Here is a 143,709-nt window from a genome sequence, read left to right as displayed (position 1 = left end):
ACCTTGTTAGAGAACAATTCACACATTATTGGTCACCCCGTGCCCTTATAAATCCCCACGTTCATCCTACAAAGTCCCATCACAAGGGAGAAACACAAATAGACGAACAAAATGTTTGTCGCCCGTATTGAAACGGCCGTACGCCCCCGTATGGACCTGAAAACTCGACAAGAATACGGGGTATACAGCTCTGCGTCTGCGTCAGCTGTACCGAGCAAGCAATCGCCTGGGAAGCTCACGTGGTGTGTCACGGGACCCACACCACCACGTGCTGGCATTCTGGACCCAGCTTTTTTTGTTATTTTTCTCTGCTCTCTCGCAAAGTGGAACCCTCGCTGAATGTTTACGAGTTCGGATGGAGTCTCCTGCGAGGGTCAGAGCTCCTGAGTTCGACTCCAGGCGTCAGCCCGGGGTACCAGTGACCACTACAAAGACAAAGATCCCCCGTGTAGCCTTAACGGACTGTTGGGGCAAGTGATGCTAGCGAGCAACACCGACGAAGGCCGGCAATGCACACGAGGGGGTGGGTGGCCAAAAATCACCCCCGGTCGCCTTTGCCTCCCCAGTGGCGATGTTTACACATCGCACCAAGTACTCATTTGAGGCTGAGTCGACCTAGGGGGAGGCCCAGAACCGGTTTAGATAGTCGTCACCGGTGTTAGCCGTGAGCGGGAATCGATCCCGGGTCGCCGGGTTCGTACACTACCGCCCCCCACTATCTACACACACACACAAACGCGACTCCGTTGCGCAGACAATCGGTGGAGGGATGGGGGGTGGATTCGAACGGCGTTTAGTGTTCAGTTTGGTGTCCTACCTCCCCGGCACCTCCGATTAGCACGGTTGGCTACGTACGGTGCGAAAGAAGTTCAACACACTGTAGATTAAATCTTCACCTAAAGCTTTCGCGACTGCAGGAATTCATCATCCTGGTCCTGTTTTATTCTAAACGTGGGATGTAGAATTCGTGTTTTTTTTCTTTTTAGTTAGTCCTTTGCATGTCGCTAATGCTCACGGTTCTTCGAGTGTGTAACCGTCGGTGCACACATTTGTCATTTTTAAGTTCAGTTTTAGACGTTCAAATCCTCCGCGTGTAGTCGACCTGTTTGGGTGTTTATACGTCAGGGGCATCGCACACGGTCGGAAGGTGACGACTCAAAGTTCGGCTCGACTCTCAACTGGTCCCATCATCGTTCCAAAGGTTCATAAACCGGTTACCGCTTTGGAGTTCTCATCCACGTTCACGTGCCGTGAGCGTGGAGACTGCAATCTGGCTCGGCTTGCGTTGGACACGGGACGGGCGTTAATACTCGACACCCTATAATAATAATAATAGGGGTTTTCCCCTTTTTTTCTGGCAACAAAACTGAAACCTTTTTACGAGGAATCATGCGTGCATTAACCACAATACTTGTGGTCAGAATGAAAACAAAAAACACACTGGTAATATATGCATTGTCCTTGAAACTGATTGGTCCACACCAGAGACAGCTTTCTTTTGAGCCTCGTCTCAATTGGTGCTAGGCCAGAGGACGCCAAAATGCGTACGGAAAAAAATGGGAAAACCGCTATTATTATATTTTGATACTGGCAAAGGATGTCTATTGACTCGACATCCTTTTGACCTTGACTCTTTTGACCTTGACTCAACCGCGATCACGACGACGCCGACGACGCCGCCGGCACTAAACGCCGAGCCGTTTTGACAAACCCCCCGGTGCGGATTATCGCTGCTCGTTCCTGCCCGCCCGAGGTGACGTCGTGACAGCGACCCTGGGCTCGACTCCATTTGGGCCCCGTGGGTCACTGAACAGCGGCCACGGTGCCGCCGCTGCCGCCTCCGAATGGGCCCCGCGGTTTTGTTTTTTTTGGCTCCCAAAAAAAACGTGGGGGTCTTTAACGTCCACGCGCACACCCGCAGTCACTGACCCCAGGGCAGCCTGACGGAGCCCCGACCCCGCGAACCTCCCGCGGCAATTTATGTTTTTATTTATTATGAGTTATGACCGACCTCTCGTTTAGTCAGCAAAGCCTCTGCGAGTCTCAAGACCCATGTTTCACGAGGGTCCTGCCAAGTGTGTCGCGGTAGGGGACGCTGCTGCTGCTTCTGCTGCCGTTGTGAGATCACGTGTGAGTCATTTGCAGGGAATTTTACAGCTTCGGAATGTTTTTTTTGTTGGGCACTACCAGTTACATATTTATTTATTTTATAGCTATCATGGAAAACCAGAGAACCCGGATGAATCCCACGCAGAACTGGGAGAGAGAATAAAAAAAAAACATTCCACGCAGAAAGACGCCCCATCTGCAATTCGAACCCAGGACCTTCTCGATGTGAGGCCACGGGTGTCAGCCACTGTGCCGCCCGTCTCCCAACGCAGATGTCCTTCCGATGTATGCGGCAGAGCCCTCTGCGTTGTCGCCGCTGTGCTGTGAGTGGGTGACTCTCTTCGCCGCGGGTGATCACCTTCACAGGGACCTGCGAACACCGACCCAGCTGACGATGTGGCCGCGTTGTTGCTCCTAACGTTCAGCCCCTTTGTCAATCCGCTGCCGGCAAATAAAAAAATGAATAAAAGCACAAATTTGTGACGGGCTAAAGTTTGTTGTGTGTGTGTTCAGACTCCTCTCTCTGTCTCGAGAACGACTCAGAGGCGTTGGAAAGCGCACGCGGGAGGGCAGCCAGGAGCGGCGTCAACAATTGCCCAAGGTCTGCGGTCCAATATTGGGATGTTTGGCCAGCTCCATGAATGAGTGTTTACTCATTCAGTGGGGTGGGGTGGGTGGGCAGGGACGATCCAGATGGAGAGGAACCCGCTTGCTGTGCTGCCATCGCGACTTGTATGTGTGTATGCTGAACTTCTCTCGCAGCGTACGTAGCCAACCGCGCTAAGGGAGACAAAGGCGGCCGGGCGTGGTGCTGGCCACCCACCGCCTCGTGTGCCGTGCCGGCCTTCATCGGTGCTGCTACTCGCTAACGGCACTTGCCCCAACAGTCTGTGCCGGCTACATGGGGGATCTTTGTCTGTGTCCTTGGCTCGTAGTTGCCACGTGGTGTTGCGAAATGCCTAGAATGGCCGCCAGGCGTCACTGCAGCATCGCCACGCGGCGCGGGCTTTGAGATTTCGGCCACTGCCGATTGCAGCCCGCATCGCATGGAACTGGGGGCACTCTGTTAACATGGAGACTCCACACACTCGCAAGTCACAACACAACGTGTGTGGCCCTTCATGGTGCAGCGACTAACTCGGAGACAGTCAGACTTGGAGGCACTTCTCTTATTTAACACGATTACTGTTGCCAGCCTGTACACAACACTAGCCGTCTAACAAGATACACAAACATAAAACAGACGACGTTTCGGGCAATGGTCCTTAGCCCTTCCCTACAACGCCATTTACGTGCACATTTACGTCCTGTGGAAAAAGGACATTACCCGAAACGTCGCCGATTTATACATCTTTTTTTTCCTTTTAAAGGTCCCGAACACTGTTAAATAAGAATATGTTTTACCCTCTCTGGCAATACAACAGGTGTGTTCACACACCAAATATAAACCTTTTGCAAAGAATCAAGTCTGCACTAACCACACACAGTACTTGGTGGTGAACATGCAAACACAAAAAATGCGCTGACAATAATAATATATTGCATTGTCTTTGAAACTGATTGGAATACAACAGAGACAACCTTCTTCATGGCCTAGTCTCACCGACGTCAGACCAGAGAACATCGCTAATAGGCGAACAGCACAAAGACAATGCCACACAGAGCATGGATAGCTCAGAGTAAAGCAGCGATATCATGGGATACATTCTTTGCCAGTATCAAAGTATGAAAAAAAAATAGGTTTTACCCTTTCTGTGAAGATGCTCAAACACCAAATGGAAAACTTTTGCGAGGAATCAAGTCTGAAATGACCACACACGATGCTTGTGATGAACATGCAAACACAAAACACGCTCTGATAATGATACACGCGTTGGCTTTGAAAGTGACTACAAAATCATCATCGCGAAATACATTTGTAGAAAGTGGAGAACACTGCATAGAGATTACAACAAGATCGACAGACTCTGCTTCCAACTTCCGTCTCGCGAATAAAAACAAAAATAAAACGTCAACGTATTTATGTTACACATCCCATCATCTCCCACGGCCTTCTGGAGGATGCCTCACCTCATCAGCATTGCCCCAGTACAGACACAACTGTGTGTGTGTGGCCGGTTTCGACCGCACAGGGTCTCATCAGCGAGGCAGCGTTGGCTTGAACCGATGTGCAGGTGACCGGCCAATGCCTACAGGCCGAGTTCGACTTTAAATTGTATCATACGTAGCACAACATCGCCATTGGTGACCATCAATAGTGCTGTATAATATGTCACCATACATACTGCGATTACCAATCATCCGGTGCATGCAGTGTGCAGAGAAATCACCTGCATGGGTAACCACAAAGAGGTGGTGTTGTGGGTCTCACTGTGTCATTTGAGAATGGTGGAGTGCGTGCAATCGGAACGCAACGGAGTGCAATTCGAGTGCAATTCTTCAGGGAAAATAATAAACACACACCAAAGACAAAGACCCCCCGTATAGCCTTAACAGACTTTTGGGACAAGTGCGCGAGGACCTATGAAGGGCGACACAGTGTAGCGAGGACCTATGAAGGGCGACACGGTTCACGAGGGGGTGGGTGGCCAGCACCACGCCCGACCACCTTTGTCTCCCCAGTGGCGATGTTCACGCACCGCGCCAGGTACTCATTTGAGGTTGAGTCGACCTAGCGGAGGCCCCGGACCGGTTCAGATAATCGCCATCGGTGTTAGATTTGTAGCGCAGTGCACCACACCACTGCGCCACCGCTCCCCGTGACGCACACGCGCGCACGTGCGTCTCGCTGATTGCATTGTGACGTTTCACTGCCGATTGTATCCAATTGGAAAGAACCACGAGAACCCGACAAGGCCGGGGTGAGATGGCGGTCAATCCAAAGATAAATATCCCCCGTGTAGCCTTAACAGACTGTTGGGGCAAGTGCTGGTTGCGAGCACCTATGAAGGCCGGCACGGCACACGAGGTGGTGGGTGTCCAGCACCACGCCCGGCCGACTTTGTCTCCCCAGCGGCGATGTTTTTTTTACTTTACACACCGCACCAGGTACTCATTTGAGGCTAAGTCGACCTAAGGGAGGCCCAGGACCAGTTCAGATAATCGTGAGCGAGAATGGAACTCGGGTCGCCAGGTTCGTAGCGCAGCGCGCTAACCGCCATCCCATTGTGCGTAAATGTTGTATAATTTGTGGCGGTCTTGGGGGTCCGACCCCCATCCACCCCCCGCGGCATGATGGATAAAAGACACCCAGGGTTAGAAATGGGACCGAGCGAGGTGGGAGTGAAAACGGAGCGAGTGTTTTTTCGGAAGGAACCACAGCCGAGTCTAGGGGCGGCTTGCCGGAGCGTTGTTTTCGTGTTCATCCCGGATTCGCCAGTATCCGTCCGACACGCTCTGCATCTCTCCAAAACGGTACGCGGACGGATACATATGCTCGATAGAATTGTGTCAGAGGCCTGCGGATATACGTATAACAGCTGTATCTCTACAACGGCGCCGTGTTATTATTCTTGTAAATGAACGCGCTGCTGAAACAGACGAATCCATGTTAATGCGTTGGTCAAAGTTTGCGCCAACCCCCACTCCCCACTCCGGCTGAGTTGGTAGAATCCAGATCGAGATTAGACCCCTACCCAAAAGCGCTGGCATCTAGTGGTTGCATCTCCGCCGTTCAATGTATGGGCCAGGGCAGAAATTGTCAGCGCCTGATCTATAAACACTTTCGTAGTAGCAATGTACTATATTTGCTTCCTGAAATAATAGTGAAATTATAGAACAATCCACATATTTCAAGCGATTAGCGCAGACTTCAACATTCTCCTCTTGCGTGTGGCAATATGTCACAGGAGCTAAATGCCAAATGCCGAGCTCCCCTCGCCACGCCGAGAAGACTTCGGGAGAGGATTCACTTTAATTGACCTCGTTAAGACAGCGAGAGGCTGATTATCATCTCGGGTGGTCTGGGGCTTCAAGGGCTAACTCATTAGGCCGACTCTTCGGGCAACAGAGACCGGGCGGACAGCATTCCTCCCTCCCACCCACCCATCCACCCACCCATCCATCCACCCATCCATCCACCCACCCACCCACCCATCCACCCATCCACCCATCCACCCACCCACCCATCCACCCACCCACCCACCCACTCAGAGGAAGAGCCACCAACGTCCATTGCGTTGTAATTGGTTAATTTTCTCGGCTGTGTGAGTGGAAATGGGCGGGACGCGTCGTTCGTCCGACGGTACAGAATTACACCTTCCTCTAAGGGGGAGATGGAGTCATGAAATCAGTTCGTTACGGATTGTTACATTGCAGGATCGTGAGAGGTAGCAGCGGCTTGGGTAGTCTATCATCCAGCAGTAGATTGACCATGGCTCGTGATGAGTATGGTGGTGAGATGTTAAACTACCTCGCCTGGTATACAGGAGGTCGTGGGTTCGATCCCGACCCTGACGCCTGCTGTACATTTGGAGTTTGGGTGTGTCTCTCTCTCTCTCATCATCGTCACGGTGGCTAGGAGATGTTAACTACCTCGCCTGGTATAAGGGGGTCGTGGGTTCAATCCCGACCCTGATGCCTGCTGTACATTTGGAGTTTATGTGTCTCTCTCTCATCATCACGGTGGCTAGGAGATGTTAACTACCTCGCCTGGTATACAGGAGGTCGTGGGTTCAATCCCGACCATGACGCCTGCTGCTGTATATTTGGAGTTTGCTTGTTATCCCCGTAGTTGCATGGATTTTTCTCCGGATCCTCCGGGTTTTCCCCTCCACATTTAGATTGAAAACACGCGTCTCGAGTATTTGTTGGCTGCTCGACATCTCCACGCGATGAGCCACTTTGTCGAGATATTCTTTTGTGGCCAGGTTCGCTTCTGAAAAATAGCTTCACAGCTGAGTGGGCCTCACCTGGTAAAATAAAACTATATCGTTCGGTTTAAATGACTGCCCACGACAGCTACATTGTCTCGTGCACACGTCACATTTGCATGCGTGAGAGGGAGCTGTGATTTTGTAACTTCTCCCCGCCACCGTGCGTTCTGGGTCACGGCGAGCGTTTCCTGCCCCCTTGCTTGGTGAATGGCACGGACGGATGATCACCGAAGGCCATCAGCATCGTCGTCGTCGTCATCATCATCAATCAATCATTGTCTGCTTGTCTTGTGTGGCTGTCCCCGCCGTCACTAAACGAACATTCCAAGCGCGGTTCTTTGCGCATAAGCGAGTTTCAAGTTAACCGTGGGTTCGAGACAGCGCCGTCTCGGCACCGTCGTCGATAAAACGAGGAACAGTTTCGTGTGGGATGTTTCCCCCTCGGCGGATGGACGTGCCTCCGCCGAGGGAATGTGGAATGAGCGGTCCTGAAATCGGGGAACTCGGGGCTTGAGACAGGGGATAAAAGCGCCGGCTTTGGTCTTAATTTGAGGAGGAACTCTCGTTGACTTCTCTCTCGCACGTGTGTTTTTAGTCAGCTGGAATTTATTTTTGGCAAAATGTTAAAACCACAGAGGCGGCTGGGTGACTCAGAGGTCAGAGTAGCCAGCACCTCTGCGATCTTGGCTTCCAATCGAGGTGACTGCACAAACGATTCCAATTGCGCTTATATTTGGTTCTAAACTTGCGTTGTCTGAATTCCACCTTTTTGAGAACTCACACGATCAATTTGCGGCAAATACGTCTCCGCATCAGGGTGGGCGCGTGGCACGGAGGTTCACTTTGGGGAGCTCACAAGAAGCTCTATGATTCATAATAAAGATTTTTGGGTTAGATCGCGTAAGTATAAATGCGTCGTAACCCTCCAATACCCGACAAGCCAATCAATAAGGGATTTGTCTCGTAAACAAAACGTGACAATTAGTTTGCTACTTCAGCCCACCGGTGTGTTGGAGAATAAATCAACAACATTTATAATTTGAGCCGAACGACGTTTCGCTGGTAATTACATCAGCCAGCATCATCGGGCGATTTGCCAGAATTGAATATTGGTCGAGAAAGCCTACGTGTTAAATAACTCTGTGATATCTGCTTCCGCGGACAATGCTCGAACAGAGGGGTCATGCACTGTCTTGAATGGATCCGTCGTCTCACGATGAAATTGGGAGACGATAAAAAAAAACTCTTTAATAAAAAACTCGCTTTATCTTTACAGCGCACTGACTGACGTCACACGCAACAACCGCATCATTATCCCCGCCCCTGGCCCTACTTGGCCCCGAGCCAGATGGTTGGTTCCAGCTCGGCTCGGCAAGCAGCCAGTGGAAAACTACCCGTACCGCGAGAGCCCCGCGCTGGCGCGGGGCTCTCTTGTGCCAGTGGGAAAGGGAGACTTGTGGTAACAAGAGCCGCATGATCAGCTGACCTACGCCTCCCTGGACTTGGTGACCAACAGCGAAGAGGCGATGGCTCGGCTTACACTTGGCCCTCGCGAGGTGATGCAGGGGGTCATTGGGTCACGAGTGGCAATTGGGAGGGGGGGGGTATCTCTTACACGAGATGTCTGCCTTATGCGTCAGCGTAGGCCTTGCCCAACCCAGGTTTCAAAACAAACGACGTCTAATAATATCCCGCGCCCTGCCCCGCCCCGCCCCGCCCCCCACCTTCGCTGTTGATCGCGTGGCCACATGAAGGAGCCCGCGCGCGCGCGCCCCACGATGCGTGAGTCACCGCCGCGCGCGCGCGCATCGCCCGCGGGGGGGTGGAGGTTGGGGGGGGGTGGAGGTTGGGGGGGGGGTGGAGGTTGGGGGGGTGGAGGTTGGGGGGGGTGGAGGTTGGGGGGTGGGGGGGGGTGAATCCGGCAGAGGCTCTCGGCACCGCCGTCACCCTCGTGCGACCGCACTGGCGGCGACTTCGCACGGCAAAAACCCACCCCCCCAGAGCAGCTGCCAATAAATCTCCCTTTCACCCAGAAAGGTTATCGCCGTTCGCAGGGATAACGTGTCGACTGGCTCGAGCCGTCACCTTTAGCGAAGCACGCCGAGGACGCGCGTGACGTTCACGTTTCGCGCATCGGGTTTTATTTTTGTTTTTATTCCCTCCCCCCCCGCCGCCGCCGGTCACACGCGACTCAGCCGCCAGCCGATCGTTCGCTCGTCGCAGTCGACGCAGAAGCGTCGGGGGCGGAAGCCGCCGCCGCCACCGCCGATTGTCGGTTCATCCGATGAAGTGTTTCGTGAATTAAGAAGCCGGGGGGGTCAGTGCGTCCGCGTGACGCGCGCCTTGGGATGAGCCTCAACGGCGCTCACCCCCTCTCCCCCACCCCCCCGGGAACCCTCTTGAGCCCTCGGCATTTTGCGTTCAATCGCGACAGAATCATCGGGGTCCTCTCACGCGTGCGACCTCGTGTCGGCATCCCGGGAGTCGAGGGGGCTCGTTGAATGGGAGCCTGGCTCGTTGGCGAGTGTGTGGCAGGAGATGGTAGCTCAGCTAGGGGGGAGGGGGGGGGCTGGTTAATCGATCTGTGCGGAGTTTAGAGTGCTGGCATCTCGTACGCGTGATTGCGTTTCTCTCTCTCTCGGGGTTCTCCAGTTTCCTCGCACAAGAAGCCGCACTTTGACAAAGATGGAATTGGTCAAAAAATTCCCACGTACCAGGGACACCTCCTGAAACGGTCTTGAGATTCAGTGAAGCTTTCCCGAGTAGCAGTATATCTGGCTGCTATAAATTCACGCACGACGATAAGCCACATCGTTGAGCTGTCATTTGTAGTCGCCAGGTCACTTCTGAAAAAGATCTGTACAGCTCAGTGGGCCTTACTTGATAACATAAAAAAACATGTTTTAGCATTTAATTATCTCAATGTCGCATGCTTAGAGATTGGTGGTGCACGCTTTAATGTCAAGATTTGATTCCTGCAATGCCCTGATTAGTGGCACAACACGGAATGTTATAAATCGATGGCAGCTTGTCCAAAACTCTGCTGCCCGGGTTTTGTGTGGAGTGGAGAAAATACGAGCACGCAACACCGATTCTTCGTTCCCGATCGAATGTTTTTAAAGTAATTTTATTGGCGCTCAAGGCTCACGGAGGGGGTTAACTCCATCACATCTCGACGATCTGCTGAAACCGCATGCCCCTGTCGGGCAACTTGGATCCATCAAAGCCGGGCACCCTGAGCGTGCCATGGAAAACAAAAGTCCGCGTTCAGTGGGTGCTGATCGAGCGCTCAGTAGTCAGGCGCCTCGCTTGTGGAACGCCTTGCACCCCAGTCCGTTAGGGACGCTCCGTCAGTCGAGGTTTGTTTTCGGGGCACGTCCGAAAACCACGTTTATTTTCTCTTGCGTATCCCGTCTGTGCGGGGCTGTTTTCCTCTTAGTTTTAATATTAAGGTGGTTTAAAAAAAACATATATACGTACTGGGACTCTGTTGTAAGGCGCTTGTTGAGTCCGTGTGTTAATGGCGCCATATAAAACTGGCTTCTGCTTCCTATGGTGGTAAACAAACACCGAGAGTGGCGACGCTCCCCGTTCGATGCTGCTGCCAAGTCACGGGGGGACTGCCGCACTAACGCGGGGTGCCCGAGGCGAGGTCAAGCGGCAGTGACCTGGAGAGAGGAGGGCGGGCAGAACGACTCGTGCGGGAAAGGGAAGGGAGCGGTCGAGGCGATTTATCCGAAGGGAAACGCAGCCTCCCTCCCTCTCCCACATCTCCCCCCGTATGTTCAAGAGTACGGGGACATGCGGACGCAGAGGCTGATGGATCAGCCGGCGGTGTCACATTTGACAGTGTCGCTCCTGTAGGGATGCCCGTGAACGCTGAGCGTTCGCAACGAACCCTCAACTATTGTTGTTGTTGTTTCAGTCATGATCACTTCAGGATACATCACTCGTGGACCGGCAGTCAGTCGCCCCATCATCACTCTGTTATCGCTACTGCTATTGTTGCTGGTAGTAGCAGAACCGGATGATCCTAGTAGCACAAGGAGCTACGTAATGCTACGGGCCCCACACTTTCAAGGGCCCCGCGCTGAATGCTTTCAAGCGATCAATTCCGGTTCAGTGATTCTGCACTTGCTCTATTACTAAAGGACTATACCGCCTTCAACTTTTTTGAACGACTGGGTGTTTAAGGTTAGCAATTTGTCGTATTATCTGGATGTATAGCAAATGCGCCTTTTGGCGTCATCTGGTCCAACACCATGTGAGACTAGGCTCTAAGAAAAGCTGTCTCGGGTGTGGACCAATCAATTTCAAGGACAGTGCATACATGATCAGAGTTGTGTTTTTTGTTTGCATTCCGACCGCAGGTATTGTGGTCAATGCAAACATGACTCCTTGTAAAAAAAGGTGTCAGTTTTGTTGCCAGATAAAATGGTAAAAAAAACAATAATCAACTTTACAATGCAAGTAAAAAAATGTATGTTTTAATATTCATGTTTTAGGGCCATATGCTACAGGCCCCGCACTAACTTAATCCGGCACTGGTAGTAAGTCATTGGTGACCGGCCCGGGAAAATCAACTCGCGACACTTGAGAACCCAGTTTAATCACAACTCAAGTCAGGTGAGGCTATGGATATCTAAGGGACTCTATGTGTCTCTATGTGGAAGTCTATGGTGGTCTGGCTGACACCATCAACTCACTGTACTTGAGAACCACCCGGATTCGAACCCAGGTCCTCTGGGGTGCCGACTCTGACCTCTGAGCCACCAGGCCACCGTTGTTAGTCAAGTTCAAGTTCATGTATTAGGTGTTGCCCTGTGAGCCATTCGGCTCTTGAATCGGGTGCAACCGCAACAAACAAAAAACAAAAGCATGAACAAAAAACATCTTAAAGTGAATATGTGACTATGTGCAAACAGAAAATCCAAGAAAAGACAGCAAAATATTGCAGAAAAAAACAACGTACACCAACGCTGTGTGCAAAAATCCCAGTGGGATGCAAGTCAAACAACAACAACAACCATAAGACAACTTAGATTAAGGCCATCAGTCTAACTCTGTACTACAACAAACAAACATGGCTAAACCAATACACTTTTCGAAATCACCAAAATAAAGCCATGAAAGCAATGAAAAGGCAATCATAGGAACTGTGACGGAATTTTCACAATAAATGGCATAAACAACATGTACTACCAAAACGTTGCAGCCACAGCTGCACTTGCAGCACTTCATGCGACACGCGTGCCGACTGCACGTTGTGTAAATGCGTCTCTGTGGGACTTCCCATCGCCATTTCCTCTTGTAGAGTCACTGATTTTCGTGTCTAGTTTGTTGTCCTTCCCCCCTATACCTCCGATTAGCATGGCTGGCTACAAACGGTGCGAAATAAGTGCAACACGCGTGCATACATTCGTCACAACCTTAACATTTCTGAGAAAGAAAACACTATTTTTACATTTTCCGAACGCCCACCACTCTGCCATCAAGATTACGGTATACTCTGAGTTATAAAACGCAGATAATCTCCGGATTGTGAGACACGTTTTCAAGAAAAAGTTAGCGGTGCACCTTTTCATCTGGAGAATACAGTAACAATCCCTCCATTGTATTTGGACAAATTCCCCAGAATGTGCCCGCTCTCGTCAGATAATTTCCTTGGAAATGTTGAGCCACACTGATTCCAGGGCCTTTTGTTCAGGAGGTTACTGCTTGCATTGGTTTTTTTTGTGACTTGCTTCAGACAATGACGAGTCGTGTTTATTATTCACGTGGGCAGCAGGAAACCGAAGCAGCTGGAGAAAACCCACGCCTTCTGAGAGGGAGCAACGCTCTATACCCGTACAGATGGAACAAAAAGATGTTCTCCCCGTGGTCGCGTGGATTTTTATCCAGAGTCCTCCAGTTTCTTTCCTCCACATTTGTTTAAATTTGCGTGCAGATGATTTGGCTGCAATAAATTTCCATGCGGTAAGCCACTTCGTTAAGCCATCATTTGTGAGCTGGTCGCTTCTGAAAAAAAGAGCTGTATGCAATAGTGGGCCTTACCTGTAAAGATAAAAGTTAAATAGTAGTTAGTTAGTTGTACTGTACTTTCTATGCTTCCCGCTTTCACCAACCCGCACTGACCCCGCGTGGTGAAGTATGGTCAAATATCCCGCACGTTATGGGGATGTGTAAAACAATGACCGAGAGTCCGATTGGCTGAGTTGGGCCCTGATTGACAGGAAACAATGAGTACTGCTTGGTTGGCGAGACTTAAAACGGTGGATTTTGTACACACAGCCTGGCCCCCGCCATAAGAATGTGGAATTCAGAGAACACTTGTTTGTGTACTTGAGGAGCGTTTGGGAGCCACTTGGCAGCAAAATTCGCGTCATTTGTAAAAAAAAATGTGGCTGTGAAATGTCGGTCGTTCACTGCTGCAGAACTCTGGGGAAAATAAATAAAATCTGTATTTTTGTAATTCACGATCCTGTAAATTTAGACGACACAAACAGACGGGGGGGGGGGGGGGGGGATTGGGTTATTGAGTTTCGGCTTAACTTGTGAAGCTCGGCATACCGATGTTCCGAGAGGAGAAACGCGATTATTCAGTTGGCCGAGATGTAAGCAGAGGGCCTTGAATGCATCTCCGAGTGTAATCACTGCTTCTCGCCACGACGTCTCCTCCCAGGACAACGTGGGGCAATGAAGCCAAATAGTCATTGTTATTGTGACGACAATTATCATTATTATTGCGGGGCAGTTATATAGCCAGACAAGTGAGAGAGTGGGCAACAACTCTATCCCCAAAACATTGAGAGATGATTTAAAGCTTTCGTGACTGCAGGGATTCATCTTCTTGGTTCTTTCGGTAAAGTCACGTAGAAGGGAAATAATGTATTTTATAATGTTTAATTTTTATTATTTTACTATTTCCCTTCTACGTGATTTTCCAAAAGAACCAAGAAGATTGAGAGATGAGTCGACATTTAGCTGTTAGCGCCTTCTCCTGGCGAGCCAAAGTACGACTCTTCCTCGACGCCTGCCACTGGGAGAGCATTTTCACGACGTTAACGCGACATTCCATCGACCCCCCCCCACCCCGCTGCTGCTCCTGCCTCCAGAGCGCTGGATCACAGGCAGCCACTTGCGGCGCAACAGCCACCGCCGTCTGCCTGTGGGTGCTCCGCAGCTAAAATAATTCTGCCCACCGGCCATAGTCCCCTTCTGGCCACGACACCTCCTGCCCAAGCCCCACTCACGTGGTCTCTTAACAGTTTGGATGATGATAATTGTTTTTGTACCCTTCTATCTGGCAACAAAACTGACACCTTTTTACAAGGAGTCATGTTTGCATAGACCACAATACCTGCAGTCATAATGCAAACAAAAAACACAACTCCGATAATGTATGCACTGTCCTTGAAGTTGATTGGCCCACACCCGAGACAGCTTTCCTTAGAGCCTAGTCTCACATGGGTTGGACCAGATGACGCCAAAAGGCGCACAACTCAAAGACAATGCACCATCAGAGTATGAGAGCTCGGGTTAAGCATCTACACCATTGGAACCTCATTTGCCAGTTGGATGATGATGACGATGGCATTCACCTGCGTGCGTTCCTGTCTCCGTCTTCTCTGTGCAATTCCAAGCATGCGTCTGCCCCCCCCCCGTCCTCCTCCCACCTCCACCACGGTTCTCTGCGCACTTTTCAGTTGTCCGTATCGTCCGTGCGTCGAGCCCGTGATCGCCGTGTCCACGTGGCCCCCCGGAGATTCGGCGTTCAACGAAGCTGCGAATCTTGACTTAAAGCTTTCGTGGCTAGAGGAATCCATATTCTTTGGGTCTTTCGGTCAAGCCACGTAGGTAGAAAAATGATAAAAGTATCACGACGTTTATATCGCAACACAAGCAATCGTCATCAGGTGAAAAAAACCATAGCGAGAGAGCTGCCGAGGCAGGAGGAAATACAAATAAATGTTTTCACGATCAAAACTTCGTGATAATTTTATTATTGCTCTTCTATCTCCGTGGTTTTACCGAAAGACCCAAAGAATTTCGATTTAAAGCTTTCGTGACTGCAGGAATTCATATTCTTGGTTATTTCGGTAAAGTCACATAGAAGAGAAATAATAAAATAATAAAAATAAAACATAATAAAATACAATTCTCACGACGTTTCGGCCACAACGCAAGCAGCCGTCCTCAGGTGCTGCTTCACCTGTTTCTTCAACGGCTGCTTGCGTTGTGGCCGAAACGTCGTGAGAATTTTATTTTATTATGTTTATTTTTATTATTTCCCTTCTACGTGACTTTACCAAAAGACCCAAAGAATATGAAGCTGCGAATGTTATTGTGGCGCCGCGCAATCTCGGTTCGCTCTGCCGCATACCAGAGCCTGATCCGTTATCTACCTCTGCACAAGTGCATGTTCATTATATGTTTGAACCTTTAGTGCCGCGCTAATGTCCCGTGTCAGAGACCCACGGCGCCGTTGTGCGCTTGTCGAACAACAACAATTATTATATTTTAAGCAAATCAAATGATACGTAACTCCCGGACAGAGTGGGCTTTGTAAGAATACACTTCGTTTTTTTTTCGTGTTTTCTTTGCGCACTGATTCATTTTCCTGACTCGTTCCGTGTTACACCATCGCAAGGTCGGTGCCAAGGGACCGTTCGGTGACGTGCGTTGTCCTGCGCTTGTTCCATGTCCGTGTGAATCAATAGACAACGGGGCCGTGCCCTGTGCTAAACCCTGCACGTGTACCTGCTGATGTCAGCAGGGTAGCTCTCACATTAAGATCATCGTCAAACACCCGCATGTGCCAACGTAGCCATGCAAATGCAGATAAGCACGCGGGAACACACATGAACAAAGGAACGTTTATAATAGAGTTTTTTTGGGGGGTTAGATCGCGTAACCCAAAAAGCCTCTATTGTGGATGGATGATAAAAAAAAATTAAACACGCTTTTATGAAATTTACTAAAAAGTTTAAAATAAATATTTTCTGTACAAGTACTTTTCATTATATATGTTTCATATACTCTTGTTGAAACTGACTCTAAATAAAAGCGTGGGGTTATAGCATACTATTGTTGAGCAAGTGTCTGTGTTCACAATGGGAAGTAAGTGTTCACACCGTAGGCAAAACAGAGCATATATCAAAAAATGATTTTAAACGTTTTCGTACATGACCTAAAAGCGTGTTTAGCCATTCAGCAGTAGATGTATCGTCACATCGTCAAGATGAATATACTGTCGTTATGAAAACAGGGCAGGACTCGAGGTAGTGTCCCCGAAGCTTGCCACAGCGTAAGGGACTATGGTGATTTACAGCCAAAGTGAGTTGAGCGTGGACAATTAGACCCAAGCCGAAACATAACAGTGTAAAAATAATATTTTAAAATATTTTTATTTTTATTTTTTATGGTTGAATATAGTATTGTCATCAGTATGACATAAGTATACCAAGTTTGCAGTCGATAGCACATTGGGAAGTGGGTTAAAATTGAGTTACAAGATTTGATCATACGACAACAGACAGAGTTAATAAAAAGCGTGTAAAAAATAATGTTTTAAAACATATGTTTTTTATGATAGAACATAGTATTGTCATCAGTATGACATAAGTAGAGCAAGTTTGCAGTCGATACCACATTGGAAATTGGGTAATAATTGAATTACAAGATTTGAGGATATGACGACAACGACAGACACAGTGAGTTAAATAAAAGCGTGCAATAATAAAATGACAAAGTTACCATCACCCACTCACTTCGGTCAATGGCGAGACCCTGCTGAGCAAAAGTAGCTGGAGACTTGGCGAGGCTTTTCCTTTCCTTGGTAAACCCTGGTAAGAGCAGGGGGGTCGTTGCCCGAAACGTTTGCCCACTTAGCGTGGATGTCGTGGTGTTTATGCTGCGCGCCACTGGCCAACTCATTTGCATACATGTAAATGATATGCAAATTTTATGCTAATGATGATTGTGTTTTTTGGGGGGGGTTGCCAAAGGCAGAGAGCAGAGCTTTACAAACGGGACGGGGCAGGCGAGGAACACGAGGCCTGAGAGAATAATCGATTAGACACTATGTAACACTATTTTTGTTCCTGGGTACTAAGTGTTATTTTTTAACTGCTCATGCCTCAAAAGTACAGAAAATGGCTATTATTTCCCACAAACTTTGCTTTTGTGAGCAGGACTTTATTGAACGAAATACACAAATGCACACGTTTTCTCATTGAAAATAGACACATTACAAAATATAATTGTCCTGGTCACAAAAGCAATGTTGGTGGGAAATAATATCAATTTTCTGTACTTTTGAGGCATAAGCAATGAGGAAATAACACTTACTACCCAGGAACATTTTTTAGTTCGTGTTATTATATCGATCACGTGATAAATTATGTAATCCCTGAGAGTGTGGGGCGATTGTTAACCTCATTACAGTCGATAGCACATTGGGAAGTGGGTAAAAATTGAGTTACAAGATTTGAGGATACGACAACAACAACACTATATTCTTGGTTCTTTCGGTAAAGTCACGTAGAAGGGAAATAATAAAATAAGACAAATATAAAATAATAAAAATTATCACGACGTTTTGACTGCAACACAAGCAATCATCATCATCAGGTGTGAAATCCACAGCAAGAAAATTTGAAAAAAGTGGCGGTTTGTCTTGCTGTGGTTAGAACATTATAGACTGTCAGTACGCTCACCGAGCTGAATAACCATTGCTACAGTCTACATTATAGACTGTCAGTACGCTCACCGAGCTGAATAACCATTGCTACAGTCTACATTATAGACTGTCAGTACGCTCACCGAGCGGAATAACCATTGCTACAGTCTACATTATAGATTGCCAGTACACTCACCAAACTTAATAACCAGGCTATAGTCTACATTATTGAGAAATGTGACGTCACATCAACATGCGCAACTTTAAATAAATATAGACAACACGTTATACTTAATGAAATAGACTTTTTAATAAATGTTTTCTCCTAGAACATCAGAGTGCAGCGCCACAATAAATACGCACTACAATGACAATAGTTTAAAGCGATTTGAAGCATGTTTTTTTGGGGGAGGGGGGGTGGCAGAGCTTTGTGACGTCATATTCGAGGGGGGGTCTGACTTTTTATGACGTCGTGTGACGAAGGGGGGGGGGGGGCGGTAAAAATCGTCCAAAATCGCGTGACGTCATTTATGGACGTCCCCTAAGCCCAGCCAAAGCCGAGAAGAGAAAATAAAAGTTACACAATACGTTTTTTTTTTAGGTAAAGTCCCGTAAATATATAAATGCGTTGTGGGTGTGAGAGGGGAATGATGATTTCGATTTAAAGCTTTCGTGACTGCAGGGATTCATCTTCTTGGTTCTTTCGGTAAAGTCACGTAGAAGGAAAGTAATAAAATAATAAAAATAAAACATAATAAAATAATTATCACGACGTTCCGGCCACAACGCAAGCAGCCGTCCTCAGGTGAAGAACAGGTCTGTCGGGGAGACAGCGTCTGAATGAACACCGTGTTCTTCACCTGAGGACGGCTGCTTGCGTTGTGACCGAAACGTCGTGAGAATTATTTTATTATGTTTTATTTTTATTATGTTATTATTTTCATTCTACGTGACTTTACCGAAGGGAACCAAGAAGATCTGTGCTGTCCCTTTAATGGCGCGGAAGTAAATGTTGTCGTCTTTGTGTGGCGCGCGAGTGCCTCTCTTGCTGCCCGCGAAGAGGAGTTGCCTCTCACAGCAGCCCGTGTAGGACACGCGGGGACTCTTTGTCTCTTCCCAACCCCCTCCCTCCGTCTCCCTCTCTCGCTCGATCTCTTTTGACCTGCAATGAAAACGCACGGATGGATTTGCGCCCGGGAGAATGCGTGCAAGGAATCGCGACCTTTTGTCTAAGCCGGGCGAACTTGCAGTGGATTCTGACCAGCATTGTGTGTTAGAGGGGGTCAGGGTTCATTGCCCTATCCCGTGACCCGTGGGTTCGTGGCGCATTGGTCAAGATCCAAACCGCTTTTTCAAACATACCCACGCAAGCGATTCGTGGCGAAGACACAGACACGGTCTGTCGGGTAGTTTAATCATATCTGAAATGAGATTTATATGACGCCAAGGTTTTCATGATGAATGCGAAAATTGACGCGCGCGCGCGCGAAGATGAGAACACGTGGGGGGGGGGGGAGGCTGCGTTGTTGAAGACGGGGGGCGTGGGGTGGTGCGTGGGGGGAAGACGGCAAAACAAGTTTAAATGTCACGCTAGAATCTGTGAGCTCTTAAGTGGAAAATTTGTCGACACGGATGGCTCGGCTCGTGTGGGGTTAGATGCGCAATTCCATAGCGTGACCTTTTTAAAAGGGGTGGGGGGGGGCACAGACACTCAGGGCGGGGAGCGGGTAGGAGCGACGGGGGGGGCGGGGCACGGCTCAGTGAATGTTTTTTTAAACAAACTTTAAAAGTCAAATTCGCAGCGATTTTCCGCCGCTCGGATGAGTGTCGAGGCATCGGTGCTCATCTTCCGCGTACAGCCCCACCCCCTCCCTCTCCCTCCCTCCCCTGCCTCTCCTCCGCAGATAATCACTGCGTTTTATCATTCAAATAATACGGTAACGTTGATGGCAGAGTGGTGGACTTTCGGAAAAACAAAAAAAGAGTGTATTTTTCCTCTCGGAAATGTTGAGTGTTTTCTTTCTCGGAAATGTTAGGATTGTGACGAGTGTATGTCTGCACGTTGAACTTCTTTCGCACCGTACGTAGCCAACCGTGCTAATGGGAGGAGTATGAGGGAAACAACAACAAACGTCCCCTGCGTGTGCGAGCACGTTTCCAGCAAGCGCAGGGGAGCCTGACTGATGACGACAGCAACGATGCACGTGGTTGTCCAACACCACGTCCGCTTGAGGAATTCTCGCACGTGACTTACGCGGAAGGCGTGGGATGATTTGTAGGCGAGATTCGAGGCTCTCACACTGCAGCATTCTCCACAGCCCTTTCGTCAATGATGTCTCTTCCACCTCCTCCTTTCGCACGGACCCATGGAGATCCACGAGGAAGAGATTCGCTCGTACGCCGTTTAGTCACTCAATTTACTTCGTCTGAGAGGCAAATTGCAGGTCCACTCAATCACTTGCCTACCCACTCACTCATCCAAACAAAGATCACGAGCCCCCGCATAGCCTTGAACAGACTGTTGGGGCGAGTGCTGTTCGCGAGCACCTATGAAGTCCGGAATGGCACACGAGGGGGTGTGTGGCCAGCACTACGCCTGGCCACACCAAGAGTCGATTCACTCATTCACTCACCCATTCACCCACTCACTTGCCTCCACACTCATCCGCTCATCCACACGCAAATCCACTCACCCATACACCCATCCGCCCACTCACTTCAGCCACTCACCTACTCATACACCCACTCACCCACTCACTCGCCCACTCACTTCATCCATCCACTAACGCACCCATACACCCACTCACTCGTCCATTAACTTCACCCACTCACCCACCCACTCACTTCATCCACCCACTAACTCACCCACTCACCCGTCCATTCACTTTATCCACTTACCCACTCATCCACCCACTTACCCACTCACCCATACACCCACTCATTCGCCCACTCACTTCATCCACCCACTCACCCACTGACTCACCCACTCACCCATACACCCACCCACTCGACCACTCACTCCATCCACCCACCTACTCACCAACCCACGCACTCAACAAGGCTGGTTCAGATTTCACCCACTACCGGTGTAAGTCGTGACCGGGAATCGAACACGTGGTTTCACAGCGCCGTGCGTGCGCTAGCCGCTGCTCCACAGTTACAGCCGAAAGGGTTTACGCTTTGTTAAGAGTAACAGATCCAGTGACAGGAAATGCAGTGGGCCTACGTCATACGATTGCATTGTGTGGCACGGGATGGGGTTTGTAAAGGCTGGAAATGGAAGCCATTGTGGTGTTTTCCGCGACTCGAGAGCCGAATGAGTGATCGGCTCAAGCACGCAAGCAGCGGCCTGTGCTGTTTATTTCTGTCGGGTTTTGTGTCGACCTAGGGCCCACATCTAAGAGAGATGGGCCCTTGCCTGTACGACTCTGCCAGATCCCCATGTACGTACGTGAACTTCTTTCGCACCGTACGTAGCCAAATGTGCTAAACTCGCGTTGGTTTAAACGAGGCTGACTCTGCTGACGAGACACTGCTTGCAGTATTCGCCTCTCATATTTCCTTTGTGTCAGAGCGTGAATGAGGGGGGACCCACGTGATTATTTTAGGCGCTCAGGGTGGTAATTCTCACCATCATTCGCACCTAGTTTACACAACAAAGGCTCATTCCTAACAGCGTACTTCAGCCGCACCGAACCTCACAAAAATAATATTCAGGGCCTACCTTGGCTCCTCTCACCCTCAACCAGTATATATACAAATACTGTGTTCTTGGAATTTCTCTTACTTGATGCAGCTATCGTGCTGTGACGTTTCCACCTGAAGACGGAAGCTTGTGTTGCCTCCGAAACGTCGTGATTTTTATTTTATTTTTATTAAACTTTTATTAATTTGAATTTTTTTACCTACGTGACTTTACCGAAAAAACCTAAGAATATGAATCCTTGCAGTCACGAAAGCTTCAAATCTAGAATTCTCACCAATATATTAAATGCTTTGAGAATGCTGTGTGCTGGTGTCGGCCCGATTGTTTGATTTCTCTTCATACCGTTGGCATCTCCCAGAAAGAAAAAAAACCTCAAGAAAGTAAACTTATTTTGAAAACGTAAAACACACAAAACCCTCATCCTGCCTTGCGAAGTAAAATATACACCGCGTGTCCCCACCCATCGCGGAGGACGGAAAGAGAAATAATCTAATACGGAAGAAAATATTGATATAAGTGGCATGAGATTACAAGATTCTGTAATACCAAGCCACAGCTTGTTATGACAAACCTGACAGCAAAAATGTCTCCACGTGAAGTTGATTGCACAGCGTAGGTGTTTGTTTGATATAATTACGTATAATTACACAACCAATAATAACAATACAACCAAAGCCAATCATTTGCCCCAGAGAAGCCTCGGTGAGTCTTAAAAGAGTCCTTTTTCAGGAGGGCCCTGTCGCACTGGGATGTTTGGTTAGCACGTTGTACGATTCACAACTTGAGTTCAATTCCCGGCCATGGCTAACAGCAGTTGTGAGTGATATCGAATTTTTATTTTACCAAGTAAGGCCCACTGAGCTCTCGAGATTTTTTTCAGAAGTGACCTGGCCACAAATGACAGCTCAACGAAGTGGCTTATCATCACGTGGACATGTATAGCAGCCAAATCCTCTAAACGCATGATTCTAAATGTGGAGGGGAAAACCGTCTCGCCCTCTTTACCAAACCGCACTGACCAGCCCGGTGAAGTATGGTCAAATAACACCGATGGTTTACACGGCGTTGGGAGTCCTTCATCCAGCAGTGGATTGACATCGGGCTGTAAATTTCGATTTAAAGCTTTCGTGACTGCAGGGATTCATCTTCTTGGTTCTTTCGGTAAAGTCACATAGAAGGGAAGTAATAAAATAATAAAAATAAAACATAATAAAATAATTCTCACGACGTTTCGGCCACAACGCAAGCAGCCGTCCTCAGCAGACCTGGTTTTCACCTGAGGACGGCTGCTTGCGTTGTGGCCGAAACGTCGTGAGAATTATTTTATTATGTTTTATTTTTTATTATTTTATTACTTCCCTTCTACGTGACTTTACCGAAAGAACCAAGAAGATTGGGCTGTAAATTATTATTGTGCTACATCTGTCACGTGGTAAAGCCAAAGTCTTCCTGCACAAACGCAGTTTAGCGATGTATTGCCACGAGTGGGCCTGAGCCTGTGGTACAAATTCCACATTGATATGACGGGGACCAATCTGCCTATATGACTTCTTTACAAGCCAGAGGTCACTTGGAGGTATCTCAGACGTGGCTCTGTGAAATCTGCTCCAGCGGGCCGCAGGGTCGCATTGCTCCACGCGAGATCAGAACGCATTTTGCTTCACGTGAAATAAAATCCGATTTCTCCGCAAAGCGGTACTCGATTTATCCCGCCCCCCCCGGGACGGATGATGGGCTGAGCCAAACCCCCTTCCAGCAACCGGGACGTGAACTCGCAACCCACGGCGATCGTGAGTCACGAACTCCGCGTAACACCGCGTGCGCCGCCCTGGGCTCGATCGTCACGGCGTGAGCAGCAAGCGACTCTCTTCATCGTCTCAATTGGCGCCGTCATCGCCCAGACCAGACAATGGGAGAACCCCTGAAGCGAGCGACATTAATAGTTGCGGTCCTCCCGTCACTCGCCCGCTCGCCCTGCTCGTGCGCGCAACGCCCTCGATTCTCTCGGGTTACTGCGCGCGTGACTTAGCGAGAGTTCGGCAAAACTAGTGTTGTGCGCTCGTTGTCTGGCAATGCTAACAGGGCTGCCCCACACCCAGTGCCGGATTGAAGCTAGTGGTGGGGGCTGTTATAAAGGGGCCCTAAATGTAAAAAAAACTACGTAAATATTCATACACAATTTTTTTAAATCTTGCATTGTAAAGTAATTGTATTTTTTCATTTGCTATACAGACATATAATACGACAAATCGTTAACCTTAAACACCCAGTCGTTCAGAAAAGTTGAAGGCGGTATAGTACTATAGTAACAGAGCAAGTGCAGAATCACCGAACCGGAATTGATAGCTTGAAAGCATTTAGCGGGGGGTCCGCAGCATATGCGACTTTTGCTACGAGGATAATCCCGTACTGCCCACATCCCCTTTTTAAGTGGGCGGCGTGTTTAGTTTTCCGGGTAAGTCGGGGCAGCTGGGTCAGACCGACCATACGCTTTGTTTTGTGGCTGCATCATTGCCAACCGAGGAGTGTTGAGCAACGCCCCGATGGATTGGGTGGGGGGCGGCGGAAGGGAAGAGGGGGGGGGGTCGTGCCGTGTGCGTGATAACGCCGGTTGCACCCCGCGCGGCCATGCGGCTGAAGCTCGGGGAAGAGCGATGAACAACAACACAAAAACCACAAGAAAATGTGCTTGAGAGAAATTAGTGTCGTGATGACATCGCCTTGAGTCGAGTACGTTTTTTTGTGTGAATTTTACGCAGGAAAATACATGTTTGATGACTTCAGAATGTTACATACCTGTCAACTCCTTTTAAGTGCCCTACCTTATTGCAGACCAATTCACACCGATTTGGCCACCCCGTGCGCTTATAAATCTCAACGTTCATCCTATACAATAAACTATACACTCCACTATACACTACACTATACACTACACACTACATACCTGTCAACTCCTTACCACTGCCTACCTTATTGCAGACAAATTCAGACCTTATTGGTCATCCCGTGCCCTTATAAATCTCAACGTTCATCCTACAAAGTCCCATCACAAGGGAGAAACACAGACACATAGACAATTTTTTGCCCGTATTGAAACGGCTGCACGCCGTATGGACCTGAAAACTCAATTTCCCTGTGCAAGAATACGGGTGAACGGTATGGGTTGACGGCTATGATGTTGTATTGCTACAATATTTAATATATACAGGGCACTCCTCTACTTAAGAACGAGTTACGTTCCAGAGGTCTGTTCGGAAGTCGATTTGTTCTTAAGTTCAACTTTACTCCTATCGATTCCAAACGTGTTTTACGGCATGCACACCAAACACGGGGAATGGCTTTCAAAGTTGCATAGTCTCATGTAGATGCCACTGGTTCTTCATGTTCGCCGCTTGAACTTACGACTCATCATTCGCTTGCTACGTGCATCGCGACTCCCGTGTAGCACGGTGTATTTGGTACTTGAGAGTAACAATGTTTCGTGCTGTTGTTTCACTCGAGTTACCGTGTTGGGGAAGTAACCACCTATCTGTGGTCTTCATCGCCTGGGGCAAAACAACCCCCCCCCCCACTTGCGCCGTGGACGATTTTTGAAAGAATGCGATCGTATCAGGAGATGCACCTCCACTCCCCCCACCCACCTCGCATAGAACCCGCCCTGCCCCGAACGCCGCGCTACGGCGGAACCCCACGGGAACCCCACGGGAACCCCACGGGTGAATTGGGGCAACATCGCCAAAGCCATTTCGAACTCGCCCCAAGATCGCGCGTGGTGGTGGTGCCAGTTTGCAGGTCTGTGATCTTATCCGTGGCATACGCCAATGATCTGCCGCGCACATCCCAGGCGTCTCACCTGGTGAAACGCAATATTGATCTCGAATCGCCGTATTGACCCCCGGATAACCCCGCAAGAGGGTCCTCCTGCCACTTGGATGTTTGGCCAGTGCTTAATTGGGTGCAAGCCGGAGAGACCGCGTAGGAAACCCACGCAAGGCAGGGAGGAGAGAGCGTACAAACGCCCGGGTCAGGAGTCGAACCCGGGTGTGCTTCTGGCTGCCAGTGGCACGAGCGTTCACCCACTGCACTGTTCATCATTACTCATTCACTCTTCATCGCGGGCTTGGCGCGAGTGACTTCTCAATTTTGTTACGCGACCAAACGGCGGGGAGATGGTAAGGAAACCATTGTGGATGTGTAAAGTGTTTGAACGGCCATAGTAGAGTTTTTGTTTTGGGTTAGATCGCGTAAATATCTAAATGTGTCGTTAAACCCACCACCACCTGAGGTTTGCCATGTAAACAGAACATGCCAATTCGTCACGAGTACAGCACGGATTGTAAATGTTGTGGCTTGGCTCTCCAACACACCGGTGTGCTGTACTAGTGACGAATTGGCACGTTCTGTTTACGTGACAACCCGTGTCGGATAGTGGCGGGTTTAACGACACATTTATATATTTACGCGATCTAACCAAAAAAAAACTTGCATTAGGGAGGGATATTAGTCGCGAAAGCCTCCTACGTGTTAAACTGTTCGAATGACGTAGTACGTTACATAAAAAAGGTACGCGTGGGTTCTCTTTCCATCTCGTTTTATTTTTGGTGCGCGAAGCAGATGCCCATCTGATCGTAACGATGAATATTCGTCACGCTGCACGAATGGCAGTGCCGAGGGCACTTCTATTTGCGCACTGCCAATCTGCCAAAAAGTAGACGCGAGATGCCAGTCGCGTGTCTAGGTGGCGACAAATTATATTGTTGGATGAAAAGTGCTTACGTATGATGACGTAAGCACGTTAGTGCGAGCCCTCCCGGAAGCCAAGAGAATGCATTGCAGCGCCCCCCGTTCGAAAAAAAACATCTTTGAATGTAAGTCTATGGGGACACTCGGGGCGATTCTCAGCCGGAGTGAAATCGCCCAAAAAGAGTCGGTACTCCACAGAACGTGACATGACGCTGCTTGGACTATATCCAGAGGCACAGTGACGGCTAGCGTGACTCTGTGGTTGAATGACATTGGTGGTGCGTCGCCCAATCGCCCTAATGAAGAAACCGCCCCTGGTCTACGCACACAGCGACAAAAACATCCCCCCCTCCAACCTTAACAGAGTGTTGGGGCAAGTCCTGTTCGCGAGTAGCACCTCGATGAATGCCGCGCACGGCACACGAGGGGGTGGGTGACCAGCACCCACGCCCCACCGCCTTTGTCCCCCCGGTGGCGATGTTTGAGGCTGAGCCGACTTAGTGGGAGGCCCGGGACCGGTTCAGATAATCGTCACTGGTGTCAGAGACCGTGAGTGCTGACGAGTACGGTGGCAAGGGGATGTTAACTACCTCGCCTGGTACACAGGAGGTCGTGGGTTTGATCCCGACCCTGATGCCTGCTGCTGCATATTTGGACTCTGCGTGTTCTCCCCGTGGTCGCGTGGATTTTCTCCGGGCCCTCCGGTCCCACCCCCCCCCCTCCACATTTAGAATCAACAAAACTCGTTTAGAGTGTTTGGCCCACTTCGTTGAGCTATCATTTGTGGCCAGGTCGCTTTTGCAAAAAATAGCTCCAATAAGCTCGGTGGGCCTTCAGCTGGTTAACAAAAAATGGTTCAGTTTAAATTACTGCCCACGATAGATACACATTGGCTCGTGCACACGTGACATTTGCCTGCGTGCGCGTTTCCTGCCACCAGGTACTCACATTTATTTTACTACACCACCGCTCCCCAGCGGTGCACGCGCACACGTTCGTACATTTGCACACGTTTGCACGCGCACACATTTGCACGCGCACACATTTGCACGCGCACACGTTTGCACACGTTTGCACGCGGTGAGCAGCTTGCGCGTTCTACTCAAGGAGACGACGGCGACGTTCGCAGGCAGGTGTCAACATCCCAACTTTATTTACACATATCAAATAAATACAAAAGCGTCGTATGTAATTCGCATGTAATTTAAATCCATTCCAGCATTCTGAATTCTTCCCCCCTTCCCCCCTCCCCCCACGTGTTTCGATTTAAAATCCAGCTCGTCCATGCATAATGCCCTCATCATCATTATTATATCACCCTATGAAAGAGGCAGCATCTCTTTGTCCCTCTGTGTCTATGTCTGTCCTATCTGGCCCACCGTCTCTCCGTCCATCCATCTGTCCATCACTCCCCACCTCTTTGGCCAGTTGTCTGTCCTTCCGTCCGTTTGTCCGTCCGTCAGGACGCTCGCTCGCTCGCGCGCGCGCGTCCGTCACCCAGTGCATCTCGCGGGTCGGGGACCAATCACCGCCGCAAACGAGCTGCCTTCCGCGCGGCAGTTCGAGGGAAGAGAGAATCCGCCCGGCATGGTTCGTGACCTCGAGTCTTGCCGGATGTTCGCCGAATACGCAGAGCGGTGGACTGCTTGGGGCAGGCCACCGATTAACAACAGGGGTGATTCGCCACTGCAGCGAGCTGCACCCGCAGCTCTTGGCGATGTACGATGACAGAAACGCTTAAATAATCGTCTACGAACACTCGGCGCCAATAAGTTATTACCGCGCTCTCGTCGCGTCGTCGTCGCATTCACAGCTCGAGCGCGCGACACGACGCGCAGTCGGCCGTTGGTCAGCTCCCTGCGCATTGCGTAACCGCCGTCGGATAAATAATTTAAGGCCCTCGGGCTACGAAACCTGAACGTTGGAGGGACGTTCGGCGAATCGAGCAACACGGTGTGGCACGGCAAGGGCATTCCAGTTTTCTCCAGCAGATTCCCACGGTCGGGGTACACCGCCCACGTTCAATAAACAAAGGTCTCGAGAAACCCCCCCACTTCAGAATTCATAACAGTGCTGTAATGACACTGGGCCAGTGCTGGTTGGAAGGGTCAAACCGGGAGGGTGCAGTAAATATCCTCGAAGCTGGATGGCGATGCGTGTGGTACGCGTAGTGTGTGGTATGTGCAGCTTTGTGAATTGGAACACAAAGCCAATGGGTGATGATGACTTTGCTGCACCAGTATTGGGCTACCACGAGGCCATTTCTGAGTGTGGGTCTCCACCGCGAGTGTGTGGGTCTCTATGCGCGTGTGTGGGTCTGTGCAAGGCTGTGGTTCTCTATCTAGGTCTGTGAGTGAGTGTGTGAGTCGATGAGACCTCAGTAGAACACACAAAGGGGTGGTGGAACCAGCGCCATCTCTGGCCGCCTTTGAGCACCAGGTACTCATTTAAGGCTGAGTCAACCTAGGGGAGGACCGGGATCAGTTATGATATAATTTGAACTTGCGCCACCGGGTTTGTAGCTCCATGCTCTAACTGACGTACACTCGACACGCCTGACACATGACACACATGACACACGACACACACACGACACACACACACGGACACACACACGGACACACACACGACACACTCGGTCATCACAGTTCACAGTGAACCCCCTCGCCGCACAGGTGCCCCGCTTCGGCCTCGGGCACGGCGAAGGAGATGCGGGGGCACGGCCCCACGACGTTCTGGCACACGAGCTTGCGCAGCGACGCCGTGTTGACGATGTCGAAGCCCACGTCGCCGCCGAAGGTGCTCGGCTTCCAGTAGAGCGGCGAGCACACGGGGTTGCTCATGAGACCCTTGAGCGAGAACGGTGCCCCAATCTCCACCATGCTCTCGCCGAACATGGAGCCCTGGCGCGACTTCTCGGCCAGGAGGCCCACGTAGAACTCCACGGCGTCCACGTCGCCGTACAGCTCCTCCATCTCGGCTGCCATCTCCTCGTCGCCTGCCGGCGTACCACCGGACGGGGGATGGGGGGGGAGGAGGACGGGGTCAAGGTTCATCAGGGTGATTTTGTTGGGATGAACCGGATAGAGGAGCCTCGTTTTCAACAATGACCTGGGGGCATCAGTCCGCTGCCAGTAGGGGCCACGGTTAGCACGGGTGGCTGTGTACGGTGCGAAAGAAGTTCAACGTAGGTTCATATATGATGGTCGCTGTGAGTATAGTCCTGATTGAGTCATTTTCGCGGCGTCATTTTAGACTTGGGCCAATTTGGACCACGACGCCGGTGGCACACGGTGGCTCTACCCTTGCTAATGGACGTTACGGGATCTCTAACGTCCACCGTGAAGCAAACGTCGCGCGATGTTATTCACAGTTATTGCACCCGCAGCGATAACCAGCGCGGCCTACCGGATTCGAACCCTCCGCGACAAGCGGCAAACGCGCCATGACCGCTGGTGCCACCGCCCAATTGTGATGATGATGAGCTGCCATTAGGCTAAAATAAAAACCGAGAGGTTTCGTTGATGTTGTGGAGGTTTGCACGACATAAATGCAGGTTTCACTGCCATCCTTCTACGGGCTACCGGAGAGATGAACGAGCGAGATAATTGCGTCGAATATCCACATAGCCAAATTGTGCGCCGTGGGGGTTCCATTCACACCCCCCCTGCCCCTGAGAGAGAGCGTGAGAGAGCGTGAAAGAGCGTGAGAGAGGGAGAGGGAGCGAGAGAGAGCGAGGGATGGAGTGGAGCCGGCACGCCGGGCGCGTCGTCTCCGTTGGGAGCGGGATGACAGTGCGGCTCGTGGCTCCATTTGGTGGTGGCAGGAAGAGGAGGCACCACCACCTCATTGTTCCACAACGCGGCAATTATCACCGCCTCCGGTGGGCCGGCAGCTCAGCAGAGGTGCGAGTGTCGAGGGGAGTGTCGTGGTCACATGGGAAGGTGAGTCGTAGGGGCTTGGGGTCAGGATTGAGGTCAGGGTTGGCCTCAGAGTCAGGGTCGGGGTCAGGGTCGGAGTTGGGGGTCAGGGTTGGGGTCGGGGGTAAGAGTTGGCCTCGGGGTCCGTGTCTGGGTCAGAGTCGGGGTTGGAGGTTGGGGTCAGGTTGGGGTCAGGTTGGGGGTCGGGGGTCGGGGTTGGGGGGTCATGGATGGGGTTGGGTCAGGGTCGGGGTTAGGGTCAGGTCTGGGGTCAGGGTTGAAGTTGGAGTCAAGGTGTGGGGTGTGTTTTGCAGGATGGGCGAGGGCAGCACCTGCGAGCTCCAGGAAGGAGGTGAAAGGTCGCATGTTGAAGCGGTGGCGGTACTGGTTGAGCGACTGCAGGCGCAGCGTGCGCCCGTGCTCGATGATGCTCGTCGCCACGTGCAGGAGGTTCTTGTTGACGTTTCGACCGCCCGACACCTGGCCACGGCAACGCGCACACAAACACGCGTGCGCGCGTCCGCACAGCACAGAACCCGGTCAGTCAACCCACTGCCGGACGACGGCCTCCCCCCACGCCGTGCGTTCCAGAGCCGGAATAAACCAAATTACAAACAGGGTCTGGTAAAATACGTACCAATCTGTGGAAAGTGAACGTTTGTTTGCATATGGAGAGACTGGCTAATAGCATTATTTATTAATGAGCGTGCCCCACACCGGTTTTGACAGGGAGACTCTGGCTGTTATACAACAGATTGTCACGAAGAAGACCCTGCAGCCGTTTGCCTATCCACTGCTGGATTGAGGCTTCCCCCCATGGCGTGTCGGTCACGGGGGTTGTCCTGACCACGCCTCACCGCACCAGTCAGCGCAGGCGAGCCGCCGGTGAAGGCGCATCGTAGCGCCGCAGCGCTGTAACGCCCGTTAGCCACGCGGCGCCGGCCCTGTCCATCTCAGGCCCTACGCAGGCTCTCCCTGCTTGGCTCCCGAACTCCGACGAGACCAGGCGCATTCCGGGCGGCCGTGGCCACGGGCAAAGAAAAAGTGAGCGTAGCAAACAGGGCCATCGATCATCCTGTGACGGGCAAGCGTGTAAGTTTGTTTGGCTGGTTCTCCTCCCCGGCCTCCTGCGAATGGACCCAGCCGTGCCTTGAAGCCTGAAAACCGCACCCTGACCTCACCAAACATCCCACGCCCCCCCCCGCACCCCGCCCCCACAAACACCCCAATACATTTCCTGATGTCAAACACACATTGGAAAGAGCTGTGCAGTGTCACATGCACTCCAGGTTGTTTACATGTAACAAAGCCAAAGATCCCCCGCATAGCCTTAACAGACTGTTGGGGCAAGTGCTGTTAGCGAGCACTTATGAAAGCCGGTACGGCGCACGAGGGGGTGGGTGGCCAGCACCACGCCCGGCCGCCTTTGTCTCCCCTGTGGCGATGTTTACCCACCGCACCAGGTACTAATTTTAGGGCTGAGTCAACCTAGGGGAGGCCCAGGATCGATTCCGATAATCGCTACTGTTGTTGGCCGTTAGTGGGAATCGAACACGGGCTGCCGGGTTCGTAGCTCAGCGCGCTAACCACTACACCACCGCTCCCCACACACACGCATATAAGGCTAGGTTTTACCCTTTCTGGCAATAAAACAGGTGTTAAGATGTTAAAACACCAAACTGAAACCTTTTGCAAGGAATCATGTCTACATTAACCACATATACTTGTGGTGAACATGCAAACAAAAAAACATGCTCTGGTAGTAGATGATGATGCATTGTCTTTGAAACTGATTGGTCCACACCAGAGACAGCTTTCTTTAGAGCCTCGTCTCAAACAGCGTTAGGCCAGAGGACGCCAAAAGGCGAACAGCACAAAGACAACGCCACCGTCAAGACATTGAGAGCTCAGGGTGAGCAGCTACATGATGGGACCTCCCCTGCCAATTATCCAAATATAAGAATAGATTTTACCCTTTCTGGCAATGAAACCTATTCTTATATTTGGATATTGGCAAGGGAGGTCTCATCACACACACACACGCGTATACATATGTAGTGGTTTAACGCGCGCCAAGTGGGGTAATTGTAAACACGTGCGGGTTGGGAACAGTGGGGTCGTAGTGGGACATGCTGCTGTTGCTGGGGGACAACGGGTGAGACGGAAACGGCCCGTTAGGCAATTATGGATGCAGGGCAGTGATTGGCCAGTTGTTGTTGTCAGGGACACGGTGGCGCCTTTAAGTTTGGGAATGGGGACAGGTGGCGGCGGGGCCGGGGGCACGGGGGGAGGGGGACACCAGTTAATTAATTGGAAATTAATAGGGACGGGGATAAATATGGGAGCGTCAGAGGGAGACGGGGAGTTGTGCTGGGAGCTGGACGGAGACGATCGGAGCAGAAAAAAAAGATACGAGAAGAAGTATAGAGAAGCAGTGGAGTAGAAGAAGAAGTACAGGGTAGCAGTAGAGATGGAGACGGAGGAAGATACGAGAGGTAGAATACGGTAGCGGTGGAGCAGCGGAAGAAGAGGTGACGAGAGGACGGATAGGCCAGCAGTGGAACGGGAACGAGAGAGACAGTCGGAGTGAGACGGAGAAGTCGAGAGAGAGCGACGGCTGGAGTGGGACAGAGAAGCAGAGAGGAGAGTCGGGAGAGACTGAGAGAGAGAGGGAGAACACGCTGGAGAATGGTGGCGAAATGTGCTGAGTTTGATCAAATAAAGTGACGACAGAAAAGGAAGAAGTTGTCCGCGTAAAGTTCAGCACTACACATACATCTATTTGATCTATTCCCCCTTCCTCACCGTGCCGGCTTGCTGGCGCATGAAGTTCCGCACAAGCGGCATGAGCTTCTTGTCGGCGAGCAGCCCGGGGTTGAAGAGGAACTCGTTGTAGCTGTAGTTGCGCCCGTCGATGTGCAGCGAGTCCGGCATGAGCGGGTGCCAGTGGTAGAGGTGGTTGAACTCGAGTGACATGCGGTTGCTGTACTGGAAGTTGACGCCGAACAGCAACGTGGGGTCGAACTTGAGGTGGAAGTTGTAGCCGCTGAGGTGCTGCACGTATTCCTCGATCACGATCTTTATCGTCTCGCCTGCGCTCACGCGGGGATGGGCGTTTGCCACACACGCGGCGGGTATCGGTACTTTGTTGTTGTTGTTGTTGTGGTTGTTGTTACGGTTATTGTTGTGCTCGTTTACCCAGGAACGGTTCAGGGAGTCACATGATTGTTTCATCAGGAGAGTCCTGCAACCGTCATCGTTGTCATTATCGGCAGCACCGCCACCACTATGACCACCACCACCACCACCACGACCACCACCATCACCACGACCACTACTGACCACTACCACCATCACCACGACCACCAACCGCCACCGCCGGCCCCTCACCGGTGAGGATGAGGCGCGCCGTCTGGAAGAGTCGTTCATCGTCCCAGCGCGGGTGCTGAGCGCGCAGGACGTCACACACGCGGTTGTGCTCGCGCAGCCACACCGTGGCGTAGACGAGGAGGCCCGGCAGCAGGCCGTACACCTCGTGGCCCACGGCGAAGCGCAGCGACGCCGGCACGTGCTCCGGGTACACCATGTGCACCGGCGCGTCGCGCACCAGTGGGGGGTACGCCTCCCCGTCGATCAGCTGGGGACGACGTCATCGGAGCGTCATCGATCATCGCTCTCTCTTATCGCGCGACTACGATGGCTACCGTGCCCCCCGTGAGCTCCGCTCGTTGATTGCGATGCCCGTGTTGAGGGCTCGGTACCAGGCACGGACTGCGTCATCTCATCCACCACTGCGTCGGCTCATCCACCACTGCGTCATCTCATCCACCACTGCGTCGTCTCATCCACCACTGCGTCGTCCGAATCACCACCACCACCACCCTGTGTGCAACCACTACCACGAGCCTGTGTTCAACCGCTACCGCACCCCAGGTCACAACAATTCTCTCTCTGGGACCTCCTTTGCCAGTATCAAAATATAAGAATAAGCTTTACCCTTTCCGGCAATAAAACAATTGTGTTAAGATTTTACAACACCAAACAGAAGCCTTTTGCAAGGAATCATGTCTGCATTAACCACATATATTTGTGGCGAACATGCACACGCAAAAAAAACATGCTCTGATAGTATATGTGGTTAATGCAGGCATGATTCCTTGCAAAAGATTTCTGTTTGTTGTTGTAACATTTTAACACGAATGTTTTATTGCTGGAATGGTTAAAACCAATCCTTATATTTCTCTCTTTGTGAGGGTGAGCAGCGAGCGTGGTGAGGAACAACCAAGGGGAGGAGAGGGCGGTGCCAACCTGGAATTTTAATTTCCCTTCTTTGAAGAGCCGCAGCTGGTGTTGTCTCTCCAGCGTTCCTCCGTAGATGTGGTTCAGGTCGACCTGGAAATCATCACGTCACACGCGCTTCTCGCTCAAACGAATTGTGCGGAGAACAGCAGCAATATCCATGCATCTATGTAGATAATTGAAAAAACTTGACATTTTAGGAATGCCTTCTACCCACGCCCCCACACCCTCTAGATGTATGCATGCGTGCGTGTGCGTGTGTATGTGTGTGGCTGGTAGTGTAGCGGTTAGCGCGCTGCGCTACGAACCTGGCGACCAGAGTTCGATTCCCGCTCACGGCCAACACCAGTGACGATTATCTGAACTGGTGCTGGGCCTCCAATAGGTCAAATGAGTACCTGGTGCGGTGCGTTAAATACATCATCACCGGGGAGACAAAGGCTGCCGGGCGTGGTGCTGGCCACCCACCCCCTCGTGTGCCGTTCCCGCCATTAATAGGTGCTCGCTAACAGCACTTGCCACAACAGTATATGAAGGCGATATGAGGGTTCTTTGTCTTTTTCTTTGTGTGTGCGTGCGTACGTGTGTGCGTGCGTGCGTTTCGTGCCGCTTACCCCATGGCCCAGCGCGCGCGTGAAGGCGGGGCCCCGCACGGGGTCCGTGTTGAAGAACTGGTGAGTGAAGTGCTGTGCGAAGAAGGCGAACATGAGGTTGGAGCCGTGCGGGTTGGCCTTGAACTGCCGGCGAAGCAGCAGCCGCTCGGCCACGAGCTTGGCGCCGGGCAGCTGGGGCTTGCCTGCCGCACACCAAGACAACAAAGATCCCCCCGTGTAGCCTTAACAGACTGTAGAAAGCACCTGTGAAGGCCGGCACGGCACACGAGGGGGTGGGTGGCCGGAACCACGCCCAGCAGCCTTTGTCTCCCTGGTGGCAATATTTACATACTGCACCAGGTACTCATTTGAGGCCGAGTTGACCTAGGGTAGGCGCATGACCGGTTAGGATAATCGTCACTGGTGTTGGCCGTGAGCGGGAATCGAACTCGGGTCGCCGGGTTCGTAGCACTGACCGCTGAGCTACCGCTCCCCACACACGGCGACAGCAGCAATAACAACAAGAACCACACACACAATGGCGGTGATTGAACAATGTCCGTCAGCGTTCTGTAATTCACGCGTGTGACATTTCCGCGTGCAGCCACGGTCTCTGCCATCGTTCTGCGGGCTCAACCGCAAACGCCGACAGCGGTAGCCGTCGCCCGAGTGCACAGGCGGTGCAACTGCCACCGAGCGCCCTGACGTTGGGGTTGCCGCCTGCCCGATTGAATTCCTCGCATATTTTAACTATTGCATTATTTTGAGTATTCGATAAAATAAGTATCGATTATGAGGTACATTAATCAACTAATTGGATAACGTGAAAAGCCGACCCTCCGTTTCCACCTCACGATTTACCTCGTAAAATGCCACTATTTACCTCAGTTTATGTCATAAAATACCACTATTTACCTCAGTTTATATCATAAAATACCACTATTTACCTCAGTTTACCTCTAAAATACCACTATTTAACCTCAGTTTATATCATAAAATACCACTATTTACCTCAGTTTACCTCTTTAAATACATCTAATATATTTGTGAGGGTCACGAACACGGGTCAGAATATTACAGCGAGACCAATCCGCCACGAGGCAATGCTCGGTCGGCTACCTGCGATGCCCATGGGCGTGGGGCAGTCCCGCGGCACGGGCGGCAGGATCCGCGTGAAGTACGACAGGTTGGAGTACGCCTCCCACGACTTGTATCCGTACACCGAGTTGTAGGTCGGTGGGCTGTCGATCAGGTCCGAGCGCGCTGACAGAGACACACACGCAGACAGACGTGTAAAGCCGCGTGAACGCTAACGATGGGAGGAAGCGTTCGAGTTTGTAGACGCATTCAGGTGATGTGTAAGGGAAATGCGCAACCCTGCAACTTGCTCGCTCACATCACGACCACCACTAACACCACCATCATCGCCACCACAACCTCCATCATCGCCACCACAACCTCCATCATCGCCACCATCACCACCACCGTCGCCACCACCACCACCACCGCCGTGTGGGAAGTTGTAGGAAGTGAGGCAAGACGCACACACAAGGACGTAGCGCATGATGGCGTCGCGCAGGATGGAGATGCTGTTGACGACGTCCCAGACGGCTGGGAAGTTGGTTAGGATCCAGTGCACCGTGTCTGGGCTCGGCTTCAGCATCCTTACGATGGCCGTGCGCAGCTCCGCTGTACGAGCAGGGGAACACAAATGGTGGGGATGTGATTGAGACATTTCACCCAGGGTCTGGTTTGGCCGTGACAGTGTCAGTTGGTTTTAGGAAGTCTCACCAGATGCCCTGTAACGTTCATAAACATGTTTAATTTTCTTACCGGTTTAATATGTTCTGGCTTCGTGTTTGTGGCAGTGGCGACATTTTAATTGTCTCGCTCGGTATGGAGGAGGTCGTGGGTTCGATCCTGACCCTGATGCCTGTTGTATATTTGGAGGTTGTATTTTCTCCCCGTAGTTGCGTGGGTTTTTCCTCCGGGTCCTCCGGTTTTCCCCTCCACATTTAGAAACATGCTTTGAGAGTATTTATAAGCCATTTCGCCGAGCAATCATTTGTTGTGACCAGGTCTCTACTGAAAAAGGGCTATTATAGCTCAGTCGGTCTTACCTGGTACAATAAAAAACAGTTTTAGTTTAAATGTGGGCAGAGGGCTGGGCTACCTGATAAGTGGGTGGGTGGAGCTAGTGGCCGAGTGGGCGGAGCTAGTGGCCGAGTGGGCGGAGCTAGTGGTCGAGTGGGCGGAGCTAGTGGCCGAGTGGGCGGAGCTAGTGGCCCAGTGGGCGTGCTTATGTAAAAGTGGGTTAAGCTAATGGAGGGGGCAGCTGCCAGCTGAGCCGTGCGGCGTCCCGGTTTGAGCCTCACAGAACTTTGACGTCACTCATTTTAAATTGGGACCCCCCCCCATGACGACTTAATGTCAACCGCGCTTAACGCAAGGCTACCGAGGTGCCAAACGGACGACAAATTCCGACCGGGCCCCCTGCCAGTTAAATGAATGGGGGTGGAAATAATAAAATAAAATAAATACAAAATACAATTGTATTTTAATATGTTTTTTATTATTATTTTATTATTTCAATACAATTGTATTTTATTTTGTTTTATTTTTATCATTTTATTATTTCCCTTCTACGTGACTTTATCGAAAGAACCAAGAAGACGAATCCCTGCAGTCACGAAAGCTTTAAATCGAAATTGAATGGGGGTGGCGGGGCACGCCCCGGACAAAGCGGGGCGCGGTGGTGACGGGGCGATGAGCGGCGTGCGCGCGTGTGACGGGCGTGGCTTGCTCACGTATGGTGCAGTTTTTTCCGTGGTATCCCGTGTAGGTGCAGTCGCAATCGTAGCGTCCGTGCTCGTACTCCGTGCAGACGCCCTTGTTCCGGCACGGGAAGGAACAGCAGGGATTCGCCGTCTCTCCAACTGGAACAAAATGCAGAGATCCGTGTAGCCTCGACGGACTGTTGGGGCAAGTGTTGTTCGCGAGTAGCACCTATGAAGGCCGGCACGGCACTAACAGAGTGTTGGGGCACCTATGAATGCTGGAACGGGGAAATCAGGGGTGGGTGGCCAGCACCACGACCGGCCGCCTCTGTTTCGCCAGTGCTGATGTTTACATGCTGGAAACCGGTACTCGTTTAATGCCGAGTCGACCTAGGAGAGGCCTAGTAACAGTTCAGATACTCGTCACTTGTGTTGGCCGTGTGCAGGAGTTGAACTCGGGTCTCCGGGTTTGTAATGCAGCGCGCTAACCTTTGCGCCACCGCTCCCCACACACACCATTCTGGAACACTTGTGCACATACGCACACACGCAGTCACCACCATACACCGCACCTCCGATTAGCGTGGTTGGCTACGTACGGCGCGAAAAAAGTTCAACATGCACACGTACACTTCAGCAATGATTGAGTGAGTTTCACGCGAACGACAACCGCGATAGTAGCGATAGACGAGTGAGAAGGAGGAGGTGGTGGAAATTTCACGTGCCCCATGTGCGGAATTTGGTCTACATGTTGGACAACCACAGTTGGCATTCTCACAGAGTGGAATGCATTTCATTGGCCCCTGGGGGCCTGATGGGCTGGGTCTAACCCCAACCGGGATTTGAACTGCAAGTGTTCGGTTGAAAGCAAATATAAGCACAACTCTGTTCTGTGTCTCCACATAAAAATACAAATATGCTTGAGACCAAAGGGCAGTTGGCTTTTCAGACCAACGTTATCCATCAGTATATGTTTAAACAAGCAACCTCTGGGCTGGTTTAAGCCTTTTGGGTCTCATTGGCAGCCATGGACAGGAATTGAACTCGGGTTGCTGGGGTTCATAGTACAGAGCGCTCACCACTGCGTCTTTGCTCTGTGCACAGCGTTGTAAAAAACTTAAAAGTGACTCCCGGCCGTGTGTTTATGCCCAGGACGTGGATTGGGTTCCTCAGGAACCGATGGACAAATCAAACTTCACTTTAATTTAGGCCGGATGGTACACATCTAAGGCTGCTCATGTTTTCTATGGTCAACGGATTAAATGCACATTAAAAAATATATATATTTTGGTGGCCAAATAACAGCAGCGTATTACGGGAGCATCTTCACGAACCGAATTCGAATCTCGCCGGCACGCGGGGCGAAACGTCGGACATGGTCGCGGCACGACCCTAAAAGTGCACGGCGACCTGCCACGCAGTAGGCAAGCGCACAGTCAACCAAACATTCTCCACAATCATTGGCGCGTGCCACGGCAAGGCGTCCACACCCCATGGCGGTCCAGGGATCCGGTTCCACGATAGGAATGCACCGATGGTTTGTGGCAACGTATTGTCTGTCAGCGGGCGCGTTCAGTTTGGCGATCCTGTTGCCCCTGACACGGAACGGCCTAGTGACGTCCGACAGTTCATTGGCATTGTTTGATGCGAGCCTCACCATGCTAATGAGACCCTAAGCATCCCAGTTTTGCTTGTGTTCGAGCCGTGCTGCTGAAAACGCACTTCCGAAAGGCGTTGTGTGGCCGATAGGATCTGTAAAATACGTTTATTTAAGCAGGAAAAACAAAGGTGGGAAGAAGGCGAATTGGTCTGTTTATTTATTCTGTTTCCTATAGCTCAGCGAAGGTCACAAGGTGTGTGTGTGTGTGTGTGACGGCCAACACCGGTGACTATTATCTGAACCGGTCCTGGGCCTCCCCTAGGTTGACTGAGCCTTCAATGAGTGCCTGGTGCAGTGTGTAAACATACCCACTCAGGAGAGAAAGGCGGCTGGGGCGTGGTGCTGACCACCTATCCCTCCGTGTGCCATACAACCCTTCATTAGGTGCTCGCTAACAGCACTTGCCCCAAAAAGTTTAAGGCTACAGGGGGGGACCTTTGTCGATGTTATACACAAGGTTGCTATTGACAATGCTATTATTGTTATTACGCAACAAACCAAAGCCGTGATTTGTAATGTCTTGCTGCCTTAAGGATGATCCTGGGTACACTAGGAGTGGCAACCCTAGGCTATACAGGGTGAAGCAAGGCTGCCTATTTTTGGCCACAATCGGTGCCCGAGAGAAAGTTTAATTAGCACCACGAATGGGGTGTGGTGCATTCAAAACAAGTAACCAGTTTCTTATAATTAACCGGCGTGGCCTATAAAAACTAATACGTTTCCCACCGTAATTTGGGCTCTCGTAAAAGAAGGCTAACTTGCCAGCACCACCTGTCCCGACTGGGATGAAGCAGCATCGCGGCGTGGGGCTTTTTTGTTGTTTATAAACTGCCGCCGTAGCCCAAAGTGGCGTTTTGAAGATCCTGCTCCGTTCGGTTTTGTCCAAGGGACACCACGCGACGTCACGTCGTTTCCTTGCGCGCCGCGCCCCGCCAGCCCTGAGTGGCGTCCCCTTGCCGCCAGACCGTTGCATGAAATTGAGCGCGAGCGTTTCCAGCCGTCGCCCGCCACGGCCACGCGCCGTTGCCCCCGCTGTCGGTTGACTGGCGCCACGCTTCCAGAAGAGCATCGGAGCTTTTTTTTTTATACACCCCCTGTGCTCCTTGCAGTCACGAAAGCTTCAAACCTTTTTTTTTACTCAATCGCAATTCTGCTTTTGGCCAAAGCAAATCTGTACGGTTTCCACTTATTATTGCAATCATCATTTCCGCCAAGAGCACAGGAGGTGTTAAGATGTTCACACACCAAATAGACACAAACCCATTATCACCGCAAGGCATCGAGTCTGCATAAACCAGCTGTTTGTGGAAGAGGTCAATGGTGGCTAGACGGACGCGCAAAACGGAACGCACCGTCGTCGCCATAGATGGGAAAGGTCTCTTCGTCCTAGTACACGCACGCACGCGCACACACGCACACACGCACACATGCACACACGCACACACGCACAACACGCGCACACGCACAACACGCACACACGCACACACGCACAACACGCGCACGCAGAGCGCGGGCGACGACCCGCCAGGCCCGTACCGAGCGAGCGACGGCCGGGCGAGCCGCCAGACCCCAGGAGGGCCAGCGAGAGGGGATGTTTTGCCGACGTCCGCGTGAACAGCCGCCCATTGTCCGCACTCGCCAAGGGCCATCGGGGTGAAACCCCGCAGCGGGCACGATGCTGCTCTCCCGCGCACGATTTAGCGCTCGTGTGATGTTCCGCACGGTGTCCGACGTTTCGCTCCACGTGCTGGGAGCTTCTTCACTATCGACACAACTACGCAGGGCTTTTTCACAGTCGCGCTGCTCATACTGCTTTCTGCGTGATGTTATTATCGGGGTTGTACCGTGCGTTTTTTGGAATGATGTCCGACGTTTCACTGCAGGTACTGAGGGAGGGTGGCTTCCTCAAGTTAGTGAAGTCAAACGACGCACGGAACACAGTGCGGTACGACCCAAAATCGTGTCGGCGGAGCGCGAAACAAACGGACGCTGGACTTGCGCCGTACGGTAAACGCGAGGGCGCCGTCGCTCGGGGGCCTACCTTCGGTGGCGGCGGCGGCGCCGCACAGCACCGCGCACAGCGCCAGCAGGAGCCACGGCGCGAGGAGGCGACTCGTGGGACTTCTCCTCCTCCTATCTGTGGAGGAGACGTTAAGAGGACAATGGGCTGCGATGCCCGGCCAGCGGCAAACATCGGTGGTGAGCGGTACCCGAACCGGTCTTGTGTACCCCCCCTCTTCACCGACCCGCACTCACCAGCGTGGTGAAGTATGTCATGGGCACGGCCGGCTATGCGTGGTGCGAATGAAGTTCAACGTACGTACATCCAACGGTGGATTGGCAAAAGGAGCGTGGCGATTGTGTGGAACAGCCTGCTCGGTATTGCCATGCTTAAACATGAGCTGGGTACAGAGAGAGGGTTGTAGTTGTTGTTGTTGTTTATGTTATTACGATGCTTGTTTACTCATGAAAACTTCATTGATGCTCAAGACTCGTTTTTGGGAGATTCCCGCCAAGTTTTCAGCATATACAGAATTGCGATGTTTGGGCCAATACCGGTAACATTGACTGTTTGTTTTTAGCTCTGGGAGGAACCCGGAGGAAACCCATGCAAAGCAGGGGGAGAACTTACAAACTCCATACACAGAGATGCCCGAATCGGGATTCGAACCCGGGCCCTTCATGCCGTGAAGCACGGCTGCTACCACTGCCACCACTGTACCAGACTCTAATCGGGCAAGCTCACGTACCTGTGGAATAATGGGCAATGGCTCGTAGCTATGTTGTGGCAATCACGTCCACACACACACACCGTGTACAGACAGCCTGGGTTATAAATAGCTGTACGGCAGTCGTAGTAGCAACTGACTCTCTACAGGTCACCAACTGCCAGCCACAGCCTCAGGCCTCCTCTACCGACAGAGGGGGCAGCCGCCGCTGTGACGAGTCACGTGCCCACTGCATCGTACAGCAGCTCACGTGGCTCTTCCTGGGTGACTCGGGAGCGTTGACCTTTCCCTCCTCTCAGCAGCAACGCCACCGTCAATGCACTGCGATCCGCCGTCGTTTTTGTGAACCCGAGTTCGAATCCCCGGCCGCGGATAACATCGGTGGCGGGGCGAGCAATATCCGAGCCCGTGCCTGGTTGTGAGAACGCACAGAGGTGTACGCTTTCGAAGTAAACGCCAAGGGGTCTTTACTCAATGCCTGGAACCTTGCGCCGGTGGTAACTCGGCTCAAATCTGGCAGGTCGCCCTGGTTATTCCTGCGGTGCGAGTATTGACCGTACAACTACGTGCCGTCTGGCTTCCAAGTTCGAAAAATCATCCGTAAATTACTCAATTGGGATCACACAGAGTAACACCACTCCTTCTTGGTTCTTTCGGTAAAGTCACGTAGAAGGGAAATAATAAAATAATAAAAATAAAACATAATAAAATAATTCTCACGACGTTTCGGCCACAACGCAAGCAGCCGTCCTCAGGTGAAGAACAGGTCTGTCCGACCAGACTGAAACGTCGTGAGAATTATTTTATTATGTTTTATTTGTATTATTTTATTATTTCCCTTCTACGTGACTTTACCGAAAGAACCAAAAAGATGAATCCCTGCAGTCACGAAAGCTTTAAATCGAAATTTAACACCACTCCGTTAACGCACTACAATTAGCGGTGCATCCCACACTACACTCGCTACTGGCGCACCAAACCTGTCTGTGAAACGCAGCGCCATCATTCGCGATTAGCCCCCCGCACCTGTGAGACTGGCGGCGAATACGGAACGCGCAAAATTATTTGCGGCATTAATTTTAGGATCTCTGCATCATCGTCGCCGTAGTCGTGGCAGCAGCAGCATCAGCAGTGGTGCCGACCGAGCGTGAGAACCACTCACGTGTGCCAACTGCCAGCGGCACAGCACGGATAGGGATTGCAGCGGTGCATGCGGTGTGTGGGTGTGTGTGTGTGTGCGCGCCGTTGTCTTTGTGTGCGAGACTCGCTGGCACAAGCGTGCCTCGTACTAGAAGCGTCGAGGAAGCCCGTGCCCCGAGCTAGAGGATCGTTATGTGTCCCAATGTCACACCCCACCACCGCATAGCGATTTTGTTCCCATGATACATAAATACTCTTAGGTTTTTTCGGTAAAGTCACGTAGGTAAAACATTTTAAATTAATACATTTTATTAAATTGTATTAATTTAAATTTTTTACCTATGTGACTTTACCGAAAAAACCTAAGAGTATGAATCCTTGCAGTCACGAAAGCTTCAAATCTAGAAATGATACATAAAGTTGTTCTGATAATATAATTATTCTAATGGTTCAACTTGTTTGCCCAGGAATGCCTCACTGAGTCTCAACTCTTTTTCAGGGCGGTCCTGCCAAAGGTCTGCACTTGGGTGCAATATTGACATTTGTAAATCCAATCGAACGATTTGCAGTTAACGCGATCTGACCCAAAAACCTATATTATGAATAATATTGGTCGCGAAAGCCTACGTGTTAAATTGATTTGCAGTTACATATTTTTCAGCATTGCGCTGTGGTTTGGCCGATACCGGTTAAGTAGCTCGTGCGGGCGTTGAGCTTTGGGAGGAAATCGGAGAACCCGCAGGAAACCCATGCAGAACAGGGGCCAGAGAACATACAAACTCTACACAGACAGAAGCCAGAGTGGGCAATCGAACCCAGGCGCTTCTGGCTTGCGAGGCGTGCGTCACCACTGCGCCACTAACCGCCCAGCCGCTTCACCACGCTGGTCAGCGTGCGATTCACACAGAACCCCGTAGAGTCAAAGAGACCCCCACAGACTCACACAGAACCCCACAGACTCACACAGAACCCTATAGACTCACACAGAACCCCACGGACTCACACAGAACCCCACAGACTCACACAGAACCCTATAGACTCACAGAGACCCCACAGACTCAGAGACCCCACAGATTCACACAGAACCCCGTAGAGTCAAAGAGACCCCCACAGACTCACACGGAACCCCACATACTCACAAAAAACCCTATAGACTCACAGAGACCCCACAGACTCACAGAGACCCCACAGAGCCCTAAGTGAGGACGATGCAGTTGAGTTTGGTGACAGCAGCAGCAGCAGCGGCGCTGTGTGGCTCGTCTGTAATAATCCATCGGTGCCAGAGGAGACAGCCGCAAAGTGAAAGGAACCCGTCGGGAGGCAGGTGCGTGAGTAGGTGAGCAGGTGAGTGGGTGTGCGAGTAGGTGTGTGAGTAGGTGTGTGAGTAGGTGAGTGAGTAGGTGAGCAGGTGAGTAGGTGAGCAGGTGAGTGGGTGTGCGAGTCTGTATTGGTTGGTAGCTGGGTGTGTCGATAGGTTTGCCAGTCGGTGAGTGTATGAGTATGTGAGTGCGTGTAAGTGTCTGTAGGCAGGTGTGTGAACAGGTGAGTGAATAGGTGTATGTAAGTGTCTGTAGGTAGGTGTGTGAGCAGGTGAGCGAGCGCAAGTCTATTGGTAGGTGTGCGAACAGGTGAGCGAGCAGGTGAGTGAGTGTGACTAAGTCTGTAGGTAGGTGTGTGAGCAGGTGAGTAAATAGGTGAATGTAAGTGTCTGTAGGCATGTGTGTGAGCAGGTGAGAGAGTGTAAGTCTGTAGGTAGGTGAGCGAGCAGGTGAGTGAGTGTAAGTCTGTAGGCAGGTGTGTGAACAGGTGAGTGAGTGTAAGTCTGTAGGCAGGTGTGTGAGCAGGTGAGTGAGTGTAAGTCTATAGGCAGGTGTGTGAGCAGGTGAGTGAGTGTAAGTCTGTAGGCAGGTGTGTGAGCAGGTGAGTGAGTGTAAGTCTGTAGGCAGGTGTGTGAGCAGGTGAGTGAGTGTAAGTCTGTAGGCAGGTGTGTGAGCAGGTGAGTGAGTGTAAGTCTGTAGGCAGGTGTGTGAGCAGGTGAGTGAGTGTAAGTCTGTAGGCAGGTGTGTGAGCAGGTGAGTGAGTGTAAGTCTATAGGCAGGTGTGTGAGCAGGTGAGTGTAAGTCTGTAGGCAGGTGTGTGAGCAGGTGAGTGTAAGTCTATAGGTAGGTGTGTGAGCAGGTGAGTGAGTGTGACTAAGTCTGTAGGTAGGTGTGTGAGCAGGTGAGTAAATAGGTGAATGTAAGTGTATGTAGGCATGTGTGTGAGCAGGTGAGAGAGTGTAAGTCTGTAGGTAGGTGAGCGAGCAGGTGAGTGAGTGTAAGTCTGTAGGCAGGTGTGTGAACAGGTGAGTGAGTGTAAGTCTGTAGGCAGGTGTGTGAGCAGGTGAGTGAGTGTAAGTCTATAGGCAGGTGTGTGAGCAGGTGAGTGAGTGTAAGTCTGTAGGCAGGTGTGTGAGCAGGTGAGTGAGTGTAAGTCTGTAGGCAGGTGTGTGAGCAGGTGAGTGAGTGTAAGTCTGTAGGCAGGTGTGTGAGCAGGTGAGTGAGTGTAAGTCTGTAGGCAGGTGTGTGAGCAGGTGAGTGAGTGTAAGTCTATAGGCAGGTGTGTGAGCAGGTGAGTGTAAGTCTGTAGGCAGGTGTGTGAGCAGGTGAGTGTAAGTCTATAGGTAGGTGTGTGAGCAGGTGAGTGAGTGTAAGTCTATAGGTAGGTGTGTGAGCAGGTGAGTGAGTGTAAGTCTGTAGGCAGGTGTGTGAACAGGTGAGTGAGTGTAAGTCTGTAGGCAGGTGTGTGAGCAGGTGAGTGAGTGTAAGTCTGTAGGCAGGTGTGTGAGCAGGTGAGTGAGTGTAAGTCTGTAGGCAAGTGTGTGAGCAGGTGAGTGAGTGTAAGTCTGTAGGCAGGTGTGTGAACAGGTGAGTGTAAGTCTGTAGGCAGGTGTGTGAGCAGGTGAGTGAGTGTAAGTCTGTAGGTAGGTGTGTAAGCAGGTGAGTGAGTGTAAGTCTGTAGGCAGGTGTGTGAACAGGTGAGTGTAAGTCTGTAGGCAGGTGTGTGAGCAGGTGAGTGTATGTCTGTAGGTAGGTGTGTGAGCAGGTGAGTGAGTGTAAGTCTGTAGGCAGGTGTGTGAACAGGTGAGTGAGTGTAAATCTATCAGTAGGTGTATGAGCAGGTGAGTGAGTGAGCGAAGGAGCCTGCGGAGTAGCCGTGGGCTCACCTGTCATGACTTGTCGATGTGTGGGACCCGGCCGAGGAAGCTTCTCCAGGTGCGTTGCGAGGATCGCCGAGAGAGATAGAAACCTTGAGTAGACGCCGCTGCTGCTGCAAGCCCTGCAGGTCTGTCCCCTCGCCCAAGACCCCGCGCGTGGGAGCGAGTCGAGGTATTTATACACCTGGGATTGTTGGCCTCGCCTCGCCTGCACAACACGAGGTGTACGCCAACAAATAACGACACACACGAAAGGGAGACGGACGGAGGAGGAGGCGGCGACGACGGAGGCGTAGGAAGAGGGAGGCGATGATCCACTCCCTTCAACTCCTCCCCTTCAACTCTCCCCAATCCTCACGCGTGCCCGAAAGGGGGGGGGGGGGGGTGTAGGCGCAGCTCTGCAATTGCTGCGCTAGCGCGACTGTCAGCCGATAAATGGGGAGGGGGGGGGGCTCCTCCTGAACGAAGCGAAGATACGAGTGCTGGTGGAGGCTTGGCCTTAAACACCGGGCGAGGTTGTCGGCGTGCTCACGCGTTGCCCCACCACCACCACCACGCGTGGTGCGTGGTTGTTGCACATTGACACAGCTGGGTGAACAGAAGCGGTGGGACTGTGGAGGAGGTGGTGGTGGCAGCAGCGAGGGTGGAATAAATCTCACACCAGCTGCTTGGTTCTTTCGGTAAAGTCACGTGGTGGTCTAGTGGTTAGGATTCGGTAATGTGTTGTTTTATTTTGATTTATTATTTTATTTTTAGACGTGACTTAACCGAAAAGAACCAAAGAATAAAAATATTATTTTATTATGTTTTTATTTGTATTATTTTATTTTTTACTTCTACGTGACTTTACCGAAAGAACCAAGAAGATGAATCCCTGCAGTCACGAAAGCGTTAAATCGAAATTTAAATCTCACACCGTTGTTAAAGCTGCCGTGCCGGGAGATCGAGTGAAATGGCGACCTCTCTGCATTTGCAAGCGCAGCACGGTAGCCAGTACACCAGTCGGTGTATATATACACCTCGGTTATCCTTGATTCAACAAAGAGATGCGATAAACCCATTGAGACTCAGGCTCGGGTAATGTGAAGTTATTTTAAGCACTGACGAGTCGTCATTTGTGTTGCGGCTAGCCGATAATTCCCTGCTCGGCGCACGGATATGTTTGATCGACACACACGCGTAACGCACCGACGGACTAAGCTCAGCAATCATGATAATCACGCTCAATTTGTGAGAGGCTAATTTCGGGACGGCGAAATGGAGCAATGAGCGTTGTGATGATGCAATGGGATGCGATGCCGGGTGCCTGCAACGGGAAAGGGACTCGGGCTACGTAGACAAATTGAGGACTATTTTCTTTGAACCTATCTAGAAGCAAAGAGTATTATTTGGGTCTTTCGGTAAAGTCACGTAGGTATAAAATAAATTAAATCACGACGTTTCGGGCGCAACACAAGCGTCCATCGTCAGGTCGCGCCCGAAACGTCGTGGATTTATTTGATTTTTAAATCCTTTATATTAAGTTCGCTTGCTTGCTTGCTTATGACCGTGCAAATCTTTCAGTCGTTTTTTAACACACTTCCCGTGATCCAATCGAGCTGACATTTTCCACACAGACTCGTTGTGCGTGACAATTAATGTTCGTAGAATTTTTTTTTGCACTTTTTAGGACAAAAATAATATATTTAATTACCAATTGCTTAATAAAGCAATGCAATCATCTGACCCATAGGTGGCAGCCATCTCAAGCCAGAGAGGACTCTAGCCGCCACGCATATAAATGATTTATAGTGAAAAACTTTGTTTTTACGGGTTATACTTATTAAATCCTTTATATTAAGTTCACTTGCTTGCGCGCTTACGACCGTGCAAATCTTTCGGTCGTTTTTTAACCCACTTCCCGTGATCCAATCGAGCTGACATTTTGCACACAGACTCGTTGTACGTGACAATTTAATTTCGTGAAAAAAAATTTCCTACATTTTCCACTTTTTAGGACAAAATATTTAATTTAAAATACCAATGTGATAAAAATGAAACACTTACTCAAGAAAAACAGAAATGAGTAATAAAATATAACCGATGCCACGCATATAAAGGATTTATAGTGAAACACTTTGTTTTTACGGGTTAATTTTTTACCTACGTGACTTTACCGAAGGAACCAACGAGTATGGATTCCTGCAGTCACGAAAGCTTCAAATCACGTATAGCTGTATCAACACTTGATACAGCTATCGTGCTGTGACGGTTCCACCTGAAGACGGAAGCTTGTGTTGCCTCCGAAACGTCGTGATTTTTATTTTATTTTTTATTTAACTTTTATTAATTTAAAAAAAAATTTACCTACGTGACTTTACCGAAAAAAACCTAAGAATATGAATCCTTGCAGTCACGAAAGCTTCAAATCTAGAATCTTCAAATCACGATTGAACCCAAAGAATAGTGCATATAGAATTTACATGAACGGGGTGAACAATGCCCGCTGCATAGCTTGCCGCTCAGACGGCATTCAGACGTGGGTCTCATCCGCAACTTGTGGGCACGTGGCGCTCGATGGGTCGGTGACGATTACTTACGGAGCTCCGCAGGGACATTTTGTCAACCGTGAAGACGAGATATGCGTGTACAATTTTACGACGACGACACAATGTGGATTGAATAATATATGTATACAAAAAGGACGTCACGCTTTCTGGCAAAAGTGCAGGCGTTAAGATGTGCAATGTCTTGATGCACTACACTCTATTCTAAAGTTCTACAATATAAATATTGACTTAAAGCTTTCGTGACTGCAGGAATTCATATTATTTGGGTCTTTCGGAAAAGCCAGGTAGACAGATCAAATTATAAAAATAATAGTGATATTGTTATTTTTTTTATCTATCTACGTAGCTTCTACAATATAAATAAAATAATAATAATGCCAGGTATGACTGGGATTATGAAGCTGATTTGTTACAATTAATACGTATTTTCGTGGGCGACGTTTGCAAAGCACGGAAAAAAGAGAAAACGTACGCCGATTAATTACTAAAATAACTAAAATAGCATCATTACCAAACATGTCAACCTCCTTATCAGCGCCGACCTGATTACAGGCCAATTCAGACCGTATTGGTCACCCCGTGCGCTTAAAAATCTCAACGTTCATCCTACAAAGTCCCATCACAAGGGAGAAACACAAATAGACAACAACAATGTTTCGCCCGTATTGAAACGGCTGTACGCCGTATGGACCTGAAAACTCAATTTCCCTGTACAATAATGCGAGTACACTGTATGAGTTTGACAGGCATGCTACTATACACTACACTACTATACACTCTACACGACACTGCTATACACTAAACTATACATTACACTATACGCTACACTTTTACATACCTGTCAACCCCTTATCAGTGCCCTACCTTATTACAGACAAATTCCAACTTTATTGGTCACCCCGTACCCTTAGAAATCCCAACATTCATGCTACAAAGTCCCATCACAAACAAAATAGACATTGTGCAAGAAGGATACGGTGTTAAACCGTACGGGTTGGGACTTTGTGCCAGGTTGCGTGATTGCATCATTACAACACGATAATAAAAGGGGATGGGCGGTCGAGGCGGGCACCGGAACGGCAGCTAAAGGCGTGGGACGAAGTCCGCGGACATGGGAGGGGGGGGGGGCCTTCATCCAGCGGTGGATTGCCACAGGAAGGATTGCACATTGCCACACTTGCCAATAAAAACCGTCCGCAGGAATTCGCTGCGCTCCGCCGCAAAGCAATTCCCATTGAAAACCTCAACAGCGTTCAAGGTTTGAAAGTGGACTGCGACGGTGCCACGCACGGCACAAAGACCCCCCCGTATAGCCTGTAGCAAACTGTTGGGGCAAGTGCTGTTAGCGAGCACCTATGAAGGCCGGCACGGCACACGAGGGGGTGGGTGGCCAGCACCGCACCACGTCCGACCGCCTTTGTCTCCCCAGTGGCGATGTTTACACACCGCACCAGGTACTAATTTGAGGCTGAGTAGAACCAGGGGAGGCCCAGGACCGGTTCAGATAATCGTCACCGGTGGGTGGCCGTGAGCGGGATACAGAACCCGGGTCGCCGCGTTCTGCCCGCAGCGCGCTAACCACAACACCACCGCTCCCCAACAACGCGAGATTTCGCACGCGCACACACACACACAGCGTTTACCCGAGCCGATGAAAGTTGTACGATGATAATAATCCCTCGCCTTACAATCCAGGGTTGCAGTTTACGATCGTTGCTTCCAGGATTGGGAGTTGAGTCACGCTGAGTCGACGTTTCGGGGGCCAGGCATGGGAGCTGCCGTTATCATAAAATGTCGTAAAGAGCACCCCACCCCCATCCAACTCCACCCCCCGCGCCGTCACGCACTTTGCATTGTTCTGCTTTATACATCACGGGGAAAGAGCCCGTCTGGGAGACGAAAATTCCCTCCCCTCCACAAATCATTAACCCTACCCATCCCCCCACTAGAATTCAGCGGTGTCAAGATCGGTTTGCAGGATGGTCCTTGCTACATTAGCATGTTTGGTCAATTGCATCGAGTTTGGCTTCACACGCACGCGGATGGCTTTATTTTGGTGATTTCGAAAAAGTTTTTTGGTTTGGCCATGTGTGTTTGTTGTAGTACGGAGTTAGACTGATGGCCTGAATCTGAGTTGTCTTGTGGTTGTTGTTGTTGTTTGACTTGCATCCCACTGGGATTTTTGCACACAGCGTTGGTGTATGGTGCTTTTTCTGCAATATTTTGCTGTCTTTTCTTGGATTTTCTGTTTACACATAGTCACATAGTCACATTAAGATGTTTTCTTGTTCATGTTTTTGTTTGTTGCGGTTGCACCCTATTCAAGAGCCGAATGGCTCACAGGGCTATACCTAATACATGAAACTGAAATGTAATCCGGAGAACCCGGAGAAAGATTACACACGCGAAGAGCTACCAAGTCCCTAAAACTCCGCAATCTATTGCTGTACTGCCATCTGATGGTCACCTCGAAAATAGCCAGGTCTAGCCTCTTACAGATACGGTGAAGCAATTCTTATTTGAATCTGCGTTTCCCAAAACAGCACGAGGAGCTTAACGCTTTACTTAGATTTGTATTGAATATGGAAATAAAGCGTGATTATAATGGCAGGATGTGGCGGTGCGTATTATAATAATATCATTATCACTGAAACAAATAATGAATAACAAAAACCACGGCGTTTTTTTGCATGCATAAATCTAAAACACACCTTTTGCATTGCCAAGTGACACATTTTCGAAATTCCAACATCAATGTTGTGTGTGCGACAGGATGTTCTTATCTCTTCACGTTAAAAAAGAGTCCAGAAGCCATCTTGGCCAAGACTGTACTTTCTCACTTCCCTCCGGCAGATGACAGAGCTGCTGCTAATGCACAGGACACCGCAGCGACTACCAAGATCTGACAGTCTCCCACAATCTGACGTTAGATCAGATTGTGACAGTCACACAGACCTACAGACTTACACAGAGACCATAGATTCCCGCAGGGACCCATAGACTCACAGTGGAGTCCATAGACTCGCACAGAGACACATCCACACAGAGACCCACAGACTCACACAGAGACTCATAGGCTCACACAGAGACCCATAGACTTACAGTGAAGTCCATAGATTCGCACAGAGGCACATCCACACAGAGACCCACAGACTCACACAGACCCATAGACTCCCGCAGAGACCCACAGACTCAAACAGAGACCCATAGACTCCCACAGAGACCCATAGACTCACAGTGAAGTCCAAAGACTCGCACAGAGATACATCCACACATAGACCCATAGACTCACACAGAGACCCATAGACTCCCGCAGAGACCCATAGACTCCCGCAGAGACCCACAGACTCACACAGAGACCCACCCTTCTGCCCTCTCTCACACCGCACGCGTTGCCAAAGTGGCGAGCTGCCCTGGAGAGATTTGTGCTGTGACTGTTTAATTGTTTTACTGTCAGGATGAGTGCAGGCATGGCACCGCGGGTCAAATATTAACTGCAAGCCAAACACTGGAAGTATGGGGAAGGATATCCCACCAGCCATGCGCATTTCATAAATGCATCGATACTATTAAAGATTTGATAATTCAGTGGGAAGCAAAATATGCTCTGGTTCATAAACTACAAAGGGATTACACTGGTTAACACACTTTTTTTGGCATAAGGTTATCCAACGGTTTCAAGGTAATTTTGGGGTGCTGATTCCAAATATGGCATAAATTTTTGTCTATCACATCAGGTTTTTGAGATATCAAATATTGCATTTTCAATAAAAACTGCAGAAGAAAAATATTAAATAAATGTGGATATCTACATGAAATGATATTATAAACACACTACCCTAAAAATACAGCACCATATTTTAACACTAAAGCAGTCACTGACTCGCAACAACTTGCAATCATAAGTGACAGAGTTAATTTCGGGTAAAATCAATGAAAATGGGGTATGCCGATAGCATAAAAATGAGATGTGATAGAGCAAATCGGAGATCAGATTTGGAATCAGCACCCTGAAATTAGTCTAGAACAGCTGCAAAAGTCCAGGCCAGAATTTGTTTTTGTTGACCAGTGTTATTGATCAGTTTACTGAGCAAGACTGGTTGAGTGATGACAATGTCAAAGTGGCTGGGACGTTGAATTATCCACGTGCGCGTTTTAATTTGGGCATCAGATGGGGGCGCAGTGGGTAGCGCACTGCGCTTCGACCGCGGCGACATGAGTTCGGATCCCGACCTCACGGCTGGGGTGGCCCTTTGCAAAATCCCGCAGTGGCGATTTGTGGTGAAGTATGGTCAAACATTCTAGATTTGAAGTTTTTGTGACTGCAAGGATCCATACTCGTTGTTTTTTTTTTCTTCGGTAAAGTCACGTAGGTAAAAAAATAATTAAAATGAAAACAAATCAATTAAATGACGACGTTTCGGAAGCTTGTGTTGCCTCCGAAACGTCGTGATTAAATTTATTCGTTTTCATTTTAATTATTTTTTTACCTACGTGACTTTACCGAAAAAACCCCCAAAGAGTATGGTCAAACAACCTCTCATAACCGACGCAGTTTGGGAAGCCCTTCATCCCAGCAGTGGATAGATGATGTAAACAAAATAGCTGATAAAGCTACGGATACGTATGCATGATTATATAAAATTAATAACAACATTGCAACGTAACTTTTAGGTACTAGGCTCCACACATGTTTTCACTTAACAAGTATTCGAGTTGTATCCAGTATGAACACCTGTGTAAATTCACAATCAGCCAAACCATGACACACTCCTTATTCACTGACAAACTTTCTTGGTGTGACTACTTAACGTTGCATCTTTTATTACTGCTTAACATCACACAGCCCTGCCGTGCACTGCCCTCTGGCGGTCACGCTCAGTATCTCATTCGCAGCTGGCGCTGGTTTACAAATCCAGTTATTGGCACTGCAAGTCAGTCAGTTTATACTGGTAGGAACCTCCTGGTTACATCAGCCTACAGGGGATTATTGTGTCCGTCCGTCGTGCAGAGAGGGGCTGGGTGGGGAGGGAGGGGCTGGGTGGGGAGGGAGGGGCTGCTATACTCACAGACTGGTGGAGGCAGGCCGGAACCCAAAACAAAAACAACAACCGCTCACCGATTGGTTTCCGCCCGGACGCCGGGTGAGTGCGACACCCACGTGGCAAGCCACAGGAGGTACTCGGGCGCTGTTGTGTTCCGGCATGGCGGAGTCGGAGTGTCCCCTCTCGGGCTCGAATCGCTTCGAGCAGGGCTCGGCCTTCGTATGCGTCGAGTACCCGGGCGTCGTGAGCAACCCGGACGCGATGCTCGCCACGCTGGGCGGCCTCGAGAGCCTTTCAAAGGTGACGCTGGAGGAGGGGGGGGAGCGTTGCGGCCTGCCCGCCTCAAGCCAGCACGGCTCTGCGCGGCACTTGCTTCTTGCACAACGTCGAGGTCCCTGTCGCCGGCCCCGACGAGACGGCTTCAGCAGTGAGAGTTCATCTTCTTGGTTCTTTCGGTAAGGTCACGTAGAATGGAAATAATAAAATAATAAAAATAAAACATAAAATAATTCTCACGACGTTTCGGCCACAACGCAAGCAGCCGTTGTGGCCGAAACGTCGTGAGAATTATTTGATTTTGTTTTATTTTTTATTATTTTATTATTTCCATTCTACGTGACTTTACCGAAAGAACCAAGAAGATGAATCCCTGCAGTCACGAAAGCTTTAAATCGAAATTCAGCGAGAGTTCGTCTCGTTTTGCAGACTTGCAGTGGTTTTCCTGTACGGTCCATTACCCACAGACCAACTTTGTCCAGAAGGCTGTACCAGTGCCCTTCACTCATTTTCAGAGGGGCACTTGCACCGGGAAGACATCGCTTATGTGTGTGAGGGCCGCCACACATTTGAAACCATTGCGGGTTTTGACAGCAGCACGATGATGGGGGGGGGGGTCTCAATCATTGTGTATTGCGGGGGTCGCGCTAAAGGCCACCAGGGGCCGCTAGAGGCCCGCGGGCCTGACGGTGAAGAACCCTGGACTCGACTAACGTTGCCCACAAACTCTTTTATTGCGTGTGATAAACAACTTCAGGAGCTAATTGCTCATGTCGATGTATGTTTAACTTCTTTCGCACCGCACGTAGCCATGTGCGGAGGTGCGGGAAATCGAGGTTGTGATGCTAGCCATGGCGAGAGGGCTTTAGGAGAAAGTTCGTGTGGTTTTGATATTCTCCATTGAAGGAGCATAGACCTGGGTGAGTTACCATGTGGTTCCATTGTGTGGGTTGCTATGTGGTCCCATAGTTTGGGTTGCTATGTGGTCCCATAGTATGGTGCAGTGAGGTAGGAGCTAGGTCCTCCACCGCGGACGTGACTACCGCAGCAGCAGCAGCAGGATTCCAACTTACGCCGAATTTGTGTCGTGTACAGCAGCAGGAGTAATTTTGCTCTGCAACAACAACAGCAGCAGTGGCGGCGATTGCTCCGAGTTGACGAGGCATTGGCACGGAACGGAAAACCCGAGCTTCCCCCGTCGCCTCCTTAGCCAGATTGGTAACGCAGCAGCCGTGCCGGGAGCTCCGGCACGTTGAACTCTGCAGCGGTTGCCGTGCCCCGCACAGACGTACGCGGAGCCGATGCGCCGCCTGGAGCTCTGCTTCCGCCCCGGGGACCCGTTCTGCCACCCGGTGTGCGGCGACCGCCTCCCCGCCACGGGGCTGCTGATTCGCATCCGGCGTCGCTGCCGGCGCCGGCGGGCGAGGGGGACGACTGCGGGGAACGACGAAGACGGCTCCTCGTCGGCGAGCGCTGCCCCCCCCGAGGAAGTGAAGTACGACAGCGAGGCGCTGGGCATCATCAACACGACCTACAAGTTCCAGGGTAACGACGCGTCGCATTGTCTTTGGCAGTGGCAGCGAACCGGAGGTGGCCGGGTGGTTCGGAGACACTGCTGAGCCTGGTAGCGCTGAGAAAGCCAGTCTGGGTTCGAATCCTGTTTACAGCCACTGCCCGTTTTCTGTTACAGTCTGGGCATCCGGTTGTCCTCATGTTAGCTATGGACATTGCATTTTTTGTGATTCCTTTTAATCCGTCGCCCTTTGTAAAAGCAAGAGGCGCCAGAAAATAGTTAGATACAGGTGCAAGTGAGCTCTGGGAAAGGGAGGGAACCAAGTTGTAGATGGGTGACAAGGGGATTCCAAAAACGTGGAGCAGCAACGCAGAAAGACTTTACCAAACAAGCACTTGCCCCAACAGCCCTTGTAAGCTACACGGTGGAGCATTTTTTGCGTTGTCTGTCCCCGCGGCGCGCAGGCATGGCCGATTTCCAGTACCTGGCGACGCGGTCGGGCCCGGACGGCGCCTGCGTGTCGCTCTACGACCAGGTGCTGCTGCGCAACATGGAGAGCCCCGAGTTTTTCCTGCGCGACGCGCCGCTCTTCCTCCCTCCGCCGATCTTCTCGCGGCTCGACAACCCCATCGATTACTACTACCGCCCGGAGGTGCAGCACAGGTCCGAGGCGCGCTCGCACGCGAGGCGGCCGTGGAGGTCACGAGGGCGTTTGACAACCGTCTAGAGCAGTGTTCTTCACCAATTTTCGGAGGTGGGGCCACTTCCACTGATAAAACATCAGTGTGAGGGCCGCCACACCGCCTGGGGGCCGCACGAAAGGCCACCAGGGCCTGCCAGTGGCCCATGGGCCTTGCAATGAAGAACACTGGCCTAGACGTTGGCGGGCCGTGCGGGCGGGCGCCGTGTTGCACGTTCGGTGGAGGAATGGCCACGGAACTGTGATGCGTGGCAATCTGGTCCCTGTTCTTAGTCAGGCCTCGGATCGGGCTTGGCTCTGCCGGCTCGGAACCACGCTTCACTCGAGCTTACTCCAAGCGTGATTCACAGATGCCGCCGCAACCACCGCAGCTTCCTAAAAATGTTGAAACGGATCGTTCGTCTCGTGATGTGCCGCCGAAATCACGAGCGGGATAAAATTCGACCAAAAATTACCACGACGTTGTTTGCAAACATTTCCAGGGAAGGGTACAAGCATCCCCCGAAGCTGTCGAGCGAGAACCTGATCGGACACGGGCGCGCGCGGCGCCCGCACAATGCCATCTTCATGACCTTCGAGGAGCCCGGTGCGCCCGCACAGCCACTGGACGCTGCCGTGGAGAACTGGCGCAAGCTGAACCTGCAGGCGGGCGAGCGCGACTCGGAGACGGAGCTGAGGAAGGCACGGCACGCGCTCGTCCACCGCTCTCCCCTCCCACTCGTCCACCGCTCTCCCCTCCCACTCGCCCACCGCTCTCCCCACCCACTCGCCCACCGCTCACTCGCCCATCGCTCTCCCCTCTTGCTCACCCACCACTCCCCTCCCACTCGTCCACCGCTCTCCCCTCCCACCGCTCTCCCCACCCACTCGCCCACCGCTCACTCGCCCATCGCTCTCCCCTCTTGCTCACCCACCACTCCCCTCCCGCTCGTCCACTGCTCTCCCCTCGCACTCGCCCACCGCTCTCCCCTTTTGCTCACCCACCACTCCCCTCCAGCTCGTCCACCGCTCTCCCCTCGCACTCGCCCACCGCTCTCCCCTCCCACTCGTTCACCGCTCTCCCCTCACACTCGCCCACCGCTCTCCCCTCCCACTCGCCCACCGCTCACTCGCCCACCGCTCTCCCCTCTTGCTCACCCACCACTCCCCTCCCGCTCGTCCACCGCTCTCCCCTCGCACTCGCCCACCGCTCTTCTCAATTATTCAAGAAATTCTAACAGTAATTGATTTCTTGAGTAATCTGTAGAGCTATCTATCGCCTGAGTAATTGTTAGAGAAGTGTGATGAGGGGCCACCGGCTCTGAGCGAGGGGCTTGTTGTGCAGCTGTTCCAGGAGAGGCCAGTGTGGTCTAAGAACGCGATCAAGGCAAAGCTCAACCTGCACCCAGAGAAGCTCAAGGTTCTGCTGCCGACTGTCGCCTACTACACGGTGAGGAGGCGTCACCCCACCCAGTCTCCTGGCCCCGCCCCACGATCTTTCTGGCCCTGCCCCTCGGCCTCCTAGCCCCACTTCAGGTCTCCTGGCCCCGCCCCACTTCAAATCTTGTGTTCGGTAACTTCAGTTATATACCTTTCTGTTTCGGTCTCGGTCGAAAGTGTTGTTAAACTTTCGGTTTCGGCCGAAAATAAAATTTTTACTTTCGGTCTGAAATTCAGTTTCGGTCGGCCTCTACTCCAATGTGTTTTCGGCTTGTCCTGGGAGCCGCTTTGGTTCCAGGAGCTGCCACGGAGTGGAGCGAAACGTCGAACCTCGTGCCGAGCGTTGTTCGGCACGACCCGGAAACGCTTCCAGGCAGAGTAAACGGCACCACCAGCAGCAGCTGGCCCTGTGCTGCGATTTCTGCGCCCGCCTTGGTTTCACCGCTCGCTCCCCGTGCGTCCCCCGCTTCGCCGTGTGCCGCGGCACCAGCTCACCGGGCCGTGGCGGAGCCTGTGGGTGCTGTTCGGCTTCGATCCCCGCAAGGACGCCTCCTCCAAGGTTTACCAGATGCTGGACTTCCGCCTGCGCTGTGGCATCAAATACGGCGAGTGGCGGCGCATGCACACACAGGACAAAGCCCCCCCTCCCCGTGTAGCCTTAACAAACTGTTGGGGCAAGTGCTGCTAGCAAGCAGCTATGAAGGCTGGCACCGGCGCACGAGGGGGTGGGTGGCCAGAACCACACCCGGCCGCCTTTGTCTCCCCAGTGGCGATGTTTACCCACCACACTAGGTATTCATTTTAGGTCCAAGACCGGTTCCGATGTCGCACATCTTAGCAGATGCTTCCACAGAGTACTTTTTCACTCTTGTCTTGATAAATTGGCCACAGACATAGCAAAATGCGTCTGCTGGATGCTTGCAGCCTCTTGATGCCATCTTATAAAAATGCAGATATGTATCCACTTAGGCAGCTAGAACTAAAGTGAACTGGTGGGCTTAAGGTCCCTGTACTTATACCATTTATATTACTGGTAAGTTCTAGAATGCTCTAGAAGTTACTCCAAGTTTACTCAGCACTGAATCTATCTGGGATGTGGAAAATAGGTACATTTTAAAATATCACTGTCCTGGTCACAAAAGCAAAGTTTGTGGGGAATAATAGACATTTTCTATACTTTTTAGGCATAAGCAATTACGAAATAACACTTACTACCCAGGAACAAAACTTGTGTTACAAAGTGTATTCATCACCGATGTTGGTCTGAGCGGGAATCAAACTCAGGACGCCAGGTTCGTAGAGCAGTGTGCTAACCACTTTGCTACCACACGCACACAAAGATCCCCCGTGTAGCCTTAACAGACTGTTGGGGCAAGTGCTGTTAGCGAGCAGCACTTATGAAGGCCGGTACAGCACACAAGGGGGTGGGCGGCCAACATCACGACCCGGCCGCCTTTGTCTCCCTAGTGGCGATGTTTACACATTGCACCAAGTACTCATTTGAGGCTGAGTCGACCTAACGAAGGCCTAGGACCGGTTCAGATAATCGTCACTGGTGTTGACCTTGTGCGGGAATCGAACTCAGGTCGCTGGGTTCGTAGCGCAGCACGCTAACCGCGACACTACCGCTCCACACACACGTGTACGCACACATTTGCATGCACACATGCACTGGATTGATCATGGTTGAGCGAGAACGGTGTGGACGTGTGTGACGTCTGGCCCCTCTCCTTCCCTCCCACTCTCTCTGCAGGCTTCGTCAACAAAAACCTTCCCGTGAAATCCAAGAGAAGCACCTTCAATTACAGCCTCCCCAACACCATCAGCAAGCCGAGTGCGTAACTCGGCCTCTTCTCCCCCCGGGTGGTTCTAGGCGCTGCGCCGACACCGCTGGGATCCGGTTGCGGGCGGCAGTTTCAATCCCCTTGTCAGCCTCTGAATGAACAGACTTCTCAAGCGAAGCGAGTTGATGGTCTCAGCCCAGAGAACAATGACTGCACAGAATATTTAAAAAAACGTTCTACACTTCATTTAAAACACATTCCTGCGGAGGGAGCTGGTAGGAACGTTGGGTTGCTCGGTCAATGGCGGCGTGGTGTATTCCGCAAATATGGCCAACTGTGAGGGCGGGCACAAGCCGGCGTGAGTAGGTTAAATGTTGAGTTTTATAAGGGCACCACGGGGTGACCAGCCCCTCCCCACCCAGCACCACCCCTCACCCAGCCCCACCCCTCCCATCCCTCACCCAGCCCCACCCCTCCCATATTTTGATGCACGACGGACGGACACAATAATCCCCTGTGGGCTGGTGGAACCAGGTGGTTCCTACCAGTATAAATTCTAGCTCTTTGAGAATTAAAAAAATCGGCAGCTGGAAAAGTGCTGGCCCCCCTTATGCGTGAATCAGGTCACCTGAAGGGATCTTGAAGGTCGCTCAGTCAACCCACGGCACCTGGGTCTGTCCCGTGACGAACTGCCAGCAGCGAGCCTTCCTAACGTCACGTGACCTCTGCACCTAGCCTGGCACAAGTGCTGTGGCGACGTCACCGCCACTTGCCGGCGAATGACAGCTGTTGCTATTGCATTTGACACGAAGTGTCGTGTGTTGACACGCGTGTGTGCGACGGGACGTGTGTGCGGGACGTGTGTGCGGGACGTGTGTGCGTGACGCTGCTCCGTCGCTCAGACCCGCACGCAGCGAACATGCAGCAGCTCACCGACTCCTCCAGCGCGGAGCTGTCCTCTGACGGGCGGACCGCAGCGGCGACTGCCAAGCACAAGCTGGAGGTGACCACCACCACAGCATCCACCAAAGAAAAACATGCCCCATTTAGCCTTAACAGGCGATAAGTGTTGTTAGTGAGTAGCACCGAGGAAGGCTGGTACACGATGTGGGTGGCCAACATCACATACGGTACTCATTTGAGGCTGAGTCGACCTCGGGGAGGCCCGGGACCGATGCAGATAATCGTTCTTACTGGACAGATGGCTGGGCGGCAGGACGAACAGACTGTTAATGTTTTAGCGCTTTTATTTTTTGTTGGAAAACGACAAAAAAAAGCGACTGGGTGAGCGTGGGAAAGTAAATTCTGCTGGGAGTCTCTTGGGCGCTGGCTGGTTGTGGTGCCGGTGGCAGAGGGCCACGTCCTCATAGCCCGGCTGAGTGTCGCCGCTTGTCGTTGCAGGCGACCGCGTTCATCTTCCAGCGGGGCCAGCTGCCGCCGTACCGCCAGATGTTCTACCAGCTGTGCGACCTGCACGTCGACTGGTGAGGCCACCGTGCTCGTTTTTGCAACCGCTCTTTAAACTTGGCCGGGGAGGGTCAGGTACGGTTAAACAACGCATCCAGCAGTGGATAGACGCAAGGAGGTTGTACGAGTGCCTGTTGTGAGGGTATGTACACCAAGCGGTCCCCAACCTTTTTGGCACCAGGGACCGGTTTCGTGGAAAACTATTTTTTCACGAACAGGGGGGGGGGGGGGGTCATCATTGGGTCTTTACCCCTTTTCAAAGAAGCTCTCCAGTGACGTTTATTGTTTACTCATGTTGGCTAGGGGTGATCAGCTTGTGGGCTCGCCACAACTGCGACTGAGAGAAGTGCGGGAAAGAGGTGCGGACGGAAGTGGTAAATAATAAAATGGGCAGGCCACAGACTCACTGCTCACCTCCTGCTGTGCGGCCCGCTTCCTAACAGGCCACGGCCCGGGGGTTGGGGACCCCTGATGTACACCACCCCCCCTCTTGTGTTTCCTGGGAAGCCTCCAGGAGATAGTTCATCGCAACGATGGCAAGGAGACAGTGTGCACGGAGAAGGACGGCTGGTGTCTGCCCAGGACATGCGACCGGCTGCGGAACATCATGTCGAACATTGTGCGCGACCACATCCGCCAGCGGAGTCCCGGTGTGTGTGTGTGCGCCCATGCCATGCGTGTCTTGAGACCTGCATGTCCGAGGCCTGTGTGTGAGCCAAGGATGATGAGAGGTTGTGCTTTCTCCTCTGCTGCCCCCACCGTGAGCTTTTGCGTTATAAATGGACTTTAGTATCCCCCCCCCATCACCTGGCAGTCTGTTCAGTCCCCCCCCCCCATCACCTGGCAGTCTGTTCAGTCCCCCCACCCACCTGTCGACTCCCCATCCCTACTAAAATCCAGGTTCAAGAATGTTTCTCATCCCCTCTTCCTATTACCAGTTCAGCTGCAACGCACCCGATCACGTCGGATCCACAAAAGATAAACAGCTTTAAGCCGGGATGGGCAACCATGTATTAAGTGTGGTAAACTGCCTGCGCCTGTAGGTCTGGTGCTGGACAGCCCACACCGAAGGCACAAGAAGGACTTTGCTTGGCCTGATGAGGGGGAGGAAGAGGATGAAGAGGAAGATGAAGAGGAGGAAGTGATTGGGGAAGAGGAGGCGGTGTCGGAAGCAAGCGAGAACGAGATGGAGACAGAGCTCCTGGACTACCTGTGATGGTCTTTGCACGCACATGGAACTGGGAGCCTCCCCCATGCCCTGATAAATTAAGCAGTAGCCCACGAGCCCCCAGTGGGTGTTCACCACTGCTCTATGCCCCGACAGAGGGCATCTCAACCACATCTGGAATGGGGCTGTAATGGAAAGTTGGGGAAATGTCCGCGCGTGGTGGCTCCGTTATGTCAACCACATCAGCATCTCCAGCTGCCAGTTGTAGGGTGCATCCTGTCTTGGCCAAGTGGGGGCTGCCATATTAAAGGGCCCCCCGAGTAACTGACAAGGGACAGTATCACAATCAATTAGCAGGCCAGTTCACAGCAATGGGTTATGTTGTCAATGTTTTTTTCTGTAATTACTTTCAGGATTGGATTGCCCATTACTAAAAGCCATGGAACAGAATAAGAGCCCCTATCTTGGCAGCAAACCCTGGACAGGCTGCAACTCCCAAGTCTCATCAGCAGAGGTTGCCTGCTGCAGGGTGGCCTCCACATGTAGGGCACAACTCTGGTTGAACCACAACAGGTAGCCGAAAGGGGGAGCACCAGAGGTTGAGGTTTGGTGAAGGGGATTGGTAGGTAGGTTGACAAAGTGGGGAAAGGGGGGGGGGGCAGGAAAAGAGTAATAAGTATAACCCGTAAAAACAAAGTTTTTCACTATAAATCCTTTATATGCATGGCGGCTAGAGTCCTCTCGTCCTCTGGCTTGAGATGGCTGCCACCTATGGGTCAGATGATTGCATTGCACCATTAAGCAATTGGTAATTAAATATAATTTTGTCCTAAAGTGTACAATTTTGGAAACAAATTTTCACGAACATTGTCACGCACAACGAGTCTGTGGAAAATGTCAGCTCGATTGGATCACGGGAAGTGGGTTAACAAACGATCGAAAGATTTGCACGGTCCTAAGCAAGCAAGCGAACTTAATATAAAGGATTTAAAAAGCCTGGTTAACAGCTCCTTGGTCTACCTTGCAGCAGCTCCCTGCCAATGTTGTATCCTGTGCTGGCTGGCTGAATAAAGATGGTTCCTGCTTAAGCATACCTCATGCTGCCCTCTTTTACACTCTTGCAGCACATTCAAAACAGACCGCAAATCCTTGTTAGTGAGAACCCCATGATTGAGGTGAGCAAACATCCATATTTATTACTAACCATACTTACATTGGTGTGCGCAAAAATATAAATCGAGGCAAAAGCAAGCCGGAACACGTATGTTAAACTTGAACAGTCAGTCCGCCAATACGGTCAGCATACGTAAATCCGGGTTGCAACGGATGCCAATCGTCCATCGTGAACTCCACGGTGGCGCATTTGAAGAGACGCTCTTGAATCTCCAGGTAAAACAAAGGAGACGCAGTCCCCGAAAGAAAACCCCCACGGCAATTGGTAGGACGACGTTTCAGAAGACTCTGTCGAACTCTGACTGGATGGCCGCGGGGTTGCGCCCAGCGTTGGCGCCCTGCTGTGGCACCTGCCCGCGACGACGCGGCGGTGCCAGGTACTCGAACATGGAGGTGTTGTGCGCCGACAGCATGGACTTGAGGTCAGAGGGCATGGGGTCGGTCCAGAAAAAGTCGTGGTTGAGGGCGTCGTCGCTGTCCGTGCGGTGCGCCGGGTCGAGGCACAGCAGGCGGTCGATGAGGTCCAGGGCGTATGGGTCCTTCACGTAGGCCTTGAGCCGCTCCTTTACCTTACGCTTCTGGCCCTTGGGCAGCTCAAGCTTCTGGAAGAGTTCGTAGCGGTCGACGCCGGCCCACACCTGACGGAGGACAGATCGCAAGACCGTGGGGGTGGGGGCAGAGTTGAATTCGTTTCTCATGATAGTCGTCGCTTTTCATTCTTTCAGTTTCCAGATGTGGCAGAGTAACTCAGGGGTGAACATTTTGGCACACTAAGCGCAGATACAAATTTTATTTATTGAGTTATTTCAGCAGCCTTGGTGACTGGACTGAAGACCATCAGCTAATGATAGTTCAGGTCCCACAACTCAGGAGAGCGAGATAGGCAATTGTGGGAGTCTCCATACAACAAGTCATTGGTGATTGGTCCGAGACCACCAACTCCACTCGACATGATAATTCGCGGTTTAATCATGTGCAGGTGAAACATTACAGCCCCGATATCCGAACTGTGTCGGCTCAGTGACTGAGCCACTCAGAGCGTTTTGAATCTTCGCGCGTGTACACAAACGCGCAAACACGTGTGGCTGCATGGAACGCACCTCGGGATTGATGGACCCGCACAGCTGGCTGATGAGCGTGAGCTGGTGCTGCTCGGTGTTGCCCTGCATGATGGGGCTTCGAGTCCACATCTCCGCCATGATGCACCCGGCTCCCCACATGTCTATGGGGGGCCCATAGTCTCGCTCTCCTGCAACAAAGAAACGGGACGACGGCTTAAACTCGGTTTTCTTCACAGGTCGGATTTAGTTCATATCGTGCACCGTTTAAAAAAGACTAACGTCAACGCTTACCAGTCGGCGATGATCTGACAAGGATTTTCAAATGCATAGCTGAATAACACCAACACCTTTGCGACTCACCATATCAGTTATGCAGTTACTTTATGTACACGGGTTATGCACACTGCACATGTTAGAGGGATAGTAGATGTTTCGTAGATACAATAAAACCTCATCTATTCACACTCGTGCTGCGAGAGGGTTCCCCTTTGCAACTAGTCGAAAGATAACCCTTGCACATTTGTACGTTCTAAGAGTTGAAACATACATTTGAATGCATGCAGAGATACGCTTGAGAAGACTAACTCAAGCTTTAATGGGTTTTCACAAAAAAAAAATTCCCCAAGATTGACCTGGCTGGGCAGTTTTAGCCCTTTATAATTTTTCTAGCTGACTCGCAAACAGCCAATGGCTGATGTGCATACAGACGAGGTTTTGAACGCATCATGTGCCTCTGTGCTGGAGGCTTTGCTGTGAGCGCAGCGTTACCCAGCAGCAGCTCCGGCGGGCGGTACCACAGCGTCACCACGCGGTTGGTGTAGCGGTTGCTCTGGCCGTTCTTGGCGATGCTGAAGGCTCGCGCCAGCCCAAAGTCGGCCAGTTTGAGTACACCATCGCGTGTAATCAGGATGTTCGCAGCTTTCATGTCTCTGTGCAGGATCTGCACGCAAATATGCCAGGACCTTTTTCCTTACGCCATTCTATAGTCGTATATAGCGGGCAGGCCCGTCCTACAGACGAGGTGATGCGACACTCACCTGACCCCCTCGTCTGACATGCGCCACTCATCTAACACCAGCCACTCACCACGCATCATCACTTGATCCTCATCAACTCAGCCGACTCACCACAATATTGGTAAGACTTCTGAGATTCAACAGCTCCCACTCCACCCCGCACACCCTTCCTCTCCAGTTGCACGCCAACACATTGTGCTATTTGAATTGGAGCTCGGATCATGAGATTAGCCAAATTAAAGGATTATTTCATGAGGATCTCATGCGCATTTAACACACCTTATATATACGCTTTCAAATGACGCATCATCCATTTCAAATTGGTAGGGGGGTGGAGGAGTTATTCGCACAAAGATGCATATAGATTGCGTACCGCTGCAAGATCTGCCTAACCAGAGGCAATTGCATTTACCTGGGTGCTCACCTAATACTAACCACTCTGAAGTGTAATACGGTTAACCATATCTCGAATACTAACACCTCCTGCATTACAAATTGGTCACACGCTTGACACTCGCCATTATTCCATGAAAGAAAATTGAATTTGTGCAATTTACTTTCACAATAAGCCTACGTAAACAAAGTAGTTTTATGCTCATCAACATTTGCACTTAAAAACACTTTCGCTCATGTAACTATGGCCATTGATTAACCTGCTCCACGGTGTGGTACTTTGTAAGCAATTCAGTGGCCAACGGCCCTAAAATTAAAGGATTCTAATACAAGTTGAGTGCACCTTTTTCACAATGGGTCCCTTGAGCCGTTAGTCCGAAACTGGCTCAGCAGTACACCAACCAGGGTTACCATGGTAGCTTTAACAATAATAAAAAATTATGAAATAGGTACCACAGTATATTTGGCAGAATATTGCCTTGGAATAAAATGCGACACGAGACATCTATGGAATACGAGAAAAGACAATGCGTCTCTAAAGCACACAGTATATGCAAAGCACAGTATATTTGGCAGAATATTGCCTTGGAATAAAATGCGACACGAGACATCTATGGAATACGAGAAAAGACAATGCGTCTCTAAAGCACACAGTATATGCAAAGCACAGTATATTTGGCAGAATATTGCCTTGGAATAAAATGCGACACGAGACATCTATGGAATACGAGAAAAGACAATGCGTCTCTAAAGCACACAGTATATGCAAAGCACAGTATATTTGGCAGAATATTGCCTTGGAATAAAATGCGACACGAGACATCTATGGAATACGAGAAAAGACAATGCGTCTCTAAAGCACACAGTATATGCAAAGCACAGTATATTTGGCAGAATATTGCCTTGGAATAAAATGCGACACGAGACATCTATGGAATACGAGAAAAGACAATGCGTCTCTAAAGCACACAGTATATGCAAAGCACAGTATATTTGGCAGAATATTGCCTTGGAATAAAATGCGACACGAGACATCTATGGAATACGAGAAAAGACAATGCGTCTCTAAAGCACACAGTATATGCAAAGCCTTCCACCCACGGTGGTCAAGAGTAGCATTTGTCACCCCCAGTGGTAGTGAACGACCCTCTGGGCTCATCGGCTAAGGGGGTGGGGGGGGTGGTGGGGGCAGGTTGCAAATATGATCGTCCATTTACATACCTTGTTCCTGTGGATGTAGTACAAGCCATTAAGCAATTGCTGCATGACTTTCTTGATTTCCGACAGTGTAAATTTCACATTGGCATTGCTCAAGAGCCCGGCGAGGTCATGCTCGCAGAAATCAAAGACCAAGTAGATGCTTCCCTTGTAGCGGTTGTATTGTGTCGCTGCGTGGAAGAAAATAAACAATTGATTTAGACGCAATATGGGAAGTTCAAACACCATGTAAGAAAAAAAGTGCATTTGCTGATAAATTCAATTAAAATCCCGAGTGCGGTTTTAAAAATAGACTGTGGCAGAAAAATAAAGACAACAGACCTGTTTCTTGCTCACCTTTAGTGCGGCAAATCTCAATGAGGTTAACAACATTTTCATGCTTGAGAAGCTGGAGAATTTTGATCTCCCTTAACGCTGTAATGGGGAACTGAGAGAGGGGACAAGATCGGTGGCTTTAAAAAAAAACAATGGTAACCATGCCCCCTACACCTCCACAATCAGTCACATTCGTCAAAAAGATATTTAATTGGACAAACAACGATGTCCACATTTGACAAAAAACACGCAAGTGTAAAGATGGGATTAGTGCCGAAACTTTGAGTTGAAGTGTGCATCAATTGTGCTTCCACATTCACTAGTTTATAGAAATGAAATGGTTTGGCTTCATTATATCCTGTGCACAACCTTTTGCTTCTGGAGGTCCGAATATAACTTTCAATACGACTGTCGGACAATATCACGTGAACACCCACCTTAGGCATTATCGAATACTAACGAAACAAATGTACAAGACACATTCAGCACAGCAACCCGTCTGTGAAAACGCAGCTCATCAATATTCCTCCAGGACACATAAATATAAACTCCCTAATTTGTTTTTTTAAACAACGGTTTTATTTTAAAGTGCACTAAAAAGTAAATAACTCTATTGGACAACGGGAAGTGAACGACATCTTGATAACAAGAGACATGTGATGCCTGCTTCTTGGGCGACCGCGCCGTTTTTGACCTACCCGAATAAATATTTAGTTAATAAGCCGTACATACAAAATGTTAATTGCTTTAATAGAGCCAATTTTGATACAGGCATGCATCGTCACCGGATCTGAGTCCGTGTGAAAACTTTGGAATTGATTGGACAACAGGAAGTAAGATTACATTTTGATTACAAGATTTGACCACGACAAACATAGGAGTCAAGTAAAGCCGTTGAAAAACACTTGAGTTCACCAAAGTTAGTGAGCACGGCGGGTGTTGCAAAGGCGGACCCGATTCCTCTCTGGTGAACGATTAAGTGCGCGGCCGACCGCTCAAATGCCGTTGTTGGAAGATCGTCTGGCTCATTGGCCGTAGGTTCCACACCGCCCACCTAACACGGACTATACATGAACAACGCAACGCTGGGGCGTGCAAATGGCCTCTTTTCTCGCTCACCCCTTCCTTCTCGTTCTCCATGAGCACTTTCTTCAGAGCCACCTTCTTGCCCGTCACTCTGTGTCGAGCTTTGAACACCTCCCTGCAGAGTGGCACACACACACAGCGCAACAATCACGCACGAGGTCGTTGACATTTCCCGCGCCCTGTATCAGCACGTCCAGTGCATTTGCCATGCAATCTATATAGGTTGACGTTACCATTTACACAGGCAAGCCCCCCCCCCCCCCCCCCACGAAATGTGTTTGCAGGATGGGGGGATATTAGAAAATTTAAACTGGCGGAATCCGATGTGCTCTAAAGCTCTTTTTCACAAATATCCAGTAGAAGCGGGTAAGAACGTTTCAACAGATACAAAACAAAAATGAAAGGAGTGTGAGGTACAAGAAACGTAAACAAATCACTCAACACATACAAATAATACTAAACCACCCTCATCCTATCAGGCAAAGCCCAGAGATATGGTAACTTTCTTTCATAAGCGACCTGGCCACAAATGATAGCCCAACAACAAATTTGGCCTATCATTTGGACATGTATAGCAAATTAGTCTAATAGCAACGCACGTTTCTAAATGGAGGAAATCACTGGGAGGACCCGGAGAAAAGAAAAATCCACGCGATCACGGGGAAAACATTCAAACTCCAAATATAGAGGGAGGCGTCAGGGTCAGGACCGAACCCTCCTGCATACTAGGCGATAGTACACAACGCCATACTCTTACAAATTATGTTACGGCATCTTTAACGTCCATTGTGCAGCAGCAGACGGTGCGTATTTTAATTGCGAACGCATATTTAGCAACACATGGGGGGGAATGCTCAAGAGACGATCGGACGGTGTGGTTAGGCACAGCCCTGATCAAAACCAAAACACGAGGACGTCGACGAGGGAGATGCAGCGATTTAAACCCGGCTCGTGTTCGGGAGGCTAGAGGAGGGGGGGGCATGATTTCTGGCAATCAAAAAACGATATCGGTAAGGGGAGGAAAAAAAACCCAATTCAACGTTCAAAGAGCCGCAATTTGCTCGCGAATACGAGACCGCTCGTCGATAAACGTCGCGAAGCGGTCCTTAACGAGGCCGTAATGCCGCAGACCTCCCCAATCACCGACCCCTTGAGCTTGGCCACACACGGAGATCGTGGGATCGCGATTTCGCGTGCGAGATGGCGACGCCTCGTAAAGGACCTTTTGTCCTGACCCATGCAGCGGATGCACAATGGCCGATGATACCGGCCACGTGGTGGTGGTGGGAGGTTGTTACTGTAATGTACCGGGGCAGCTTGCCGGCAATATAATCGATGGTGGATTATATGGGGGGCGTTAGCACTTCGCGATTCGTCGTGTTTGTTGAAGCTAAATTTACTGTATCAAGCGAGTAAATTTAGCTGTGACGGTCCCACCTGATGATGGAGACTTGTGTTGCCTCTGAAACGTCGTGATTTATTATTTTATTTCTTTTATTTTTATTATTTAATTTTACTTATGTGACTTTACCGAAAAAACCTACGAGTATGAATCCTTGCAGTCGCGAAAGCTTCAAATCTATAAGTGTTTGTTAAACTAAGACATTATCCCACGGCCGATGTTTTTGTCAATCCACCGCTCGATGAGAGCCTTAGCACGCCACGTGGGCTGGAGGTTTTTATTTAAGCTATACTTCACTAGCCTGGTTGGTGCGGATAACATTAATCACGTATTTGTACTTTTGTTTAAATAGCGTCGTTCATGCAAAAGTGCATCTCAACAACGCTGCACAAGACAATATCAATCAAATATGAAAACAATGCCTATCGCAAGAGACATCACGATTTTACATTACATTTAATTGTTAAACCAGCACATGGTTAAGTTATCGTCATGTGTTCACTCGCGTGGCTGTATATGTTTTACAACACAACCCCGGGAGTGAATACGTGTAGTTCACGTACAGTACATTCATTAAGCTACACTGCACTGTTCCTAACTGCCCAGCCATTTTGTCAACGCACCAGGGGCACGCCGCCTTCAACCACGCCGATCACTGCTGGCCCTCATCGTGCTCGCGTTAAACCGTAGCCGTCACCACAGTCACAATACACCACGGGGGAAACAAACAAAAAAACCTCCGAAGTTCGTGACGAAAATTCGCCGCGTTCACAGTCACACACGATGCAATGGCCGCCTCCCCCACCACCCACCACCCAGCTTACCCAAACGTCCCCTGGCCAATCTTCGCCAGCTTCTCATACTTGGACACCTCGTCGCAGTAAGGGAAATCCAGGTTCTCGTAGCGCGCCATTCTCCCACCACGCCGCGTGTGCGAAGAGTTGTTTTGTTGTTGTTGTTCTTCTCTAAGCCTCGATAACCAAACAACGGAGGGAGGAGAACGCGCGCAGCCCGACTCGGCTTCTCTCCCCCTTCTTCCCCGGCCACGAGAAGTGACGTCACCACGCACAGAACGTTATACGTCACCACGCACGGAAATTCGACGTCACCACGCACGGAACGTCATACGTCACTAGCCCCTCCCCTTTTTCCTTCGCGCGCAGTCGTTGCGTGGGTGACGCCATCCCCACTCAGATTGGTCAATGCCGTTTTGACGTCAGTCCGCAAAAGCGAGGTCATGACGTCATACGTAACGAGTAGGCGTGGGGGAGGTGAGCTTGCGCGATGACGTCACGACGCACAGGTCTGCACACCACGTGGTTAATTCACCGCGCCCAAGGCCAGATTGATGCAGCTGGCTTCCAGCGATGCACCTGGAGCTGAGCTGGAGCAGAGAGTCGAGAGCACGGACGATTTGGGGGGGGGGGGGGGGGTACAATTTTAAGTTAAAGGAACGACCTATTTCGAAAGAACCAAGAATATGAACGTCCTATTGTGAAGCGCCATCTGCAAACAAATGTTTACTCCGTTCTATCTCCAAAAGCAAATATTTAGTCCAGTCTATATCGGCTTTCCACGCCAAAGTTATGCAACAACGTTCCTTTAAGAAAGCAAACTCCCTACCGGTTTCCACCTTTTATCTTTCCAGACCTGATTTGCAGTATCTCTCAACATTAACCAAGCGTGCGTATTGATGTACGGTAATTAAGTGTGCATCTAACGCGATGACGTCAGGGCATACGCGTTGAAGTCTTCCAGCTTACGCCGTGACGTCATTTTTCTACAGACATCCTCGTTTCTCGGACGGCGGAGACCACGTGCCGTGCGTGATGACGCAGCCACTCGCGCGTGTGCCGACGCCACTTGCGCGATGACGTCGGACTACTTGCGTGATGACGTCGAATCACTCCGCGCCCGCAGAATTGCGCGAGATTCTCTGACGTAAGGGGCGGAACTATACCGTGCGTGATGACGTCAAGACGCACCTACGCGATGACGCAGCCCCCCCGTACGCGTTGACGAAGCACCGCCACGTGATGCCACCAGGGCCAATCAGGTGGGCGCTGCGCACGGGAGGGAGAGCACTGGTTCAGCCCCGTTGTTCGGGAGTCCGAGGCGGCGTAAGTGGCGCCGCGTTTCCCTTCGGCGCGTGGCCTTTTTTTTCGCGTCGCTCGCGCCGTTGCTTGCGCGCGTTTGTTGCGGTTGTTGGGGCGCGGGGAGGCTGCCGCGCGCGGGGTGAGAGGGGTCGAGGCCGACGTCGGTTTGGCGGGGGCCACAGCGCGCCCGCCATTTTAATCGGCACGGCTCAGCGCAAAGGCGGGTTTTGTCCGTCCCGTTTTCGCGCCGATGTTGATGTGTAATCCTTGTCGTCGTTGGATGACTGGGTGGTTTAATTGTTAGTCGAGGTGGTAGATGGGAGCGCATGATGCCGCGAAGCCGACGCTCGCTGCTATTGGGCGCAGGCCCGCATCTAGGCCAAAGCCTTGCTGTTTGCCTGGTTTTACTGCCGGTTAAGGTACGCCCCAGCCCCGGCTGAGCCGAGAAGGGTGTCCTCGTTCTGACTCCCGTTATCCGGCCCGAGATGTAAACTTAGCGCCCTCTCCACATTTATAATAAAAGAAATTGGTGCTGAGCACAAGCATTCACGCATGCACAGCGTACATCAGTATTTCCTAGCTTGTAATATTTTCATGTATCGGTGTACGTGCTTTGAACATGTGTTATGCCTATATTGCACATTTTAAGTGAGGCCTTCATCCAGCAGTGGATTTATCGTGGCTGATATTTTACTTTATATGTGCACGTACAGTATTTTGTTTGTTGTGCATATGCATTGACGTAATGTTCTGTTTTTGTAGTATTTATGACTCGTGTGTAGGCATTGGGAGCGCCTTTCACTGTTACGATTGCAATTGTAACACATATTCAACATTTAAGACATTGCATCTCGGGTCTTGCTTGAACTCTTTTATGAAAACCGCTATCTTTATAATTGAAAAAAACTGAAGCGCATCCATATTCAAATCAAGTGTCTCTAAAATAAACTTTAAAAAAATAGGCTCTTGTAAATAAAGTGCATGTAAGCGTGCCAGTCTTCCTCGACCAATACTGCTCGTCTCCGAGCATGAATAGCCTATAGGTACTTGTCGTAAACATGGCAAGCGAGGAAACGGCAAGTCTCGACAGAGACGTAACATTTCCGACACGCGCGGGAGTTGCCGTGCTTACACAAACGCTTCCAATGCACACAAACCCACGCGCTCACATGCTTACAAAAAACATCCACACGAACACATATAAACAAAACTGCGTTTTATGTTTTAGTTTGTCTTTTTCCTGCACCTTCGATTAGCACGGTTGGCTACGTACGGGGCGAAATAAGTTCAACATTCATACACATACGTACAAACATGCACATATACACACATACATGTGCCTTAATATTGTATAATCACAAACACTAACAAAAACAAAGGTATACACGTGCATATAAACACAAACATTAACTTATACACGTCTAAGCTGATGTACACAAACCAATGGGCACAATACAGATAGTGTACGTACTTAGATGTTTACATACAATCACACATTTTGAAACACAGGACAGACACAAAAACGTGTTCCTAATCACATAAATAAGCACACAACAAAACAGCCGCCAGTCGTCACTAAGTGGCGGGACGGCACCACAGCACTTGTGCCAGTCTAGGTGCCCTTTGAGGCCACGTGAAAAGTCGAAGGCTTGCTAGCAGGTAACGGGACATACCCAGCCACGTCTTTTGCCTCCAAAAACAGCAGAAAACCCACAGAGCAATCAAATGGAATGTTCGCATAAGTATGCACGCATATATACTTTCAATATAATCACATTCTGACAGATATAACAAACGTTTGGATACGCATGCATACGCGCACATCCAAACACGCATCGCCTGTATGCTTAAACTATTGTAGCGAGAGCTGTTACCGAGCACCTATAAAGGCAAAGATCCCACCGGTATAGCTTACATATTTTGTTTTGGCAAGTGTTGTCACATACTTGGAACACACACAGACATACACTGACGCCCGCTCACACGCGCCAGACAGTCTCCAAAGTAGGTTTCCTGATCGTTGGTGTGTTCGCTTGTGGTTGGTGGCAGTGCACGTGTTGGTGGTCCGGTGGAGTTTTGTGTTCGCCTGCTGTGGCAGGGTTTGTTATGGGGTGCAGCAGCGGTTGTGTTTGTAAGCGCGCACGTGTTAAAAACGTACTACACGAGGAGAGAGACTCGCAGGGCAGAATTGCCGGGCCGTCGTGTTGTTTTGCGCGATCCAGTGTTTACTGCCACAAAAGGCGTTATTGCTTTATTGCTATCTTGTTGTCGAGAGGGACAACAGAAGTGATGCATATAGATTGCATTTGCACAATTGACGAGATCGGTCATTTACAGAGGGGACTTGGAAAGCATGCTTAACGCGATGGTTATAGCCTTCCACAGTGGTGAATTATGTTTAAGCTATTTAAGTTGCACGAGTGCTTTTCCACGTATCGTATATTATAAGAAATCACATTCGTCTCTGGGTCTGTTTTTATTATTATTATTTACGTTCATATTGTGAAGTAAATAGGTTCCTTGTTGAATGGCTTGCTACCTTAGCAACATGATTTCAACATTGCTACACGCAGCTTGTGTAATAATAACAATAGTGCAGTGATGTCACTGAGGAATGCTGCCGCTTTGCAATGGATTAGTACACTGGACCTGCAATCCAGAGGTCGCCGGTTCGATCTAACGGCGCGGTAGTGATGTATGCTTCTTAATTATGCATATTTCTTAAATCTCCGGCCCCACCTCTGTCCATCCAGGAATATCATTGGGTATATCAGTCGACAGACAGGTCGAGTGTGGAGGGGTAAAGTGTTGGTATCCACCACCTTAAATATGAGTAGGCCAAAATACCCTCGAGAGGGGTCCACTAGAGCTCCCTCCAGTAGAGGTTCTTGATTCAGCAGTGGAAAAAGGGCTGCACCTTCACCACCTGTAACTCTAACCTGCGCACCTTGTGTTGTTTTTTCTTGTCCATCAGGGGGAGGTTGGTGATAATGTAATCCAAGCCGCGGAGTTACAAAAATAACAAGGATACCAAGTGTCGATCTCTACAAGGCGTGAGTGAACCTTTCAGCTGGCTCTTCATCTGAACGGCACGGGCGCCAGAGAGAGGCTGACTGACACTCAGGAGAGCATGTCTGCGATACCAGCCGCGCCGCAGGGCGCTCAGCCTGCCACCGCAGCGGCCACCGCCGCCAGCCAGAGTGTCAACCCGTCTCCCCCCGAGACATCCAGCCCTGTCAAGCCAGGCCGGCTCACCAATCAGCTGCAGTACCTGCAGAAGGTGGTCATGAAGGCCTTGTGGAAGCATCAGTTTGCCTGGCCCTTCCATCATCCCGTCGATGCTGCCAAGCTCAACCTGCCGGTAAGCAACTGAGTATTACTCTGTTCACCGAGTGTCTCTGTTTTGATGAGCAAATGTCCGAAATGTAAAATAACAAGCAACAAGCCGCACAATCATGGTTGTAATAGAAAAGAGTTGACACATTTCATGAATTGAGCAAGGTTATAAAAGCTTAGGAAAATAGATGATGAAGGGAATTCCAAAGGCGAGCAGTGCAAGGCATTAAGCAGAAAGATAATTGTTTTGACCCGCAGTGTGGTGGCTGAACACACTACACAACTGTTATTCTGGTAGAAAGTCCTCAACATGGGGTGCGGAATGGGAGAGTGAAGCTCACGGAAATAGTAATGATAGCGATCGAGGAATAAATAAGTCAACGAACTGGAGTGAGCGAGTGACCAGAGTGCTGGATCATCAATCACCCTGTGACTGCCTTATGTTGCATTCTATCAAGCACCGTGAGATAGGGACTGGATACACCACTCCAGATATATCGCAGGGCAGCCAGGAATGAGTATTTGACTATGTATGTATGTTGAATTTCTTTCGCACCGTACGTAACCAACCGTGCTAATCGGAGGTGCGACAAGTTAGCATTGTATATAGTACAATAGCACACATCTTACCGTTACATATCTATCCTGACCAATTAGGTAAGGAATGGAGTGGGGTACTGCACACTGGTACATAGTGTTGTGTGTTTATCGTAAAACATGCTCCAGCCTTGCTATCATGTGTGTTTATCTGCTACAGTAATAGACAACATTTATCAAAATAAATATCAAAGTACTGGTTTGGCAGATGTACATGAGATCCATCACTAACATTGCATTATGTATATGTGCACCTCTTTTGTAATCTACTCCTGTAAGTCGTGGGGGTTGTTTGACCACGTACTACTCCCTTGGTCAATGCGGATGGATTGAAGGAAGCATAGAATTACAGCGCAACAGAGGGTTTTGTTCCACTGTTCTCTGCTGCCAATAACATTGCCTTATAATAGAGTATACACAATTATTAATACAATAGACTGATATTCCAGGCAAGTGTCCTTTTAGAAGAGAGGGCACAGATTGACTGAATTAAAGTTGAATATCAAACTTTACATTGGTGCCCTAAAAACGTACAATTTGAGTTGGGCTAACAGTTTATCCGATAGACAATGTGATTTCCCGAGTGAGAGGTGTGGCTTTGCCCAGCTCTGTCATTTTGCAATGATCAGGGGAATAGGTTGTCGCCCTGTTCTAAATCAAAATTGATTGCACACAATAGCAAGCTTCCATTGTGATCGTTTGTGCCCCTCTGTAAATGGGACACTGGACAGGTTGCTTAGCTTCCTTGACGCACTCCACATCGTGCAGCACGAAAGGGGGTGTCGCTTAGCTTCACCTCTCCCAGCCCCATAATATTTGCATTCACCAACTTAGAATATTTCGCCAAGCTTGTCGTGCGGATGTGCCAAGTGCGCTTTGCCAAATTTTTACCCCCTCGGCGTAGGAATGTTCCCTCACTTTGTGTGGAGAATTGTTACTCGTTTGCTGCCAAAATCGAAGTGTTACAAAACCTGGCATGTTCAACTCTTAACAACATTTCCCTGGGTGCAGCCGGCGTGAAATAATGACAGGCTTTCCTCAGAACATTGGCCAGTGCTCTTTGGACCCGGTGAAAGTTACACTCTCGACAGCAACAGCAACAGCATCACTTTCCGATTATTCTTTTTAAACAATTTGAGGGTGTCACGCTCTGCTTCATAAAGCGGACGACATACTTAATGTATATTTACTTACAATTTGACAAAGCGACTCGGATGTGTCATATAATGCAGCCCGGTTATATAATTTGAACGCTGCTTCACGGCAAGCTATGTCTCGTGCGCATTGACGAGCGCCCCGTCGTGAGCTGTATATTTCAGGGAGGCAACAGGTGCACGTACACACCTACGCCCGTTTTGCAGCGGCTCGGAGAGTCGGGTGTTTTATAGCTCGCTTAACAGCCACTCTGTAAAATAGTGTAACCGGTGCAGAGAAAAACAACTTAGGGATGTGGCCAGCCTCGTTTGCTCTGCCAGTGACCTTGTCCTGTGCGCAGACAACACCGCCTCCACTGCCGACGCTTTTCCCAGGGTCGTTAGAGTACGCAGGCAGCTTACACGACCTCCTGTTACCTAATTCTCCATTATCTGCCAGTGATTGTGTGCAAACAGCCATGTCTGGTTCTAACCCCCGCCCGCCTGCCCCCCTCCTAGGCTGCAATGTTCTCCGCGTGATCCGATGTTGCGTTAAAAGTTCGAGGCGTGATTACATGTGTCACTTCCCTCGCCTCGTGTGCCCCTGTCCGATGGGTATTGAGAGATACTGTAGCTCCTAAATAATTTACACGCTAACCTCTGTCTAATGGGCTTGGATTAGCTGTGCTCTCGGTACACTTGAAATGTTCAGTGTACCACTGTAAGGTGATAAGAATGCGTATATTGAGATAATGTTTATCAAACCAGAAGCGCTAGTATCATGAAAATATTGAATGTTATGTAATGTATACGAAAACATGTATCGGCTATTAGCATAATAAATATAATTTGTTCATGACATGAGCTTTGTTGTAGGCCTTAATCTAGCAGTGGAATGGTCATAGTTGATTGTGATTATTTAATCCATGTAAAATGGTGCAGCAGTTGCAGATTGGTTAGCGCACTGCCATGAACCCAGTTCGTTGGTTAATGATATTTGATGTTTGTACCCCTCACTAGTTTTGTTTGTTCTCCTCCCACACCTCCGATTCGCACGATTGGCTACATACGGTGCGAAACAACTTCAACATACATACAATGAGCACTGACCAGCATAGTAAAATATAGTCACAGAACCCTCGTGACGGAAAAGCACGTGGAGGCATTGATCTAGCAGCGGAATTGACAAAGGGCCTTACATTATTGTTTTGTTTTATAGAATTGAAAAATACTATTTTGCACTTAAACTTCTGTTTACTGCACATATTGGATACGATTAGTTGAGCTAAACTGAGTTGTGAGCTTCCATGTCACAGAACAAGTGTTGTTGTTCCTTGTTTAACAAGCAACTGTCTTCTGTTTTTAAAGGATTACTACAACATTATCAAGAACCCGATGGACATGGGAACCATCAAGAAGAGACTGGAGTCAAACTTTTACTTCACAGCTGTGGAGTGCATCCAGGACTTCAGCACCATGTTCACAAACTGCTACATCTACAATCGGGTCAGTGGGGCATGGTGCAGCTTCACGCCTTTCATTGACTTACGGGCCGCTTGAAGTTGCTTTGCCAGGCTTTGATGTACGCTCCTGTAATCCACTGCCTTGAAGGGATAGGTGGGTCACGGAGCGGTGTAAAACGCCCCAACATGGCTTGGCAGATCGTAGTACAGAAAGTGGGTTTGATCACCTGTGTTAGTATCTGCGTTTTTGCCATTCCTATGATTGGGCCTTCCCTGTGTTCTAGTTTACTCAATGTACAAATACTACCATGTAGATATTCCCAAATTGTTCTGCTGTAAAATAACTCGGTGATTTTTTTTTCATTTTGCACCAAGCTGTGTCCGGCGCGATGGTTGACGTAGTTCCCCCACGTGCCGGGAGATTTCAGTGTTTGGATGCTCGTTAAAATGGAATTGGCCAAATATATCAATGCAGGACCCTCCTGAACGAACATGTCTGGAAATTGAGGCTTTTCTGGTGACATAATTGATGTTAAACATCCAAATTAAATACAAAATATCTCAGTTACATGTATTTCATTTATTCCAGGTTTAACGACACATTTATATATTTACGTGGTATAACCCCAAAACCTCTATTATGGATTATACTTTATTTGTTGGTCACTGAGATGTAAACATCATAGATGGTGAACATTTCCAGCAAAATCAAGTGGCCAATCTAGCAGTTTGAAGTTGCATCAGCTCAGTCCTTTCATGGGTTTAGAATTGGTCGATTGCATTCAGTCTGTAGTTTAGATTTCTGTGTTTAACCAGGTGGGAACAGAAGAGACTCTTCCATGATAGGAGTTGTATTCGCAAGAGTGACCTGTGTCTCCAGAATGACAAATTGCTGAAACAAAATAGAGCAAGGAAAATAAAAACAAAATCGAATGAGAAATACATAATTCTTCACGAATGATGTGTATCAACTTAAATTAAATTAAATGTTCTGGAACACAAGTTGAGTTCGTAAAACATTACTTTTAAAACACTCGCGGTAAGGTTCCATTAGAGAAAACATTACACACCATTTGCCAAACAAGTGAGGACATATATATAAGATAAATTTGAGAGCTTGGGTGTCCTAGGAGGCTGTGTTATTACCTTGCGATCTTTGCAGTAAGTGGTTATGCATGACTGTGTGATGCCTTTCACACACGATAAGGCTTGGTATGCATTGGGCCTTCAAATGAGAGCGCGAGTCGTGCTTCCCGACAGCTCTTGGAAACGTTTTGCGTGGATCACTCGGTGATTTTTATCTTTTTTTTTTAGCAAACCCGCATTTTTGCTGCTCCAGACAGCTTCTCGCGGCCCTCTTGAAAATATTTTAGCTTCGCGTGTTTGTCGACAGCAGTCGAGAGAACATTGGGGCGCGTGTGTGCTTGTGGCCGTGGGTGCGTGACATCACGCGCAGCACGATTATTTCTCCCGTCGGAGCTTGCCGCTGACTGGAATTAAATTTGGCATTTGTGTGTGTTGGGGTGAAATGCAGTTGTTGAGAAAAAATAATGGTGTGCCGCAAAAACACTTGAAATTTTTATTCGTGAAAATAACGTTCTGCTGAGAACATTGTTTTTGTGCCGTTTGCTGGCTGCGAGAAAGTTGTTTTGCTGAACTGCAGTGGACAAGTGCCTGCAGCTTGCAATGTTCTCCAGATCACTGAAATGCCATGCTAGTAGTGTGCTGCTGCTCCAGGTTGTATTTTAAGCACAACGTTTAATTTGATACAATTAATTGAAATGTATTAAAACGTATAGACTGGCAGATCTCTTAACATCTTTCCAAAGCGATAATAGCTATTCAGAATGTAATGAGTTACTCCTTTTCTCATTCACGGATATTTGGTACATTCTCTTTGTTTTTTTTGGTAAAGTCACGTAGGTAAAACATTAATAAAGTAAATAAATGAAAACAACTAAATTAAATCACAACGTTTCGGAGGCAACTCAAGCGTCCCTCGTGAGGGAGGCTTGTGTTGCCTTATTTTATTTTATTAATTGTTTTACCTACGTGACTGTACCAAAGAGTATGAATCCTTGCAGGCACGAAAGCTTCGGATCTAGAATTTGTTACATTGTCACAATTATGTGTCTGGATTTCATTCAAGGAACATTTATGTTTTTGTTCTTTTTTACCATTTCGATTTTATTATATCTCTTATATGGTGGGATTAGCTCCAGTGGCCAAATAATTGATCTCAAAAACACATTTCCTGGATTAATCGGTGCATCTTTGTGTTCCTCACCTCGTAGCAATATTTACTTTTTAACTACTGGCAAAAGCAATGTTTGCATATACTGACATACTTTCTGCCCATGTATGATACTTCACAATTATATGAAAGTGAATTTGTAAAAAAAAATAAGTAATGTAATTAATCACTGCAATCGTGATACAATATCATTTCGATGTATGTAGCATCTGATTGCAACTGCATCTCAAGATACTGTACAAAACGCATGGAAAGAGCAATTGATTACATAGTTAAAAGAGATTGTTTATTCCTCCAATGTGTTATAGGTTCACCTTTCCTAGCAGCATATTTGCAAAAAAATTCACACTTGACCAGATTAACTGTCACGTGTTTCACCAGCAGTGCATTGTCACAGTGCTTCCTTTGGGTTTGCTGCGCCTTCGCTGCAGCTGTTACCACCAGCAATGAACCGACACGTTGCTTCTGCGATATCCGCGCATCTCACGCACGCAGCGTTTCTTGCGCGCGCGTGTGCCCCACAGCCCAACGACGACATCGTGCTCATGGCGCAGACGCTGGAGAAGTTCTTCCTGCAGAAGGTGGCCGAGATGCCCGTGGAGGAGATAGAGCTGGCGCAGCCCGTGCCACGCGGGCCCAGAGGCCGGGGTCGCAAGTCGACAGGTAAAACCCCGTAATGGTCTCCTCCTCCACCCACTATTCCCCACCCTTTCAGCACACACTGGGCATACAAGATACCCTACTGCCCAGTCAGAGCTGCGCTGGGCATACAAACACACACAAACGCACGCATACATTTCCCTTTTAATGCTTTTTTACAATTAAGGTTGACAGCATTAATACATTAGCACTGTCTGTCTGCCTGCCTCTTTAACATGGGGTCACAGTACCTCTCATAAAGATGATCCAACGCAACTCAAAATGTTTGTGTAAAGTTGTGTTGCTATTAGGGACCGCCCCTATTGATCAAAGGCTTCCCCAAAATTTGGCGGTCAAAATATAAACGCGGCGCTGAATGGTTAAGCCCTTTCAGCCAAGGCGTTGATGTCACACGCTATGTTCTGTCCTCGCTTGTCCACGGCTTCATGACGTGTGACGCCATTTCTGGACGATGCACGGTATGTGACGTGTGACGTCATCTCCATCTGGCTCGGGAGGGAACGTTACTGTCACTACTAATTAAATGCTTCGGGGGGACAAATGCTTATGGATTAATAAAAAAGGGCTTTACATGTAACCGGCAGCCCATTGAGATTGAACATCTACTTTTTGAAATGAGATCTGGGTTAAATAAGTAGAAACTTTAGATTGATAAATTGCAGCAATTGTAATCATTTTTGAAAATAATAATGTAATGATTCAAAGCATGGTAAAACAAAATCCAAACGTATGAAAACATGTTTGGTCGATAGAAGCAAGACATATGTAGTTAAAACAAAATAAAGAATTAACCGTCCTTTTTTTATGTAAACTGTCAAACAATCATGTGCACGGCATTAGCGTGTTTAAAAATACACCCAAAGTATAATTGTTAACATAGCTCAAAACACATGTATATTCATATTGTACAATTTAATACTTTAGGATATTGTTGAAAGTTTACCTGTTTGGCATTGATTCTCAGTTGCGTTATACTGAGACATTGTCACTCTGTGTATTAGCATCGCACACAAAACGATGTTTAAATTGACACTGACAGCAAAATGTACCTTGACCCTGACCACATAGCTCCGTCAAAACCACTCAGTGTTGTTGTCCAGATCTATAAATTTCTACTTTTTGGCTGAATAGCCCAGCTCTAATTTCGAGTGTAGGACTTTTGTGACAGACCCAGACAAACCTGGGATGATGTTTTTTTTTACGCTTAACTTTTAAATCTTTTTAGCTATATTCCTGCACGTAACGTAGCTTACAGAATTGTCAGGTGCGTGTAATTGTCACTTGATACTGATTCTATAGTGTTGTAAACATGGGTGCTTCTATCTTTAGAAACGTACCTCTTTTAGTTGGTTCTATTGCGTTCTTAACTTTCTCATATGCAGTTATTAAGATAAAATCCATCTGTAGGCTTAGATCTCCGGTGTCTGTTTGGATTGTACCGCACGTTCTTCGACACAATGTCTGACGTTTTGCTCCACGTGCTGGGAGCTTTTTCGTCACGATGCCTTGACGTGGGTGCGAAACGCCGGACGTCTTGCCGAACGACACGCTCTGTAGTCCGGAAACGCATCGGAGATCTATACAGCGCAGCCCGCGAAAACCTACTCGGCCGTAGTGTGTAGGCTTACTCGGTATTGCAACGCGCAAGTGTATTCGTGTCGCTATTGTGTGTCGCTGTGCTTAAGGCAAATAAAAACTGAGGCATTGGAAAACGACTCACCCTGTGCGGACTTTCATTAACGAGCGGGAGCGCCGTGTCTTGTACTCCTACTAGCCGTGAGCGCTTGTCAACAACACGTACCTTTCCCTCGCGCCCTCCCAGCCGCCATGTCGCCGGGCGGGCTAGGCCAGCAGCAGGCGGTGCCGGCGGGCGGAGTGGCGGGGACGCGGTTGCCGGGCCAGACAACGCCCCAGCGGCCTCCCAGGGCAGCCGCACTGGCGGCAGCGGCAGCCAGCGCTCAGCAAGTCTCCAACGCAGACTCGCCCCCGTCTGGATACTCTCCCCCTCATGTAGGTCCCTCCCAGGGGTCGATTGTGTGTGTGTGTGCGTGCGCGCGTGTGCATATTTGTGTGGCGGTGCGTATGTCGGCTGGCATGGTGCTGGCTACACCGCCCCCCTCGTGCGCCATGTTGAACTCGATAGGTGCTCGCCAACAGTGATTGGCCCAATAACCAATGTAGGCTACGCGGGAGGTGATCTTTGTTTTTGTGGGAGGTGGAGCGACGGCGTAGTCGTTCACGCACTTACTAATCCAGTAGTCTCAGTTGAGTTCTAGGCCATAGCCAGCGTTGGTGACGAGTGATGTCTGAACCGATCCTCAGCCTCCCCTAGGTCAACACTGCATGGTGTTTTGTGTAAACATCAGTACTGGGAAGACAAAGGTGGCCACGCATGGTTGCTGGCCACACAACGCCCTCTTGCGCCTTGCCAGCCTTAATAGGTGCTCGCTAACATCACATTTCACAGCAGTTAAATCCTTTATAGTGCATCTTTGACTCGCATTTTTTTTGTGTGTACGCAGTATCACATCCTGAGTCGGGCCTATATCAAGTCCTGTCCATGTTATCCCCAATTGGTCACGCACCATGGTCTTCACCAATCCTGCTCATCAGGAAGGGGTGGATGATGTAACAAAAATCTGGACTTGAGTTGGGCAGATGGGTAATGGTCTACATTTGAGTCGTAAAATCTGTATAATTTTTGCCATCAATTTATGGTTTACTTTCACCAGAAGTGTAATGAGTTTTAATATCCCATGTGACGGCACCATTGCATATTAAAATGGATTACAATTGATGGCCGATCTAAAACGAATCAATACCCCATATAAACATACTATCCAACTGCGGTAGATTATTTCTTTAACACACTGAGGTTTGCTGTGGGTTGAGAATGCCATGGATATTTTTTTCACTAAAACGAAGTGAAATGCAGGTGAAGATACGAGTAATTTACATTACCAGTGCTCCCAGTTTATCCGAAAGAGGCTTCTGACAAAGTCTGTATGCCATTTACAAATTTTAAATAAAGCTGTTGTATTCTTGGTTCTACGTGACTTTACCGAAAGAGCCAATAATATGAATCCCTGCAGTCAGGAAAGTCGACGTGAAATGTGCCTTTACATGCTAAATTACTCAAAGCACAAGACAAAAAAATTTACAAATATTTTCATGGGTTCAAATTGTAACGTTTAAAATAACAGTAATGGAATAGTCGGGGTTTGTTCGTACGTTTCTTGTGTGTAGAATATTATTTTGTTTCAGTTCCCATGGTTGTGGCATCCCTCCTTCAAAAATTTTTTTTTTCCCCCAAAAATCTTCTCTTCCATCCTCCAACGTACTAGTTTCAGTGCAACGTTAAGCTAATTTGCCTTCGCCAAAACTGGATTTGCAATCTAGGGGTCACTGGTTCGATCGACCTCCCGGCACGGCATTTGAAAGAATGTGCGAGTTTCTTGAATCCTCTCGCCTCTACCACTCATCGGCAGGTGGCATGTGGGGGGGTAACGTGTGGGCACTCCCATCTCTTCCAAGACATCTGGCTAGCGTGGAAGCATAGGCCAAAATTACTCTCCTGAGGGACCCTCTAGCAAAGGCCCTTCCGCGAAGTACCTTACTTTCTTGACACAAGCTTGCCCCGTCGCGAGTTGGCGGTAATGGTTGTCGCGTGTCGGTCCCTCCCGCAGGTGGTGCAGCGCTCGACGCCGGCCCGTCCCGTCGCTCCCCCCACCCCCGCCATCCCACCGGCCGCCACCCCGCCGCGCCAGCCCGCCCCTCCGCGGCAGCCGGCTCCTCCGCGGCAGCCGGCCACGCCGCGGCAAGCGATCGCCCCGCCGCTCGCCCCCCCTCCTCCTCCTCCTCGGCAGGTCGCGCCCCCTCCTCGGCAGCCCGCGCCGCTGAGGCCGGCCACGCCGCCACGGCAGCAGGTGCCCCCGAGGCAACCAGCGCCGCTGCGCCAGCCCGCCCCGGGAGTGGCCCGTCAACCGGCGCCGCCGAGGCAACCGGGCCCGCCAAGGCAGGCTGCGCCGATCCGGCAAGCCGTGCCGATCCGGCAGCCTGCTCCGGGACCCCGGCAACCTGTGCCGCCCCGACAAGGCGTCCCACCAATAAGGCATCCAGCCCCGCTGATACAGACTCATCCCAACTTCCAGCCTGTTCAGGTTAGCGCTGTGTGTGGGTGGTGTAACCGAGTATGTGTGTCCGGCTAGCTCTGTGTGTGTATCTGTGTGTGCAGACACAAGCGCCGTTTTGACTTTGCCGCCACTTCGTGGCGAATGGTGGCTGTTATTGTGGCAGGGTAGCTGTGTATGTGTGAGTGACAGGTGTCTGTGTGGTAGCTGTGTGTTTACATGGTAGTTATGTGTGTGTCTGTGTGTCTAAAATTGATTGTGCTTCTGTGTGTACACATGTGTATTTGTTAATATTGTGTGTACACATTAGCCATGTGTATTTACAGGTTTGTTGTATGTGTGCGTGTCCTGCTTTTCATGTGCATTTGTGTTGACCACTCCTAGTATGTGTATTATATATCCATGTTATAATTTGCAAGAGAATGTGATTCATTTTCCAACACTGTCGAGATGATATTTTAAGTAATATCACAAAGTTAGTAAGAAATTCAAGTCCTGGAGGGATAATTAACTCTTCATTTGAGCAGCAGATAACGTACCTTTGAGTTCTCCATACGAATATGGTGAGGGTGACGGGCTTGTCGTGGTCCCAAAAAGGTCCCACCAACTACTGTGTGAAACCTGATACTGACTTTTGTACTGTCAGTAGCTGGGCAGATGCAGTGTTTCATTGCATTGAGAGGCAGCGCGTGTTATCGCGTTAATTATATGGTATGCGCATTACATAACAGATGCATACCCATTATTTTCATGACACTTGTTTATCCAAGAAAGCCTCACCGAGTCTCAATAATTTTTCAGGAGGGTCTAGCGAGGTGTTTCACAGTAGAGGGTGATGTTGCTGTTGTGTAATCCCATGGGAGTGATTTTTTTTCTGGTAATTTTTTTTCGCTTTGGGATGTTCAATACCAGTTACATTTACACTATGAGACCTCCTTTACCAGTGGCAAAATATAGTAATAGGTTTTTACCCTTTCAACTGGTACAAAAACTGACACCTTTTTACAAGGCATCATGTTTGCAATAACCACAACACAAGCAGTCAAAATGCAAACAAAAAGAAACAACTCTGATGATGATAATGATATGCACTGTCCTTGAAGTTGATTGGTCCACACCTGAGACAGCTTTTCTTAGAGCCTAGTCTCCATTGGTGTTGGACCAGATGACGCCAAAAGGCGTATGAAGGCATCATCTGGTCCAACACCAATGGAGACTAGGCTCTAAGAAAAGCTGTCTCAGGTGTGGACCAATCAACTTCAAGGACAGTGCATATCATTATCATCATCAGAGTTGTTTCTTTTTGTTTGCATTTTGACTGCTTGTGTTGTGGTTATTGCAAACATGATGCCTTGTATAAAGGTGTCAGTTTTTGTACCAGTTGAAAGGGTAAGAACCTATTACCAGTTACATTGTATGCTGCTTCAACCTTCGGAGACACACTAGCGAACCCAGAGGAAACCCATAGGAGAACGGGGAAAGAGAATGGACAAAAACCCCCTTCACAGGAAGGCAGCCGAGCCCGGAACCGAACTGAAGACCCTCATTGTAAGGCACAGTGTAACCACTACGATGCCATGGCATGTGAAATAGACACAGCAGCAGTAATAAAATAATAATGTACATTTGTAAGGCGCATTTCATCATGTGGATTATTGTGCTTTTGACTGAACCAAAAGGCAAGATTTTTCGGTTAGACTATAAAATCTCACACAAACCTTGATGTCCTTTCATGCTTTCTGTTACAATGGAAAGAAGGAAAGGCAGGTGGCTTCTCAGATGCGGAAAGGGTTGAGGTCATCGCACTGGATTCACCTTCCATTAAGCATTTTTAAAGCTGTGCGGTGGGTTCTTATTAGCGGTTTCGAGTGTCCTTGCAGGTCACCGTGCAGGGAAGGGGGGGGGATGCACATGTGCATCAGTAAGTACATTGATGGACTGGAGCGGCAGCGTACGTTTATTTACCCCACACCTCCGATTAGCATGGTTGGCTATGTACGGTACGAAAGAAGTTCAATGTACATAGCCGAGTAGTATTTGCCTTTTGTCAAACCATATGTTGTCTTATGCTTTCATCACGTATAAAAGTGTAGAGATGTTGGGATGGAGCAGTGGCGCAGTGGTTAGCACACTGCTGGGAACCTGGCGACATGAATTCGATTCCCAGCCACGGCTAACAACAGAGGCGAGTGATATCCAAACTGTTTCTATCTCGCCCAGTTTTCCTTTGTTTTGTTTGTTTTCTTTTTATAATTCTAGTGTAGCAAGTCACAATTGCGACTTGGACTATCCTGGTCTCTTGAGTTCTCACCAGGTTAAATATAATAAGCTTCAAACACATTCCTGCATTGACCATCATGGATAATTTTTAATCAAACAGCCCCCCATGATTGGTGTGGGAAAGCCTTCATTTGGGATTGGGGTGCCACGGTGGCAAGATGTAAACTACCTCGCCTGGTATGCAGGAGGAGGTGGGTTCGATCCCGACTCTGCCTATATATTGGGACACCTCCGGTTGCTGGGCCGTCTCACATTGACATGCCAATCTTTCACATTTACGTTCAAATTCCTTCTCTAGCTCCGCCCACTTACCCTTGGGTTGGGCCCACCAAAATCCTATACAGGTAGTCCCCGACTTACGGTGGTCCGACTTACGATATTTCGATCTTACGATGGCGATAGCGATATGACAAAATTGTAAAATATTTTACATTTCGCGCGGCAGGCAAACGCAGCAGCGTACGAGGTACGATACTGTATGTTGGGACGCTGCCTGGATGTACTGTACGCATCTCCCGCCTTGCGTGGCGATGCCTCTCACTCTCACCAGCGGTCGACGGAGTTAAGTTGTCTCGGTGTTTAATGCATGTTAAAAGTTTTGATAGCAGATAGGAGTGTTTTCTGAACAAACTTTCAATGAAATTGCAGTTCATATAGGTAGGCTAAGAATTTACCTTGGATTTTTTACTTTACATTTTACTGTGCAATACAGTATTGTAATTAATAAATACATACAGTATATAGTTTATACAGTACGGTACTGTAAATTGCTGTTTTGCTAAATTATCACCATTCTTTAAGACTCCTGGGTAGGCTAGGCCATTTTCGACTTACGATATTTTCGACTTACGATGGGGTCGTCGTAACACATCTCCATCGTAAGTCGGGGACTACCTGTATAAACTCTTGTTGCAGCAGCTCTTTCTATCCTACGTCAGTAGTTTTCCTGCCGTGTTTGTTTCACCTGATGACGGTTGATTGCGTTGCGATCGAAACGTCGTGATTTATAAATTTTCTATCTACGTGACTTTTACCGAAAGAACCAAAGAGTATATATTGGGAGTTTGCACGTTCTCCCCCAGGTGACGTGGATTTCTCTCTGGGTCCTCCGTTTATTTCTTTTACATTTAGAAACATGCGTTTTCGAGTATTTGCCTTCTATACATTTCAACATGATGAGCCATTTCATTGAGCGAACATTTGTAGCCAGGTGACTTCTGAAAAAGAGCTACATAGCTCAGGGGGCCGAACCTGGTAAATACATTTTTTTATATTATTGGTTCTTTCGGTAAAGTCACGTAGAAGGGAAATAATAAAATATTGAACCAATTAAATTATCACGACGTTTCGATTGCAACACAAGCAATCATCATCAGATGTGAAAACCACAGCAAGAAAATTTGAAAAACAGTGGCGTTTTTTTCTTAACGTCAGCACCACGGACCTTCTACGTGACTTTACCGAAAGAATCAATAATATGAATCCCAGCAGTCACGAAAGCTTTAAATCGAAAAAAAATGTTTTAGTTTTAGATTCATCGTAAATTATTATTGTAGATACATTACAGTATTGGTCATCGAATAAGTGTTTTGTTACTCAGTTTCTGTAGCCACAGTTCTGATTCATAATTGATGTGTGGGTTCGGTCCCACGGACTGTTCTCTGTTCATCAGTAGTATGGAGCGCTGGCGTAATAACCGCATGAGTCACAGGTTTATTGGATATTTTCTTGACATGTCACCTATGTCAAGCATAGAGAAGAAGTGAGTCAGCTGCTGCAGGACTTCCATGAGCCACTTCTACACTCTTTGGGGTGATGACTCGTCACCATGATATTCTGCTTTCAGGGAATATTTCAGAGTGACTCAATTGCTAAGCTCTTGGATCGCGTGTAAGGAAACAGGTCTTGTAAGTGTGAGCAAGTAAGTGATGACCAGTGCTTGTTTAACGCATCTCTGACAATGGTATATCACAAATCGGCAAGCGCATGTGCTGATAAGCAATCTGAACTTGGCATTGGGGTTTTCACTCTGCAATAACACTGATGTTTGGGAAGTTTAATATTACATTAAGTGGTTCTGACTGATAATAATAGTGATGTAATGTATTAGCTTCTGCCAGTCTTGCCCTTCCTGTTTAGCTGTTTTTTTTAAAAGCACTGTCATGACAAATGTGCATTATACTGTTATGACTCAAGCTGGGACTGGTTACTTTTGGGTTATGTTTTTACTACGCATGCCTCGAATAGTTCTCCCAGAACGAAACACTCTTACCCTGGCCGATAAAAGTATTTAAAATCTTCCATGCCTTATGTCTTTGTTTTTTATAAATTTTCGATAATGGTCTACGGGCTCTCGGATTTGATTCGCCGTGCTCTTGCCAATAATAAACCTGACTCGGCTGATTAGACCTGGAAGGTTGAAACTGGCCCAGCGTTTGCTTGTTTAAACAAATTCTGTTGCACGTCAATATTGGTATGGAAATCCAAGAGGCTGATTAATGTTTTGCTTTTTTGAAATTCGGAGATCGAATAGACTTGTTAGCTGTAATATATTCAGTTGCAAGACAATCATTTGTCGTAACGCTACAACTAGGTCCGACATTGACTTTATTACATCGTATATCGATAACGTATCACTCTTCTATCATTACTGCCATGGCTACTGTTCCCATCAACTCCACTCATTGATTCCTACACCCATGTTGAGGACTGTATACCAGACCGACCGTTTTGTCTCGCCCTCATTGTGTTGTTTAACCACTACACGTCACAACAACACACTCAACCACCCACCACCCACTCGCCAAACTGTAAATCACAGTACCTATTTCTGCTTCTTCCTAAGCACTTGCTCCACTTTGGAATTCCCTCCCATAGTTAATCTTTCTCAAGCTCGTATTACCTTGCCCAATGCAAGAAACTTGTTAACTATTGATCTGTTGAAAGTTTGATTGTGTTGATTGTTGCTGACTGCTCGATGTTTTGGCCGTCTGGACCTTTGTTCGGCAACTCTGTTTTAAAGAAAATATAACGATTAAACTTGGGTGGTGCATCTTATGGAGGATCAGGTTTGCTTGGTGGGGTTAATAACATGGCCCACGCCCTTATTTCCGTGTTCCCTTCCCTCTACACAGAGAACATTTGTATCACAACTGAGCTAGGTGTCCCATTAGCTGGATGCTAAACATCTCTGCTTGTGGTAATAATAAGTGCGTTGCTTGCCAGCACCAAGTGTTCCGTGTGTTTTTTAATGTTCATGCTTCTCACCGCAATACTTTGGACACGTGGCCAAATTTTTTTAATTTGGAATGATCAGGTTGACAAATGCACGGGGGAAGGGGGGGGTTTCCCCTGACATCATGAGCACTCGAAACATAATTTTGGGAGGATTTAAATCGTGTCATTCATTGAGTGATTCTCATCAGCTGCAGCTTTAAAGACAGCTTTCCGTACCACCGTTTAGCACGGTTGGCTACATACGGTGCGAAACAACTTCAACATACGTACAGACATTTGTTTTTATGCCGAACATTTGTTGTGCTGTAATAACCTAATGCATGTGTAACGTTCGGCATAAGATATGACATTAGGATTAAGGTCTATATGGTGTAGAGTTACCGGGTGTTTTGCTAGTGGCAGTCACAGTATTCAGGACACCTTACTGAAAGAAATACATGTTTTTAAATGCCTTTATCTTTTAATTAAACAACTGATTTCTGGGGTTTCGTAATGGGACGTGTCGAAGAGGAGATCCACCGAGGAGATGGAGCGATAAACCCGTTCATGTGCAGGTACTAGGTGGATTATTACATCCCGGGATCGAGAGAGACTGCGCTGGCTTGGGGAGACATTCATCCAGCAGTGGATTTCCTATGGCTGATGATGATGATGATCATGATGATGATGTCTTGGGTGACTAAAATGTTTGTCGGCTGTGGTGGCACTAACCTGTAACTCGGCACTAATGGGTTCATGGACCTGTCGGTGCTGACCTTGAGAGTTTTCCCATCACAGGGTGCAGGGTGACCCATTTATCCATAACCCCACTGATTTTAACGACCATATGATTTCTCAGCAGCTGATTGAATATTATGAAATGTATGGCTCCTCCGTGCCTTACAGAGGAGAGCATTACAAGAATGAATTTGTGTATTACATGTATGTATGTGGAACTTCTGTCACACCGTACCTAGCCACATGCTAATCGGAGGTGTGTATTGAGACGTCTGAACGCTTTGAAATGAACGCCGGTGTAGTCTGGGCATTCCAGATCCCTCCCACATGCATAAGACGCCTTGAAAAGGAATTGGATAAAGATCCCAATGCAGGACTTTACTGACAATAAGTGTATTGAGAATGAGGCTTTCCAGACAGGCAAACTGCACAAATACCATTTTTAAACATTAACAGAAGGAGATAACAGTTGCATTTTAGGGTTGTTTCAGGAGTCTGGTCACTCACCACACCTATAGTCCGGCGTACCGCTGCGTTACGTGAGCGAGACGAGAGCTGATAACCGATCGCGCGAAGCGGTGGCGCGCTCGTAACCGTTGCTCGCGGCTCCATCCTGCGTGTACGCGGCGCTAGCAGCAGCAGCACCAGCCGGCCGGACCGAGGGGCCCCAGTGTGCCTGCCGGCGTGGGCAGTGCCGTGGTGGCGAGCGCCGTGTCCAGTCAGCCGACCTCGCAGACGCAGCTCATGTCGCAGCCCATGGTGTCGCTCACGCCGCTCAATATCCAAGCCTTGCCGCAGCCGGTGCTGTCTGTCGCCACACCGCCAGCGTCCAAGGTGAGGCGGCTTGCCCCCCCCCCCCCCCCCTCTTGGGCCCCTGCGATGCCGTGATTATGTTGTACTTGCCGACTGTAGCCCAGAGGTCGCAAGCGGGTACCCGATACCCGTACCCTACCCGATACCCGGCTACCCGTACCTGGCTGGGTACGGGTAGCCGTTTGCGACCCTGGTGCGGCCGGGTACAGGTAGGCCGTGAGTCACTGGTGAGTTACCGTTTGTCACTCATTTCGGGTAGGGTACGGAACGGGTACCCGTACCCGGCCGGGTACGGGTACCCATTTGCGACCCTGGTGCGGCCGGGTACGGGTAAGGAATCAAAACCCGTTTGCGACCTCTGCTGTGGCCCTCAGTTTGTCGGAGTTGCGACTCAATTAGAGAAGTGTTTCTTGGACTGTAATCTCACCCTCATCCAAACTCTTCCCTGGTGGGTGGTCGCTCATTCTTCTTGGCTGCTCCTAAGAGCCTGGAATAATTCCCTCCATATAGGTAGGTGATATGCAACATTCTAATTGTAACTGTGTAGTGCTTGGCTGTGCACAAATCAGAAGAAATGAGGAAATTCAGTCTTGGAAATCACTGTGAATTTGGAGTTCCCTCTAAATGTCTTTTACCAAGTTCTGATAACCTTGCTCAATTTACGACACGCTTTCATTCTTATGTTTTACATCTTTAGTCGTGCTGTTTGGTGCTGGGCGTTTGTAATTTTTTTGGGCCTGTAATCCGGAATCGTGATTATTGAAACCAAAAAAACTGCTTTATTCTCCCCCTGTTTTGTGTGTGTTTTGCTTGTCTCGCAGGTGCCCGTAACACTATACAGACTCCCGATATAAATGACATGCCATACAAAACAGAGATGACTTCACATTAATAACACTTGGGGCCAGATTAATATCTCAATGAAATAGGCAAACGATGACTCGCTGTTGGTATTGAGGAGACCCTGGCACATGTTATCATTACGTCTGACTTAGAGGAAGGTTGGTTCATCACATAAGTTGTGTCCAGAGTGCAGTCAGACAACTTTGCATATGAACGTGTTCACTGTCAAACATTGCATAACCTGTTAAACCTGTATCTCTCATTTCAAGCTCGCTTTTCACGCTTGTTTTTCACATGGCGCTCGGTGTTCCACGTCCTCTTTTAATTACTTGCTCACATCATTGCTGGAGGAAGGCTCCGAGCTCTCGAGAGCCCGATCAGAGGGCCTTCAGCCTACTCTTCCACGCCAGCCAGGCATCCTGGAAAACGTGGAGCACCCACACTTTACCTCACCACGTGCGACCTTCAGATCGGCTGATCTTGTTGAACCCATATATGCTGCTGCTGCTGGGTGGACAGGGGCAGAGGGATATTTAAGAGAGCTGCCCCATCGTTTCATCTGCCCCTCCGGAGAGATTAAATTGAACCGGCGATCTTTGGATTACAAGTCCAGCGTGTTAACCAATTTACAGCACCGCAGCTCCCACAGCATAAGAGCCCTGTTGTTAAGCGTGTCGCCTTTCCCTTAACGATCTCGCTTTCGCCCCGTGGTACCAATTGGGCAGGCGCAGCGCAAAGGCGTCAAGAGGAAAGCAGACACCACCACACCGGTGCCCTTGGCACTGGCAGACAGCGAAGAGCCCACGCCGCCCAGGGTGCTGGCTCGACGCGAGAGCGCGCGCCCCGCCAAGACGCTGCCCAAAGACCTCCCCGACTCGCAACAGGTGCAGCAGCAGCAGCAGCCACAGCCGCAGCCGCCTCCTCCCCAGCAGGTGGTTGCGGTGCAGCAGCAGCAGCAGCAGCAGCAGGCTGCTTCCACGAAAACCATGACAATGACCACCACCACGCCAACAGCGACGGTGGCCTCCCCCGCCAACGCGACGCCGCAGCAGACGCCGCAGCAGCCGGGGCCCGGCAGACGCGTGCGGCAGATGTCGGAACAGCTCAAGCACTGCAGCTCCATCGTCAAGGTGGGAGAAGGGGGGTGCGTGTAGGGCAGTAAGGGCTGGGCCGACGTTGACCACGCTTGCTGTCAACGACGTTGATGCCACCTTTGCGCGACCTCGATGTTCAAATGACCCCCCATGTCGGACACCCGCTTGGTTGACGCCAGGACCGCACTGCGTCGCTGAGCAGTGGCTGGTGTAGGCCAAGAGATATCAGCCTCTTGAAGGCGTACCGGCTGAGCATCTCTAACGTGCACGGTTGGTTCCCTTGAGGCATTGGGCCAAAAATGATTTAACGGTACCACATGGGGCTGCTTATGCTAACAATTATTTCCTTGAATTTTGTTTTATGTTTGGATCATAAACATGTCTGATAACAAGGTCAGCATGGTATCATCTTTTTAGCAGAAAAATTTCGTTTAAAGAAGGGTGCCTCTTTTTCGTTTGATGGAAATTATCGTTTTTTGAGAGGAAAAAAAATCACATTAATATGAAACACACAACGGAGTATGGCATATGAAGTGTGTATGGGAAACATATGGTGTTTCTGTCTGCCTGTGGTGGACAATTCTCTCGTTTGGACATTAGGAGTATATTTCAGCCCAGGTGGTACCAAGCAAGCCACATTCCTCATGGGCCTAGGGGCTGGGTGGGTTAGGAGTAAAATTTGCTTTACTTTCATGCCTCATTGAGTGTCACAGGCACTTAGTTTTGAGAGAGTAATGTGGCAGTGTCTCTGTTAGTACTATAACACAAATCGGGATCAATTAACACGCAACACATTTTAAACAAGCACGAGTGTGAATTACACGACGGTCATCATTGTTCCCAGTTAATCCATCGACGACGCATGTTTTTAACGACAAAAAAGTCGTCTCTTTCGCAGTCTTTATTATTCCAATTAGATTTTTCTCCACAGTAGGCCATTGTTGTTGAGCTTCACGCCTACATGCAAAAGGTTTAGCCTAAGTCGCTAAATTGCCAGGGGTTGGCTTTTCGTGGACGATTGCCGAGCTTTAAACATTCCTTGGCTGAAATGCAGAGTGGTCCGTTTATAAATACCCCGCTCAAATAATGGGGGAAAACAATGGGGAAGTAACATTTTGTCTTTAAAAGCATCTGCATGTTTGCCACCAATCTCAATGCACTCGCTAAATCTTTGAACACTTGACCGATATGCTTTATCGAACATAGCTCGTCTGATTCGCGAACAACATTCTAATCATTAAGAGGGATCATTCGAAGTCGGTAGGATATCTGTAACCGGATCCGCTTGGATACAGAATCTCATTGACCCAACGTTACCACAGTGGAATGCATGGCACGAGGTTCGTGACGGTCGATATTCCCTGTGGACCGTGTTTTGCTCTGCAGGAAATGCTTGCGAAAAAGCATGCGGCATACGCGTGGCCCTTTTACAAGCCGGTCGACGCTGAGTCCCTCGGTCTTCACGACTACCACGACATTATCAAGCACCCCATGGACCTGAGCACCGTTAAGGTAAGCGCAGTTGGGACCCTGTCGCTGGCACGTAGCTAGAATAACGGCCAGCGCGCACCTTTTTCACAGGGATGCTGATGGTCATCACGCTGGACTTGCCTTCCAGAGGTCGCCGGTTTGATTCCGTCTTCCGGCGAGGCGGTTAAAATCTGGGCACGTTTCTTAAATCCTCACCGCTTCTGTCTGCCCAGTATTACGAATGGGTACAACATGGTGAATTGGCAGGTTGCGTGTGGTGGGGTATAATGTGGGTATTTTTACCACCTGTGCCTAGATGTCTGGCCAGTGTGGAAGAGTAGGCCAAAACCACCTTTTTGGGGGAGGCGCTTTCTTGAGCACCCTCTAATGGCGACAAGCTTGAGATGTTGTTTATTTGTAGCTCAAACAAAAATCCAATGTTGTCACAAGTTGTAAATCTGTTATTGAATGGGCGTAAGGAAAGTGTGCACGCGCACTTTGTAAATCTAAAGCTCGTCCAAATGCCATCAGTATTTTGTCATGAATCGACCCTTCATCCGTGGGCGATGCCAAACAAAGCCATTCCTTTTGCTCCTCGCCAAGGTTACACATCCTCTGTGCAATTTTAACAAGAGCCGGCTATTGTGCGGCTGTGTCACCGCCAAATCCGCGTCGCCCATAATCGGCGATTAGGAGGGGGGGGATCCAGGATTTACGTGAGGGCACGAGGCTGCGGATGTGATTGGGCGGCGAGGAACTCTCTCCAAAGCCGATGCGGTTGACACATTTGGTAATTTATTGAGATAGGCTTAGCTAAAGTTACTGCTTTTTAACAATGGGGATTTTTTTTGTGTGTGTGGGCATTGATGGGGGCTCTGGATGGGTGCGAGGGGCTGGTAACCCCTCCAGCTTCAATTAATTACCAGAAAGCCACGGGAAAAATATCCAGCTAAACTTGTGGGGCACAGGTGGTGCATCGGCCAGTCCTCTTAGTCAGTCGACCCACGGCACCTGGGTCTGTCCCGTGACCTACCAGCGGGAGTTCGACACTTCACGTGGCCTTAACGTGCACACAGCCTGGCACAAGCGTCGGGGTTGACGTCACCGGCACTTTGTGGCGAATGGTGGTTGTTGTTGTTGGGCAGTGATGGCAATAAATCTGGTAGCAAGTGAGAGACTCTTTCTGCTGAGGCTCAAATGCAGAGTTTTGATAGCTGGCTCCAATACATTGCCCTCCTACAAATACAGGTAGTCCCCGAGTTACGATGGTCCGACTTACGATATTTCGATTTTACGATGGCGATAGCGATACGACAAAATTGCCATAAACAACCTAACATCGTTCAAGTATGCCGACGACGGACAGCATCTTGGTGAGTACAGTACAATATGAAACGTTACAATACGTTCAAAATTCATGTAGCGATTTCATTTTAAGGTTACCACGATACGATAGGTGCAATGCATGTTAAAAGTTTTTATAGCAGATAGGATTGTTTCCTGAAAAACTTTCTATTAAATTGCAGTTCATATAGGTAGGCTAAGAATTTACCTTGTTTTTTTTACTTTACATTTTACTGTGCAATACAGTATTGTAATAAATAAGTGCATACAGTATCTAGTTTATACAGTACGGTACTGTAAATTGCTCTGTTTTGCTGAATTATCACCATTCTTTAAGATTCCTGGGTAGGCTAGGCCATCTTCGACTTACGATATTTTCGACTTACGATGGGGTCGTCGTAACGCATCTCCATCGTAAGTAGGGGACTGCCTGTACGTGCATTTGGGACACCCCCCTCCACAGGCCAACCAGCCACTGGCTGCAAATTGTTTAAAATGTCACGTGGTGAGTCCCATCTTAAAATGCAACAAAACGATCGAGCCACTCCTCTGCTCTGCAAGCTGCACTTTTTGCTGGAAATTATCTAGAAGATACGCATTTCAAATGTTGGTCATGTAGCTGTGATGCTCCTGCACAAATTCAGGGCCCCCCTATATTTGGCAGAAATTGTGCAAAATTGTGTTCCAAGCTGTAAATGATGCTCCACTGATGAGAGCTATTTTATTACAAGAATGGTTGGTGAGATTAGGAATTCCTGAACGGACAGATGTACCGGAAATATTATGAATGCTGTCACAACTCATTAGTTTAAGACTACATTACAGACATTATATTCAGATAGCGTATTAATGACTCGGGAAGTGAACACAAAACAAGCTTTAGCCTCAAGTTTACATTTTCGGTTTAGTGCATTCTCATTTGTTCTGTGTATTGTATACAGTGTTTGTTTTTCAACATTGTATTCTGCTCTGCAATCACTTACTGAGTAATACTGGTTGGAACTCCTGGTTACACCAGCCCACAGGATTATTCTGTCCGTCCGTCGTGCATCCAAAAATGGGAGGGGTGGGGCTGGGTGGAGAGGGGAGGGTGGGGAGGGGCTGTGTGGGGAGGGTGGGGAGGAGCTGGGAGGGGAGGGTTGGGACGGGCTGGGTGGGGAGGGTGGGGGGTGGAGAGGGGTGGGGCTGGGTGGGGAGGGGCTGGTCACCCCGTGGTTCCCTTATAAAACTCAACGTTCAACCTACTCACGCCGGCTTGTGCCCGCCCTCAGTCGGCCATATTTGCGGAATACACCACGCCGCCGTTGACCCTGGCCATTGAGCAACCCAACGTTCCTACCAGCTCCCTCCGCAGGAATGTATTTAAATACCCGCACGTGTTCCGGCACCCGCGAGATGTACCGCTTCACGGGGAGGTTTAGCGGTGTCGACGATGACGCGTTGCGTTTTGTTCCCGCAAATGCCCCTGTGCTCAGGTGAAGCTGGACAATCGGGAATACGCCGCGGCCCACGAGTTTGCAGACGACATGAGGCTCATGTTCTCCAACTGCTACAAGTACAACCCACCTGACCACGAGGTGGTGGCTATGGCGCGCAAGCTGCAGGTAACGGCCCACCTCCCACGCTCGGCCCGGCACGCCGTGTCTTGTGTAGTCGCGGATCATGTGTTGCGGTTGTTCCTGGCGAGTTAACAGAGGCTGGCTTTCCCATCTAGCGAGATGCGTTCTTAAACAGGACCATGGTGCCATTGAAGCTATGTTTTGACAAGGGCGTCTTGAATTTCGATTTAAAGTTTTCGTGACTGCAGGGATTAATTTTCTTGGTTCTTTCGGTAAAGTCACGTAGAAGGGAAATAATAAAATAATAAAAATAAAACATAATAAAATAATTCTCACGATGTTTCGGCTACAACGCAAGCAGCCGTCCTCAGGTGAAGAATGAAACGCCACCAAGCTTGGGCGTCCTGATTTAGAGCTCTCTGTGTGACTGAGTGGACTTCATCACGTGCGGATTACTTATCCTTCTTCACTCCGTCCTACATGCTCCTCATTGAATAACCTAAATATATAGGACCAATACATTTATTTTGCTGGCTGTGATGTTTTTTAGCCTATTGGTTTTTAAAATAATGTTTAATTGAATCAGCAGTGCTTATCCAAACAAACAACATTGCAAAGATAGTGATTTTATGTTTATATATTTGCAATGATAAATAGCATTCCCCTCTCTTTGTTTTATGTGAATATATGTGTTCAATCAACATCAAGCGTACAAGAGTTCTAATAATAATGGTCATTCATGAAAATTAAATGCCTGTGACAAATGTTAACTTATCATTTACCTTTCAATTTAAAGCTTTCGTGACTGCAGGGATTCATCTTCTTGGTTCTTTCGGTAAAGTCACGTCGGGGAGACAGACAGCTGCCTCCCCGACAGACCTGGTCTTCGCCTGAGGACGGCTGCTTGCGTTGTGGCAGAAACGTCGTGAGAATTATTTTATTATGTTTTATTTTTATTACTTTATTATTTCCCTTCTACGTGACTTTACCGAAAGAACCAAGAAGATGAATCCCCTCTCTTCGTTATATATAAATATATGTGTACAATCAACATCAAGCGTACAAGAGTTCTAATAATAATGGTCATTCATGAAAATGAAATGCCTGTGACAAATGTTAACTTATCATTTTCCTTTCAATATAAAGATTTCGTGACTGCAGGGATTCATGTTCTTGGTTCTTTCGGTAAAGTCACGTCGGGGAGACAGACAGCTGCCTCCCCGACAGACCTGGTCTTCGCCTGAGGACGGCTGCTTGCGTTGTGGCAGAAACGTCGTGAGAATTATTTTATTATGTTTTATTTTTATTACTTTATTATTTCCCTTCTACGTGACTTTACCGAAAGAACCAAGAAGATGAATCCCCTCTCTTCGTTATATATAAATATATGTGTACAATCAACATCAAGCGTACAAGAGTTCTAATAATAATGGTCATTCATGAAAATGAAATGCCTGTGACAAATGTTAACTTATCATTTTCCTTTCAATATAAAGATTTCGTGACTGCAGGGATTCATGTTCTTGGTTCTTTCGGTAAAGTCACGTAGAAGGGAAGTAATAAAATATAATGATTGACTATTTAAGCTCACATTGGACCATCTTTAACGTGAGGATGCAAGCGCACAACACTCTACAAGCAATAATATATATTACCTCACAAAATGACTCATCCCTTTATGCAATAAGACGTGCAATGTTGAGTATAGCGTCTTGCAGGAGCTTATAGTGTGTGTATGATACCAAAGACATCGTTCTGGCTGGGTCTCTGGGACCCAGCGCTGGTTCCTCGCGTTAATCTCAAATGTTTGCTCGCAGGACGTGTTTGAGATGCGCTTCGCTAAGATGCCCGATGAGCCGGTGGTGGTCGCCCAGCCTCCTCCTCCTGCTGCTCCTGCTCCTGCTACTGCTGCTGCTCCTCCTGCTGCCCCTGCTGCTGCTCCTGCTGCTCCTGCTGCTCCTGCACCTGTGGCACCCGCCGCCACCGCGGCCGCCGCGACTGCCGCCCCCACGGCCGCCCCTCCGCCGCCTCCTGCCCCCGAGGTCGTGGTGCCCTCGTCCAGTGAGAGCAGCAGTCCCAGCACCTCGGAGAGCGACAGCTCGGACGAGTCCGAGAAGGAGAGAGCCAATCGGCTCGCCGAGCTGCAGGAGCAGGTGCTGTAACAATGTTATCTCTTTATTGCTTTTTCCATTGCACGGCCGAGTCTCGCCGGGCGCTTCCCCATGCCAGCCCGGCGAGGCTCAAGGAGGCGGCAGGTTTTTTTTTTTTTGACTGCGCGAGTCGACGTCGCGTCGCCGTACTGACTGACGTCGCACACAATGAACGTGTGATTAGCCCCAACTCTGGACCTGCTTGGCCCCCAGTTCGGATTCAGGTGTCTTTTTTTTGTTCCGAATTTAACCGATGGAAAAGCAAACCGTACTGCGGTTGTGGCAGTGGAAATGGGGTGTTTGTGTCGGTGTGTTGTGATCACTTGGGGAGCTGTGGCCTAGTGGATATTTCTTAAATTTGATCCTGATCCATCTACAATTATTGCCCTCTTCATACAGAAACCATCATGTCGTGTCCCCCCAAGAACGCGTACTCAACTTTTGTTTGCCCGATGACATCTTGCTTTAGCCTGACTTTGCAGCCTCCTGTCCCAAGCTGTTGTGAACAAAGATAAGAACTCGACAAACGCCACGCGCCGTGTTGCGTCATCTCGCCCGCGTGGCTGAGAGTGTAGTATTTTCAACCCGTCGTCCCGAGTCGCGGCCTTGAGTGTAGCATTCTGGGTAAATTAATTATTCCGAGGACAATCGCGCGTCGCTGGAAAGCGCACGACTCGCTTGATTTCCCCTGCCGGTTGTGCGATCGTCACAAAGTGTTTTGTACCCACGATGCAGCATTCACCGTCATCTTTAAATGTTAAATCACCTCTGTCTTGTGACAGCTGAAGGCACTGCACGAGCAGCTGGCCTCGCTGTCCCAGGCGCCCATCTCCAAGCCCAAGAAGAAGAAAGAGAAGAAGAAGAAAGAGAAGGATCGCGAGCGCACGGAGAAACCCCGCAGGAAGGAGGAGGGCGCTGAAGAGGACGACAAGAAGCTTAAGCTGCAGAAGAACAAACCCCTGGGTCAGCCCAAGAAGCCAGTGGCAAAGCCCAACAGCAACAGTGGCAAGTAAGGCCCTCGATTTGGTGCACTGCCGTGCTTCCTGCGCAGGTGCCTCTGTGTGTGCGTGTGCGCATTGTGATCGCCGTCGGGGTCTGTCGCGGTGCCCTGCCAGCGAGCCCTTCCGCGCTTTGGGTGATGGCCTCGAAAGCTCACCGAGCTTGGCACAAGTGCTGTGGTGAAGTCATCGGCACTCGGTGGCGAATGACGACCGTGGTTGTTGTTTTAGGGGATGGAGAAGCGGCAGTCCAGTGGTTAGTGCGCCGCCCTACAAACCTGTCGACCCGAGGTTGATTCCCGCCCACTCGTGACTGACATCACTGATGAATATCTCTACTGGGCTTGAGCCTCCTGTAGGTCGACGCAACCTTAAATGAGTACCTGCTGGGGTATGTAAACGTTTGCACTATGGCGATGAAGTTGACCAGGTGTAGTGCTGGCCAGGGCAGAGGAGTGTAATTTATTGGGCATGTTGTGTATAAATAGTGTTTTTGAATGTATTATTATTATTAATGCTAGGTGCGTGCTCGAAATTCTACTGAGGAAGATTTAAACATGGATTGGAGACCTTAAACAAATTATTCGGGTCTTTCGGTAAAGTCACGTAGATAGGTATAAATTAATAAAAATTATAAATTTAAAAAGTACGACATTTCAATCACAACACAAGCGATCATCATCAGGAGGAAAGCTGCTGAATCCATACTGTTTTATAGGTTGTAGTCCTAGGGTCATTAACGAAGTGGGCGGGGCTAGTGATGTTAATGTGAGAAATTGGTTTAACACGTCGGCTTTCGCGACCAATATTTTTCATAATAAACGTTTTTGGGTTAGATCGCGTTATTTATAAATGTGTCGTAACCCTCCACCACCCGACACGGCCAATCAGCAAAAGTGTCACGGTGACAAGAGACAAATAGTTCACTACTTTAGTCCACCCGTGTGTTGAAGAGTGAATCCACAACATTTACAGTTTTTGACTACGACGTTTCGCTGGTAATTACATCCAACATCATCGGGCAATTCGCCAGAATGGTGAAGAGAAATCAATTTCGTGTGAGCCCACTGCATTAAAACAAAGATCAGCCAGGGCCGAGGTATTGGTCCTACCGTATTTCAGATCTGCCTTATGTTCACGAACACGGTCCGAGACATGTCGCTTAGTTTCCCCAATGTAACTATTGCCGCAGACACAGCTTAGTTTGTACACACGCCAGGGTATTGCCTATCAGGGATCCTATGCTTCACAGATGGGATCAGATCACGAAAATTATGTACTGTGTTAAATCGAGCCTGGATCTTGTGTTTGCTCAAGATTTTGGAAGTATTTTTTGTGACCCCTGCTATGTATGGCAAGGTGATGGTTTTTGATTGGGTCCTCAGATGGTTCTTTCCCAACGGTTGGGGTGATAGCTTTACGGATTGTATGGTCCGAATATCCATTCATCTTGAGAGCTTGGTGCACGTGTTTCAGTTCACTGGCTAGGTGATGATGGTCGGAGATGCATCGAGCTCTATGGTGTAGAGGTTTGATGAGAGAATTCTTCTGGGATGGATGGTGGGGTGGGAGTCGGGTTTTAGGTTGGCATCCGTATGAGTTGCATTCCTGTAGACAGTGTCCCATTGAGCCATCTGGTCTCTTCGAATAGAACATCCAAAAATGGTAGCTTGCCATCCTTTTCCACCTCCATGGTGAATTTGATGGCTGGGTGTATGGAATTAATGTGGTTGAGGAATTGGTTCAGAGCTGGTCGGCCATGTGGCCAGATGACGAACGTGTCATCTACATACCTCTTCCACAAGGACGGACGTAGAGTGATAGACGTCATATTGGTCGTTCAAAAATGTAAGTGATCTTGGGTAGAACACGTCAAGAGAAGGAATTATGGTCTGTGGGCGAGAATAACGTCGTGCGTAGGTGCCTGCATAATTGCTGCATCGCAGGAGCGTGAGGGATGACAACAGCTTTGGGTGGCTTTCATCCGGCAGTGGATTAATGATGATGGTGATGAGACGAATTACAATGAAACTGCTGCCCCCTCCTCCGCCCGCACTGTCACAGGCCTCCAAAGAAGCTCAAGTCTGGCGCTCTGCAGTTTGAATCCGAGGAGGAGGCGCCCCTGAGTGAAGATGCCGCCGGCGGCGTTGGCGGCGTCGGCAGCGGCGTCATCAGCGGCGGCGTCATCGGCGCCGTCGCCGCCATTGGCGTCGGCGGCGTGGAGGACTCGCGGCCCATGACCTACGACGAGAAGCGTCAGCTGAGCCTGGACATCAACAAGCTGCCGGGCGACAAGCTGGGCCGCGTGGTGCACATCATCCAGGCGCGCGAGCCCTCGCTGCGCGAGTCCAACCCCGACGAGATCGAGATCGACTTCGAGACGCTGAAGCCGTCGACGCTGCGCGAGCTCGAGCGATACGTCGTGTCGTGCCTGCGCAAGAAGCAGCCCAAGCCCTTCTGTGCGTTTCTCATTTAATCGCGTGGAACACGGATCCCCGCGTGGTTGGGTTTGGAAGCGGCAGTGGGGAACTTGCAGGCCCCTTTGGCCGGATTTGGCTCGCACGGCCTGCGGTCGGTCACACGGGGGCCCACCGCTTGGAAACAGACGTGCTTACGCATCTGTCACCGAGAGCGTCGTTAATGAAGCTTCGTGCGCACGGCAGGGTGGAGCGGTGGCTGCGCAGTGGTTAAGCGCACTGCTCTGTAGACCCAGGCACCGGTCTACAGCCCAGGACAAACAGCATATGTACCTGTCTGTGTTTAGTTTGTTATCCTTCTCCCGCACCTCCGATTAGCGTGGTTGGCTACGTGAAATACGTTCAACATATATACTCAACAGCTTTTTATATCTTTGTGTGGCGTTCTGTCTTTAAGCCAATGGCATGGGGCTTTGTAAGATTTGAAAAGTGTGGCTATGCAAAAAAAAAGTACATTTTTTTTTTACCTGGTGTACTAGTGATTTTTACACATATATTTCAAGTTTTGCCTGATTTCTTGTCATTTGCAGCAAAAAAACGTAAGCGGAGAGATTCCGATGACAAGAAGGATGCAGACAAGAGGTTACTGGACCCCAGTGGGCACTTCATGAAAAAACCCAAAAAAGGTATCTGGCCAAGCATCACTTTTTGAAGTGAAAAATGCCTTCGAGAAATTGTACATTTAACCATTTGCATATTTAGCTACTGGATAATTCTACACGGTGGGTACGGAATCGATTAGTATCGTTTTCTTCCAGAAAATAACACTATAAAGGGTTGCCATACAATATCAGTTTGCGGGGTATGACGGTAATCACGATACCAACTGTGGTCTGTCGCGACAGTCCTCGTTTGAGTCGTTAACAATTCCACGCGGTCCACCAACCCTTAGCCTCTCCAGCGCTGGATGGCAGGCGCGGTGTGCGTGCGTGCGTACGAGCCGAGCTCACATGCGCTGGCATGCGTGTGTGCTTGCTTGCGTTCGAGCCGAGCTCACGCGCGCTGGCGTGCGTGTGTACGAGCCGAGCTCGTGTGTGCGTGCGAGTCTATCTCACGCGTGCTGCCGTACCCGTTGCGCTTTCTCCACCGGCAGAGCGGAGGGACCCCAGCTTGGAGGGAGTCGGCGCCCCTCGGCTCAGCGGCAGTTCGAGCAGTTCGTCGGGCTCGGAGAGCAGCAGCGAGAGCACCAGCTCGTCGGAGAGCGACTCCGAGACAGGTCACTGCGACGGCCTCACTCGCAGCGGAATGACGTTTCTCCTCCGAGGGGCGTGACGATTCAATCGGTTCAATCACCTCGGTGGTACACGTGGTGTTCGCGCACCGCTCTCTTGTTCTCCTTCCCCCTGCACCAACGATTTAGCACGGTTGGCTACGTACGGTGCGAAAGAAGTTCAACATAAGTAGGGCAAGGCTATCGCCTAGGCGTGCTGTGTTTGGCAGATGAGTCTAGTCTGCCAGTAGCGGGGAGGGGATGATGTTGCTTTGTGGTTTCACCAATTAACCTTTGCACAGCGGGTTCCTTCTATTCTTTGGCAAATTTGCACCTTGACGCAAACTCTTGATTGCCAGGTTCATAGTGCAGTGTGTGCGAGCTGGTAGGCTGCAAGTTTAGAATCTTGAAGATTTACCGCGTCATAGTGTAGAATGTGAATTGTATCTAATCAGAGTTTCTCCGTTTTTTTTTTTTTACCCTGTGAAAGATTGACGGTAGGGGAGGAGGGTGGAATTGTTGCCCTAAATTGTGAGGCTTAGGACTTTTTTTTTTGCTGTATCTTAATTTGACACCCTGTGTTATTAAAAGTTAATTTGATATAAACAGTCCTGGAACCCAAAAAAATCGTCATTGAATCTGTGTACTCTTGGGTTCTTTCGGTAAAGTCACGTAGGAAGAAAATAAATTAAATAATAGAATACGACGTTTCGATTGCAACACAAGCAATCGTCATCAGGTAGAACTACATTTGAGAGAGAGACAAAACACAGACACACAGACAGACACACAAGCAGAGAGAGACAACAGAGACACACAGAGACCCAATGCCTCTGTGTCGTGGCCTTAAATAGAGAGAGAGGGGGTGGGGGCAGAGAGAGAGGTGGGTCTGCTGGAGCAAAGAAATTAGCATGTCAATGAGAGAGCTGTGTGGAAATCCACCCCACGGCGGCAGGGGGAGAGAAAGACCCAGCAAGTCTGGTAAATTTGAGAGAGAGTTGTGTGGAAATCCACCCCGAAGCGGCCGGGGGAGAGAGAGTGAATGGACCTTTGAGAGCCTGGTAATTTTTTATAGAGATAAATAGGCAGTTTGAGAAAACAAACCTAGCAATTTTTTGGAAATGTAATGCAATGCAACGCAGAGAGTCGGCTAACAGACAGTTAACGCATAGCCTGGTTGATTACGTTCTCCAGAGATTGCTAAATTAGAAGTTAAGTGTGAAATTTGACAAACAGAGACACACAGAGAGAGAAAACTAACTTTTATCCTTCCCGTAGAGTATTGAAAGAAAATCTTCACGTAAAATAAAGCAAAGTGAAAAAAATCTTAACAACCTGTAGATTCTAATAATCGGGTTTTTCCCCTTTTTTCTGGCAACAAATCTGAAACCTTTTTACAAGGATTCATGTCTGCATTAACCACAATACTTGCAGTCAAAATGCAAAAAAAACACACTATGATAATATATGCATTGTCCTTGAAACTGATTGGTCCACACCAAGGGACGGCTTTCTTTTGAGCCTCGACCCAATTGGTGCTCGACTAGAGGACGCCAAAAGGCGTACAGCTCAAAGGCAATGCACTATCAAAGTAATGAGGGCTCGGGAAAACCGTTTTGGAAATTAAGAAAACAGTTTTTGGATATCGTGCAGCTGAGATGTTTGATTTGAAGCTTTGAATCAAGGAGGATTTTAAATTTCGATTTAAAGCTTTCGTGACTGCAGGGATTTATCTTCTTAGTTCTTTCGGTAAAGTCACGTAGAAGGAAAATAATAAAATAATAAAAATAAAACAATAAAATAATTCTCACGACGTTTCGGCCACAACGCAAGCAGCCGTCTTCAGGTGGAGAACAGGTCTGTCAAGTAGACAGAGTCTGATTAAGTGCGCAGACCTGTTCTCCACCTGAAGACGGCTGCTTGCGTTGTGGCCGAAACGTCGTGAGAATTATTTTATTATGTTTTATTTTTATTATTTTATTATTTTCCTTCTACGTGACTTTACCGAAAGAACCAAGAAGAAGGAGGATTTCGTTGTGGAGAACAGCTTGTTATATAAACGTTTTACTTATTTTAACTATGATGCCCTGTCCCTCTCTGCTTCAACAGAAATGACTGCCAAGGTAATGCCGGCCATCCAGGCAGGTGGCGTCGACCTGGATATGTTGCAGGTGAACCACATGGCCGTGAGTAGACGTTGAAGCAACACAAAGCGACATTATCACTCACAAAGGGGAATCCCGGTCGGAGGGCTCGCAGGCAACAGCGCTGATCTCTCACTCTTCAGATCCTGGATTCGAATCCAGATTTCAGCCACTGCCCGTTATTAAACCGTGTTGTCGAGTGCATGCGAGTTTACGGTCTTGGCACGGCCACCAATGACTGCGCTCAAAACGCATCTGTCACGTGAAATTTGGTTCTGCGCACTTAATTGTTTGCAAAATTTGAAGCTCTGGGACTTTAAATGCGTTTCACTGTCACGCGAAAAGCATTGCGCTGTGTGGCAGGGTACGTGATGGGAAAGTTGCTGCACTCTGTACTGAAGGAATCTTAGAGGTTGTTGAGAATATTTTTAGGTTTTTTCGGTAAAGTCACGTAGGTAAAAAAAAAAATAGATTAAAATTAATAAAAGTAACATAAAATAAAAATCACGACGTTTCGGAGGCAACACAAGCCTCCGTCTTCAGGTGGAACCGTCACAGCACGATTGCTGTATCAAGTAAGAGAAATTCCAAGAGAACCGTCCTTGTATATATACTGGTTGAGGGTGGGAGGAGCCAAGGCAGGCCCCTGGATATTATTATTAGTGTGAAGTTGTTGAGAATATAAATAACAAGATAAATCAACGAGACAATGTGCCTCCCTCCCAATCTCATTCGGTGATGGGGTTACCATGGCGGTGGAGCAGTGCACACACGGAGTTAACCGTCGCGTCCTTGCGTTCGTGCGTGCATTCCAGGATTTGAAGGCGTGCGATCCATCACCCGAGGCGGCTCCCCAGATGCAGTCGCTGCTGCCCAACGTGTGCTGCCTGGAGGGGCTGTCCAGCTTCAGCAAGTCGGTCATCCAGCAGCCGCTGCCATCGCCGCTCGCTGATGCCATGCCCTCGGGTACTGTGCGCGGATGAGCCCAGCGGTGTGGAAAGCCTGCGTGCTGGGACGGGAGGCATCAATCCCCTCTGTTTCGATTTAAAGCTTTCGTGACTGCAGGGATTCATCTTCTTGGTTCTTTCGGTAAAGTCACATAGAAGGGAAGTAATAAAATAATAAAAATAATTCTCACGACGTTTCGGCCACAACGCAAGCAGCTGTCCTCAGGTGAACGGCTGCTTGCGTTGTGGCCAAAACGTCGTGAGAATGATTTTATTGTTTTATTTTTATTATTTTATTACTTCCCTTCTACGTGACTTTACCGAAAGAACCAAGAAGATGAATCCCCTCTGTGTCAAATGCTACAGCAGAGTAACAACAATAGTTGACTCTCTTCATCACTTGTATGCGGCTTATCCGGCCTGCGGATTAACCGTGCTTCATTGGTCTGTGGCAGTGCAATGGAAACTCTTTTTATCTGGTAAATAATGCTCGCACCTGGATTCATTGGGGCTAGAGCCTATCCAGTTGTATGTAATGTCGGGCATAGGGCACGTAATAAATCAATTGTCATTTACTGAACGCTAAAAAAAATTATTGCTAAGATCAATAAGTTCATTAGTTTGTGTATGAACCGTGACAAACATTTGTAATGATTAATATGTAGAACGTGTGGTGTAGGGGCTGCAGTGCCCTCCCGCTGTCGTCATTTTGCGCAGCGTGTGTGGTAACTTTTTTGTGTGGCACTACCACGCAGGTTTTCCTGGGGTGCTGTCACACCAGCCGGAGGCCGATGCTCCGATGACCATGAAGCAACATCTGCAGCAGCAACAGCAGCAGCAGCAGCAGCAACAACAGCAGCAACAACAGCAGCAGCAACAACAACAGCAGCAGCAGAAAGTATATGGGCAGTCGCTGTCACAACCTTCAGAACAGCAGCTCCTTTCGCCGGGCAACATCATCCAGCCCACACAGCTTTTCCCGCACTCACTGTTGCAGCAGCAGCAGATGCAGCAGCAGCAGCAGCAGCCTCCGCAAATGCAGCCGCAGCAGCAGTTCATGTTCCCCACCTTTGCTTCGTTGCCACATCACCACATGCAGAACTCTTCTCAGCAGCAGCAACAGCAGCAGCAGGCGAGAGTGCAAGCGATGATGCAGGAGATGTCGTTCCACGCTCAGAGCCACGCTCACCACGGCTTCCACCAGTCCATGCCGTCACCGCACCCGACCCCTCTGCAGTCGCCACCGCAGCAGAGAGGCCTGCCGCACCTGTCGCCGCAACAGCAGCAGCAGCAGCACGGAGTGGGTAGACCATCGGCCCCGCACAGCACGCAGGTGCCAGGGCACCATCACATGGGGCGGCCGCCTTCACCGCAGCATCACATGCTGCACTCTCTGCCTCCTCCTCCTTCGCAGCAGCAGCACCATCACCAGCAGCAGCAGCAACAGCACCACCACCAGCAGCAGCAGCAGCACCACCACGTGATGCATCGACCTCACCTGTCCCCGCAGCACGGCTCGCCGCCGGAACTCTCGCCGCAGTACCCTTCCCCGCAGGCACAGCCACGCATGCAGCAGTCGCCGATTTCACAGCAGCAGCAGCAGCAGTCGCGCGTCACCCCCTCGCCACAGCAGCAGCAGCAGCTTCAGCATCAAACCGCCGTTGTGCAGCAACAGCGAGGGCAGCTGCAGCAGCAGCAGCAGCCACAGAACGTTTACTCGCGCATGCAGCAGCAGTCGCCTCAGCAGCAGCAGCAGCAACAGCAGCAGGGGCGGCCAATGCAGCAGCAGCAGCAGCAGAGCGGTCGAACTCCTGCACAGTACCAGCTGCCGCCACAAGCAGCTGCTCAGCACCTGCATGGGATGGATGGGCGAGGGGTCGGTGTCAAACCGCCGCCTCAACAGCAGCAGCCTCAGCAGCAGCAGCAGCATCAGCAGCACCCTTCACCGATGTCACCTCCTCAGCCTTCGCCACCAGCCTGGGCTCAGCGCTCTCCACAGCAGAGGTCGCAGCAGCAGCAACAGCAGCAGCAGCACCAGCAAATGCCACCTTCCCCGCAGCAGCAACAGCAGCAGCATTTCCAGCAGCCGCCTGTGTCGTCAGCGCTGCGTTCGGTGCAGTCGCCGCCTCCGCCGCAGCCGGTGCCGGCGGCCGCGCAGTTTGCTGCTCCTGGTCAGAGGCAGCTCCTCCACCAGCCCAGGGCGCAGCAGGTCATCCAGCACCACCAGACGGGGCCGCACCAGCCGCAGGCCGCCAGCAAGCCGGCCCACCCGGTGTCCGTGGCCGGTGCGTGTGTCGGATGACGGCGTGTGACGCACGTGGAGGCACCCGTGGCGAGATTTCGATTAGCGCGTGAATGCGTTGGCTCTGTCCGTCTGGCTGTTGGTAGAGGTGGGGGGGCGGCACGGGTGACGAGATCTCGATAACTCTCGTAACGGTCATCCATTACAAACCGAAATTCTGTGTAAAGTTGCGTTCCTGTTTGTTAGAGATTCACCCACCCAGCAAACAAACTGTTTGGGCAAAACCTGGCGCTTGAAACTTGGTGCTAATAAACCAGCGCTTTCTGCCAAGGCGATGGTGTCAATGAAGTGTGTAAATTTCTGCCACAGTTAGCGTCGGTGATCATAAGACCAAAGCACGGTCGTGAGATGTTAACTACATCGCCTGGTATACAGGAGGTCGTGGGTTCAATCCCAACCATTGATGCCTGCTGTATATTTGGGGTTTGCATGTTCTCCCCGTGGTCATGTGGATTTATTTCCGGTTCTCCGGTTTTTTCCCTCCACATTTAGAAATATGCGTTCATATAATGTTGAATGTACTGTAGTCGTACAACGAAGCGCACCTACAAAATAATTATGATACCTGCATCTTGTCTTCATGATGCTTGACATAGTTGCAAATCATAACGTCGCATATCCAAATGCTAAATTTAGTTGGAAGGGTTGTGCTTAAACTTACTGTTGAGCGGAAACAGTAACAATTGGCATGTTAAAACGCTTGTCCACATCACAATTTAATTTGTTGGGCTGTGTCGGATGGCGGACGGTTTTAACGACACACATCTGGTTGGATCGTCACGTGGCCTCGCCAAAAAACGTAATTATGAATCGCGTAATCATGAAGCTTGGGAAACTGTTATCGAGATAATCGTCATCGTAAAATTCAATGTCGTGTCCGTGGAAATTTACACCGTGGCAAATCCAGCCACCGGGTTTGACGGCCACGTCACGCTCCCGAGTGTGACGCCCCCCACCCCTTCCGTGTGTCCCGTGCCCCGACCCCCGCAGGCCACCCCTCGCCACAGGCGCAGTCCCCGCTGTCTCAGCCGCACCAGGTGCGCGCCAGCCCCGGCGGGCAACGCATGATGCCCCCGGGGGGACTCCGCGCCGGCGGGCCAGAGCCGCTGGGCGCCCCGCGCGCCGCCTACCTGGGCGAGGAGGGGCGGCGCTCGCCGGCGCTCCGCTCCGACGCGCCCGCCGCTCACCTGCCACAGATGCACCCCGGCGGCACGGACAGGGGCGAAGGACACAAGCTGCCCGGCATGCACAGTAGGGAGCACGCGCACGCAAACGATCCCACCCACCCCCTCGTGTGCCGTGCCTTGCCTTCGCAGGTGCTCGTCAGCGGCACTTGCCCTCGGTTGAGGCTACACGGGGGATGTTTGTGATGAGCGCGCGTGTGGTGGGCGCCCGTGTCCGCGTTGCAGAGCCCGAGCGGGAGCTGCAGGAGCGGGGGGGGGGGACCCGTTGCCAGCATGCCCCCTGGACAGCCGCCCCCTCAGGCACTCAACTTGAACCGGCCCAAGCAGCAGGACCCCAAAATCTCCGTTGCTCCAAAAAAGGTGGCTTGGCGGTTGACAAGCCGCCTGCACGATCAAAATGTTTTGTGTGTGTGCTTGCTCAAGAAAATACATTTTTTTATCGTTATCATCAAATACTTTTTTTTTCTGCGTAGCGCTCCCATGTGTTTTTAGCTTGTGCTGCAACGTGTTGTTTGGCACATTGTCCGACGTTTCGCTCCACGTCCTGAGAGCCTGGTTTTCCTGAAGAAGCTCCCAGCACGCGGAACGAATGTCGGACGTCACGCAGAAAAAGACGCGATACGACCCAAACACACTTACCTAGGAGAGCTTTACATGCACGACGCTCTCTTACTTTGACAAAAGGTTGTTGAGCGAGGAATTGTTGCTAACAGTAATTTTTTTATGATGATTTTGCATGTGTTTATCGTGATCATTGTGCTCATGGTGGTCATACTGGGGCAGTTGATGAACAAGATGATGATGAGGATGGAAGTTGTATGATGATGGTCAGAAACAAAATAAAAATGGTGGTTTTGGTGGTCGTATAAAGATGGTGGTGATGGTCATATGAAGATGGTGGTGATGGTCTTATGAAGATGGTGGTGATGGTGATCGTATGCTGATGGCGGGGAGATGACTATAATGGTCTTGATGGTAGTCGTATGACGTTGAGGGTATCCACAATATCGTGACGGTCTGTTGTGCGTCAACAAAGAGGGAGTCCCTGACCATTAACCCCCCCCCCCACCGCCCCCTCCACATTTCTCCTTTCAATCCTACAAAAGCGAGGAGCGCCGTCCTGCCCACAACAGGACCTGCGGATCAAGAACATGGGCTCCTGGGCCAGCCTGGGCAAGGCTCCGGCCTCGTCGGGCAGCGGCGGCGCCAAGACCAGCAGCGACAGCTTCGAGCAGTTCCGGCGTGCGGCGCGGGAGAAGGAGGAGCGCGAGCGTGCTCTCAAGCTGCTGGAGGAGCAACGGCGCATGCAGATGGTGCAGGCGGAGCGCGAGCGGATGCGCCTCGAGCAGGAGCGGCAGAGGTGAGCGGTGGAACCGGTGGTGACTGAACACCGGCCTGTCGCATCGTTCGTACGTCGTTTTGAATTTTCCATTTGAAACGCGCCCATATCGATGGGTTGTGTTACTTGCGTGCGGGTTTACGCAGTTGGTACCACCTATTAACCACAGTGGCGAGATGTTAACTACCTCGCCTGGTATGCAGGAAGGTCGTGGGTTTGATCCCGACCCTGGCACCTGTTTTTTTCGAGTTTGCGTGTTCTCCCCGTGGTCACGTGGATTTTTCTCCGGGTCCTCCAACAGTTTTACCCTCCACATTTAGAAGGAACCTGTGTTTCGAGTGTTGGGCTGCTCCTATACATTTCCACGTGATATCAGTTGAGCTATCGTTTGTGGTCAGATTGCTTCTGAAAAAGATGTTATGTAGCTCAGTGGGCCTTACTTGGTAAAATAAAAATAGTTTTGCTTATACCGGCGGCTACGTTGTACATGTGTTTGTTTAGCTATGGGAGCAAATGTAACCCGGATGAAACCCGTGCAGAACCGGGGGGTAGAGAATATACAAACGCCTCTAATTCGTACGTCAAAATATTTAGGTATGCTTACACTGAGAGAGGTTATCCTGCGCTTCTTGGCATGAAACTCATACCAAGAGCTGTACAATTCACAGGCATGCGAGACCCAGAAAGAAACGAACGCCGACTGCCCTTGTCGTTACACTCACTTTGTTTCCAATGGAGCTGGCATTTCCAGCTAAGTTGTCGATCGGTATGCCAATGAAAAAATAAATTGTGAAACGGTCACCAAAGGTAAGACGCTTGACCCACCTTGGTTACGAGCAAACCGGCGCTGGCATCTTAAGAGACAAGACGGCGCCCCCCCCCCCCCGTGTCCACCCCCGCCCCCCCCCCCTGTTGCGGCCAATGAGATTAACGCTGAAGGAAAACCTCTTGCGTCTGCTCCCTCTCGACGCAGGGAGCGCGACGAGGAGGAGGCGCTTGAGCGAGCGCAGCGTGCGCAGGAGGAGGCGCTGCTTCGGAGGCAGCACGAGGAGCAGGTGGCGGCACAGGCGGCGCAGGCGGCGCAGGAGATGGTGGCCCGCGAGCAGGCGGCGCAGCAGTCGGCGCAGGCGGCGCGCGACCGCGAGCTGGCGCGCAAGCGGGAGCAGGAGCGCCGGCGAAGAGAAGCGGTGAGCCCCCCCCCCCCGCCGCCGCCCTTCCCTGCACTGGCGCTGTTCATCCCCTCACCTCTGTTCTGTCTGTCTTGTTCGCTGTGTAAGCCCCAGCTGTGGCTCTTACTTGACGCGCGTAGTTGGCATGAGGTGTGTGCTGCAGGTGTTCCATTAGTGCAGCGGGTCGGCCACCAAAATAATAGAGGAGGCATTTTTTTTCGAATTCGGTAAACCCCCCCGATATTTATAGAGTGAGAAATGTTCGTGGTGAAAACGAGACAGACGGTCCTTAAATAACGTCACGAAGCACTTGAAGTGCCGCACGCGGCTCCGCCCCCACCCATGCCACCCATGCCACCCATGCATTCGTGCCACCTAGAAATGTATCCTTCACAGCCAGACGCCGCCACCTGCTGCTTGTCCTTAACAACACGTTTAGTCAGACGGTACAGTAACACAATGCCCGGTCTTCCAGGTAAAGGCTTTCATAGGCGACAGTCCAATATGTTGGACAGCGGTCGTAAATAGCAGTTGATTTCTCTGCAGTGAAGAAGGGCCATTAACTGAAATGTCGAGTATTAGATATTCTCTTTTCCGGTAGTGTTATTGACTTAAGTTCATACTTTATATAACTCGCTTATCCCCCTCCCCCAGAGCTTTTGCGCATGTTCACACATTTGTTATTTTGCACTTTGTGATCATGAAGCCTCTGCCTCGACTAACGTGAGCTCTTGTGTGTGTGTGTGTTCCCTCCATCAGCTCACCGGGACCATTGATATGAACCTTCAGAGCGACATCATGGCCAGCTTTGAAGAGAACCTCTTTTGAAGGAGCCCTTGCTGAACTGCTACAGAGTTATACGACAGACTACAATTATTTTTTACTATTCGGTGCGCCGTGTCGACCTCGTGTAAACAGGAAAGGGGGGTCCCTTTAACGGTCTGCAATTTCCTAAACGCAACAAAACAAACTTGAGTGCTCGCGAGGACTCTGTTTGACCGTGTCAGGACGACAAGGTGATTTTAACGTCCCCGATCCCCTCCCCTCTCACCCGCTGTCCGGTGTCCAGTCATCATTTAGCTTCGTCACTTAGGTTTATGCTTCCACATCGTAGAGGAGTTCACGTTCGTTGGGGGTTTTTGTTTGGGACGTGCGAGCACGTTGCGCGAATGACACTTGTAAATATTTACGAAACGGTCACGCTAACCACACGGAGGGTCAGTCATGGCCCCCCCCCCCCTGCCAGCTGGAAATCGTCGGCGTTGTTCGGCCAGTGGAATCGTCGCCGCGATGGTGGAAATGAAGCGTTCTTCGCGTGTACATTTGTGAACTTGCCTCGGGAGGGGTCGGATGGCGTGGAATGTTTTACAGTACAAGTGCTATTTTACACGATAGCTGTAGGGTAGATGATTTGTGTATCCGTAATTTCATTTGATGACAGTTTATTTATACATTTCCTTTCAGACCAGGTTAACAAATCTGTAAGATTTCGTGACGGATGCGTACTTCACGATTTGAACTTTACCTATCCGAGCTGCATTTTGATTTAAAAAAAAAACCGGGATGACCTGCATTAATGTAAATCTCACTTGTTGGGCCACTGACAGTTAAGGAATACACAACACCGTTGCTGTATTGTGAACACGAACAGGTATTTATGGTGAGAGGACTATTGCATCCACCTGTTGATAATGGATAGACTATATTAGTCGCGGAGGGAAAAAGCTATTCACTCATCCCCGTCCACCTTTTACACGGTATGGAAGAAAGAAAGCGCGAAAGGTTCACAGTTTTTTTTGTTCGCCGAAGAAGGAAAGAGACTGACGGGGGACGGCTTGATATTTTTGCGTTATTTGAAAGCATCGGAGCGGTTGCTGTCCACTGCAGCAGGGTGCTGAATCCTGCACATGTGAATTTGTGGCAAACACTATTGTAGAGCGGTTGTGCCTGCCAGTGGGGTGGGTGAGCGGCAGAAGAAGACTAAGAAGAAACGGCGGTGGTGGCGGCGGCGGCAGCGGTAGCGCTAACACAACACAAGGCGTAGAAAATCCGTCAGCATTGCATCACTGTGTGTATATCATGTAGTGCAAAACGTTGCCTTAGGCTTAGCTTGTAATTTTATCCGTGTAGGTTGGGTCACCGAGGGCTGGGATTGTGTGTGTGTGCGTGCGCGCGTGCCCACGCGCGCGTGCCCTGTTGTGAAAGCGCGCACGCGGTAGCTTATGCACAAGGGTCGTGTGTGCATTCACGCATTTGTACATGTAAATATACGCTTAGTTTCTGAGATTAATGTTGCGTTGTATTGAGATTATAGGGAAAACAAATATCTACGAAAAACTAAATGACGGGGGGGGGGGGGGTGTGCGCCGTGATGGCTCTACTCAAGGACACGGAGTTTTTATTTTCCCCGCACTCGCCGAGTTTCAGCGTCATTCAAGTCGTGCTGTACCCCGCAGCGCTCTCTGTTAACCCTCCTTCCTGATGTGCCATTGGCTGTCGACGCTGCGTTGCGGGCAAGCTTATGCCGTCGCAATCCCAGCCCGGTTCAAAGCAAGACGAGAACACAAGTGACATTATGCTAGAGAAATGGGATTAAAAAAAAACATACAAGAAAAGTATTTTGTTGGTTTCCGGGGGGGGGGGGGGGTGAAATTATTTCCATCGTACTCGACTAAACTGCCATTTTGTGTATATTTTGTGTGTTCAACCTTGGAATTACCCAGGCATGTAATGCATTTAAAAAAAACTTGCTAGTGGCTTATATTGTTTTTTAAAAAATTCCTTTTTTTTTCCCTTTCCATTTTTGTTTTTTTTATATAGAATTACAGAAGACGACTGGCTTTCCAGTAAATTGTACGTGCAAGTGTATATATGTGTATGTATTTACAAAGGGAATGTTTTACAATTTGGCTGTGTTTTACTTGTGCCAGGGGGAAGCAGTCCAGGCCTCCGAGAACAGGAGGCAGGCGGCTGCCCTGCTTGTCGGTTCGTATTTAATGTCGGTGCGTTAAGGTGTTGGCTACGTGGCACAGCGATTGTGGTGTTAAATCTCAGTTACTGTTCATGACTGGTTTCCCTGCCGGAAGTCCGAGAAGGAAAATTGATTTCGTGTATTTTTTTGTTTCTCTCTCGCTCACAGTTTTAAGATTTTAAATGATATAATTTTCTTTGCTGTACGTTTTTGTGTTTTTATTCCCTGACACGTTTTTTTGTTTCTATAATGTTATCATTCATTTACCACTGGGTCTTAACCAAAGACGTTTTTTCGATTTTTTTTTTTATAATTCCCATTAACGGCTTCGTGAGAGTGTCCGTCGGGGAGGCGTCGAGTGTTAAGCGACGTAGTTAGTGTCCTCTGCATGTCGCGACGGGCCGAGCAGCAGCGTCGTCGAAGGGGTTTGCTCCACGGCACTCGATTCACGGCCTTCCGAGCACCACGCCCACAGCGGCCAGAAGAAATACGTGAACGCTCCCCCCTCTGTTCCAGTGTTTGGAAGCTCGTCTCCCCCCACAAAATGGTATTTATTTAATCGGGGGCTTAATTTTTAGCCGGGTCGCTCCCGCGTCGGCAACCCGGAATATGTTATATTCCCGCACGCCAGCCGGTGCACCACATCCAGTATACCTCGTCGCTACGGCTTTGGCTACTGTAGTCGCGTGCCACCGCTCCAGTCTATGTTGCGAGCGAGCCGTGTGGGGGGGGGGGTGATGTCCGTGAGAAGTTGAGCCCTCCGTGTCTCGCAAAGCAGCGGCGGCTCTAGCCAAGCCACAGTCCTCTTATTCCGCGTCTCGCCACGACCACTGCGCGTCCGCCCCCCTACTTGATCTAACGGAATCCAGCCTCTCGAGACGCGCACCTCGCATTGTAGTAGTTTGCCTGTGTGACTGGCTTTTGCGCAATTCGCGTGGCGGCAATCAGTTTGACGGAGCGACTGGGTCTGTCTTTGCACGTGACGACGGGGGATGTGCGAGGCTGCTGCTGCTGCTGCTGCGTGTGTTTCGTCTCTACATGAGAGGGAAGACATGCCCGCGCGAAAAGACAAACGATTAAACTGATCCCCCCCCCTCCTCCCGGACCGCCACTACCAAATAGTCGGAAGTCGCCAGCAGTGTTTGAATTCGCAGAGTATATTTTCTACGTTTAAAAACAAAACTTGCATGCGACGGCGCACAGAAATCTACGCCAATGGGGGGGGGTGGGCGGAAGGGGGGTGTGTGTGTGCATGTCTCCATTAAACAAGTCTGTTGTCTGCTCCCATGCGATTGCAAGAGGAGGCAGTGACGTGCAATGGCGAAGTGGGCGAATCGATTGGAATGTGTGGCCAGCAACGAACGCGTCGACAACTCTTGTGGCTTTTAAGATTCCCACGCCTGTGATTTCCCGACAGGTGATGTGACCAGGTCCGTTGCGCGCACCCCCCATCTGAACTCCGTCGGGGTGCAGAACTCGGTTAGGGTTCTTATCTTGTGGATATGATCCCAACCGCAGGCTGAATTGCTCCAAAAAAAAATCAAACACGGAGTCCCTCGGAACTGGCTGTGCACAACGATTCAGCCTGTCCACAAGACGGCGTCGTCTGTACGAGATGTGTAGCGATGGGACTATTACATCCCCCCCCCACCCGTTAGCGCTGTGCAGGAGACCCAAATGTCTGCGTTTGGAAGCGCTCATTTCAAGAGAATGCCCTTAAGGCATCTTGCCCCTTCCTGATAAAAAAAATTGTCCCTATAAACCAAAACTAACATTTGACCCGCATGCACGTTGGTATACAAGAAAATACTGTTATACATCTGAGCTCAGTATATATATGCCGGGTATGTTGCAGCAACAAATGCTTAATTCAAAATGCAGTAGAAGATGCGTTACTATTTCTGTGTTTAACCGCTAAACCTTTTTACGTTAAGTATTTAATATGAGTGTAACGTTAATATAAAACAAACAAAAAAAAGCCATAATTTTACGATTCCTTCAACGTTCAGGCGCGATTTGTAGTTCTAAGGTTGGCATTGCCCGTCACTGGATTCGGCGGTGTTGTATCCAGTTAAGGGGGAGGGGGAGGTGGGGGAAGCATCATTGTCAATAGGCTCTTGTGGAATCTTGCTGCAAGGGGAGAAATGCGTATAAAGTATATTCAACAAATCACACAGACACACACTCACCAGCAACACGTGCGTAGGTTAATTCTCGTAAACCTGCTGAGTGTACGGAGAAAGTATGCCTTTTCATGGCTTGGTGCCGGCTATTTAAGACTATAAGTATATGTACGTACAGTATATATATAATTATGGGTATTGCGGAGGGATTGGGGCGGGCCGCGTGTTCGTCACGTGTGTAGAAAAAAAATCAGCTGCTGCTTTGTAAATTGGCGTCACTTTTATAATACGTCATTATCATCATCCGTCATGATCGATCCACTGCTGGATGAAGGCGCCCCCAAGTCGTTTTCTAAGTCGCAAACACAGGTACACCCACGTTTTCGCAGCTGCATTGCGTTTATGAAGCACACGGCAGAGGACTTTTAAGAACTGTTCCCAAATAAAAGCAAGAGAAACCATTTCGCCCATCACTGAATTAATGGTCATGGTCGAACAAAAAACAATACGGCCACATGTACAGCTTTCTGTGTGTGTGTGGGTGCAGACGTGCGGGCAGGGGGGGGGGTTGCTGGTCTGGACAAGGCTGAAATCATTGTACGAGCAATGTGGCGGGTCACATGGCAACGCAAGGTGTGATGGGAGTTGTGCCTTGCTGCTGTTCGCACAGCTCTGCGTGTGTTCAGTCTCGTCGTGCACAGCCGGGGCACACAGCCGGGCATGCATCCCCCCCCCCCCGGTTCTGATGGTGGGATGGGCTTATCATTTACACAAAGTGTCGTCGGATTTGCAGCGCCACAAATAAGTTGACTAATCCGGCCATTCTACCGTCCATCCATCCGTGGCGAGCATTTACAAAGACAGCAGTCCTTGATATATTATGTACTGTGTATGTAAGTGCTGGCTGTGCGCGGCCTGCCAAAGTGATTTAATGATTATTATTTTAACTAAACAAAAATTATTGTTGTTGGTGTTGCTGTATTGGCAGATAAACGAGGCTGTTTCGTTCACCTTGTTTCACGTTATTAATCGCCCAAGCGAGTGCTGCCAACGTGGCAGCAGGTGTAATGAGTACTCGCACACACGCGCACACACGCGCACACACTCGCACACACACAGACGGTATGTTAAAAACTTTAGCTGCCCGACTGGCACTAACTCATCAATGACGCACGCTCACGAAGCCCAATTATCTCACCGATTAATTTATTATTCCTCCTTTCATCGGACACACTTGTTTTAAATTATAGGGTAACAATCTATATATGCTAACGTGAACATAGACGGGACTTTGTGATTCATACTCCTTTTGGAGAGGTCCTGGTTACTGCTTAATAAGAAGGCGGGCGGCTCCGCTCAGTTTCACGGGATGGTTAAGGGGTGCACGTGATGCTAATACCGTGTGCGGAACGCTCCCAAGCCACTGCCTTCATTGTCCACAATGTTACCGATGGCCGTGGCTTTTCATCATCATCACCACCACCATTATAACCATCATCACCACCGCCGCCACCATCACCACCGCCACCATCAGCAGCCATGATAATCTCACTGCGTCGCTGGATCGTGACAAAAACAGAGATGGATTATTTTTTAATGGTTTGGAAAACCGTTTTCCCCTGTTTTTAAGATTTGATTCAAGCCACTTGCCCGCTAATTATTTTTTGACTATAGGATGTGTCAGTATATTATTGTATAGTCATCATCGTCGTCATCATCATCTTTGCGTTGACGTGCAGTACGTTGTAGTTGGTATTTTAGGTGATTTTAATTCCCCTAACTCTTTCCCTCCCGTTTTCTTTTTGACTTGGCATATTCACAGTTGTGCTGGGGCCTGTGTTTTTCTTTTCTTTTTGTTTGACAAATTCATACGACACGGTTTCGTTATTTTGTTTCGCATCGGGTTTACGCAATCGCTCCCCTCCCTCTCCGCCTCCCCCTTTCTGTAAATCGTACATACAATGGAGTTGGTAAAACGAAAATATACGTATTCATCCACTGAGCGAGATTGTCCCTGTGATCATTTTTGCCAAGTCATGTGCTGCAATTGTAATGGGAACGCGACACACTGGAAAAGTGAAACAATTAAACTGCCCCTTCTTGGGTCTTTCGGTAAAGTCACGTAGAAGGGAAATAAAATAATAAAAATGAAACAATAAAATAATTCTCACGACGTTTTATTTTTATTATTTTATTATTTCCCTTCTACGTGACTTTACCGAAAGAACCAAGAAGATAAATCCCTGCAGTCACGAAAGCTTGAAATCTAAATTTATTTAAACTGCCCTTTGGTTTTTAATTAATAATTCTTCACATTTCTGTAAGGCGCCTTCCACTAATGTCCCAATGCACCTAATTGTAGTTGGGGGGTGGGGGGGAATTACAATGTTTTTTTGCTTAACGTTGCACATGCACAGCGGAGAGATGCGTGCACGTGGGGGTGGGGGGGGGTTACAATCGGATCCAGAACGAGGGTCGCGTTGGATTCGAGGTTTGCCCGACATCACCCCAACCCCCCTGCAGCAAAGAGCCCCGGCTCGACGGGAGCGCGAGCAGCCAAGGTCACGGAACGCGTCCGCCGGGGGTTGCCGACAAGGAAGGAGATGGAGCGATGAAATGCTGGGTGGGTTATTGACGTCGTAAGATCGCGAGAGATGCCGACGACGGTTTGAGGAAGCGCTTCAAAAGTGGGTTGACCAGCTCGATGCTCACGATGATGGTGATGGCTTTTCTTTTTGCCGAGTAATCTCCCCCCCCACCAACTTCCTCCTGAACTTAAAACACCACAGCCGTGCCGATGACATCACCCACCGATGGCAACGAAAGAAGTAGCGGCTCGAGGAGGAGTTGGGGGGGGGATAATCGACGTTGCCACTCCTCCCAGCCAAGAGCGCCTCGACAAGTCAACGTGATCGCTCTCTTGCGAATTTCGCCAGAGTGTTTCTGCGAAGCTCATGAACTTTACCAGTTCGCGCAAAAAAAGAAAGCCGATGCGTTTTTGGAAGGAGTTCTAAACTGCTGTGGAAGAAACGCATGGGTTTTTGAAAAAATATATTATTTTTGTTGTTGCAATATACATAACTTTTCCACGTTGCGAGATAGGTATGACATTTTGGGTCGGCTGTAAACCATATGGTGGTAATTACGGTTTAAATGTTTGTTTTATTCGGTTCAAGGCCTGGAACGTTGGCGCAGCAGTTAGCACACTGCCCTACAAACTCCGCAACCCGAGTTCAATCCTTGACCATGGCTAACAGTCGATTGATATCCGAACCCTTCCTGGGCCCACCGCTAACCAACCGGCACTGACGAAGCGTGGTGAAGAATGGTAAATCAGGGCCCCGATGACCCACACCAACTTGGCGAGACTCTCACCCAATGTAGAGTTCCCGCTGTGTGTGGGTGCCAAGTAGCTGGGACTACATGTGCAGTGCGTCTCCGTGTGTGTCAGTGTGTTCACTCGCGAAATCGGTGGTGCAGCGAGTAGCGCGCCACGCTACGAACCTGGCAGACTCCTGGGTTCGATTCCCATTCCTCGCGACCACCAACAGCGCTGGCGATTAATCTGAACCGGCCCTGGGCCTCCGCTAGGTCCACTCAACCTCAAGTGACTTTGGCTGTACCAGGTGCGGTGTGAAAAAACGCGACCGAAGGCGGTTTTGCTCGCCACCCATCCCCCTCGTGTGCCGTGCCGGCCTTCACAGGGTGCCTGCCACTCGCTCACAGCACTTGCCCCAGTGGTCTGTGAAGGATACACGGCGAGCACGGGTGGACAGACTGAATACTTTGAGGCACAAACGGTATCCGGGATGAGCGCTGCAGAGGCAATGTATGCGGTGCGTCGAAAACGTTAATACTAATCCACTGCTGGATGAAGCCCGTGTCTTGCCATGGGGTCTGTTTGGATATCTTTCAGCCAGAGGTCGCAAACGGGTTTTGATTCCTTACCCGTACCCGGCCGCACCAGGGTCGCAAATGGGTACCCGTTCCCTACCCATACCCTACCCGAAATGAGTGACAAACGGTGACTCACCAGTGACTCACGGCCTACCCGTACCCGTACCCGGCCGCAACAGGGTCGCAAACGGCTACCCGTACCCGTACCTGGCCGGGTATCGGGTAGGGTACGGGTATCGGGTACCCGGTTGCGACCTCTGCTTTCAGCACGCTGGTCGGTGCGGGCTGGTGAAGGCAGAGGAAGCGGAACCGGTTCTACCGTATCACTCGCCACCGATGCGATCCGTGAACGGGAATCGAACTCGGGCATCCAGAGGTACAGCGGCGTTCTCTTCTGCTCATCGTGTGTAGCCGAACCGCCGTGCTTATTTACAGCCCGACTCGGATCACTTTCGATCTCCTTCCCCTATTCCATCTAAGACCGCCCTTGCGCTCGGTGTACTCCTCGGGGAAATCCTCACGGCCGATGTTTCGCTGTAGGGGGAGATGCTGCTGTTGCTGCTGCTGTGTATTGCAATATTGCGGTTAGCGCGCTGCGCTACGAACCTGGCGTGCCGAGTTCGATTCCCGCTCGTGGCCAACACCGGTGACGATTATCTGAACCGGTCTTGGGCGACTCAGCACTCAAATGAGTACCTGGCGCGAAGTGTGGATTTCAGAAACTAACGCCGCGTCATTGACAATAATGTATATTTTGCAATGAACCAGGAGAGCGCCAAGCGTGAGTTGGACACACGCTCCGACGGCAGGAGCATGGCTCGCTCCCGCGTCATGTTGAGAGTCCAAAGTCAACATCGGTGTGAAACCCTCGCCTCGCTACTTCCATTGAATTCCATTCTCCCCCCGTGCCAGACAAAGCACACACACACACTCCGCCCCGCAAGCGTCGCCTGTGCCAGGCTAGGTGCACAAGCGTAACCCCCGGCATCTAAAAACTCCGCAGTCGCTCAAAGTCGCGCGCGCGCAGCGAGACGATGACGGATCCAGGGACCAAATGCCACCACCGCCAGCCAGCATGAGGCCCTTTGAGCCATTTGCCAAACACGGAATATCGGTACCAGCCAAGGTGGCAACTGCTATCTATTATTTTTGTAAAGCTGTCTATCTCCAGGTCACGATGTTGTATGATAGCAACAAAGCGGCGGTAGCTGTTTGTTTACAAATCTGTTTTGTTTAAGGAGTGTCTTGCGGTTGTGTGTGTGTGTGGTACAGTCTCACTTAGGGGGAAACGAATTACTGAAAGCATCGAGGCGATTTACAATCGCCTCGATCGCGCGTTCATATGAGGCACGCCATGGTGGACCCTCTCCCAAAGGTGGACGCTGCTCGTGGTGGAGACTGCCCGTGGTGGAGTAGCAATTGTCACCCCAGGTGGTACCGGTAGAAACAAAAAAACGCCTTGGCTCACGGCCTACATTCAACAGCCGCCCCCATTCACCTGCAAAAACAATCAGCACGCACGCGCACACAAAGACAAAGATCGCCCGTATAGCATTCATCAGCTTTTGGGGGCAAGTGCCGTTAGCAAGCCCCTATGAAGGCCGGCGCGGCACTCGAGGGGGTGGTGGGTGGATAGCACCACGCCCCGCCGCCTTTGTATCACTCGTGGCGATGTTCGCACACCGTACCAGGTACTCATTTGAGGCTGAGTCGACATAGGAGAGGCCGCGGGACCGGTTCAGATATCCGTCATTGGTGTCAGTGGTCGTGGTGAGCGGGAATCGAACTCGGGTTTCTGCCGGGTTCGGAGCGCAGAGCGCTACCCACTATACACTTCCGTTCCACACATACGTAGACACACACGCAGACACACGCGCACACACATACGTAGACACACACACGCACAAAAAGATCACTCGTATAGCCTTAACAGACTGTAGGGGCAAGTGCTGTTAGCGAGAACCTATGAAGGCCGGAACGGTACACGGGGGGGTGGGTGGCCAGCACCACGCCCGGCCGCCTTTGTCTCCCTAGTGGCAATGTTTACACACCGCACCAGGTACTCATTTGAGGCTGAGTCGACCTAGGGGAGGCCCAGGACCGGTTCAGATAATCGTCACTGGTGTTAGCCGTGAGCGGGAATCGAACCCGTGTCGCCGGGTTCATAGCGCAGCGCGCTAACCACTACACTTTCGCTCCCCACACACACACACATCCGTAGACACACACGCGCACACACACGTAGACACACACACGCACACATCCGTAGACACACACGCGCACACACACGTAGACACACACGCGCACACACACGTAGACACACACACATCCGTAGACACACACGCGCACACACACGTAGACACACACACGCACGCATCCTTAGACACACACGTAGACACACACGCGCACACACACGTAGACACACACGGGCACGCGCACTCGCCAACGAATTACAGACACAACAATGACCGCGTTTATTTTATCCTGAATTTCGCTTTATGGGGAAGTAAAGTTAAGCGGGACAATTTACTGCGCGTATATTTTCCGCATAAAAATCTATTCCTTCTTTAAATAGCGCTGTGAAATTCCGCGTGCAATTTTGGCGAAATCTCTTGACCCTTCAAGTTCGCGATTTCGTGCAAAAGGCCCCACTGGGCTCATATTGACCACGGGACGAGGAGCAGGAGGTGGAGAGAAACAGTTCTGGCTCTGTGGGTGTCCCTGGAGCGTGGAGTGGGGAGTGTGGTGCGGGGAGTGTGGAGCGTGGAATAGAAAGTGTGGAGCGTGGAGTGTGGAGCGTGGAGTGGGGAGTGGGGAGTGTGGAGTGTGGTGCGTGGAATAGAAAGTGTGGAGCGTGGAGTGTGGAGCGTGGAGTGGGGAGCGTGGAGTGGGGAGTGTGGAGTGTGGGGAGTGTGGAGTGTGGTGCGTGGAATAGAAAGTATGGAGCGTGGAGTGGGGAGTGTGGTGCGGGGAGTGTGGTGCGTGGAGCATGGAGTAGGGAGCGTGGAGTGTGGTGCGTGGAATAGAAAGTGTGGAGCGTGGAGTGTGGAGCGTGGAGTGGGGAGTGTGGATCGTGGAGTGCGGAGTGGGAAATGTGGAGTGTGGAGTGGGGAGTGTGGAGTGGGGAGTGTGAAGTATGGAGAAGGGAGTGTGGAGCGTGGAGTGTAGAATCGAGAGGGTCACCAGATGCGACAATCACGCCCTCTGGTAAAGGCCTCCACTTACACACCGAGTACTCATTTGAGGCTGAGGTGACCTAGGGGAGGCCCATACGACCGGTTCAGATATATTCGTCACTGGTGTTAGCCGTGAGCGGCAATTGAACGCGGGTCACGGGGTTTGTAGCGCAGCGCGCTAACCACTGCCCCACCACTCTCCACAAGAATATTCTACAAAAATGAAAACATATGTACGTCTTCATATGCCATATACATATTCTCAGGTTTGTTCGGTAAAGTCACGTAGGTAAAACATTAAAAGTAATGAAAGTAAAATAAAACAAAACAAAAATAAAAATAAAATTCACGACGTTTCGGAGGCAACACAAGTCTCCGTCATCAGGTGGGACCGTCACAGCCAGATTAGCTGCATCAAGTGAAGCAATGATTCAAAATGTAATCCCTTATAAGCAAGTTGAAGGGGGGGAGGAGAGGGGGGGGGAGTTCATCAGAATGTGGTAGCCAATGAATGGAACGTATCGGGAGGGAGGGGGGGTGGGGAGGGGGAGGGAGCCAACAAAACATTTGGCGACGGCTTGGACGCGGCTGCTGCGCACGCCAACACAATGGGCAGAAAGGGGGGAGGGGAGGTCTGATACACATGATAGAACAAAGGAACGAAAATGCCCATGTTTATACCAATGCAGGCTGAAAAATGAAGAGAGTACTGTTAAAAATAACTGGGGATGTTAACACTCGGTGAAGTAAATTAAAATAGTGCCTGTCAGATAAGATGGTCCAAAAAGTGTAATTAAGTCTTTTTTGCGTGGTTAATAACATCTTTCCAGTGATTACTGAGTTTGTACCCATCATCACGGTTGAAATTATGTCTGTGTTTGTATATTTGTATGGCTTCGTGTACAAACCTTTGATGGTAGCCAGGAGGCTTGCAGAGAACCTTGGTCTCGGAAAAGACAATATCATGAGAGCCCGCCGAGTTGTAGCAATGATCGGCAACGGCCGAAGAATCAGTTCTGCCGTGTTTCAGATCTGACTTGTGCTCGCGGACACGATCAGCAACATGACGTTTTGTTTCTCCAATGTAGCAATCACCACAAATGCAACTCAATTTGTAGACTCCAGGATACTGTAAGTCAGGAACGACATCCTTCACAGATGGAATCAGATCACGGATTTTATGCACTGTGCTGAATCGGATATATACATGTCTTCATATATACCTCGGATTAGCACAGGTGGCTACGTACGGCGCGAAAGAAGTTCAACATACAAAGACATGAACACACCAAGACATACAAAGACATGAACACACCAATACCTGGTTGGCCGGGAACCTGATGGCAGGGACTCATTTGAAACGGGGCTTGGAAATTATTTGGGCAAGACTGCGAGCCATGTCATCCACATTTGAAAAGTTATTCTGTTATTCCTCTTCCGGGGTCTTACTTTGTTATTGGACGTATTTGATATTTTCATTCAATTTTTTGTTCTTTCTTTCTACAATCGAGGAATACCAATTTCTTTTTGCATGGAATAAAAAAAACGATTTGAACTCGCTCCTAGAAACCGTAAGAATGTGCACGCAAATATTGCCCCTGGATGGGCTTAATGTAGGGGGGGGGGGCAGCTTCCCCGTCTCTCGGTGAACATTTCTGAGGGCTCCTCGCAGAGTAACAATGAACACACGCACATATATGTCTGGTTTATCTGGTAAACATCAATACAATATAATTTTTGGGGGTGTCAATGGTAAGGTGTGTGTGTGTACAGCCCGGCCTTCATCAGTACTACTCACCAACAGCACTTTTGCCCCAACAGTCTATTTGGGCTATTCGGGGAGGTATTTGTCTTTGCACAGCCCTCTACTGCGTTGCCATCTCTGCCAACTGTGGGAGTCGTTTGACAATACTGAACCACGCTTCCGTGGCCCCCTGGACTGTTTGAACCCTCTGCCCAAGGCTGTGGGAGGCAGTCCAACTCTGTCGGCATCTTCAAATGCTTCCGCCCAAAGACGTTCTCACCTTTTCCAGAAGGCATCTCCTATTGTAACTCAGAGCCATTTCTTACCCAACCCTCTCCACCCCCCCCCACCCCTTTTCCAAATCGCCATTCATGTAAAGCGCCTTGAGAGTTTATGGGAGTACTTTTTGGTTCTTTCGGTAAAGTCATGTAGAAAGGAAATAAATTAAATAATAGAATACGACGTTTCGATTGCAACACAAGCAACCGTCATCAGCTAGAACTAAAGTTGGGAGACAAAACAGAGACACGGAGACACACAGACACACACTCAAGCAGAGAGAGAGACAACACAGAGACACACACAGAGAGAGACACACAACATAGACACAGAGAGAGAGACACACCACATAGACACACAGAGACCCAATGCCTCTGTGTCGAAGCCTTAAATAGAGAGAGAGGGGGGTGAGCAGAGAGAGAGAGGGGGGTGAGCAGAGAGAGAGAGGTGGGTTTGCTGGGGCAGCTGTTGGGGCAGAGAAATTAGCATGTCAATGAAAGACCCAACAAGACGGGTACATTTTAGAGACAATTGTGTGGGTTTATGGGAGGCGCTGTGTACGCGCTGTAGTTTTTATTCGTGTTATTGATGTCCCTGGAAGATGTCCCGATTTCCCAGCAGAGGAGCTACCGCCTTGCTGACGGCAAAACAAATTCCGTGGCTCCCCCCCCCTCGCCCCGTTTGTGGGTGCTCCGACTCACAACACGAGCCCCGTGGGACAACGCCAAACGTAGCCGGGCACCTCCTGGGAAAAAAAATATGTAAAAAAAATATGTAAAAAAATATATATATAAATATATATATTTTAATAATCTTCTTGGGGCTTGCTGAGGCTTTCCTTGTGCAGGGCAGGTGCTTCCATAAGAAGAAGGATAATAATAATTATAATAATAATCGATGAGACGTGTGATCGGCCAGAAGTGACTTGTGTATTTATTTGTTCAAAGGCCAGCGGCGAAAGCCCTCTTTCCCCGCCGCCCCCCCCCGCCCATTTTAAAAATCCAATGCTTATTTAAACAAAAACAAAAATATTTTTAAAACCAAAATCTCAGAAGGGGCAAATAATTATCTGTAATTAAGCGCTGAGTTTAACCATGGTTTTCCCCGACAAGTGCCGAGGAAAGGAATGCCAGGAAAGTTTTTCATGTTGATAATCTAAATATGAAAAATGTGTTCTTTCCCTCCGTAATCTGTACCTTGACGCCCTGGAGCGTACAGCCTCGCGAAACTATGCACTTAGCTGGGGCCCGGCCACCCTCCCCTGCCCGCCGCCCTTCTCCCGAGAATATAATCTGCGTGTCCTTATCTCCCAGAGGGTGCTCACGAACGCGGCTTGTCGGCGACTCTCACGGTCGTACACGCACACTCGGTAGAGCTCGGACTCCTTTCATGGCCATGATGGTAAGGGTCACGGCCATGATGGTAAGGGTCAATGGCCATGATGGTACGGGTCATGGCCATGATGGTAAGGGTCATGGCCATGATGGTAAGGGTCATGGCCATGTTGGTAAGGGTCATGGCCATGATGGTGAGGGTCATGGCCATGATGGTATGGGTCACGGCCATGTTGGTAAGGGTCATGGCCATGTTGGTAAGGGTCATGGTCATGATGGTAAGGGTCATGGACGTGATGTAAGGGTCATGGCCATGATGGTAAGGGTCATGGCCATGATGGGAAGGGTCATGGCCATGATGGTAAGGGTCATTGTCATGATGGTAAGGGTCATTGCCATGATGGTAAGGGTCATGGCCATGATGGTAAGGGTCATGGCCATGTTGGTAAGGGTCATGGCCATGTTGGTAAGGGTCATGGCCATGTTGGTAAGGGTCATGGCCATGTTGGTAAGGGTCATGGCCATGATGGTAAGGGTCATGACCATAAGGTTTAGGGTCAGAAGGGATGGTGGTCCGTGGTGGAGAATAATGACGGAGCAGCAGCAGTAGCCACACTGATTAAACCCGGCCGAGAGGACGCACATCGAGGAGATGGAACGATGAGAATGTTCGAGAACGGCCCACAGAAGTAGATATTACAGAGCTACCTTCGAGGTCCCTCCAAGTGCCCTGGTTCACACAGCAGATTTGGAATTTTGTAAAATTTAGTACGGAACCACATTTTAGTGTGGTAAGGCTTTGCGTGCAGTAATTGGTGACCGGGCTGGGACCATCAACTCACGACAATTGAGAACTCGGCTTAATCACAACTCAGTCTAAGGTGAGTCTATGGGTCTCTGCGAGTCTATGGTTCGCTACGTAAGTCATTGGTGACAGGGCTGAGACCATCAACCCGCTGCACTTGAACACATTCCTGCGGAGGGAGCTGGTAGGAACGTTGGGTTGCTCGGTCAATGGCCAGGGTCAACGGCGGCGTGGTGTATTCCGCAAATATGACCGACTCTGAGGGCGGGCACAAGCCGGCGTGAGTAGGTTAAACGTTGAGTTTTATAAGGGCACCACGGGGTGAGCAGTCCCTCCCCACCCAGCCCCACCCCTCCCACCCCCCACCCAGCCCCACCCAGCCCCTCCCCACCCTCCCCTCCCCTCCCCACCCAGCCCCTCCCCACCCTCCCCTCTCCACCCAGCCCCACCCCTCCCATTTTTAGATGCACGACGGACGGACGGACACAATAATCCCCCGTGGGCTTGTGTAACCAGGAGGTTCCTACCAGTATAACCCTATTTTATCCACAGACAACGGCTGAAACCCGGGTTCGAATCCCGGACCTCTGCGCCTGTGACATCTGAGCCACCGAGGCCTCCTCGACACTTTTGAATTGTGCAACTTCTCCTGTCTCGCGAGTTCCAGATGCCCCGACTGCGCTCAGGTGGGTGGGGGGTGCAGTTTCTCCCCTCGTCGCTTCTTCTCAAAATACACATCTCACGCCGTTTTCATTTTTCCACTCGTTACATTTAAAGGTTTTTTTTTTCTTTTTCTTCCCCTTTCCACTTTTGTCAAAATCCCTGCCGAAGTAAAAGCCACCCGAGCTGTCGTGAGCGAGCGAAACGAATAATAAATCTAATGTTATAAATTAATAACCATCACGCAAATCAAATTCCAGCATGCGGTCGGTTGAAATGGCTCAAGTGTTGCGTGATTAATGCCGCGCTCGAACGAGTAATTATATGATTTAATAAATACCACGGGGTGAAAGCTGAGAATGTCGGGACTGTTTTCTTTAAATAAAAATTAATTTCTTAATTTGGTGTAACGCAGGTTCAGAGGCACGCGGGGTGGAAGCCTGCGTTTGGCAGCTTTCTCAGCCAGGGTTGGAGGATCACTCGTCGATGGGAGCTGTAGCGAGTGACCTAATGGCATTGAGTTGGACACTGGGCGATGTTTTCGCAGGTACTGGTCTACCCATAAAGACACATTATTGGAGAATAAACTAAACTATTTTTTATTCTTGGTTCTTTCGGTAAAAAAACAACTTTTTTTTTTTTACCGAAAGTAAGGCCCACTGAGCTATTTGGCTCTCTTTCAGAAGCGACCTGGCCACTTCGCTCAACGAAGCGGCTTATCATCATGTGCACATTTATCGCAGCCAAATACTCTAAACGCATGTTGATTGTAAATGTAGAGCGGACAAATCGGAGTATCCGGAGAAAAATCCCCGCGACAACGGGGGGGGGGGGGGGGGAGAGAGACACGCAATCTCCAAATATATACCAGGCGTCAGGGTCGGGATCGAACCCATGTGGCCTCATGTATATCAGGCGAGGCAGATAGCGTCTCAACACTCGCTCGTTCACCAGCGGCCATTCACCTCCTTGTCACTCTTCTATAGCTACAGGCTGGTGATCCGGTTGGTGATCCGGTTGGGGATCCGGTTGGTGATCCGGTTGGTGATCCGGTTGGGGATTCGGTTGGGGATCCGGTTGGGGATCCGGTTGAGGATCCGGTTGGGGATCCGGTTGGTGATCCGGTTGAGGATCCGGTTGGTGATCCGGTTGGGGATCCGGTTGGTGATCCGGTTGGGTATCCGGTTGGTGATCCGGTTGGGGATCCGGTTGGTGATCCGGTTGGGGATCCGGTTGGGGATCCGGTTGGGGATCCGGTTGGTAATCCGTTTGGTGATCCGGTTGGGGATCCGGTTGGTGATCCGGTTGGGGATCCGGTTGGTGATCCGGTTGGGGATCCGGTTGGGGATCCGGTTGGGGATCCGGTTGGTGATCCGGTTGGGGATCCGGTTGGTGATCCGGTTGGGGATCCGGTTGGTGATCCGGTTGGTGATCCGGTTGGGGATCCGGTTGGTGATCCGGTTGGGGATCCGGTTGGGGATCCGGTTGGAGATCCGGTTGGTGATCCGGTTGGGGATCCGGTTGGTGATCCGGTTGGTGATCCGGTTGGGGATCCGGTTGGTGATCCGGTTGGGGATCCGGTTGGTGATCCGGTTGGGGATCGGGTTGGTGATCCGGTTGGGGATCCGGTTGGTGATCCGGTTGGGGATCCGGTTGGTGATCCGGTTGGGGATCCGGTTGGGGATCCGGTTGGTGATCCGGTTGGGGATCCGGTTGGTGATCCGGTTGGGGATCCGGTTGGTGATCCGGTTGGTGATCCGGTTGGTGATCCGGTTGGTGATCCGGTTGGGGATCCGGTTGGTGATCTGGTTGGGGATCCGGTTGGTGATCCGGTTGGTGATCCGGTTGGGGATCCGGTTGGGGATCCGGTTGGTGATCCGGTTGGGGATCCGGTTGGTGATCCGGTTGGGGATCCGGTTGGGGATCCGGTTGGTGATCCGGTTGGGGATTCGGTTGGTGATCCGGTTGGGGATCCGGTTGGGGATCCGGTTGGTGATCCGGTTGGTGACTATATGGATGTTTTGTTTACACCGCGTAATATTTTTTTTGTTTCAGTTTTTTTTTTCCGGTCAGAAATCGGTGACAAATGTTCCCGTTTCTTTGAGTTTGAAACCCGATCTCAAGCGATGTATTGACACGATGCAACGTATTGATACGCTCTGTAATCAATAAACATACCGTGATAACGAGATGTCGCTTTTTATACACCACGAAAAACTACGATTCACTCACCTATGTGGATTTGGTCAAGAATCTGTGAAATCCATAATAGAGGTTTGTTGGGGTTAGATCGCGTAAATATATAAATGTGTCGTTAAACCCGCCACCACCCGACACAGCCACTTAGTAAGGTTTGTCACGTAAACAGAACATGCCAATTCGTCACTAGTACAGCACTAGTGTGTAGTGTAGTGTATAGTGTAGTGTATAGTGTAGTGTATAGTGTAGTGTATAATGTAGCATACTAGTACAGCACTAGTGTATAGTGTAGTGTATAGTGTAGTGTATAGTGTAGTATACTAGTACAGCACACTGGTGTGTTGGAGAGCCAAGCCACAACATTTACAATCTGAATACGACGTTTCGCCAGTAATTACAACTAGCTTCATCAGGCGACAGCCAGATTTGTTGCGGGTTTAAAGACGCATTTATATATTTACGCGATCTAACCCAAAACAACCTCTATGATGGATGATATTGGTCGCGAAAACCTACGTGTTAATCTGCGAAATGTTCCAACTTGGTTTTTTTTCACGCACATTTACCGATTGTCTTAGGAAGCCTAAACGCCGTGGAGCAATTCACTCTCGATTAACGTCGACCGCGAAGCTGACGGCACGCATGTCATGCTGACAGTGACGCACCCGCAGCGATAACCAGGGCGGACGCTGGGAAAAATTCGAACCGCGGAAAATCTGCAAGGGTCCGAGGACGTCTGCTTAACTTCGAAGCTCGCGTGATGATAGCGAGCGCGAGCCCCTTGTCCCGAGGCGAAACCTTTAAACAAAGTATCTTTACATTTCGCGCATGGCGGCGTACGGTGCGAAAGAAGTTCAACATATAATGATCGCTGATTATTATATGTATTTGAAGACGCGGAGAGAGAAAGAGAGAGAGAGAGAGACTCGCTATGAATCGTGGTTGTGCCAAAACACGCGGCCCTGAGTCGCCATCAATTTCCCGACATCAAATCGGCTGGCGTTCGTGAGTCTGAACACGGCCACAGTGGAAAGTTGACGAATCGCTGGGCCCTCTCTTTGCCAGAGTCTGTCGGTCGGAGTGGAACGTCGTTCATTCCGACGCCTCCCGCACGCCCAGTCGAGGCTCGTAAACAGTGTACGCATGTGTTCAATGCTGAATTTATTGCTTTAGCAACGGGCCAAATGCGGTCTTCCCCGACGAATTGTTTTTAAAAGGAGGTTGGGAACGAACAAAAAATAACAAGAGTACTTGGCGAGTGTTACAGTCATTTTACACTTCGTCGTCATCATCAGCCATGATCTATCCACCGCTAATTAAGGCCATAAATTATAATTAAAAATCTTTATCATCATGGGACCTCCTTTGCCAGTACCAAAATATACTAATAGGGGTTTTCCTCTTTTGTCTGGCAACAAAACTGACACCTTTTGCAAGGAATCATGCTTACATTAACCACAATACTTGCAGTCAAATGCAAACAAAAAACAATACTCTGATAATTTATGCATTGTCTTTGAAACTGATTGGTCCACACCAGAGACAGCTTTCTTTGGAGCCTAGTCTCATATGGTGTTCGACCATATTAGAATTAAAAATCTTATATACACGCGTCATTACGCCTTTGCCATGCTCGTGTCTAGTGACATCCTGCACAACCCTGCAAACGAGATGTTCCACCCCGAGGGATATTCAAGGTTTACTAAATAATGAGAAACAATGTTATTCTTTAAATAAGACGAGTAACTCCGTCTTCCTAATCGACCCTGGAATGAGCCCATCAGCATCGCGATACGCGCTTTGCGCTTTGGATGCCGTCAACATTTTAATCCGCTTTCAAGCGTTCGTGACTGAAGGAATCCATACTCTTTGATTCTTTCGGTAAAGTCACGTGGGTAGAAATAAAATAAAATAAAACAAATCACGACGTTTCGATTGCAACACAAGCAATCATCTTTTTGGTTATTTCGGTAAAGTCACGTAGAAGGGAAATAATAAAATAATAAAAATAAAACATAATAAAATAATTCTCACGACGTTTCGGCCACAACGCAAGCAGCGCTGTCTCCACGACAGCCCAGATTTCACCTGAGGACGGCTGCTTGCGTTGTGGCCGAAACGTCGTGAGAATTACTTTATTATGTTTTATTTGTATTATTTTATTATTTCCCTTCTACGTGACTTTACCGAACGAACCAAGAAGATGAATCCCTGCAGTCACGAAAGCTTTAAATCGAAACAAGCAATCATCATCAGGTGTGAAAACCACAGATGATGAGTGACCGAAGTGTTTTGGAATCCGCGCTTTCGCCGGAGGGGTTCTGTTCGTGGTCGTTTCTGTGCACTGTGCGCCTGGCTCCTCAATCGCGTGGCCTTCCCATGATGCGAGACGACGGCTCTCCTAGTCGGCTCCTCGGCCACGCGGTGTAGCGCTCCGCGTGTTTATTTGACATGGCCAGACTTACCTCCCCCCCCCCCCACCCCTCCGGGACGCGGGTTTTTCACCTCTCACGGGAATTTATTGCCAAGAAATTCCACTGGCGCGCCTGGAAAATAAAAAAGGAAGGAGCGATGGAAATCGTGGGGCGTTCGCGCGGTGCCCCGGGCCGCGGCGGCCCCGCGGGGAGAGGCCCGTGGGTCGCTTGGGGCGCAGCGCCGAAGTTATCAACCGGCACGCATAAGCCGAGATGACGTCTAACATGGAGATGGAATGAATATGCGATGGAGGCGCGCTCGAGTGCCGGTGCTGGGTGGATTGGGGGCATCGTGAAGGCCGTTGAGAGTTGGTCGGTGGGGGGTTTGGGGGGAGGCCTTCATCCAGCGAAGGGCTGCTCATGGTTGACGACGATGACGACGACGATGAGGACGATGATGATAGCGATGATGGCGATGATGACGATGATGGTGACGACGATTGCGATGATGACGATGATGATGATGACGATGGCGATGATGATAGCGTTGATGGTGACGATGAATATGAGGATTATAGCGATGATGACGATGATGGTGACAACGATGGCGATGATGACGATGATGATGACGACGATGAGGATAATGATAGCGATGATGCCAATGTAGATGATGATGACGATGATAGCGACGATGGCGATGATGATTACGACGATGATGATGATGATGATAGCGTTGATGGCAACGATGAATGAGGATGATAGCTATGATGCCGATGATGATGGCGACGATGGCGATGATGACAATGATGATGATGATGACGATGATGGCGATAACGATGATGACGATGTGCGGAGCAGAGGAGCGGATGGCAGCGCCAGGCAGCGCAGATGCCGCTCGCTAACCAACATTGTGGTCTCGGCGGCATCGCGTTCGCCGTTTGTTGTAGCAGGTCTTCACGGCTCGAATCCGGCAGGGTCTCCCTGGTTAATACTGCGGTGCTGTGTACTAACGGCAAACATGGCACCGCGCGCCACGTGCTTCACTCCCAGCGGATGTTGAGGACCCCGTGACGAGTAGGCCACTGATTGCTGGAGTCACGGTGCACATTTCAAATAAAACAAAACAACCCCCCCCAGCTCAACTGGGATCGAAGATAGGGGCCGTCCATAAATTACATCACGCGATTTTGGACGATTTTTGACCCCCCCCCCTCACTTCGTCACACGGCGTCACAAAAAGTCAGACCCCCCCTAAAATATGACGTCACAAAGCTCTGCCCCCCCCCCCAATAAAACATGCTTCAAATCGCTTTAAACTATTGTCATTGTAGTGCGTAAAGTTGCGCATTTCGATGTGACGTCACATTTCTCACCCACCCCCCTCGTCACATATTGTCACAAATGTCAGAACCCCCCCCCCCCTCAGGTGCGTGACGTCATTTATGGACGGCCCCATAGCAGCATGGCTGACGTACACATCTGTCTGTAACACATCACGGAGCCACATGGGCCAAGTTTAACCAAAGATTGATGATGCAACTCTGCTCCCGACTGGCAAGACGATGTCCGCCTCCTGTGGAGTACTCGGCGCCTCGGTGTGGCTGTCGGATGGAGAAGAACACCAACGGTAGCCCGCGCGCGGTCTGTAGGTCAAAGGGTCAACTCCGAGTGCGTTGCGCAACGCCGTCGCAGCCACCGCGCGGGGCGCATTTGTCAATTTATTTACTCAGCGCTTCCCCATGGCGAGAGAAACCTCCCCACGACCAAGACAAAGATCCCCCGTATATCCTCAACAGACTGTTGGGGCAAGTGCTGTTAGCGAGTAGCAGCGCCAATGCAGGGCCGGGCACGGGATACGGGGGGCGGCGGGGGGGGGGGGGGGTGGCCAGCACCACGCCCGGCCGCCTTTGTCTCCCCAGTGGCGATGTCTACACCTCGCACCAGGTACTCACTTGATGTCTGAGTCGACTTACCGGAGGCCCATGGACCGGTTTAGATAATTAATCGTCACCGGCGTGGGCCGTGAGCGGGGATCGAACCCCGTGTGGCTGGGTTCGTGTCGCAGCGCGCTGACTTCTTGCCGCCAATCGCTCCCCACATTCACACGCGTGTGTGTATGTGTGTGTATGTGTGTGTATGTGTGTGTGTATGTGTGCGTGTATGTGTGTGTGTGTGTATGTGTGTGTATGTGTGTGTGTATGTGTGTGTGTATGTGTGTGTATGTGTGTGTATGTGTGCGTGTATGTGTGTGTATGTGTGTGTATGTGTGTGTGTATGTGTGTGTATGTGTGTGTATGTGTGTGTATGTGTGTGTGTATGTGTGTGTATGTGTGTGTATGTGTGTGTATGTGTGTGTGTATGTGTGTGTGTATGTGTGTGTGTATGTGTGTGTATGTGTGTGTATGTGTGTGTATGTGTGTGTGTATGTGTGTGTATGTGTGTGTGTATGTGTGTGTGTATGTGTGCGTGTATGTGTGTGTATGTGTGTAATGTGGGGAGCGGTAGTGTCGTGGTTAGCGCTACGCTGCGCTATGAACCTGGCGACCCGGGTTCGATTCCAGTTCACGGCCAACACCGGTGACGATTATCTGAACCGGTCCCGGGCCTCCCCTAGGTCGACTCAGCCTCAAATGAGTACCTGGTGCGATGTGTAAACATCGTCACTAGGGAGACAAAGGCGGCCGGGCGTGGTGTTGGCCACCCACTCCCTCGTGTGCCGTGCCGGCCTACATAGGTGCTCGCTAACAGCACTTGCCCCTACAGTCTGTTAAGGCTAAATGGGGGATCTTTGTGTGTGTGTGTAGTGTGTGTGTGTAATGTGTGTATGTATGTGTAATGTTTATTTGCGTAAGGCCCGCCCAGGGTCAGCCTTTGAAGAGTCGTTTTCCTCGCAGTCCTAGGTACACGGAGGTCAGCGAACCACAACAGCAACAAACAAACAGAAAAACCTCTCGCGAGTACATCTCTTGCCCATACATCGTACCGGCTGCTAACTGCTCGCACATGTGGCCCCGAGGGGACAGCGGAAAGTCTGACCGCAGACCCCACTCAGCGTTCACTGCTGCAGGCAAAGGCGCAGCTCCAGCAAGTGCTCGCTGGAGCCACTGCTGGCGGAAGGGGCCCACCGCTGTGAGAGCTCCTCGCTGGAGGCGACTTTGGACTTTTTCTTCTTCGAGTCCGGGGGCCAGACGTCGTGGGAGATCTTGAGAGGCCCACACAATGATATTGACAAATGTGGTTTTAGTAGAACGGCTCTTGCGAGACTACTGTAAGGCGTGATTACGCGTCGTATTTAATTTCACGAAATAATTGCGAGAGTACTGAAGGCACTCTCGCCCCCCTCCCCCCTCCTCCCTCCCTCTCTCTCTCAATAATATTTGGCTCGAAATCGCGAAGGCTGCAGTAACGTCGCTTTTACAAAACGCAACCACGTGTGGCACAAACCGTCTCGAGCGATGAGGCGAGAGCGCCGCTTCCACGATCACCGAGTCACCGATTCTCATCGTGCCACGTGCCGAGTCAGCGTCACCGCTCGAACGAGTCGAAAGGAAGATGGCCTCGTCTCCGCTGAGCGCTTCCTGAGCCAGTCGTAAGAAATTCCACATTTCTGTGGCGGTGGGTGGGCAGGACAGAGTTTTGGGCACGGGGAGGGGGGGTCGCCTATCCGAAGTCGACGCGGGCGTGACCCCGGGCGCGACCCCGGGGGCGACACTGGGTGTGACCCCAGGCGTGACCCCGGGCGTGACCCCAGGCGTGACCCCGGGGGTGGCCCCAATGCGACCCCGGGCGTGACCCCGGGCGTGACCCCAGGCGTGACTCCGGGCGTGACCCCAGGCGTGACCCCAGGCGTGACCCCGAGCGTGACCCCGGGCGTGACCCCAGGCGTGACCCCAGGCGTGACCCCGGGCGTGACCCCAGGCGTCGTCTTCCGCGAGGTGGGACGTGCTCCGGGCGGCTCAGTGGAGTCTCAGCGGGCGGAAGGCAACTCGCCCGCAGGGCCCGGCAACTTGCAGACACGGAATCCAACCGCCTTCTCAAGTGTGGTGAGTCAATGGTCTCGATCACCAAAGACTCAACACACACACACACATACACACACATACACACACACATACACACACATACACACACACATACACACACACACACACGTACACACACATACACACACACATACAGACACACATACACACACACATACACACACATACACACACACGTACATACATACACACACATACACATGCACACACACATACACACACACACATACACGCACACATGCACACATACACACATACACACACACATACACACACACGTACACACGTACACACACATACACACACACATACACACAAATACACACACACATACACACATACACACACATACACACACACACATACACACGTACACACACATACACACACACATACACACACATACACACACACATACACACAAATACACACACACATACACACATACACACACATACACACACACACGTACACACGTACACACACATACACACACACATACACACACATACACACACTCAACACACACACTCAACACACACACACACATACACACACATACACACATACACACACACATACACACACATACACACACATACACACACTCAACACACACACATACGCAAAAAAAAAATCCCGTCATTTATTTGGGGGTCTGAATTATTACATTTTTGATAAATTCCAGGTTTGTGAATTCCAACCACCGGTTCGAGTCACGTGACGAGCATTACTCACGGTGACAGGGCGTGCGGAGAAGTGCTGCCCCCCCCCCCCCCCTGTTGTGTGGGCCGGAGATACCTTGAGAAGGGGCCTCGGAGGTAACTCTGTGATATCTCCTTCCGCGGCGGCGCTCTTTCCAACACGACGTTCTCACGACCTCCCCGTCCCACCCCCTCCCACCACCTCACCCAGCGAGAGATCCGCACGTATTCTCCGTCTCGTGACGCCGATTGCGCAATCGTGGGGGGAGGAGGAGGGGGGGACAAAAGCACTGCCGTGCTGCGGGTGAAGGATGATTCAGACGTGAGCTCACCTCCTCCTCCACCTCCTCCTCCTCCTCCACCTCCTCCTCCTCCTCACCTCTCTCGCTCCGCTGACGTCACCCTCCCCCATTCATCTTCCCCGTGCAGCCGAGCGAGACGCCGCTTAAGAACGCCCCCGGCACCTGCGGCGAGGCGAGGCGGCCGCAGCTCCCGCCGTGCCGGGAGGACCCACGACAACGTTCCGGGCAGGTGGCGTGAACACACGAGGGGGGATGGGGGAGGGGGGGGTATGGGGGATGGGGGGGAGGGGGGATGGGGGGGGGCTTCCCCGCCTGTGCTCTCTTCACCACAGCGGAGCTCAACAACCACTCACCGTGGTCCATCTCAATTATCATCACCATCATCATCAACATCATCACCTACCAACATCATCACCACCATCATCACCACCACCACCATAATCATCACCACCATCATCACCACGATCATCACCACCATCATCATCATCACCGCCATCATCATCACCATCATCATCACCACCACCATCATCATCACCAACATCACCACCATCATCATCACCACCATCACCACTACCACCATCATCATCATCATCACCATCATCATCACCACCACCACCATCATCACCACCATCATCATCATCAACATCATCACCACCATCACCATCACCACCACCATCACCATCATCACCACCATCATCATCACCACCACCATCATCACCATCATCACCTCCATCATCATCGCCACCACCACCACCGCCATCATCACCACTACCACCGCCAGCCATAGGCAATCCACTGCTGGATGAATGCTTCCACGACCCGCCGCTTCTCACGACGCCGGCGATGTGTCAATGCCCCCAGCACGTCCTCACGAGTCCATCGCTCCGTCTCTCCAGTGGACGTCCTCCCGGACGCGTTCCACTCCTTGGCTGCCGCTCCGTTATTACTCTTCACCCGTCGGTCGCTCTAAGAGAGTTCCGTGGAAATGCGCGACGGCTGCTGCTGGCAGTGGTGCACAAGCAGAGACGGCAATGTAATCCGAATGTTTAGTGAGAGTGCCGGAGGAATCCGATGAGCTAAAACACATTCCTGCTGCGGAGGGAGCTGGTAGGAACGTTGGGTTGCTCGGTCAATGGCCAGGGTCAACAGCGGCGTGGTGTATTCCGCAAATATGGCCGACTGTGAGGGCGGGCACAAGCCGGCGTGAGTAGGTTAAACGTTGAGTTTTATAAGGGCACCACGGGGTGAGCAGACCCTCCCCACCCAGCCCCACCCCTCCCACCCACCCCCCACCCAGCCCCTCCCCACCCTCCCCACCCAGCCCCTCCCCACCCAGCCACTCCCCACCCTCCCCACCCTCCCCACCCAGCCCCTCCCCACCCAGCCACTCCCCACCCTCCCCTCCCCACCCTCCCCACCCTCCCCACCCAGCCGCTCCCTCCCCACCCAGCCCCTCCCCACCCTCCCCACCCTCCCCTCCCCACCCAGCCGCTCCCTCCCCACCCAGCCCCTCCCTGAAACCTGTTTATTTACAAGCTTTCTATTAACTTACTCGGTCTGTTGTTGTATCCTCAAATATTGTAACTCCATTTTTACCAACTTCCCAATGTGGTATCGACTGCAAACTTTGTATACTTACGTCATACTGATGACAATACTATATTCCATCATTACAATTTTTTTTAATATTTTTTTAAACATTTTTTAAAATATGTTATGTTTCGGCTTGGGTCTAATTGTCCACGCTCAACTAACGTTGGCTGCAAATCACCACGTCATGGCAAGCTTCGGGGCCACTCCCTGGAGTCGTGGAGTTCTTCCATTACTAGTACGGTACATTTCATTAAAGCGTGTTTAATAAATATTTTTTTAATTTTACTTATTTCACAAATTTCCAGCATGGACACAAATATTTTTAGGCGACGTTTCGTGGCAATGGTCCTTGACGGCAAAGAGATGGAATATATGTCTTCCTGTCGCTACCGTGAAGAAGGGCCGTTTCCTGAAACGTCGCCTATTATATGTATATATATGTTTAGCGCGGCACATTTTAAAATGACTGTTAACCGCTGGAAAAAAAATTCCACTTATTAAAAAAAA

General features: G+C 49.9%; 4 protein-coding genes across 14 annotated transcripts; 2 read left to right on the top strand and 2 right to left on the bottom strand.

Annotated features, from left to right (window-relative positions):
- Positions 1 to 27,243: 27,243 nt before the first annotated feature.
- On the bottom strand, positions 27,244 to 50,772 carry LOC144948447 (prostaglandin G/H synthase 2-like). Of its 2 annotated transcripts, none has more exons than XM_078877931.1 (12): positions 50,620 to 50,772; positions 46,437 to 46,635; positions 41,404 to 41,499; positions 37,733 to 37,861; positions 36,471 to 36,614; positions 36,045 to 36,188; positions 34,947 to 35,128; positions 34,342 to 34,425; positions 33,424 to 33,670; positions 32,839 to 33,125; positions 30,366 to 30,513; positions 27,244 to 29,111 (listed from the first exon to the last, which is right to left on the bottom strand). In XM_078877931.1, the coding sequence occupies exons 2-12, from the start codon at positions 46,441 to 46,443 to the stop codon at positions 28,756 to 28,758; spliced, it is 1,824 nt and encodes a 607-aa protein (XP_078734057.1). In that variant the 5' UTR covers positions 46,444 to 46,635; positions 50,620 to 50,772; the 3' UTR covers positions 27,244 to 28,755. The 2 variants fall into 2 exon arrangements, with proteins under 2 accessions (XP_078734057.1, XP_078734056.1); XM_078877930.1 differs by having other exon boundaries at positions 50,665 to 50,772.
- A 3,360-nt stretch (positions 50,773 to 54,132) lies between these two features.
- GTF3C5 (general transcription factor IIIC subunit 5) lies at positions 54,133 to 63,420 on the top strand. 3 transcript variants are annotated; one of them, XM_078877925.1, is made up of 11 exons: positions 54,133 to 54,321; positions 55,563 to 55,842; positions 56,275 to 56,473; positions 56,993 to 57,191; positions 57,835 to 57,939; positions 58,420 to 58,534; positions 59,683 to 59,763; positions 60,616 to 60,716; positions 61,115 to 61,197; positions 61,688 to 61,830; positions 62,224 to 63,420. In XM_078877925.1, the coding sequence occupies exons 1-11, from the start codon at positions 54,181 to 54,183 to the stop codon at positions 62,394 to 62,396; spliced, it is 1,620 nt and encodes a 539-aa protein (XP_078734051.1). In that variant the 5' UTR covers positions 54,133 to 54,180; the 3' UTR covers positions 62,397 to 63,420. The 3 variants fall into 3 exon arrangements, with proteins under 3 accessions (XP_078734051.1, XP_078734052.1, XP_078734053.1); XM_078877926.1 differs by having other exon boundaries at positions 55,584 to 55,842; positions 62,224 to 63,419; XM_078877927.1 differs by lacking the exon at positions 62,224 to 63,420 and having other exon boundaries at positions 61,695 to 61,830.
- Positions 63,421 to 63,518: 98 nt separating this feature from the next.
- CDK9 (cyclin dependent kinase 9) lies at positions 63,519 to 71,077 on the bottom strand. 2 transcript variants are annotated; one of them, XM_078877928.1, is made up of 7 exons: positions 70,837 to 71,077; positions 68,644 to 68,725; positions 67,531 to 67,636; positions 67,213 to 67,379; positions 65,351 to 65,522; positions 64,622 to 64,770; positions 63,519 to 64,159 (listed from the first exon to the last, which is right to left on the bottom strand). In XM_078877928.1, the coding sequence occupies exons 1-7, from the start codon at positions 70,923 to 70,925 to the stop codon at positions 63,800 to 63,802; spliced, it is 1,125 nt and encodes a 374-aa protein (XP_078734054.1). In that variant the 5' UTR covers positions 70,926 to 71,077; the 3' UTR covers positions 63,519 to 63,799. The 2 variants fall into 2 exon arrangements, with proteins under 2 accessions (XP_078734054.1, XP_078734055.1); XM_078877929.1 differs by having other exon boundaries at positions 67,546 to 67,636.
- A 981-nt stretch (positions 71,078 to 72,058) lies between these two features.
- On the top strand, positions 72,059 to 114,939 carry LOC144948444 (uncharacterized). Of its 7 annotated transcripts, none has more exons than XM_078877918.1 (22): positions 72,059 to 72,132; positions 75,083 to 75,469; positions 78,543 to 78,680; positions 81,416 to 81,554; positions 83,374 to 83,561; positions 85,238 to 85,711; positions 92,555 to 92,749; positions 94,297 to 94,701; positions 96,052 to 96,177; positions 98,955 to 99,083; positions 100,856 to 101,191; positions 101,971 to 102,197; positions 104,251 to 104,645; positions 105,194 to 105,289; positions 105,757 to 105,927; positions 107,983 to 108,059; positions 108,833 to 108,983; positions 109,720 to 111,249; positions 112,257 to 112,517; positions 112,676 to 112,810; positions 113,557 to 113,810; positions 114,763 to 114,939. In XM_078877918.1, exons 2-22 carry the CDS (start codon positions 75,239 to 75,241, stop codon positions 114,787 to 114,789), a joined length of 5,685 nt encoding a protein of 1,894 aa, XP_078734044.1. In that variant the 5' UTR covers positions 72,059 to 72,132; positions 75,083 to 75,238; the 3' UTR covers positions 114,790 to 114,939. The 7 variants fall into 7 exon arrangements, with proteins under 7 accessions (XP_078734044.1, XP_078734043.1, XP_078734045.1 ...); XM_078877917.1 differs by having other exon boundaries at positions 92,552 to 92,749; XM_078877919.1 differs by having other exon boundaries at positions 92,549 to 92,749; positions 101,977 to 102,197.
- The last annotated feature ends 28,770 nt before the right edge of the window (positions 114,940 to 143,709 follow it).

The sequence above is a fragment of the Lampetra fluviatilis genome, chromosome 49, assembly GCF_964198595.1.
Source record: "Lampetra fluviatilis chromosome 49, kcLamFluv1.1, whole genome shotgun sequence".
Taxonomy (NCBI): Eukaryota; Metazoa; Chordata; class Hyperoartia; order Petromyzontiformes; family Petromyzontidae; genus Lampetra; species Lampetra fluviatilis.
The sequence above is the reverse complement of the archived record's forward strand: the minus strand, read 5'-3'. Positions and strand labels throughout refer to the sequence as shown.

Coding starts and splice junctions, on each gene's coding strand:
- LOC144948444 (XM_078877916.1), top strand. CDS start 75,239: ATGTCTGCGATACCAGCCGCGCCGCAGGGCGCTCAGCCTGCCACCGCA. Junction 75,470..78,542: donor CTGCCAAGCTCAACCTGCCG/GTAAGCAACTGA, acceptor CTGTTTTTAAAG/GATTACTACAACATTATCAA. Junction 78,681..81,415: donor ACTGCTACATCTACAATCGG/GTCAGTGGGGCA, acceptor TGTGCCCCACAG/CCCAACGACGACATCGTGCT.
- GTF3C5 (XM_078877925.1), top strand. CDS start 54,181: ATGGCGGAGTCGGAGTGTCCCCTCTCGGGCTCGAATCGCTTCGAGCAG. Junction 54,322..55,562: donor GCCTCGAGAGCCTTTCAAAG/GTGACGCTGGAG, acceptor TGAACTCTGCAG/CGGTTGCCGTGCCCCGCACA. Junction 57,192..57,834: donor CGGAGACGGAGCTGAGGAAG/GCACGGCACGCG, acceptor CTTGTTGTGCAG/CTGTTCCAGGAGAGGCCAGT.
- CDK9 (XM_078877928.1), bottom strand. CDS start 70,925: ATGGCGCGCTACGAGAACCTGGATTTCCCTTACTGCGACGAGGTGTCC. Junction 68,726..70,836: donor ATTGGCCAGGGGACGTTTGG/GTAAGCTGGGTG, acceptor GCCACTCTGCAG/GGAGGTGTTCAAAGCTCGAC. Junction 65,523..67,212: donor ACTACATCCACAGGAACAAG/GTATGTAAATGG, acceptor ATTTGCGTGCAG/ATCCTGCACAGAGACATGAA.
- LOC144948447 (XM_078877931.1), bottom strand. Junction 37,862..41,403: donor CGCCGCCGCCGCCACCGAAG/GTAGGCCCCCGA, acceptor ATTTTGTTCCAG/TTGGAGAGACGGCGAATCCC. Junction 35,129..36,044: donor CACGCCCATGGGCATCGCAG/GTAGCCGACCGA, acceptor GGTGTGCGGCAG/GCAAGCCCCAGCTGCCCGGC.